We start from the raw sequence: 144,179 nt of genomic DNA on the forward strand, positions 1-144,179 counted from the left end.
AACTTTTTCCCACAGGGAGAAAAAGTCGTACTTTTCACTCTAGATATACAAATAACTATTAATTTGAATTTTTTATCGTTTGTGAGATATTGGTTTTGCCCATCGCAAGTTTGGCTGAATGGATTTCTTTCAAATCCTTCCTTCCTTTGTGACTTGGTAATACAACTAATGATATGGTGGTATGAATATTTTGGTTTTTGTAGCTAAATATGCCTACAATCTTGGACGATATTTTCAAAAATGAATTATATTTTTTTAACTTGCATTTACTTTGTATCGAATTTGTATCTTATCTGAAGTTATTGGTTTTGCCCATCTAAAGCTTGGATGAATGTATTTCTTTCAAATCCTTTCTGAACATGAAAAAATAACTGTTGAAGGTCGCGAAGTAGAGCCATGTGATAGCAATCTATTATAACAAAATCCATTCTTGGAATTGGAGCATGTATTTTAAAAAACAAATCTCATTCACAGTCTGATACTCTGCAGCAGTTGTTCCTGTTTGGAAACATGCATAACACTCAATGTAAAGAAAGCCTTCACTTTTGTGTATTGTTCTGGTATCGCCAGTCATTCTCGATAATGACGGATGCAAGCAAGGTATACTATATCATCAACCTTGACCTTGTCAATCTATTTCAAGTGTGTCTCTTTTGCTATTGTGATGCAAGTTCTTAATGGAATTTGCCTTACTTTACTTACCGTTACGCTCTATTTATCTCATGAGTAAGCTTTGTAAACAAATCCTTGTACCAACAATGCAAAGAATAGTGTACGATGTTGAAATTTATTTGTTTTTGAAATCAGCAAGAGAACATCGTTTTTCCGAATTATATTACAATAAAAAATGCTTTTGCTGTCATTTACCATTTACCATCTTGTTAATTACGATTCATCTCATTACGATAAATTTTAACCTCATGCTTTTCTATTCTGTTTGAAAAAAATAGTATAGAATGTATCATGACATTTTTTGTCACATCCTGTTATATTCTATACATTCTAGTTTAAAGCTCCGTTAAAAATATATACGGTAATGCAGTTCAAATAATCGTACATAGGTTTAAATTACCAGAATTTCGAATATATTTCAAAGTCTTCTGTTCAATTTTGAAAATTGATTCCAATCATCAGCCTATACCTATACGCATAGATTCTATAGCAAGGCTTCGTTTAGCCTAGTCTAAATTTAAATATACGATAACTACTATTCATTGGTGTGGTATGATGTGTTTTCAGAGTAGACTAGATTTATGAATTCATTTTTTGATAACCACTTTCTACTTCTTTCTCTACTAATGTTTTATTGTATACCGTAACAATTTACTACTTGCTTCAATCCAATCTAATCTTCAATCCCAACAGATCTATTTTATCACAACCCGTGTGTTGATGGGAAGGATATCATTTTATATCCTTCTTAGAGAATCGACAATTATTTGTTGAAACACCGCCGATTTAAGAAATTACATCACAATATTATATCATCGTTATTCTAATATTGCATTTAATCTTTATTCTCATTGACTAATTATTATTTATACTTTGTAAAATTCGTTGAATGATTAGCATTACCGTAATTTACTGTGAATTAGTTAATAAGCCAGTAAATATTGTAACATATATAAATAAATAAATCTAATCTAATCTAATCTATGGGAGGATATGTAATATTTTAACTATTTATCCTACTGTTCTATAGTAATCAACTGCAATAGCAACACAAACCTTTGATTTTAAGTCTCTATTTAGATAATTTTCAGAAGCATTCAAGTCGAACCATTCCTACAAAATTGTATTTTCTCCAAGAATGCATAACTTTTGTGCAAAACACGGATGCACTAACTAGCAGAACATTTTATAACAGGAATGTTGTAACGAATTTTGTCAACTTCAGCCTATCATTAGCTAACAAACTCTCAATTAACTAGCATCCTCCTCGTGACCTAACATTTTTAAAAAGTATCGGCAATTAAACCAGCAATTCCGAGTAACTCCAATTTTTTATTCACTTTTGAAAATTACCTGGCACAACCTAATCGTTTTCGTTAGGTCACTGCTGGTTATTAGGGTGATTTTACTACTTCCTTTTTCACTATTTTCGAGTTTGCCCAGGGATTTCGATAACCATCTGGAAATTGCTGCTTCCCTTTTCTAAGTTTAGCTCCTACTCTGTAAAATTATGTCATTTGGACACATGTTAAATTACTGTAATTGATTGTTCTTCTCACCTCGCACAATAATTCTTTCTTGTGAGCCTATCTTATTTTACAATCTATGATATTTTAGTAGCGATTATGATATAACTATGGAAAGAATTGGGCGCTCTGAGAGGGTGTATACCCAACATACTGTTTTGGTCTGTTGAGTTTTATGGATTAATGTGTCAAAATATTTTTAGTTATTCATTCCTGTTGGTTCCATGAATCATTCCGTTCTCCAGCTTGGCATGGGAAGCCAGCTGGATTCAAATTTATTCAATAGAAGATAAATTCAACCCAAAAAAAATTAGAGGACTTCCAGGACCCTGCAGCAATTCGAAGATTTTCAGGATCCTGCAGATTTTCAGGATTCCAGAGACTATGTTCAGTGATCAACCTTTTTTCTATGTATTTAAACACGACATGCAGTCAAATATAAAATGAATTATTAAAAACTTTTACTTACTGACTGAAGTACTTTCGACCGTCTAGCGATCATTTTCAACAACAATACATAGAAGAAAGTATGTTAATACATCGCAGCTCGGAATGGATCAAAAAACCATCACGTTCAGTAATCATTATAGTGATGAAAAATGCCCGAAGTGGTAATTCTAGAAATACAATTTTTATACAGGCGGCGTACCACTTATAATGTTTGAAAAAATCTCACAAAATTTGGCAATTGTGTAATTTGAAAATGTATAGTACAATCGTGCCCTTACATGCCATTTCAACTCTTATAGTCACATGATGATCATACTATAAAGAAACCCATGAATAGTGTTCTGGGTGGAAAAATTCATGTAATTTTGTTAATATCTCATCTTTATATGGAGAAATATCACACTCTCACCTAACAGTATAAAGGTCAATGCCATGATGATAATGTTGTGGAGGACGGCTCCAGTGCTTGTTGCTGTTGGAGTCAATTTCTTCTCTATATTCAAAAAGGATATTTCCATTCCATGCTCTATAAATTTGTGAAGGAAATGAGGTCGTTAAGGCATGTTGCCTTTGCTCCGAGCGTGCCTATCGAAATTGGGCCCAGCTGGGGGTCAATAAGGCATTCAACTTGCCTTAAAACCTAACCAATCTGTATGTGCTTGTGATTTTTTCTCGAACAGCATCTCGAATCGTTCCTCAATCCCTGAAAAACAGAACATACGGTTGAACGGGATAACTTTCTGTATGTTTTCCTCTATTTTATCTCTATAACATGTATTAATAACATTACTGTGTAATTGTTAAATTTACAGTATTTGTCTACAAAATATTATTATTGTACTTAGTCTTTTTTCTTTAGGGCTACTTTCAATATAAATATAAATATTAGTCTGATTATAGATTATAATAAAATTATTATAATATAAATTACTAGCCGTCAGGCTCGCTTCGCTCGCCATATCAGTCTAGCCAGGGGGCTCCGCCTCCTGGACCCCCGACTGGATCTCCAAGAATGAGATCAGCAGGCTCGCTTCGCTCGCCTGCATTTTCCATTTGAGCATTTCTATCATATTTTAGGACGATTCAGTCGGGGATCCAGACTAAACGTCTGGCTGAACGGATATGGCGAGCGAAACGAGCCTGACGGCTAGTGATATAATATTCACAGGAATAGCTCTGATTGAAGTAGCAGTGCCCAATAAATTTTTCCGCGATAAATGCATTTCAATCTTCAAACTTGGTGCCAACCTAACTAAGTCAACTCAACTTAATGCCAACCTGACAAAATTTTAATTTAGTTACCAGTTAACAACTGTTTCGAAGAGGTACTCTCTCTAGATTATAGTTCTATATTAACATATGGTATGGACATTTTTCAATTATAATTAAGAGAATAAGAAGAATATACATGCTAAAAGACGAACTTTAAACCCTTAGAAATCACTCTTAGAGTTAAAATATTGCCAAAAGATTTCTTAGTGCGCCTCTAAAGGGCCAACTGAACATACCTACCAAATTTGAACGTTTTTGGTCCGGTAGATTTTTAGTTCTGCGAGTGAGTGAGTGAGTGAGTGAGTCAGTCAGTCAGTCAGTGAGTGAGTGCCATTTCGCTTTTATATATAGATTTTGTCACTACATGTTTCGGTTACAAATGCTATTTGCACTTGTAAATAATAATATTTTTATTTAAACCCTTATAAATTATTTTGTCACTACATGTTTCGGTTACTAATGCCATTTGCACTTGTAAATAATATTTTTTTTTATATTTATAATAGTTTACAATACACACTTCTGTGATCTTGGTAACAGTACTTTCAAATATTGGTGCAGTAAGAAATTCAGTTTAATGTCAATTGAAATTGTCCAGAATATTTGTGTGTCACCTGAAACAATTTATTATTTATTTCTTTTATTACTCTTATATTCAGGAATTTATACATTTTTAAATTTTCCTCATTTATTTTTGTTACAGGTGAGAATTATTTCTGGTTCAAGAAGATGGACACTTGACATGAGGTAACGATGATTTTTATCGACTTGGTAAATTATATTTAGGCCTTTCTAGGACTAGTTTCTGATACTGTTAAAATATAATAATATAAAATAGAAAGAAAAATAAAAATCTTAGTACCCTTTTTGAAATATTTAATCACAACATTTTTGTTATTTTCTTCATATCACTTGAAAATGGCACCAATGTCCGAAAAATGTTGTGATTAAATATTTTAAAAAGGGTACTAAGATTTTTATTTTTATTCCTATTTCTATAAAAGTAGCCCTATACAGAAAAGAAATATATAATAATATGTTATTTATATTAACTGTAATAATTGATATGTTACTTCAAAAATTACAATATTATCATTATCAAAGTATTATTATTATTATCATCTTACTATCAGCATCCATTTATGCTAGAACTCTGATCTGCATAAATGGATAAATCTAATCCAACCCTCACTATAAACTAGGGATGAACTGCGTTTAGTGGAAGATCAGTTGGTTATCCTGCAGTTTGTGGCTTTGACCAAGAGAATCCTGGAACGCACGATTGCTTTTCTCTCCTCACGAATTGAATGTCAATTGCTGGTTGAAGTAACCCGATCTCATGTCCTTTCTCCTTCAATATTTTTTCTCCTTCTTCTCAGTTTTCCCTTATTCATTTCCGGTATGTGATAGAACTCTCATTATCACCTTAGTGTTGAATTATTACGCTTACATGAGCCTGACCTTACTTTACAGACTTTGGGTAAAAATACATGTTTTCGACAGGTAATATTTTGTAATATAGTTTGGAGATTTCTCTCATTTTTAATATAACGTCTTTTCAAAAATTTCATTTCAATGTTTTCTGTAAATCATTCATTCTCAGTTTTCATCTTTACACCAAAACTTTCAAAAAAAATCAGGAACATTTCTCAATTATTCATTTATCCACAGAGAAAACTAACAAACAGTATTATTACCGTATAGAGATGGTCAGCAGTCATTTTCCCTGCATGATAATCGATGTCGTACTTATTGCTCTCTGCAAAACAATAATTATGGTGTATTCTTGAAAAAATGAATTCTTCTATGATGTATAATTTGTCTTCTCATCACTCTCTAACGATTCAGGTATTTCAGTCCACCATACATAGTGCTGTATAATATTACTCGTATTTACAAGAGAACATCACAATTAGCCGAAGACAAATTATATGCACCGATCAATAATGCTTAGAAATATAGTACACAGATAAAATAACAATCGGTCTATCATCCTAAGAACCTCAAAACAGTCATTCCCTTTAATCTATCAATAAAATTGATCTCGATTGTTCATTTTTATCTTTATGGTTATATAAATGTTTAATTTGTTTTATTGTTTGTTAGTGGACAACTTACGTCGTAAATGATTGTAGATTGAGAACATTCATAAACATTGGGTTTTAGTGATTATGTTGAAGTTGTTGGTATACTGCTTTCCAAGATGGCTGTCAGGATAACTAAAGAACTATCTGACCGTTGATCTAGGAGCTGCCCATATGTATATCTATTTTTGTTTGATTTTACTGTATATTTTCTTGAGTCGTTGCAGTATCTGGATGTGGTGATGGGAATGTTAGATGGTATGCAAGTCGGTTGGTTTTGAAAAATATCAAAAAGTCGTAAAGATAAAGCGATCAGTGGAAATGATGAGACAAAAGTGGTAAGCGCCTCTGGATGGGTTCACTATCTATGCCGATCACTAATGAACAAATAATATGCTCCCGGTTGGGTTTTATAGTACTAATCAGTGTTCTCTGATGCTTCACTGATCCCGTAAATCGTACATGTTTGTGGGAGTAGAACTATTCTGGAGTTTGTTGAAGTGGGAAAATTAGTGTGAGATTTGTCTGAATTTTCTGAGTCCAGTGATCTCAGCTTCTTGTCTTGGTGGTAGAGATTCTTGAAATTCTTCTCTTGCTTTAACAGATTCTGAACTTATTTTCTGCAGACAAGAAAGTGAATGCTCTATGATGAACAATAGGAGAAGATGCTTTTAGGATTGAGTTTTATTCTTTGGTTCTTCAAAATTTCTTTTAATATGTGAATATTTCCTATTTTAGTTATAATAATGTTGAATATCTTCTCTTCTATGTTTGGTTTTGAAGTGTCTAAATTTCAAAATCTACTTTGGAAAATAATTAAGGACTGAAAAAGTGAACAACTACAAGACTTAACCTATTTCGGACTATGGGTAACCTTAGCTAAATTTGGGAGAGGATCAGCACAAGGTTACCTTATTTTTTCCCTCCCTATCAATTTCATAATGTACTTATTCTATAAATCAATAAAGAAATCAATCAATAAAGAGTTACTACGTGAATGACACACTGTGATGCATTCTGTGACTTCAAATTTATAATTTTTTATTTTATTATTATGGCATTAAGATATGATCACTTCCACATCTTTCTATGTTGTCTGTCTTTTTATATCATCATCAAATCATCGTCTTCGACCTTCAGTAAACGTATTAAAAATGCCCATGAGATATTGATAGCCCATGATCATCAGTATATTTTCATTCAGTATCTTCGGAGACTAGGCATAGAGTATGATTTTATCGTACGTTCCTGTTCAAATGTTTTTGAAAATTTTGCTCTAGTGTTGTTCCTTATCTACTCATCGTTAATTTGACTGAGTTTTTTTCGTCTACTAACATTATACATAACTTGCTGCTGCTTGAATATTATTTCTCGAACCACTGAGTAATCTAGTGCATATGAAGATAATTCTGTAATTCATCCTTACCTCCCATTAATTTAACAAGCTCGTTTATTTCAAATCCTATTGAAATATTGGTTCAATGGAATAAATATAATGAGCAAATATCCTCTGTAAATTTGTATTTTCTCGCTCATTAACTCCGAAGTGCATTGTTCTCCAGTTGTCCAGTGCACTATAATAATTTTTCCTTTCACGTAGGATGCACTTACATGATAAATGTCAATTATTGCAGTCTATTTTTGTCTTGCAGAAAAGTAAATAACACAAGGAATACAACATTGTTACTTGCGTTTCTTTTAAAATACCATACCTCTCTCACTCTACTCTCTCATTATTTCATCTCCTCACATTTCCATGTTCAACCCTCACTCACACACTCTCTTTCTCTTCCTCTGTTACTCTTTTCATCTTTGAGCTTATTTCTTCCTCTTTACCTTTCCATATTAACTTGATTTCTGTTACCCCTCTCACACATTATTATTGTTTCTCTGTTGCTCTTCCCATCTTTGAATTTATTTGTTTCTCTCCACCTTTCCATGAACACATGAGTTCTGTTAATTCTCTCATACCCTCTCACTCCATTTCAGTTCCTTTTTCCATCTTTAGTTTTCCTTTCCACCTTCCCATGTTCACTTGAGTTCTGTTACCTCTCTCACTCCATCTCTGTTTCTTTTTCCATCTTTATTTTTTCCTCTTCACCTTCCCATGTTCACTTGGGTTCTGACTCTCACTCCATCTGTGTTTCTTTTTCCATCTTTACCTCGTTCTCTCCACCTTCCCATGTTCACTTGTGCTCTGTTACCTCTCTCACTTCATCTCTGTTTCTTCTTTCATCTTCATTACCTTCTCTCCACCTTCCCATGTTCACTTGTGCTCTGTTACCTCTCTCACTCCATCTCTGCTTCTTTCTCCATCTTTATTTCATCCTCTCCACTTTCCCATGTTCTGTTACCCATCCTGCTCACACTAGCTTATCTCTCGCTCCTTCCCTGTTGCTCTTCCCATCTTTGAGTGCAAAGCAGCGCGCACAAACAAGATAATTTATGGCGACGACCGTAAGTCATGTCAACCCGCTCTCGTCCGTGATTAATACCGTGATTTAATTATGGGTCGAACACCCTTTGAGCAGCAGCAGCAGCAGATCTGAAGAAGCTCCAACCAAGCTCCGGCGTTGGATGAAGCATGAAGGACAAGGGCACTATGCTAGAACACAGAAAACTTTAAAAGATTGTTTTATTCTATGGTTGGAGTGATGATTCTATGGTGTTTCTCTATTTAGAGTGATGAGATCCACTTGAAACAGTCAGTATTCCTCATCAATACTCCCCATTCATTTAATGCAGACAGTTTGAAGTGAATTTGTCTATAGTAGCTCTTGGTTGGTGGCTGCTTCTTCGATTTATGCCGTCGTCAATTAAAAGTTGCAGTTTGTCGGTCTGATGTTCTATACTGAAATTCACTTTTGACTGCATTGATCAAATGGGAAGCATTGATGATATTTAAAAGAAATGCTGACAAATTAAAGTGAATCTCACGATACGCGTCGCTGTCGTTGCTTTGAAAAGAACTGGAGTTGTCGGTGTCAGAGTCATGGATGTCGTTGATTTTGTATTACAGATTCGTTTGTTGCATGACGGTTTTTCTACTACTTCATGTTCCATTCCACCTACATCTTGGCTCCTGATTCTCCATCATATCCACCGCCATAAAACACCATGTTAACCTGGTATTGATGATTTTTTCATCTGGTTTGTCTCTACTGTACTTTTCCCATCGATCCTATACTTTTTCATGGTAGAAACAATATAAAAACTTGAAGTACCATTTTATCAAAAACTTTGAAATATAGTTTCGACCATTGGTCATTTTCAAGTTAGAATGTTATTCGATTACCAAAACTGACCAAATGGTCGAAAAATGACCAATGGTTGAAACTAGTCGTTGAAATATTTTGAAGTTTTTAATTAAAGGGTACTTCAAGTTTTTATATTGTTTTCATTAATTGAATAAAATAGCCCATATAAGTGAAGTGATTTTTTTCATGGTACTTCACTGGTTATCTTCTTTGAATTTTGGCTCTCTGTATTGTAATACTATATAGGATTGTTCTGCTCATACGTTTCCCATAAATTGCCTCTCTGGAGGTTCAATAAATAAAGTGAAGAATTAGAAAAAAGTCAAAAGTAAAGGGAATAAATTGGGAGTTCTATCAGTTCAGTAAAGAAGTAATCAATAACTTTAGTGTTATTTTAATTATTACCTACATTAATTTTCACCTTTTGGGGATATTCCTGTTGGTCTATACCTAATTATTGTTATTGCTCATTCTTGCTAATTCTGATTGTTACTGTATTATCTTCTCACTCCTAATCACTTCCATACTCCATTGCTTCTCACCGTTTCTTCTATTCTCCAGCTTTTTCCAATATCTTTTGAAGCAATTTGGATGAAATAAAATGCTTTTTTGAATTCTCTTACTAATTATTTCATTTGATATATTTGTCAAAAAGATGCTCTAGTATCGTGTTCCCTGTATTTAGAATTTAAATTCATCATATACGTTATTTGAAATGAATGATATTCTACTTCATGATTTTGAATACATTTCATAATCAATGTGGACTATCAAATTGAAATGACTAGCTGGATGTAGTATTACTAGAAACATCACTTCTTTGACATGTGAAAATGATTAAACTTGAGCAAAAATAGCGGCATCACAATATTATTATATTCATAAATTATAATGTGAGCCACATTTACTAATTCAGTATAACAATATATAAATCTTCTTCTTCTTCTTACAAACAAGGATTGGGCTATAACCTGTTCCGATTCACATCTAGCCAATTATTCAAATAAACATAAAAATCTTATTATTGCCACCGCTAGCGTAGTCTGCCAACATCTCTTTTGTCTACTGGCTGATAATATTATAGACTTTAAATGGTATTCTTTCAGCTGACATACTTTGAACATGCTCCCTCCATTGATGCCGATTCTACGTAACTCTTTAATATATAAATGTTTTGTTAATAATTTGTACCTTCATTCATTTAATACAAGCAAGTAACCCGTGCTCAGCAAGGGTCTGATTGAAAACTTGACAAACTGGAAACTTGACCTACTGAAATCTTGAAGAATTTGAAATAGACCTGTAACCATCCACGGAAAATTAAGTGTTATATGCAAAATTCCAGGTTCAGTCCAGTAGTTCAGACGTGATGATGCGTTATTCGTGAAGTTCATATCCTGTACGTGTAGAAGCAGATTCTTCCCTTTCTTATAGATGTAACTAATGAATGAGATGAAGTGTTTTGCGGTGTATTTCTGCTCATCCCAACCAACGAGCAGTAATACTTTAAGAAATAGGAATAAGACACTCACTATAGTGTAAGAATACACTCATTAATTCCTATTACATTTATTTCAAATCCTGCTGTATGAAAACAAGAAACGCCGTTGATGCAATACAAGTAATTAATTGCCAGGGATCACATTGAATTACTACTCTCGTTTCTGTGCTTCAAAAGAAGAAAGCAATAAATTTATAGCACAAAGAATTTCAAGTTTGTCGACATGAGCTCAGCTAACGCTTCTTGCATTAAACATATTATACTCTCTATGGTTTTGTGCTGTGTGTAGGCCTACCTACCGCTTTCATTTTTTATCGATTCCACGATAATTTAGATGGTCATGGGAAGTTTATATGGTGCAGCTTCTAATTGATGTCAGACTTTTTAAAAATACAACTGATTGTTGAAATACGGCTGATGAGGCAGTACGAGTACTTTGTGAAGAAGTTTATTTGATTTGAGAAGTTTTAATGAGATACTAACCATGATCACAAGAGTTACAGTATGATTTGAAATTCAAGTTTTGTTCGATATTGCATATTATTATACATATTGCTTATTATAATCATTGTACAAATTATTCCAATTATAAATCTATATATAAAAGCGAAATGGCACTCACTCACTGACTGACTGACTGACTCACTCACTCACTCACTCACTCACTCACTCACTCACTAACTCGCAGAACTAAAAATCTACCGGACCAAAAACGTTCAAATTTGATAGGTATGTTCAGTTGGCCCTTTAGAGGCGCACTAAGAAATCTTTTGGCGATATTTCAACTCTAAGGGTGGTTTTTAAGGGTTTAAAGTTCTTTTAGCATGTATATTCTTCTTATTCCAATATCTTAAAATTATAATTGAAATGTCCATACCATATGTTAATATAGAACTATAATCTAGAGAGAGTACCTCTTCGAAACAGTTGTTCTGGTAACTAAATTAAAATTTTGTCAGGTTGGCATTAAGTTGAGTTGACTTTGTTAGGTTGGCACCAAGTTGAAGATTGAAATGCATTTATCCAGGACCTCCTAAATACAAATTTATCCAATTAGCCAAAATTAGCGTTTTCTCAGCTTTTCTGTATTTCCTCACCTTTTTCAATAATTGATAGAAATATATTTAAAAAAAATCAGTACACAGGTTTAGCTGAGGTGGAAGAATTTTGTTCGCCAAAGATACGCCGATATAGTAACAGGTGTTTCTCGAGATCAAATTGACATAATACGTTCAAATTCGGTACAGAGGTTCCGCTGAGGTCTACATACAGGCGAGCGAAGCGAGTCCGCTGATCTCATTTTTGGACGATCCAGTCGGGGGTCCAGCTGGCTAGACGGATATGGCGAGCGAATCGAGCCTGACGGCTAGTAAAAATATAAATCTGAGTACACTTTCAAATTATTTTGTCATTGAAATAATTTAAAAGGGTACTCAGATTTATATTTTTATTTATAATACAAGTAGCCCTGGAGAAAAAACATATTCTTATTATATGTGATTCAATTATTATTCATCTCTCATTCGGCAAAAACGTTACCTTGACCATAGAGTAAAGAAAACCATATTCATTTCTCTCATCTCTGCCTTGACTGAAAAATATTTTATTATCAGATTTTGATCCACCTATCTTGGAAGATTATCAACGTTTTTTCATTAATAAATCTAGTTATTCAGGATACGTGTAAATACCACCCATTACTTGATAAAAGAACTTGACGTGCGAAGAGCGAGCTTGAAAACTCGTGAAGAGCGAGTTTTTTCCAACAAACTTGCAAATTTGATTCGATATTTCAGAAAATAATCATTTTTACAGTATTATACAGTTTTTTTCATAGTACTGTATTAAAAAAACCTTCTTTCATTCCACCAGTTAATACCACGCCACCCTTTTCCTTATACTTCTACAGTATAAAAATCCACCTATGTGTAATATTATTATTTGAGTAATATTATATTTTATTTGTATTATTATTTGAGTAATAATAGTCATCAGGACTACTATTTAAAATTCAAAATACTATTTAATACTATTTAGGGCTACTATTAAAATTCAAAATACTATTTAATACTATTTAGGGCTACTATTTAAAATTCAAAATACTATTTAATACTATTAAGGGCTACTATTTAAAATTCAAAACACTATTTAATACTTTTTAGGACTAGGCTACTATTTAAAATTCAAAATACTATTTAATACTATTCAGGAATACTATTTAAAATTCATTTTTATAAAATCTATTCAGAATTCATTTGAACAATACCAGCATTTCTCATAGATTAAATGTTTACCTCTCACATTTGAATCGAGATGAAACTGCAATATTATCGATTCATTCCTCAGTACCCACTTATCCCTTCTCACTTTTAGCGTTCTCACTTTTCTTAGTATACAGTACTACATAGTAAAAATAGTCCACAGTACTCACATCATAGTCTTGAATGTATTAGATTATTCCCAAGTCTGCCTAGGTTTGAATGTGTTAGATTATTCCCAAGTCTGCCCAGGTTTGAATGTATTAGATTATTCCCAAGTCTGTCTAGGTTTGAATGTATTAGATTATTCCCAAGTCTGCCTAGATTTGAATGTATTAGATTATTCCCAAGTCTGCCCAGGTTTGAATGTATTGGATTATTCCCAAGTCTGCCCAGGTTTTAATGTATTGGATGATTCCCAAGTCTGCCCAGGTTTGAATGTATTAGATTATTCCCAAGTCTGCCTGACGAATAATCATATTCGAATCAATAATTGTTAATAGAAAAATCGAAGTAGTTGTAGAATGTGCATGCAGATGGTGTATAGGCCTACGTTTGGTTTCCATGACCAAGAACTGAACTAATGTGCTATTAGCATTGATTACCGTGTATCCGAGTATCACTGCCTCCAAGGCATCATCGTCCGAGTCCCACTATATGATGAGATAATTTGCCGATTACAAGTGCAAGCCTATTAGACCTAATCTTGAGATTGAATTGAAAAAAATGAAAAAATAATTGGACCTATTCGATGTCGACAGGTTTTTTTGAAGATCAAACAGTTGCCTCTCATCACATCAACTATATCTTTATGCGATCCAGTTTTCATTGAAAGTTCTTCGAGACCCCTTCTGCCCCCGAGGGCTCACTTTCAAAATTATCGTATGCATCAATGCACTGGCTCCCAGTTTTTTTTAATTACCCTCATCCATGTAGAGAGATTGTCCTAGATACAATCAATATCATCTAGTATCTAGTATGTTTCCTAGTCCCCTATATCATCCGATGTTAATCTTTGATTACGTATTGTGTCAGGGTGAAACCTTTTAGATGTTCACTGAATATCTTTCATCTCTCTGTTAGCATACTCTGGAAATTATGTTCTGCTTTGACGTTCCCTTTTCATGTAATTTAAATATGGAGATCTTTGTCTAGTATATCTAGCAGATTTGAATCATATTAGGGCTATTAAAATATCATTAATTGCAGGTATCGTCTGATAGTATTCAGGATTCTAAGGAAATGAGTAATTAGTTGACATTAGAATGTTCCTAATCCAAGTACTTGAATCGAAGATTTTCGAATAAGATCTAATCATCAATATTATTTATATTTTATAAGTAAAATCAATAGTAATACTCACTTTGAACTGCCATCATTGAATGAACGGCAAGTATTGATATATTTTCAAGGAATGCTGTCAAATTAAAGTTATACTTACTACAGGTTCAATAAGGTATCTTACGTCGCATGGACGGGAAGGGGCCATTTTCAGGCAAGAATGATGTTTCTAGTTGAGGCGTTAGCCGAGACTAGAATTTTATTCGAGCACTGCAGAAGACATTCACGTCAAAGTAACTAAATAGTACACTATTTTCTGCCATAATAATCTAAACAAGAATAACTGAGAAATAGAAAACATTACCTGCTTGTGCTGAACATGCATTTTATAAACATAACCTAGTTTACAAATTCCGAATCAGGAATTTTGTGGAAGTTGACAATACTTCTACCTGGAGCGCTGAAGGTGGTTTTTTAGCAGTTTCGCTGTTCCTATTTCGGAACTAGAAAACATACTCGACTGTAAAGAAGACATATGGTTTCATTACAGTAGAGTATACTGTAATGAGAATCATACGTTTATTTGTTCTGCAAACAACTGTTTACCGGCTGGATTTCATGCATGTAAAACAGCTGAAATTGAATGACTATGACAAAAATTCATCCTACAATGTGATATCTCTTTTTCTAGATCATGCTTCCATTCCTCACTTATCAATGAATATTTTATTGGAATCAACAGTAGACTATTTGGAAACTTCTCCATACTTCGAATTATCCAGTTCATGTATACTTCTCCATACTTCGAAGTATCACTATATTTCAAGGCAGTATTACTGTCTGATTCTTTGTTTAAGCCCTGATATTCCATTTTTCATTTTGCAAATTAAATTGTGTCGAGTTCCTCTCCAGAAAAACACTCTGAACCAATAAACAGAGAAGTCACGCATATACAAAAGTAGTCCACAAACCATCAGAAGTACTGCAGCAATCAATGCTTCCTTCTAAGTAATTTTCCTGAGTGACAGGAGCAATCAACACAAGCCGTTACTACTAAACGACTCTAAATATGTGAATGGGTGCGTGTTGAGTACTCTGCTAAGCTTTCAGCAAAATTAACTTGCTGAATGAAGTGTTTTAGCTGTCTGTTTGGTGTTCCAGAATTGTAACCAAGAATGTTATTCTCGTGACAATTTTGTTTTGGTTTGTGTGGAGGAAAGGTTTCATGGCTTTAGACCAGTAAAGAAACAGTAGTTAGCATCGTCACCTCAGCTACATTAATGTCGAGTCCCGTGAATATAGATTGAAACCTTTTACCAGAGAAAACTCCTATAATATTTGCTATTATTAATTCTGTGCTTTTACGTTTAATAAGTTATCCAGTCTTTCTCTTTCCTATTCAAGACAAGTCACTATTTTTTATCAGAGGAACATCTTAAACAGTTCATTATAAAGGAATATTCACCAGCAAAGTTAATGTCAGCACCAATCGGAAATGAGAGTTTTGGATTTTATATTCTGCTAGAAATAATACTATTTGTATACGACCGATCGTTTCTCACACTAATAATTCTTACATAATTATCAAAGACAGACCTTATATTGTATCAGATCAATCTTTCACATGATTAAATACTCACATTCCAGATTCCAACTTGCATTTTTATTTCAGAAAGAACAGCGGTTGCTATGAATTGTCTAAAATATTTGTTTGTTCTCTTTAAGTATTCAACATGTTCAGTATATTGTGCATGAGTTTCTCTTAATTCTTATTATATTGTGTTGGTGAGTTCTGTTCTACCTTTATTCTATGAAGAGGGAAGAACCTGATGTAGGCTCTCTTTTTTCAGTGGACTTTCTTGACAAAGAGGCATGTTTTGAAATGTGTTGCTCTATAATTATGTGCTCCTCAGTGTGATGAAGTACTGTTGATAGTCATCCTATGCTTAGTTGTTCGTGCTCTTGTAGTTCCAGAGTTCTCCGGTAGGTGGTGTAGCAATGCAGCGTTCCAACTTCCATCAAGATCCAACTAAACGTTTGGATTTGTTGTCACACAAGACGCAACCTTCTTTCTGAAAAACTCCGCATTCTAGCTTTCCAATTCGAACTCAAGGAAATCCAAATAGAAGATGGGAAGAGAATAATAAAATTGGAAGCATAACATTTATTTATTCAATGTTATCCCATAACAATGAGAAGAATTATGAAAATATAATTATCGTGTAGTAATAGCTATGAAAGGAAATTCAGATTATAATTTTTTTCAAATTCAGATTATGAATTTTCACATAGATTCAGTATACCAATATTCTTGGATATTGATGTCACTTGAAATAAAAATTATTTCAATCAAAAAGAAACCAATTTTAATTTTCTTTTCTAGACATAGGCCAAGGCCTATATTATTCTCAGGACAATTCAGGTTCAAATTTCTCCTGTCTTTGTGGAATGGAACGTTCATGACACGAAATGCCAAATGGAAAGGGATGAGTGCATCTTACAATACAATAGTATGGACAAAATGGAATCACTATTAAATCAAGATGATACTTAGAACGTTTCGGTTGAGAAAACATTGGGTTTTCAGTTACAAAGATCCATATCTTGAAACTATACATTACTTCTCGATAAGAAAGTAATGGGGTTCGAAATCATTTTCAATAATTAGAAACCATATTTTTATTTTATTTCAAAATAACTTGGGTTTCATTTATCCTTTTTCAGGTAACAAGGCTTTTGATAAATTTTCTCCAACTGCATTAAGAATTTTAATATAAAAGAATTTCAATCAGTATAAAATCTATAATATAATGTCACTATGGAAAATTCCATTGTAATCTCATCATAATTTTATAACATGAGTACATGAGAGTTAAATTCATCTCATCAATCCCTAATTGGCTGGAAGAGCTAGCTCTATTCCAACAATTATGTTATCGACATAGTGGATCCAATAATAATAATTATTAAACGAAAATCCAAATTAAATGCTGTATAGTGGATTTACTTGAGGATCAAGTATGTATTATCACAGAGCAGCTATACTCCAAACATTCATCTATGTTCATATTTTTCAATAATAGCCTATTCAGATTAGACTGACCATTCCTTGATGCTGATAATTCAGCTGCACTCAATAGGCCTACTTGATTGGATGAAAAAAAATGATTGTTTGCAAATCATTGTGCTGATTGATAAATCAGAATTGGATGATTGAATCCGACTGACTCCCAAGTACTATGTTGATAGCATTTAGGGCATTAAGCAAAGTGGTTTTGAATTTCAGTGGCCAGCTGGCTGGACTATTTGGGTTGGCTTTCCTATTTAGGATTGCCCCTTTTCCAAACCAACTAATTATTTATTCAAATATATTATTCGTTTTAATAAAAACTTGTATTACACTCTATCAAAAACTTTAAAATAGAGGGTACTACAAGTTTTTATATTGTTTTTTTTTTAATGCGAATATAGCCCATAAGTGAAGTGATTTTATTATTTATTTTCTCTGTCCTGTAACCTATGAGAGGTCTATTGAACATGAAATACATTTACAATATGGAAAAAAATTACTACATACTTATATTATTTTCCTTAAAATAATATTAGTGTAAATAGTGAGATTTACTTAAATCTGTCAGCGTTCTTCAGAAATAGCTCCGATTTTCCCCATTCAACCAATACTGAACCAACTATACTATAATAGAAATCCACTGTCAGTATACCTCATGAAAGACATTGATGTTTCTCATCCAAACAATGCTGACAGTTTGAAGTGAATCTCGGTGTTGTGTATGCGGGTAACCCTGGCGCTATGCCACAAGCCAATCAATGGAAAACAATGCACGAAAACCTCGACAACCAAGCCGGCGAATTACTCCCGGCACACAAATTAAGCCACATACGTCACGTGGTTCGTTCTGCTTCATCTTCAACCGAAAAAAATTATGTCTTCTATTATCAATGTTTATATGTGTGTTCATATTCATGTTCAGAAGGTTAGGAGCACAATAGGATAAATACGTCTGCAGACGCCAACTTGCTTTGGGACTTGGGAATTGAGTGTGAGAATTTGGTGAGTGAATCTGAACATTGGGACTATGTTTTTGGGGTTGCAGTGGAGTTATGTGGTGTTTATTCATATTTATCAATTTTATTTATTAATTCCAATCATACATAATTTTTCATGATTCTCAATGATCATATAAATGATGGAAACAACCTTATACTGTTACAACCACTTCCGTATTGAGACACTTTTTCATAAAAATAGTGTTTTTTTCAATAACTGGATTTGAAAATAATTTCAAGTCGTTTCATTCATATTTGAATTTTGTGTTTTCTCTGGAATGAATGTTTCTCTGAATTATGTTGTTATTATCCAAAACAATGGTTCGTTTTTTTACATCAAACTCTTACAAAATAAAATTTTGTATTTTCATAAGAAAATACAGTTCATAGAGTGATTTAAAACGGAATTTACAAATCTTTATGATTCAAGAAATAAAATATCACTCATGAAAACAATTCATTCACATGGGCTACTTTTTAAATTAATGAAAACAATATAAAAATCTTAAAATCTTTATTTTATGACCTGACGATGTTGTGATCACCGAAAATAGTTGTTGAACTATTTTAAAGTTTTTTTAAAAAATAAAGGGTGCTTTAAGATTTCCATATTGTTTATATCAATATCACTCATGTTTGTTTTTGAGCTACTTTCTATGAGAATCAGCAGTTTAATGGGTCAAAAAAGAAATAAAATATCACACATGATTGTTTTTGAGCTAATTTCTATATGAATCAGCGGTTTAATTGGTCCAAATATGATAGTGCTTCTCTTTTATGAATTTTTATCTTGATTTCACCTCCAAACTACGTTTCTGAAACAAATAGATAAATACGATAAATATCAAGTAATCCGGATTGATCAAGTCTGGGATCAGAGGTCTCAGGTCACGCCTGATTAATTCCAGGGTGTCTGACGTGACTAAAAGATTATTAGGCAGCCAAGACCAACGGCTTAACGTGTCCATACGTAACACGGGAGTTACCCGATAAAGATATCTTGTCAGACCAGGGATCGATCCCTTGGATTACCAAGCCAGCAACTGATTCACTCACGGCAACTCCTATTCTCCATTAATCAGCGGTTACATGGGTTTAAAAAGGACTTGAGAAATCCAAAAAGCATTTTCTCCCGAATTTCCATCCTAGAATCACTTGCTTTCCTGTTTGTCGAAACTGCAACCTAGTTTCTTATTTCTTATTCAAGGATTCATTCGTGAGTAATAGTTTTTCCAATTATGGTAATATGAAGTTGAATGAGTTGCTGCATTCGTTTTACTTGACAGTATGTTACAAGCTTCCTCATACACTCTATTCGAAAATTAATATAATTATTATGTATCGTAAGGAGTCGGATGGAAAAAATATTTATAGTCTACAGCATTTAATTTGAATGTTCGTTTAATAATAATTGGTAATTTATTTTATTTTATTTATTTTATTTATTTTATTGATTCAATGATACAAAATTATTATTTAAAATAATTTGGGGAGGATCAACAGGCACAGCCCAAAACTGTTCCTCCCCCGAATTTTGATTCATTAAAATAGTCCAGAAAAAAGGTTATGTTTCCTTCACTTAAGATTCTACTGCACACCCACCTAACAAGCTGAAAAGTAAGCATATTGCTTACACTCATACCTCAAGAATGGATTGAACTATTTCCTTGAAAGTTCGTAGGACTCAACTATATGCTTTTACAGAGAGCATACGCTTTTCATAATTTCATTATTTCTTCAAGTTTTTCTTATTTTAGCTATTTAAACATGAATTTGCTATTTTGGAAAAGAAGCATCGAGAAACGAATTTGAAAATACAGTGACCTTTAGAATAACAACACAAATCTAAATCCGTTTGAATTTTGTTCAAATTCCTAATAGTTTTGCAATAAACAGAGTCGTTAAATTGCAAATTTGAACCAAAAATGAACCGTTACATTGCCAACCTAGTTCGAGGGTTATTCTCCAGAGAGCTCTACTGTTGAAACGTAACCCCCACCACCTACTACTTACATACTAAGACTGCCCAGCAGTGTATCAATGAATGAATTGAATGAATGACCACAAGAAAGAGTGGGAATGGGAGGGGAATAGATGAGAAGTCACACTCTCTCTGTCTCTCAATTCCAGCTAGCTTTTGCCGTATCCATGCCATGTGTGACTTATTAGTTCGTTGAAACGTGACAGTGACAGTTCATCCAGTCATTTGTGATAAGTTACTATGGGTTTTCATTTATAGAAACGTTTTGCCTTGCTTATTCTAGACAATCCTTGTTAGTGAATAATACTTTTTCTATTCTATTCCTATTGACTTCGAATTACGTGAAATGTTATAAAAATGTTGAAGTGCATGCGACCAAATTATTTATCATAAAAAATGGACGAAACGCCGAAGCCTCATCAAAGTCGCCGACGCTTTAGACACAAAAGTGGACGCAGATTGAAACTTAGCACGAAACCGCTTAAAATTGTTCAGCAATGGAGTATGGGAGGATGAACGAGGAGGCTGCTCTAAAAAAGTTAGTGAGATAGCTGGACAAAAAATTTTGAAATGTGGGCTATTCATTGATGCCGATTTTCCATTTCTGGCAGCATCGCCGGATGGATTATTAGAAGATGGGCATGGTATTGTGGAGGTCAAATGCCCTCAGACAATAAAGGACCTACTCCCAAGGGAAGCAGCAAATTGAAAATATTGAAATTTTGCAAAATTGAAGATACAAATATCGAATTGAACACAAACCATAACTACTACTATCAAATACAGGGACAACTCCACATTACGAAACGTCAGTACTGCTTATTTTGTATATGGTCGCCAAAGGGGACAGAAGTTGTTACTGTATACAAAGATGAGCAGTTCTGGAGTTCGAAGATTCTTGAACAAGTGAAAAAATTTTATATGGACTGTGTATTGCCGGAACTTGTTGATCCTCGACACACGCGTTCAATGCCAATTCGAAATCCAGATTGGATTATTGAGGCGCAAGAAGCACGTAAGAAGAAATAATGATGACACAAACATAACTGGAAAATAAAAACAAATATTGTCACATACCACTTATTTATTATTAAAACTTACATTAAAGTATTATTGAAGTAATACTTTATTAAAGTAAACTTACATTAATGTAATGTACCTAGGTTTCATAATGGCCTAGGCTTACATTACTTTAATGTAAGTTTTAATAATAAATAAGTGGTATGTGACAATATTTGTTTTTATTTTCCATTATGGAGAAATACCACAACATCTCCTCAAACACAATCAATTATACAAACATAACTATTCTTCCTTTTCTCCTTTTATAGTAGTAGTTATGGTTTGTGTTCAATTCTATATTTGTGTCTTCAATTTTGCAAAATTTCAATATTTTCATTTTAACAAATTTTTTCATTGTTCATTGCACCGGTAAGGGCATTTGTGCAGAGAGAAAAAGAGAAAGAAACGAGTGAGAGCGAGGAGGAGAATGAGAAGATTTAGAACGGAAAGAGTGAGGAGAAGTGGATGGAAAAGAGGGAGAAGAAGAATAAGGGGAAAAGAAGGAGGAGAAGGTGAAGGAGGAATGAGAAAAAGATTAAAAAGAAGGAGGAGATGGTGAAGAAGGAGGAATAGAAGAAAGAGGAGAAGGTGAAGAAGGAGAACAAGAAGAAGGAGAACAAGAAGAAGGAGAACAAGAAGAAGTAAGGCTTATTATTTCTCAAAATTCACGTAATATTGTTTGAAGACCATCAAAATATTTTATCGTCTTATCTGTCTCAACTTCCGCTGAAATATATATTTAAAATACATAGAAATATATTTTCAATTACTTCTTTTATATTATTTTTTATTATTAATAATACTTTTATAGATTAATTTTTCCATTTTAAAACAAGTAATGAGTTTGTACTTCTCGCACACATTTTGTGTTTGAGAAAACTCACAAAGAAAAGTTTTCTTCTGATATTGATAAATTTGAAGTTGTAGGGTATAATAGTAGCTTCAGTTTCTAGTGTAATAGTAGTTCTAGTAACAGTATAGTGTATATTTATGTGATATTGAATTCCTGGGCTGACTACCTTTAGGATATAATTCAATTATCTTCTGACTTATTGTAGTTTATCAATGTAAATTAATAATTAATCCCATTCTATAAAACTAATTTACATTATCTAGCATGTTTACTTGAAGCTACACAATTTTTCCAACAAATCCGTCTAAATTGATTAAAAAATAGCTGGTGAATGCAGCACTTCTAGAGGCTTTAATGTTCCAAGAAAATGTTTAACTGTTATTTTTATTCTTTTTTCTATTTATTTTATTTATATATTTTCAATTTTATTTATTTATCCATTACTATAATCTTTTTTGTTCTAATCTTTTCCATACTGTAATCATCTTGTTCAAAAGAACAATTTCATTCTTCCCAAACAGGTTCTGTAACCTATGGGTTATTTCCAATTATTTCATTTTATTTGTATATTTATTTATTATTACTTATTGTTAATGCAAGTTTGATTTATTGTAAACTGTAGCCTATGTATATTGCTATAATGCTAAAAATTCGATTTAGATTTGACTTGAATTGTACAATTGATTGTAGATTACAAAACTAATAATTTTTTCAATGTATTATTTTACGGAAATAAATTTTATTTGAATTTGAATTTGTTTTTTTTTTCAATTCAGAACCTGACAAGAACTTAGCTTATTTTTAAATTTACAAATGCCTGTTATGAAAGATTTTTCGTTACTCGCTCATTTACAAGGCCAAGAGTCATCAATATAAATAATTATTTTTGTATAACAGATTTATACATACTGTATAACAGTTATAGGCCTACTGATATAATAGAGAATCTAGCAATGATTTTGTTCAAATTGGTGTGAAATAGGTTGGAATGTTGCATTTCAAGATACGAGCAGCACTCATGAGAATAGCTTTGTCCCTTTTCTAGCATTCAATAACGTAGTAGCCAAATATACTTTGTCGTGTCTTGGTTGGAACGTGACTCATTGTTCCAGAACCAGAAATCATGAATGGAGACAGAGGTTTTTGTCATTTCTTTCTCCCTCCTTTTTGTTGCTCACTTGTAGCAATGGTCAATTGGTGGGGGAGACACTTCTAGACTTCCAATATGTCTTTACTCCTCCAAACGAACTCTCTCCAGCGCTGAATCTGTCATAGTGGGAAGTGGCGGAACTAAAATACGAAATTTCAGAGGTGTACAGTAGAATCTTAATAAAATTTTGTCTAATTTTCTCACCAAACACTTGAAACAATTATTAATTTTGAATTTAGAATTAGTAAAATAAAATAAAATAAGTAATAATATATAACTTAGTCTTTTTCGTGCTATAAATTCAAAAAGAATATCAACCTGTAATCAAAAGGCTCATGATGTCATGTATGACAAACTTAGTTTCGAAAGGATACTAGTGCTGGATTTGATGTATGATTAGGAACAATTAATTTGTAGATGATATTTTAGAAAATTGTTCATTAACATTCAGGGGCTGAACATTATCTAAATAAGGGAACTTTGAGCGCCATGTTTAAAATAAAATTACTTGTGAAACTCAGGCTTCAAACTTTCACATCTCCAAACTTCTGTGTATCCAAAAGTAAACCAACTTCTCATCAAGTCGAAAGTAAAACGAAGTAGGCCTTTACTCTATAACAATGAAAATCCATTAATTTTCTTTTTTCGTGAGTCAACACAATCAGAACTCTGGCAAAGCAACCATGCCGACTCGACAGCGCCGACATTTTTGCAAACTTGTAAAACAAACATTGACGCGAAGTTTGCCAGTGTTGACCGCATCAAAAATTTGTTTGCAAGCACACAGCGCGCGAAGCACGAAGCATCAAGCACGTTTAGTAGGTTGGCCCATGGGCGGGGGTGGAGGACTTTGTTTGCTTTGGGGTGGTAACAACATCAAGCATCATCTGCTGGTTCAGCCTAGGTGATGCCTTCTGATGTACGCCTCAGTTACGCTCGTATTACGCTCGCTATGTGTAACAGCCGACACCTGTTCACATGTAATTTATTGGAGCACATCCGTGCCTGTTAACATGGTTGCTTGGCAAGCTGTTGCTGTCATTGTCTCCATCATTGAAACTGTTAGTTTCCTTCCTTTTCCAGCTTGTTGACTGAGTCAGGGCTTATTTTGTATGTTACAAAAGTATCAAGATTTTGTTCACTGTTAAAGCTTGATCATCGGAGTCATCCTACCCTCAATCTCGATATTTCGATTCAACTTTAACATAATCTCTCATATTCTTGATTAGGTCACTGCTGCTACAATCCTAGTTGAAGCTGTGAGATAGGACATGAACTAAACTTTAATTCTACACTCAATCTAAATACTCAAACTCTAATAAAATCTCTCTCAGTCTTGATGAGGTCACTGCCGTTATATTCTAGTTTGGAGCAGTAAGATAGAACTAGAATTAAACTTAGATTAACATCCAAAGGAATAAGAATCGAATGCACAGTTCATCATTTACTGATTCACCTGACTACAATATTTCCAGGACTAATTCCCTAATTTCTGAATGATCCTGGGTTGTAGAATGGAAGGACAGTTTGATTCAAGAGCCTCAATATAAATAGATCATCAGTCGATGAACTCCTGGTTATTTCTTGATTGAAAGGTACATCTTATCAATCGATACTTTCATTAATAAATGAATAATATTTCAGGTACCGGTATGAAATGTGCATGACACATATTCCTCACATGAATCTGAGTACCTCTACACAGTGTTATAGATTGGAATTTTGAATAAAGTTAAGTATTGAATGGTATTCGGATGAACGCCATTATTTCTGATTGGAATTCTCATGAAACTACTCATAATTTATTGATTTATCTTCATTTCAATTATCGCTATCGATGAAACTTTGCAAATGACCATCGCAATTTCATTTCTTCTATCAAACGCCAGCAACACTCATTAATTTCTTATACTTGTATCTACATGGCAGAAACACGTGTTTCCAATCAAATCACATCACTGATTCAAAATCAAATTTGAAAGCACGCTCGCATAGAAAACAATGCAGCCAACCAAACAGGTCCCATGGTGGCACCTTCCTTTGCGCGCAGTTTGTTCATGTGCGGAAGCATAAAACATGGATAGCCTCCCGTCGATGTATTTGATTAGGGTAGGTTTTGATTGGCGTGTGTATTTTCTTCCGGAATTTAAATGAATCGAGTCGGCGAAAATTCTGATTCGAAAATTGTTATGATTTGACATTCCCGTAGGGGAGGTTGGTAAGTGAAGCTGATGAAATCAAGCTGGCAACGTTGCGCTTCGCTTTTTCAATCTTTCGCACAGCTGGAATAGAATTGGAGGCGGCGTGTAGCGGAGGCCAAGAGCCCGAGAGGCGCAAATTACTGCCACGGCAATCAGTAATGCAATCAGGCTGTAAATTGGGTCCAAGTGACTGATAGGAGGAAACGGACTTTCCTCCCCTACATCAACCCCTCACTCCCCCCCCCTCCTGGCACGGCTCTTAGTTGTACGAAGCCCTAAATTATGAAACAGACTGTCGCACAATGTACCCTGATCGTTTACGCCCCCTTCAATCCCCCTCCTATCCATCAATGCCATTGTGTTTCGTCTCCGATGTAGGTTTCGATACAATTTGGATCACTATCGGGAGATGGAGGGATATCATAGTTATCTTCGATTACTATTCATATAGTTATAGTTGTTAGTTGATCATATTCATAGTTACAGTCCTACACTTTAACCTTTTTTCGAATCAAATAGAATGTTATATTTCAAAACGAAATTGGAAGAAAGAAGCCACAAAATAAAGTATTATATCTTAAATCTCCCTATAAGATTTGATATTTTGTGAGAGTTTAAATGAATAAACAAATGTAATTCATTGCTCTCAAGTCACTAATATTGCCTACTTCATGTTGATAGTACTTTCCTACTTTCCAGTTACAATATCAGGTGCTACTCATTAACTTTTGAGTAAAAGCTTTTACTTTTGAGCAAATGCTCAAACTATTTTTTCGATGAGCATGAGCAAAAGGTTTTGCTCACGTTTATTTATAGAAAATGAAGCAAATGCTCCATATTTTAGAAGTATAAGCAAATGCTCAACTTTATTCATATGGCTCAATGTTTCTGAATAGTATTGTACTTTCCATGTGCTACTCAATATTTACATTAATCGATGCTTCTGAATAGTGGGCTCATATACTCCTAACATTTGTCACATAAATGGATTCATATTAATTCAAAATCAACCAGCTTTGATAGGATTTGGAAAAATCTTTGTTATCCAATAAAAACTCCAATACAGACTAAAACATTCATTAGTATAAGTTGAAAAAAATCAGATTGAAGTATTTATTGATTATTGGAACTTAAAATCATGGTATTTTCCCAGACTGAAATGATTGTTCTTTATTCTCAAAACATTATTTATTAATATAAGTTAAAGAAATCAAATTGAAGTATTTATTTAGCGTATGGCAGATACACAACAAATATAATGAATGAATGAATGAATAAATGAATAAAATGTTTATTTCCAAAAAAAACTAAAACTACAACATCAATAACACAAAATATTAGATAAATTACAATATTACATACAATAGTTAGTAACAAAAATCTTATGTTTCCTCTACTTGTAATAGCTCATGTGAGTCTCAAATGCCTAGATATACACTGTATATATTTCTAAATTCTTTTAGATGTTGTGCAGTTTTCGGTCAGGAGAACATAAGTTTGTCGTATTAAAGTATTAATTGATTGTTATAGCTTGAAATCATGGTAGTTCTTCCAAGCAGAAATGATGGTACTTAATCCACAAAGGTATTCTGAATTCCCACATGAATTCATCCGTAGTAACCAAATTCTCTGCCTAGGTGTAGATTACAACTGTACTGCAAGTGCCTCGCCTATTCTCAGAGTACGGGGCCATAAGATCCATTAACAGGATCGCTGTATATCTTGACTAATGTCTGCATGTATCATTCTGCTAGCGGTGTTGGTTGATACAAATTGCTGGTAGCGAGCATCGGGTTCACGCCAACTGTTCTCCATCTTCTCAACGGCGTCTGCTTGTTATCTGTCGAAATGCTCGCTGTAACACCGTGCCAGTGCCAGGTACGCATCAGGCTTGTCTCAGAGTCTGGGGTTTTGGTTTTCCTCCAAGACACCTGATCAGTGCCAAGAATCAGAGGCTCGACTTCTTAGTCGTTCGTCTTGCAGTCAAATGTCAATCACTTCCATCTTGAATTAGATCCGGATCTCGAAACAGATCTTAGCTAGTTCTCGTTTGGCAAAGTCGATCTAGTTACTCAGTCCTCGACCTCATCGTGATTGAAGCTTCTTAGTTGATACTCTTGATGCTGCGACATGTTTCTGGTTACAAATTTGTATTTAATGTCTTCCAATATCAATATTCCACTTTAGTCTATGTTGTGACATGAATTGTTAGCTCTTGTTACAAATTTGTACTTGATATCTTACAATATTAATATGTCACTTCATTCCCGCTCATGAAATGAACAATGCTTAAACTGTCATGTCAGTTGATATCTGTTATACAGATCATGTTTCATGAAATTAGTTAATATTATTAGATTATTCTTTCGGATGTCTCTTGTAACTTACTCAATGATCTGTATCAATGTCTCATTAGGAATTGAATTTCCTGATCATTGGTAATAATATAATGCTGTTTTTCTAGTAGCATAGAATACCTCATGATGAATAAGTAAGTAGAGGAATGAGTATAGCTGTTGTAGTCTCTTTAGGAATTGAATTTCCTGATCAATATAATGCTGTCTTTCTAGTAACATAGAATAGTGTATGATGAATAAGTAAGTAGAGTACTGAGTATTTAATTCAAGCTTACATAGAAACTGAGGTTAGTGATGGAAAATGAAAAAAATTCATTGAGATTCACTTCCTAATTCTCTGCGGATGCTGACATCTTCCACTCTCATTAATCATGGATTAGTTTCGCACCTCGTGCATCAATATTATGTACTACTAAGATCTTCATCGTCAATCGTTGTTTATGATCTGTACGGTTATTGAAGAGTCTGGACTCACAAGTGTCTTAATAATGTCTGATAAACTGAAAACTGAACAATGAATAATAATATTGTAAAATAAGTATTATTTTAAGAGAATAATGGAAATTGATCATAATTTTAATTGGAATCTCACCAAAACATTTGTAAATAGTATTTTTTTACGATGTAGGCTTGAGTTATAGGGGTACAGAAATGGAGTGGGAGCAATTCGAGGAAACGTATGTAAACCCATTGAACAAACACCCACAGCATACGTCGTACATCGAGTTGCAGCCATCAATCTTTGATGTACGGTTTTGGACCCTCGAACTGCGCGAATTAGAGCCGGGTTCAGTAACCTGGTGATATGATCAATGACAGCGGGGGAGCTAGACCGATTAGAACAGGGGTGCCGTGCAAAATAACGCCACATTGCAACGGGCATAAATGTTGTGAATGTTGCACGGTTATGTGACGTATTGTGTATTACGATGTTGGCAGGTTATGTTTCGCGTAACTGCTTCGGTGTGATGTCTGTAGTGTGGCTGGAAGTTGATTGGATTAGGGGTATGTTGAACCCAGGCTTAGGTTGTCCCTAGACCGTCTGCTGGGGTTTGGAACCCGCAGTTGCTCTCTTTCATGTGTGTTCCCCCCTCTAAATAATTCCAACACTCCCCTGGTGGTAACCCTTTGCAGTGCGGGTTGTGCCAGGTTTAATAGGAACGAAGGGCCAGTTTTTCCAAATAATTCAAACATGCAGTACTTCAGACATGAAGTTGGTGGCTTGTTACCCCTACACTGCAGGAATGTGATACAAAAGGCACGTGCTTTTCTACGTCAACCGCAAAGTACTACAAATTAACGTTCCTGTTATACCTATGTAATACACAGTCAAATTCCCTTCAAACTGTCAGCATTAGTTAGATCAGAAGCATTTATGTTCTTCATAAGAAATGCTGACAGTTGTAAGTGAATCTCTCTTCATTTTATTTGTCTTCAAAGTGTCAGCGTTGGTTGAATGACACCAATTGATATTGCCTATAAGAGATGCTGACAGTTCAAAGTGAATTCCACTACATATTGTAACAAACGTTAACGTCATCTCTTCAGGTGCGGTAGGGAACTCGGTTGAATTCACCCTTTTCACACAGAAAATACTTCACTATTACACTGCATCTCGTTAAAACATACTGTTATACAGAATAGATGCACGCCATGCTTTGTTACATGATTTTAAACATAGTCTGCATCTGATACAGTGAGATGATACAGAATAGATGCACGTTATATGCTTTGTTACGTGTTTTTAAACATAGTCTGCATGTGATACAGTGAGATGATACAGAATAGATGCACGTTATATGCTTTGTTACATGATTTTAAACATAGTCTGCATCTGATACAGTGAGATGATACAGAATAGATGCACGTTATATGCTTTGTTACGTGATTTTAAACATAGTCTGCATGTTATATAGTGAAATTCACTTAAAACTGGCACTACTGGAGAGAAGGTAAGGCATTGTGTTGTTTATAAGAGTAATGCTGCCTGTTTGAAGTCAGTATCACTATAGTATCATGTAAACTATACATTTTTGTGTCAGCCAGAATGTGAATTTTTGTTTTGCGTTGGAATTAAAATTATTCACGGAACAGTGTTTGATAAATAATCAGGTTTGTTAGTATTCTGCCTGATAGGTAAACTGTGAAATGAAAAAGGCGTATTTTAGGAATGTTTGGATAATGTCAAGGGAAGAGGTATGCACTGACTTTGAAAATATATTTTTTCTGTATAATCAAGTATATTTTTTCAAAACAGTTTGTGGTGAATTTTTCGCTTTGGGATTAAGCTTTTTCTACCATCATTGTGCACAATATCCCTCTATGAAGCTAATATGCTTAGAGTTTTCTGGATCGTTGAATTATGAACTACATACTATGTATTGATCTACAGACTCATGTATTGGAGACCCACCGGATGGTAATTTATCATTTATTGAAATTTGAAAATCGTTTGAGGCTTTTGTTGGTGTATGAGTTATTAGTAGCAATTTGCCATTTTTCCCAAAATTTAAGTAGCAGCTACAACAGTTTTTCCAAATTTCCAATTCCCAGTTATTAGCCCAGTCTGTGCAGTTTCAGTGATTCCATCTCCACACAAATATTTTATGAATCGCATATCCACAGCGAGCATTGAGCAACTCACTCCGTGAAAGGCATACCGCTATTCTCTTCAAACTTTCAGCATTGATATTATGGTGAGCATCAATGCTTTTCATTAGGAGTGCTGACAGTTTGGAATGAATTTGACTGAAGCTTGATTGAATAGCTCTTTGAATGGAGGAAAGCACTGGGGAGCAGAGAGTGGCGCAGTTGAAATCATCCGCTACTGTCTGCGAATCGTTGGCCTGTTTGGTCAGAGATGTAACCGCAGAATGGAGATGGTTTGTCAGTCACGGGTTCGATTCCATCTGCCGAGTACAAATATGCTCGCTTCTTGTTTGAAACAGGGAAAAGCTGGTATCTCGCTACTGGTACTTGATATTTGTTCCGTCCAAAGTAGGTAGGCATCCCTGGAGTATCCTCCTCACAAACACTGTTACACCTACACAAGCAGTGTGTGGGTGGGGTCACACCACTGAAGAGGGCCCCCGCCTTATGTTTGTGCACATGCCTCTTCTTGAATGAATGAAATTCATCTCCTCTCCCACCCTTTTCGCCTTCAGTCTGCTTGCCGGCACATAATTAGGCATACAGTGAAAGCAAACCCTGGCTAAAGCAAGCAACTGCTGTTGTTACATCAAGCTGCTGTCTCACCCTCTGCTCTGTGCCTTCAATCCTCCACCACGAGAGGGGGAGAACGGTTCACTTGCTTACTTCCGATCTCTGGTGTACCTTTGCAATATTGCAGGGATGCCCTGCAGACTTGAAAGGGTTGGGTTGTGAGAAGGGAGGACAGACTACCTTTTACAGGTGATACCTCACTACAGAAACAAATTCTTCCTTCGCCACCCGTCCAAGCTCTACGGTGTGGTCCAGCTATCATATATCTGTTGTTTCCGAAAGAGAATTCTTGGAATTTCTTTGTTGTGCACTAATCCACTCGTACGAGCATTCTAATATAATTCATGGAAATGTATTGGAAGGGAGTATTCGCAAATATTTGATCATCATTCTGCATCGCGAACGATTCTGTGATGGAACTGTTCGAATTCTAGAGAAATAAATGGAATTTCGTTCTGGGAAACAACTTGATGGAGGTATTGAGTACACAGAAATGAATTCGTGTACATCTTTTGAATGAATAATTTTATTGGGATGGATGAAACAGAAAGTATATTTTTAACACTTTCATCATCATTGTAATAGAATTCATAATACAGTAATTCTCGTTCTCCCTCTCTGTTTCAATCCAGTGTGTGCAGCACACACTTCTTTCTTCCTCTTTCTACGCAGTCCATTCTTCCCCTCTCATCACTTCATTCTTGTATTTTCTCTACTACTTTATCACAAAATCGGTTAGAACGGACAGAAATCCATCTAAATGATACAGTATGTTTTATTGATTATCCCCCCAGTCGTCAATTCATTGCAGGGTTTCAAAGAAAATTTCAAATCCTTCATCGTCAAAGTTTTTTTGTCTGGATTTTTTTTGTGAATTTCTCAATGGAGATCTGTATCACTATATAGATCTAATATACTACGTTATATGTCCGGAAAATATCAAGAGACGGCGTTTGACGGCTCGAATTAAGAACAGCGCGTGTCGTCATAGCCGTATCAAGGAAGTTGCTAGAAATTGGACGTTGAGTAAAGGGTTAGGTTATGCACTGATAACACGATTTTCTGTGTCGGGTATACTGTCACAGGAAATAATATTATGGGGCTTATCTAAAATGAGAAAATTTGTCGAAATTATGAATCTCTTCATAGATCATTACATGTTTACAATCGATGTTAGAGACAGTGAAGGAAAAATTGTGTTATCTATGTTGGGTGATATTCTGAAATCTACAAGCAAATCACAGTTTTATATCAATTACACCAGAATCTGTTGAGGTTTTTAATTTGGACTCTGATTCTCTTCATGAGTTTCATGTTATATGGTGCTCAAAATTTATGAATTATTATTAACTAGCAGGTAACCCATGGGACTAATAAAAACTTGATTGACTTAAAACTTGTCTGAAAAAATTACAAGAATAACTTTGTCTAGTAAATCCGATTACAAATTGATTGAGACCTCATTGTTCAAGATTGAACGAATTTTAATTGAGATATGGCAGCTTTAGTGATAGGGGGCCACTGAAAGTCTGTTGCAGTGCACACCAAGGCATGCTGATGAAGTCGCCCTAGTAATGCAACAATCTCCATTTTCATTACATGTTATTAGTATGCGATTTTAGTATTGTGAGGGGTTATCCCAGTCTCCTGTCGGTGACGGCACTTACCTGAGGGTTAACTCCTGTTTTGGGAAGTACCCTCGTCACACGAAATAGGGAAAAATGTCTAGAGTATACTAGATTATTTTCCTGACAATTAATCAAAGGATTAATTGTACTATTTTTTCTCAAGGTCAAGTAACTCGATGATGGGTTACTATTAGCCTCTGAAATGAATATGATATTAGCAAATAAATAAGCTATAAGCAAGGTCGAACACAAGGTCACTAAGGAACAACATGTGATGACAAGTTGCATTTATTTAAATTTACTAAATTATATAAGAATATAGTTTGTTCAATAATTAATAAATGAATTTGATAATGAAGGGTTAAGCCCATAAACAATATAATTTGAATTTTAAAGAGTTCTTTCAAGTTTATAAATTTATTAAGGATGAGCATGTAGTGCTTTCACCCAAGGGTTGCCCGACTCAAGCTTGGACAGTGTAACGTCAGAATTTTTACAAACGATATACCAGTTTGTCTATGGAAAATTGAGTCGAAGAGATTTTGAAGTAATAAATATTATAAATCACTCACATTTATATGGGCCCATAATATACGCGCACTCACTCATGAAGATTTGTTCACTGCATGGCTGGCATCTTTCGTCAGGCTGCATGGCATCATATTAGGCTTCATTATTTGGCTCGCGATTTTAATAATTGATAACTCCTTTTCAACTGAGAATTGGTAATCAAATTAAATTCTAACGTTACGAGAACTCTAAATTAATTTAATTCAGCACTCTTACATAAATTTAACAATGAAACATTTAAAATGACAAAAAGAACAAATAGGAGTTACAAACGACTCTCCATTAGCGTGCTCAGTTAATCTCTCTCTCTCTTCCTTCTTCTCCGAAATTGAGAAACTAGGTTTGGGGAAGAAAAGGTCACATGACCAGTTAATGACCAATCACTGGTCAGAAAAACAAATCTACCAATAGGATGGCTACAAAATGAGGAAAATGGTTCAGGTGTGCCATATAGAATAAATAAATAATTTTACAAATAAAAACGAGAAAACAAGCAAAACAAATATAGGGGAACAATGAGCAGATTTTTCAGCAGGTCAGAATGTACAATAAACAACATAATAAAATTGAAAATCGAAGCAAGCAGTCAACAATCAGAAACAGACACGCCGGTTATCAGCTGACTGATAAGGTAGCCGGCTCAGTTTGCATGGAGAAACTAACCCTTATTGTAAACAAACATTCATTTTGCTGTTATAGGTTATTCGAAAACCATTTACGACTGTTTGTGAATCTGGATCTTAATAAATGAATATATCATAGATTTTGTTGTTATTTCAACAGCCAATAAAGGTGGGTAGTTGTAATTTTTAGCTTATTATTATAGAAAGTTGCTTATCAAAGCTGTTTGGCGAATCTCACCGTGGCAGTATTTTAAACAATAATATAGAGTTACATTACCCTCTGAAAGTAGGTCAACTATCAATAAAGCTAAGGACTATTGGATGGTTTGGAAATGATTTTCAGAAAAGCTTCCTACCCAAGAACAATGCCCTAGAATATTGGTATGGAGTTTGGAAACATCCTATGAATAATCTATGTTGAACTCAATCCTCCTCAAAGTGTTATCACTTGAACCCTAAAGCATTGTGTGCTTCACATTATATTATTCATTCGACAGCATAACTAGATGTAACATGCCTTGAACAGAGATGAATTAAACAAGCTTGAACCCGAATTGTGCTGGCTAGTAGAATGATATTAGTCAACGTCATTTAGAAATGCATCAATGCATTTCCTTGCAAAAAATTTCGATATCATTTCATATTCTCCAATTATTTCTGTTGTCCAAAAATTAGACCACAATTAACATCATATTTGAATAATCAAGATTAATTTTATTGACCGAGCGAAGTGAGGTCTAAGATTCATGTCGACGGTTTGGCATTTCTCCTTATGTTTAAATGTTTATATGTTGCGCATTTACGGCGAAACGCGATAATAGATTTTCATGAACTTTGACAGGTATTTTCCTTTTTTAATTGCGCGTCGAGGTATATACAAGGTTTTAATTTTGCGTTTCAAGGATAATATAAAAGGTAAAAGTAGCCTCCTTCATACGCCAATATTGGAGTATAAATCAGACTATAGAATTATTCATCATAAATCAGCTGACAAGTGATTACACAGATGTGTGGAGAATCCAATCTATTAAATGCTGTATTTCCATGAGGTCTATAGTTCCAATCAGGTACTTGTGGATGAGAATACTACGTGAGGTCTACTCTTCACAGAACTATTAGTTAACAGAGAAGAAAAGTTTACACAGATCAATAAAAACACATGAAAAAATTTACGAGGTTCGATTGCTATGGTCCAGTGGTTCATATCAAATATTCCATCTCATGTGATTATGACTGATAGAGTAACTAATTCAATTAGATTGAATATTATTGAATGTTATCCAAGTATTTTTTCTCTCTATCCATTGTTATATTTTGATTAAAATTGCTTCCCTATATTCCATTGGAAGAAAAGAGGGAAATGTGCAAAACAGTGAATGAGGACAACATGTACCATGACTGAAGATGCATGACAGATGAAATGAAAAAAAATCCTTGAGGGGGTGTACTATAGAAAAGATGTGTTAGAGAGTGAGAGAGGATTAGAAGAAGAGAGAAGGATAGTGAATGTGCTGTGACTGCCAGAGTTGTTGGACACGCCAAAATGGGAAGAAAAAAGTAGGGAACCAAGGAAAACTTTGAAAGTGACAGTGTAATGAGGTAGTGGACATTTGTTGGAAGGAAAAGCCTGACAGGAAGCTGGAGAAAAATCCGATGAAAAGATTTCCAAATTGATTTTCTTTCTCTTTTGCGTCGCGTTGTGTCCTAGTCTTCTTCCGTTATCGCATTACTAGCAAATTGGATAAGGCCGACTCGTGTGTCCTGAATCCATGTCGAGAATCCATTATTGTTTTATCACGTGACGTGACACACCTACACACACACGATGTCCCACACATTGACGTCAAGTACAGTAGATAGGCTCAGCGAACACTGGAAAACTATTAAGAACAATAATAGACGATAAGTTGGTATTAATATTTGTTAAATTCACAAGTCTGTCATTTGTGGTATTGATCCTATTGGTGCGTACAGACATATGCGCCACGAACAGGCACATTTGAATTTTTTCAGCTAATGCTATTCTTATCATGTCTGACAATTTCTATCCAAATTTGGGAAAGGAACAGTTTTGGGCTTTAAGCCTGTTGTTCCTTTCCCAATATTATTCGTTAAAAGTGGTAATTGAGTGGAATATTTCTAATCAATTTATCAATTTAAGCCATCTAAATTCAAAATTCATAGTTTTAATGTTTATTTTGAACCAAAATTTTATAAAAATTGTACACGTGAAATTCTAACCTTATCTTGGACTTTGTCACCTATAAATTTGGAAGAAAAATAGCACAAGGACTACCTTATTCTTTTATCTTTCAATGTTATCACAATAGTGTTATTTGCATTGTAAATAAATAAATAAATAAATAAAATCATTCATAGTTGAGAATGATATTGTATCTATCAATGAATGAATAAAAATTGTACAGAAACAGTAAGATACAGACATTATAAAATCCTACAGCATCAGCTGAAAAGTGAAATCTGCATGTTTTTGGCGTATAAGTCTGTATGCACCTTATCGTTAAACGAGTAATCAATAATTACAACTAGTGACTGCAATAACGATTATATTAAGTGAGTATATTTTGCGATTCTCTGATGAGTTTTATGATATGGATGTGATGAGTTACTCAATGTATATGAACAATTGATAATTTCACACTTCTCACATACTTTCAGCACGAAGTATCATTTCTACTTTGTTCCTAAATTGATCAATATATTTCTAATCTCAATTTAGAACTGAATTTGCTAATGAGCAATGTCTTCCAATCCTGAAGTACTTGAAATTGCATCGCAGACAAAATAGTCCTCCTACAGATGCTGATCATAACATTTTGATTATTATAATTTTGATAATGTATACTTATTGTATAAATTGTATTGTATAACTCGTTTCTGTTTTTATTGAGCGGGAAGTTTTTAAACGAATTCGGTTACCGTCATGTCTTTGAAAAAATAAATTTTGGAATCATTAAAAAGCCACAATCGATTCATGAAAAAATATCCAAGGTGAGTTTTAGAAATCATTGATTGGATTATAAAATCAATTGACAGAAGCTTGTATTATCATCATCATCATCATCAGTGTGTTACATTAGTGATGGAAATTTAGACCATTGAGAGATGGCATTTTGATGTGATCTTCTTTCTAAACGGCTGGTGTAGAATCCAGGAACTCTGATCAAAAATATTTATTTTTCATCCATTTTCCACCAGTTCTCGGAAGTCACAACACGGCTTGTAGGTTATCACAGAGCACCTTGCTTGCAAAATAAATGTTTTTTCAACCGATGAGATTTTTCTAACCAAGGTCTCACTGTCAATTTTACCAGGAAAATTCTTCCGTCTGTTTCTGGATCTTGTTCCTGGAAATGTTGAGCTCAGAAAGTTCCGAATTTCGAATAATGACGTTTGGAATAGATGCCAGAAAAACGTGTGGGTTTGTCGGCAAGAAGAAGATCGTAGAGACAGAGAGTGGCCGAAAAATGATAAAAGTTTATTTTGGTGCAGTGGGAAGAAAACTGTGAAGCAAGGTGCTTGGAAGGAGAAACTGAAAACTTGAAAATTCAATAAGTTAGCTGTTATCACAGAGAGAGATATTTGCATCTCTACAAATGATCGTTAAGCGTGTCGCGAATTGAGACGTGATTTGATGTAACTTGAGTCAGCTAGATGAGTTAATATATTTATGATCATATATTATAATCACGTGTCAGCTTCGTCTCAATGAGAACATTGAAATAATATATGATCATGTGATAGAAACTCATCTAGCAGACTCATATCCCGTGGCTTCGCGTACCAATTTGCGACAAGGCTCGAAGTAGTAGTACCGTACCCGAGAATATCATAAGTGTTAGTTTTTTATTCATATTCAGAATTTCATGTGCTGGTATCGATGTAGTCAATTACGCCCAATACAAGTCAATCAAGTACAATTATTATGAAACAAAGCCTTTTCCAAACATATTTTTTCATCATTATGCTAACTCAAATCAACTCGAGTGTTCACAAAACACTCAAATTCCAACTCAAGTGATTGCAGAACTAGTCGGCTAACATGAATACTTTTCCAATTTATTTGAATGTTGAATATTTTAATGTTGAATATTTGAATGTTGAATGCAGTTGATGTGAACATGTATCTTGCAACGTCAAACTGACTTTTGTAGTTCTGCATTAATACTATATTACAATAGTATGTAAAAATAATGACCCACAAGTCACTTGGAATAATAAAACATAGAAAAATTTTGAGCTGCATAGGCAATCAGTTTAAAAAGTATTCATTGTCAAATCAGCTCTTTGTGTTGATGAAATAGAGTGTGTACCTTCGACTTGGAACTATTTCCAAGACATTTCAATTTTCCCTGAACACTATATCAGAGATCGTTGAGTCAATAAAGTCAACTTTTCAAAATACTTCTATTCGGTATATTCTTCATCGCTTTAATAGGAAACTATCTAGAAGGAAATTGAAGAAGAAAGTATAGAAAAAGGAATTATAGATAATTGGATGATTATTATAACTTTAGTTATAATAATATGAAATATTTCTTCTGTTTAGTTTTGAAGCATCTAAATTTGAAAATCTATTTTGTAATATATTTGAGGCCTGAAAATTTTGTGAATTGAAGAACTTCAAGACTATTTCGGACTATGTGCTACGTTAATTAAATTTGGGAGAGGAATAGCACAAGGTGACCTTATTTTTCCTCTTCCTATCATTTCGATAATGTACGTATTGTATAAATAAATAAAGAATATAGAAGGAACTACGGTTTAATGCTTCAACAGAAATCTATGGTCTATGTCTCTATGATTCTAGTAAAAACGTTTTCCCTTTAAAACTATTTCTCTATATAACTTGTTTTGTAGTAACTGTAACATTTCTTCAAAAATGATCACCTGCGCTGATAACTTGTAAGTTCTCTCGAAATCTGAAATCAGAGTGGTTCTACAGCAAAGTAAAGAACAGTCCTCAACGTTTCCCTCATGAACAAGAATTAAAACCACTGTTATTACTTTTTTAATATTTCTCGGTCACTTCTACTTCTACTGAGTCTTCATCTCAACTAGTCCCACTAATCACTAGCGTTCTCGACTTTCTTGCTCTTATTCGTGCTCTAAATAAACAGAAAGTCTCTTAATTGCGGTTACCTGGTAAAGGTAGTCTTCAATGAAGAAGCCAAACTACTGAGTCAGATAGGGAAGGTGCTTTTTGAAGTTTTTCATTTCGTCCTCATATTAGATGGCTAATCCAAGCTTCTTTTAGTAGCTCATTAAGTTTTTCTTCACCTTTCTATAAATACTCGATGGAAGAGTTGAAGCAAAATGTAGAAAGGAAGTTTTTTCAATGCTGGATGTAGCCCAGATTAATTTCTATTAAGTTAAACTTTGTTCTTGTACATTCATAATTTGCTCCTCGATAACAACACGTATCAATTCTTATAGCTTGATGGTTGTTTATTCATCAAATTATTTCTATTTATTCAACATTCTATAATTGAGAAGAACAGGCTCAGCTTTAAATGATTAGAAATGGTTCCTTTATTGTCGATAATGTCTTAATGTTTCCTATACAATTGTGTTATAATTATCTCTTGCTTCTCAAGTCAATCAAGCACAATCTTCACATTAATCGAATGATCAAGATAACAAAGCTTCATATTCCATTCAAAAAATATATGACATGGTGTAGAAATACTACTTGGTCTATGCGCTCATCATGCAACTTATTGTAACATTGCCTGCAATTATTGTTTGTAAACCTCGTAGTTATCAGTTATTGATGTTGATAGTGTCAGGATACAAAGCCTATGCCAGCATATTTTCTAAAATTAATGTATAATTGAGGCATAAATCAAATGTACTCACGTCAAATTATGTAAAACTCATTTAATTATAGTTTTATTAAATTCTTACAGTATTATTTCGTATAATTTACCAATTTATTGTCAGAGTCATTCGTCAACTGCCTACCAATGTTTACTACCTTATTTTCAATAATTAGGTTAGAGTGAATTGCGCCAAAATTGATGACAAGCCTTATCTGTCAGCTGTTGATACTGCCGGCTACTGTGCTACTGTGATATCTCTATATTGTCTGTTTTCATTTTAAAACTAACTCAAGCTTGTTCATTTCTGCAACCCCTGTTTATTTTCTGTTTATCTGCTTTAATTTTATAGTCTTCCCGTTTAACGTAATTTTTTGTCATTTTCTGTGTTTTTCGAACCTCTGTGTCTAATTTAAATATTAAAACCGCGTGGAAAAATTCCCATTGGTGGACTTTTCCTTATTAGGCACAGGATTGGTTCTTGCCCAAATCACGTGGTTCTTCTTCTCAGAAGAAGACCAAGTGATTTCCTCTTTTTGGGAAGAAGAGACACTTGCCTTCTGAGAATCGAATTATCAGGACCCGTTTAATTTGTCCTATTAAAATTAATGTTTAAATGGTTTCTCTTCTTGTTAAATGTAATATATCCAGTGTGTTAAATGTGTAGCTCCTCTGTAGTCTTGTGCTCTTAAATTAAATTGGAAGGCAAGTTCAATTTGTATAAGCTTATTCCTGAGGAAGAATTGTGAAACTAAATCCTGGGTGTCGCCATTCCACGCCAGATCTTCAAGTGAAATAAAATTATTAAGTGAATTGGGGCCCCACGATCGAGTTGGTGAGCGAAAAATACTTATTCTATCCAATCAGTGAATTGAGAAAGCTACAATTTTCTATCAATTAATTATTGTGAAAGAGTGCAGGACTATATCCTCCTATAATACCGTGTAACCCCTATTAAAATCCTAATTGCACTATATTACCAAGAACATTCATATTATTATCTCATATCAAGAACATTTATTACCAAATTTTGAAACTCTATTATTCCAATTTGTCAATTATTTAATTAATTATTATTATTTGATTCTTAACGATTATAATTCATCAATAAATTTGCATAATTGTTAACCAGTTTCAGTAATTTCTCTAATTAGATCCTGCTCAGTTCGGTCTATAATTACCATATTGGTTTTCCTCTGTAGGAATTATTTCAGGTATTGGAATATCAATATTGAATTTACTTGTTATTCATAAGAAATAAATTACATTCGCTGTGCTCGGGTTTGAATTGCCTGGAGATATTGGTAGGCTATCACGCCTGATTCTCGGGCAGTTTATATCAGAGTGCGGCGGAAATATTATTTCTTGTGGAATTGTAGGATATTCTGGACGGGTGTAGGCAGCTCTGCCGGCTGATTTTTTATCCGAATTACAGGTGTTAAGCGTCCAGAGGATCTTGCGAATCCACAAGATTGGCGCTCGAACTCAAGACGGTGAAGGAGAGGGAGCTTATTTCATCTTAATAATCATAAATTTATTTCAGAGATCGACTTATCTACGCTTGAGAGGGAGCAGAAATATAAATATTTCTTTTCAGTGGAGTCGTGGGTCGCCTAGCCATCAATACTCTGTTCAATATTGTTGTTCAATTTTATTTCTTAATAATTATTGATCGAATTGAGCAAGTATTTTTGGTTGCACTAATGGGGGCTACACGGTGTTACTCTGATGTATTAATCCCTGAAATGAACAAGCTTGAGGTAGTCGATTTATTTATTAATTTGTGATTGTTCATACACTGGATATTATTTTGATTGTGTTGAATTTTATGTTGATCATTACGGTATATTATATTGTAGAGTATTATTGTATTCTAAAACGTATTATTGTCGCGATTTTGTCTTGCTTTGAAGTTGTGGGAATTAGTCAGCGGTATTAATTCTTCAGAACTACAAGATAATTTGCACTGACCTGATTCTGTTATTCCAATTTGCGCGCACCACTATCATTCACTCACTATTTTTCACTTATTGGATTTCGTCTACACTTCACTTTTTGGGAGAATCATGGCAAACCCCGCCACGGAACTGGATGGGTCTACCACATTGTTTACACCGGCAGATCCTGTCTCACCCGAAGCTCCTCCAAAACCGGCAACCAGCGCGACTTCAGTTGACTTTGAGCGCGGCATTCGAGAGCGTTTGTCATCGACTCGGCTAGAGGAAAGTCAGCCAATACTTAATTCGGTGCAATCATCACCAATCGCCAACGTCGATCGGCGCGAGGTAGATCGTCAAACGTCTTCCAATGATGTCGTTGCTGCTGAGTTGGAGACCAAACAGCCGCAGGGGCTGCCATATCTACCACCTGGGACGATCGAAACCATACTTGAAGTTTTCAAGACCACTGCTGCTGGAATAGAAAAGAAATTAGAAGAAACCGGCAATAGATTGGACAAGAAAATAGAAGAAACAAGTAATAGTTTGGACAAGAAAATAGAAGAAACCAGTAATAGATTGGACAAGAAAGTGGAAGAAATGACCGCAAACTTTTTGCAACTCAAAAGTAACGTTGAGGATTTACATCGAAAAATGGATGAAAAACAAATTGAAGCTAAGAATTATACAAATGAACAAATACAAACGGTGAGAAGTGAATTTGGTGAAAGAATTCTAAACCAACACCGGGAAAATACTGAAGCAAATGGTGAATTGGAGAGCAAGATTACCCAGGCCAATGCTAAGCTAGCTCAGAATGATGTGAGGTTAGGTGAATTGGAGGCTCAGCAAACAAATCACACGGCCCAAATAAACCAGCTGAGAGCAGATGTCACACAGAATTCAGCTGAAACTTTAAATCCCGAAGTAATTAAGGGATTGAAAACTCAGCTAGATCAAACTAAAGCCGAGTGTCTACAAATAAAGAATAGTTTGGCTAACGTTTCTGGTGGTAATAATCATAATACTGGACAAATCTTGTCATCTTTACCAATATTTGATGATACTGAGTGCACCATTCAACCACGGGCATTCATTCAGCATTTGCAGGCTATTGATTCCGTTACTACTATACCATGGATTACGTGGAGAATGCATCTTTTACTATGTCTACAGAAAGAACCACTGATACACTTCAGAAGTCGCATTACTGAATTCAACTCGTTAAAGGATTTTATTGACAACTTCTTAGCTACTTTTTGGTCTCCTGCAAGACAGAGAAATTTATTGTCTCACATCATTACATGCAGATATGACAAGCAGAATACGGGGCTGTCCATGAGTGCCTTTTCAGCCCACATTCGCTATTTGAACAATCTGATGGATAATCCAATCGAGAATGGAAATTTGATCGAAATATTAATTGGGAAGTTACCTTATTCCATTCAGACGGCATTAAGCTCGCAAAGTTTTGAATCCTATGACAAGTTTGAGGCTTGTTTGAGTCGAGTACAGAGTGTAGACGATAAATTTGGTTCACGGAATTTCAAAACAAACCATCAGAAGGATGAGAGGTTAGGTGTTGTCGTGAATGAAGTTGAAACTCCTCATCGTAATTATAATCGAGGCAGTCAACCGAGTCGACCTCAAAATAATAGCCGTGGATTTGGAGATAATCATCGGAGAAATTATAATGAGGGAAGTTCATTTATTCCAAATAAATCAGTCGACTCAACTACAACTCCAGAACAAAACATAAACAGAAGCGATGACGTCACTCAACCGCAGCCATCTGTATCAACAACCAGTTCGTCGCCCAACCAACAATCCCAGTCCAACAAAAAGCAGTTCCATTCTAATAATCAGAAGGGAAATAATTCTCAGCGTCGTAATAACAATAATTGACAACCAGTTTCGACTGTCTCTGGCATCAATCATCATAAAAACGAGACAGTCAGAAAAAAAGTTATTCCGATCGTAGGAGTAACCGACCGTGAGGTGCTGCAGTCTGGCGGAAAAAATTCACACTGCTCCCAACCACGTGACAGCGGTAAATCCAGTCATGAAGAAGAGAAAAATCTGCCTGCTCGTATTGCGTCAGCTAGTAGTGACAGTTTGCGGGTTCTGCCCCACGAGGCTACTAGTAGTGATGGTTTGCGGGTTCTGCCTCCCGAAGCTGATAGAGTTCCCCATCCAAGTGTTAATAACAGGAAGGCGAGACCTACTGAATTGGTCTTTACAAATGAATTCAAAAATAAAGACAACTCCAATTTAAATCCAATATCTTCACCCATTATTCTCGAAAGTTACACCATTTTCCGAGAGGATGTCATAGATGATTTGTTAGATGATGATGCTCCACATCGGTCCAGCTGCTCCACATCGCACCAGCTGCTCCACGATGCTCCAGCTCCACATCGGTCCAGCTGCTTCACATCGCACCAGCTGCTCCACATCGCATCGTTGGATCTTCAAATTATCATCACAGCACCCACAACTCAAAGCAAGTTGTTTATTTATTGTATTATATTGTTTATTATTGTAATATAAAGATTTGCTCACTGGCAAGTTAAGCCTACCCGCAATTACAACTAAATTTGAAATTAATTCTAAAATATAAAGTAAAGTTATTTTGAATTATCCAGACAAAAAAAAAAAATATATATAAAATAATTTGGAAAAATTAGCTTATTAACTTACTCTAAAAAAAAAAAAAAAAAAAAAAAAAAAAAAAAAAAAAAAAAAAAAAATTGAAGATAAAATAGAAAAATAGTCTGCTGTGATATTAATTTATTAATAATTTTAGGTGTAGGATATTTTTGTGATTGAAAATCAACCATTAAATGGTCTTCATTATTATTAGTATTGTTTGTTTGAAATATTATTGTTGTTATCATTTGTGCTGTTGCATTATACATGCACTATAAACTATTAATTATCATTTGGTGATAAAATTATCTTGAAAATTATATTTGTAGCATGAAAGCTCACTATAGATTAGAATTCTTAATTTATATGTTATTATTGTTATTAACTTAATGAAATTATTGTAATCACATAAATGTGATTAGTATTTTGAAAAAAAAATATGATGCATCAGAAATCTAAAACATGCATTCAGCAACTAATTTATAGGAAAATTTGAATATTATGTTACTTATTGTATTTTTGTATAGAAATGTTGAGAAATGAAGGGAATTTTGGAATCAAGCTTTAAAAATAAACAGGGTAGAAATTTTGATTGAACAAGTGGAGACTAGTTAAATGTATTGAATCACAGAGAGATATTATCAATCTTTGTAAGCTGGCATACTTGATGAAACTTGGTATAGTTATATTTTAACAGACCTGCAATATTGGATTAAAATTGTTATTAATGTTAAATTGTAAATTTTTGATAAAAATTGTTAATTGTTGGCATGGCCCTTTGATATTGTTATTTTGGCATCTTCTATGCACTCTATGCAGGTCTATTTCACTCATGCACCTCTGCTCTTTATTCTGTGAGGAGTGATGGGGGGCTTGTGCACCCATCCTCTCACCGTAGGGATTTTTTGGATTCTGTGCATGTGGTATTATCCCACCTCTGTACTTCCTTTGTAAGTCTGACTGGGCAAAAATCCCGGGACCTTAGTTTGTGGTTTCTGGCACCACTGCTGCGGCACAAAGCCATGCATATTTGTTGTAACATCATGCTTTTTTGTGCAGATTGTTGTTTGGCTGTGAATTTTTTGTGATAGACCCTAAGTCGTAGTTTTAAGTTAGCATATGTCATTGTACCCTTCTTGATTGAAATTAGAAAGCCTTTAATGGCCTAAAACCTTTCTAATCTGGGGGCTTTATGTCAGGATACAAAGCCTATGCCAGCATATTTTCTAAAATTAATGTATAATTGAGGCATAAATCAAATGTACTCACGTCAAATTATGTAAAACTCATTTAATTATAGTTTTATTAAATTCTTACAGTATTATTTCGTATAATTTACCAATTTATTGTCAGAGTCATTCGTCAACTGCCTACCAATGTTTACTACCTTATTTTCAATAATTAGGTTAGAGTGAATTGCGCCAAAATTGATGACAAGCCTTATCTGTCAGCTGTTGATACTGCCGGCTACTGTGCTACTGTGATATCTCTATATTGTCTGTTTTCATTTTAAAACTAACTCAAGCTTGTTCATTTCTGCAACCCCTGTTTATTTTCTGTTTATCTGCTTTAATTTTATAGTCTTCCCGTTTAACGTAATTTTTTGTCATTTTCTGTGTTTTTCGAACCTCTGTGTCTAATTTAAATATTAAAACCGCGTGGAAAAATTCCCATTGGTGGACTTTTCCTTATTAGGCACAGGATTGGTTCTTGCCCAAATCACGTGGTTCTTCTTCTCAGAAGAAGACCAAGTGATTTCCTCTTTTTGGGAAGAAGAGACACTTGCCTTCTGAGAATCGAATTATCAGGACCCGTTTAATTTGTCCTATTAAATTAATGTTTAAATGGTTTCTCTTCTTGTTAAATGTAATATATCCAGTGTGTTAAATGTGTAGCTCCTCTGTAGTCTTGTGCTCTTAAATTAAATTGGAAGGCAAGTTCAATTTGTATAAGCTTATTCCTGAGGAAGAATTGTGAAACTAAATCCTGGGTGTCGCCATTCCACGCCAGATCTTCAAGTGAAATAAAATTATTAAGTGAATTGGGGCCCCACGATCGAGTTGGTGAGCGAAAAATACTTATTCTATCCAATCAGTGAATTGAGAAAGCTACAATTTTCTATCAATTAATTATTGTGAAAGAGTGCAGGACTATATCCTCCTATAATACCGTGTAACCCCTATTAAAATCCTAATTGCACTATATTACCAAGAACATTCATATTATTATCTCATATCAAGAACATTTATTACCAAATTTTGAAACTCTATTATTCCAATTTGTCAATTATTTAATTAATTATTATTATTATTTGATTCTTAACGATTATAATTCATCAATAAATTTGCATAATTGTTAACCAGTTTCAGTAATTTCTCTAATTAGATCCTGCTCAGTTCGGTCTATAATTACCATATTGGTTTTCCTCTGTAGGAATTATTTCAGGTATTGGAATATCAATATTGAATTTACTTGTTATTCATAAGAAATAAATTACATTCGCTGTGCTCGGGTTTGAATTGCCTGGAGATACTGGTAGGCTATCACGCCTGATTCTCGGGCAGTTTATATCAGAGTGCGGCGGAAATATTATTTCTTGTGGAATTGTAGGATATTCTGGACGGGTGTAGGCAGCTCTGCCGGCTGATTTTTTATCCGAATTACAGGTGTTAAGCGTCCAGAGGATCTTGCGAATCCACAATAGTGAAGCATAATACATCCATTGAGTATGAAATATTTATTCAGTTATCCATTCGTCTCAACAAATATTCGCACAGGCAGGATGTAAGGATCTGTTCTCTGTTCAACATGAAGGAGGAAGAGGATGTAGTCCTCTTCATAGCCAGGTGCCCGGTGCTTGCAGAAGTTAGAGAGCGATACTTCGGAAAGACTTTGCTTGCTGTAGAGGAGCTGAAGACGTACCTGTAAATGGTAGTCCAGTTGTCAGGATGCTGATAGGACAATACTGCAGAGATGCTTGGGCGTACAGATATTTCATGATTCAAGAATCCAATTTTCAATCCAACCACACAAGATGTACTATTACCCTCTCTTCTTTTGTAAAGAAGTATTTTCCATTTTTAATTTTTGTATAAATTGTCTATTTAAAAAAAAATATATAAATGAATACGTAGCTTACCAACACCTCCTGACGGCACTCAGTCAAGGAGAAAACGCTGACAATAAAGATGTATTAACATTTTCTTCAATATTTTCAAAAATGTAATGAATTACGTTCAATAAAAGCCTTTATTTATTTATTTATTCAGTTTCGCTTTAATGTATGACATGTTCAGAACACATTCCTGTAATCACATCTCACATCAATTATAAAATAGAATTCATAACTATGAGATACGTCATGAATGCAACTAAATATTGAAATAATAGAGTACCATCCCCAGTCCACAGTAATTATTATAGTGCTGAGATTCAACAATAGATTACAAGGTGAATAATTCGTTGGAGATTCATCGGTGGGATGAGTGATAAGGTGATGCATCACCTTATGTGTGGGATCCGTATTATCATAGTTGTCGTCATCTGATTAAGGTATGCAAGGTTTGACAAGGTAACAACATTACTCGATAAAATGACATTGCGAGTCGTCATTCTTGACGTGAATACATTCATATTGATTTGACGTTCTAATGGAAAATTCAGATTCGTTGAAAATGTATCAGGTGCAGGCATTTTTTGAGCATCCGCCAGTTGGTTGCATGATTCGCGATGTGTTTCCATTTTGACGGGATAATTTGCAGGATGGAAAATGTATGTTTGAGGATATGGCTGGCAGGTATTTCAGTGCACCGTGTATTAGGTGGATGTGCTTTTCATTTGAACTAGAGTTCATCGAACTATCTGATGTTCCATAACAGGAAGAGTATGTGGACTACATGATTCGCTTTCCAGTTATCTATAAAACTGTACATTATTGTATTATATTGGACGTATATAATTGTTAGCGTTAGAATCTGACATTGATTTTGTTATCGAATCGACATTGATTTATGATCTGAAATGGCGGAATCTCGGGTAATGTAGATGAAACCTGTTTGATGATACAATAACGTTCTGTTTGGGATATACGGATTGAATAAGTCATATCATAATTGCATCCTTTTATCAACTATTAATATTGATAGGGATGTTGCCGGAACAAGCTTTATACATGCACTCGTGCGTGGGTTGTGGGAAAGATTGTGATGAGAGGTGAACGTACATAGAGGTTTAGGTGGCTTTTGAATCACCGAGAAGTAATTTTTAAACTCATAAACGGGAGAATTATAAGGGGATCTGTGGGAATCGGCGTGCCAAGTTCACCTGGAGTAGTTCTTTTATGATAATCTCTTGATATTGATCACCAGCTAAGAGCCAACTAAGCAAAGCTCATTTTTGAGTAGATAATTTGCACTTGTTACTGTGAAACTATATTATTTTAATCTCATCTTCGAATACTTCAAATTTCATCAGTGTCTTATCCAATGCCTTAATTGGATGGAAATTCAAATGAACCAATACATTCAGCTATTTTCCTACTCGAAATACGTAATATTCTGTGAATTAGAGAAATATATCATCTCCCAATACAAAATTTCCAAATACAACATTTTTATAGCATAAATACAACGGATCTGACGTCTTCAATTTGATTTTGCAAAGTTCCAGAAGAAACGTCCATATCTCGAAAACGGTTCAGAATTTTGCAATTTAGACATATTGTGAGAACAATTAACACCTCAATCAATTGAAAAAGACTTGTAGGGTCATGTAAAAACAATTCATGTATAAGCTAAAAGTAGCTGTGTAATGGCAGTTCGCTAGGTAATCAGGGAAGTGATTGTGGGATTGGAACCCTATTATAACCAATTCTCAAGACTCATGAACATTTTTAGCCTTGGGTTTTGCTACCTTGCACTTGACAACCAAATTCATTACCAGAATCGTTCCAATTAATACCCTACTTCTTAACAAAAGAGTTACCAAATAAGTTCATAATTTCCTGAACTAGTTAGAACTTATATAATCTGAGATCCTCTCAGCTTAAAATGTCATAGAAAACTCATCAACTATTTGCTATGTGCTGTTTAATGATAATATATTAGTATTTAAATCACATATATTATTGAATTATGTTACTTGAACAGTAATAAATAATTAAAATATGTAAGATTATTAACCACGAATCTTGCCACGTGTCTTGGTGGGAAGTGAACGTGTTGCAAAAACTGTAGGAGGGAGTTTTGACTTTCATCTCGAATGATTCACACTCGTTGCTCTCTCCCCGGAGGAATACTTATCTTCGCTGTTCTTCGATAACGTTACCCCCTTTAACACCCCCCCTGCTTACAATCCCCCTCCTTCTTCTTCGTTACAAGAAACCACTCGTTTATCGCTCCGCTTATGACGTCGCGCGCGATTTCGCGGGCGCGGGAATCAATCGGCGCGAGAAGTTATCTCTCCGCCCGCGTCTCGAGTGCCGTTAAATTTCCGGTTATTCGTGATTTTTCAATCGAGAACCCACTGCGTCATTATTGCTACTTGAGTTTGCCATTTTGTGGCGTTCTGACGCGTTATCGTACGTGTCTGAAGATGCTTCAACTGGAATCGCGCCTTCCTTGGTAACATACAAACTGTCATCCTCCACTCTTCTCGCCTATAATACTTCCCACCCAATGGTAACGCGGTGGTGACAGTTCATGTGTGAAATTGATTTTGATATTATATAAATTCTGACAGTATATTTATCATATTTAGAGTTTATCTACAGCAATAAAGCTGAACGTATCACTTCCAAGATATTAGTGGTTTTGTGTGGAAAAGAGGGTTGACTCCCAGATCCGTTGCTACTTTCGTCGATTATCACATGTACATAGGTACTCAAGTAATCCACTTTCCAAATGGGATTTTCCTCCAGTATCCAGTCTTGAGTCGGAAATGTTCAGATAAGTGATTTTTCTATCCTGTTAAATTTTCTTTAACAGATATTAGTGGTTTTGTGTGGATAAGAGGGTTGACTCCCAGATCCGTTGCTACTTTCGTCGATTATCACATCTACATAGGTACTCACGTAATCCAGTTCCAAATGAGATCTCCTCCAGTATCCAGTCTTGAGTCGGAAATGTTCAGATAAGTGATTTTTCTATCCTGTTGAATTTTCTTTAATCGATCATGTATTGACGTCAACATCATCTCCTACTTGAAAGGTGCTCTTGACCTTTTTTACCGGAGAAAGAATGAAGTTTTATTGGTCTACATACTCGATCCGTATAAGGTGCCAAGTTCCGAGCATATATATGAAGTAACAATATATGAAGTAAAGATCGAAGCGTTCTTTATTACTCAGCGATTCAGTACCTCAATAGTTATTCAAAACATTTTGCCTTTTCTCTTTAGGGCTACTTTTAATATAAATGAATATATTAATCTGAGTACACTTAAACATTATTTTGTCACTACATGTTTCGGCTACTATCATTTGAAAATGGCATTGGTAGCCGAAACATATTGTGACAAAATAATTTATAAGGTTACTGAGATTGATATTTCATTTATAATTTGAAGCAAATTAAGTACCTCAATAGCCTTTTCAAATAAATTCTCAATAAGTAGCATATTATATCTTTTCGATCATAATCTTAGCAGATAGCAAAATGGATAATTGCTTAATAAATCAAATACTCTTAGGAATAGAGATCGTATTCAGTGTTGTAATTTTTACAATTTCATATATGGAGTAAAAAATAGTGAGTACAAGTATACCCATATTGCTCATTTTCAAAATAAATCTGTTCGATTTTACGAAAAAATCAGTGATATTAATTGTCCCCTCGATGTGAGCTGAAACTTGTATGTTGTGTGTAGAGCGGTGATGGGGTACAAGCCAGGACATGTGTTGGGATAGTACATGGCACTGATTATGCTGCTATCATTTGTAATTGTGATAAACTGAACGGTGATGTTGGTAGACTGCATCCCCTCTTCAATCCCTCTCACTCACTCCATCACCCATTCCATCGTACAGGCCAATTAGACAAAACACAGTTTCGAAATTTCTGTGGGCCTTGTTTTTTACTTCCACCCTTGGTACGGCGGAAATTCGTTTTTTTGCTCTTGTTATCATCATCCCCTATCAGGACCAGTGCCTGATTGGCCGGTACTGCTACATGTGGGGGTGAGAGGGGTAAGGGTTGAGGGGGTCATCATCCCTTCCCGTTACTAATTTGTTAAAAATCTCCTCTTTGTAATTTGAGCCGTTAACGACTTGACGAGAGGCTACCAGCAGCATCGGTCTCCGCTGTTGCAGAGCTATTCATTAACTCTTTCTCTCTCACTTAATCTGTCTTGTTCTCTCTCTCTCTCTCTCTCTTTTCCCACCATGACAGGAGTTATCGTAAATACGAGACAAACCCACTAATCTCATCACCTCTTCTGTCATCAAGTTGTGCAATTTTACTGGCGCTAATAGAGTTGACATTCGAGACAACACCCTTTCGCTACCACCTTTACATCCCCAACTGTGGGAATTATAATCGGTGTAACATAATGACATGAGGGGAGGAAAATGATGAGTAGCTTAGATTTTCTGCGCGTGTTTGACAGTTTTGGAAGATGATACTACCTTTATTTTACAACTTACAAGGATTTGTACATGAATTCATGAATCTTGTTACATTATATTATTCACAATTTATCAACCACAGTGGAAATATTGTCTCATTTTCGTTCAATTTTATTTTAAAATGATAGTATTCTGTATGAGTGGTTTCTGTGTGCCTTCCTCGATTTGATTAATTAAATTTGTTGCGTGAATATTGATGTTTTGGAACTTTTCCATAATTGAAGAGACTTGAGATGTTGTCAAAAATCCACTTTATTTAACGTCCAGCGCTTAGTTCTAGGGACAAACTAATCCCGCTAGATCGCTCCAGCTGTACTATTCATTTGCTGCCCGAGCATAGCAGGCGTAAAACTGTGCTTTGAAGGTACACATACCAGCGGCTATTATTGTGTCTATAAAAGAAGTTTAAGCATCAACTTTATTCACCAAGAACAGCGCTACAAGCTGCTATGAATTTGAAGTCTATAGAACGAACATTGAATGTGAAAAAGGAGTTTAAAATGCAGAAAAAATTAATTTTTTTCAGATTTTCAAAAACAAAGTTGATATAATTTTTGCTATATTGCTATTTTTGCTAACGTGCATATTTTTCTCAAATTTTTCTGACCAGTAGTTTTTGTAGGGTATGTGTACCCTATCTGCCTCAAAAAAGTGACTTTTGAAGCCCTATTGTTAGCTAACAGAAGCTGATAAAAATATTCCAATTCCATAGACTATGTCCTAAGAACCTGTCCAATAGATTGGAAAAAGAAAAAGAATGAAAAAAAAAATTGAATGCACAACCTTAAATAAATATTTTACTGTAGAAAATTTATTGTTATTCAAATAAATTGGATTTTTGACTAAATTTCAAGTCTCTTCAATTGTGGAAAAGTTTCAAAACATCAATATTCTCGCTATAAACTTATTTAATCAATTAATTAAAATAATTGAGGAAGATACACAGAAACCACTCACACATAAATTATATTCAAATAAATATTTTACTGTAAAATATTCATTTCTATTTGAATGAAGTGTATTTTTGACACATTTCAAGTCTCTTCAATTCATCAATTTCGATGGAGAGTTACTCAACGGTGATGTTGGTAGACTGCATCCCCTCTCCCTACCCTATCACTCACTCCCTCACCCATTCCATCGTACAGGCCAATTAGACAAAACACAGTTTCGAAATTTCTGTGGGCCTTGTTTTTTACTTCCACCCTTGGTACGGCGGAAATTCGTTTTTTTGCTCTTGTTATCATCATCCCCTATCAGGGCCAGTGCCTGATTGGCCGGTACTGCTACATGTGGGGGGTGGGTGAGGTAAGGGTTGAGGGGGTCATCATCCCTTCCCGTTACTAATTTGTTAAAAATCTCCTTTTTGTAATTTGAGCCGTTAACGACTTGACGAGAGGCTACCAGCAGCATCGGTCTCCGCTGTTGCAGAGCTATTCATTAACTCTTTCTCTCTCACTTAATCTGTCTTGTTCTCTCTCTCTCTTCCCACCATGACAGGAGTTATCGTAAATACGAGACAAACCCACTAATCTCATCACCTCTTCTGTCATCAAGTTGTGCAATTTTACTGGCGCTAATAGAGTTGACATTCGAGACAACACCCTTTCGCTACCACCTTTACATCCCCAACTGTGGGAATTATAATCGGTGTAACATAATGACGTGAGGGGAGGAAAATGATGAGTAGCTCAGATTTTCTGCGCGTGTTTGACAGTTTCGGAAAATGATACTACCTTTATTTTACAAGTTACAAGGATTTGTACATGAATTCATGAATCTTGTTACATTATATTATTCACAATATTTATCAACCACAGTGGAAACATTGTATCATATCCGTTCAATTTCATTTTAAAATGATAGTATTCTGTATGAGTGGTTCCTGTGTACCTTCCTCAATTTGATTAATTAAGTTTGTAGCGTGAATATTGCTGTTTCGGAACTATTCCATATTCATTGAAGACACTTGAAATGTCAAAAATCCACTTTATTTAAATAAATATTTTACTTTAAAATATTTTTTCTAAATAATGTGGATTTTTGACAACATTTCAATTGTAGAGACTTAAAATGTTGTCAAAAATCTACTTTATTTGAATAAATTATACAGTGAAATATTTTTTTAATTTTCAAATAAAGTGGATTTTTGACAACATTTCAATTGTAGAAACTTGAAATGTCAAAAATTCACTTTATTTTTATAAATATTATATGTAAAATATATTTTTTCTATTCAAATAAAGTGGATTTTTGACACATTTCAAGTCTCTTCAATTCCTCAATTTCGATGGAGAGTTACTCAACCTGAGGTTAGCTGCTATCTCGAACTGATCTCTCAACGGCCGGATGTTTCAGTAGATCTACTATAACTAGGGCTATTCTGCAATTATGTACTCCTTGTTTATTGTTCGTTCATATGCAGATATAGTAGCTTAAGCTCACGTCTCAAATTTCATCGATAGAAGAAACACCAAACTAATGTCGCCTATTCCAGGTTCCAAAAACAATAAATTATTGAAACTGGATAATATATTGATTAACCTAGATTATAAATCTCTCTTCGACTTATCATCTGAAAATAAATATTCATGTTTTTTTGAGCATATAAATATACCAACAAAATGACGTGTAATCTCGTTGGAAATGGAATACTGCTTGAGAACATACATCATTACTAATAAATATGTCATAGTAGGGTACTGTACTTTCTGTGATACTCCAATGATTGTGTCCTCTCTATTATTATTTCCAATCATTACATAATCTGAAGCATTTATTTTTTTTGTGTAGTTGAGAAGTTGATATTGTGGTAATTATTTATATTGAATGAAAAAGACTAAGAAATTGCAAAAATTAAGGAGAATGTCAAGTTTCTGTATGTTGATAACAAAGGCAGATCTTTGAATATTCTAGAGGCTTTAGAAATAACAAGAGTAATAAAAGAAAATTCTCAGTATAGTTTGAATAAACGGATTCATTTCAACCAATACAACACTTCGAATTTAGTTTTATCATAAAATTGTAAGCATACATTAGTCAATAGTTTTTCCATTTACATATTTGATTTATTATCTTTCACACCTGTTTTCTTGGTTCTTATTTTGTACTGAAAGAAAATTTTGTTATCATGGCGATTCTGTTGCTCCATTTTGTCACACCGTTGTGTGGGAGGAGACTGTCCAGCTGGGCCAATGGCAGGCGTTCTGTACAATGGTGTAATAACCGAAACCGGTCTTTCTAAGTATCAATAAATCTGTGGTTTTTGACAATTTCTTAGTCTTTTTCATTCAATTGAATTATTTTCCGCTCCCCATTCGATTTAATAGTATATAATCTATTCCTCTTCAAACTGAATACTTGCTTGTAAACTTGTATATAATATTAAAAATTATATATTGATATTCTATTTATATTCAAACAATATTGTATTTGCTTTTTGGGATGTATTTGATTGTTGTTTTTTTTTTTTTTAAAGAATATAATTATGAGTTGAGGATTGTGATCATGAAAAGTCTTTTTGTTTTGTAGTGTCTCCAGTAGGAGTGACAAAAAGTCTCATCCAACCCAGTACTATACCGAGAACTGAAAAAACCGTCACTAATTTCAGGGTACTGAATCCCTTTTCAATCTCCACTTCATTAGCAGCTCATTTTATTCCCTCTGGGAGCGAACTGTACACACATCGTAATTTCGCATCGTCTCGTGTGGAAGAAGCGGGCAGCCCGTTTTCATTCAGTTTCCCCTTCATCTGTGTGTTGGCTGCTTTTTGTGTTCACAGTGATGCATTCACGATAGACTCGATGAAGAAAGCCGTTCAATTAATGCGCGTTTTCTCCCATGTCTGCGCTCTTTCTTTTGTTTTCCGAATGCCAAACAAATAGTGGATGGCAGAAATTTATCGCCAGTTCTTACCATGCACAGCTTCTACGGCGGCTGAAATGTGTCGTCCTCAGAAATGACACAATCGCTCTATACTTGTGTAGGGTCAGCTAGCTCTATCTGTGTGACTCAGTTCATGACAAACTGCCCCCTGTTTTATTGTACGCTTCTTCTTTTTGCTCGGGCAAGCCAAAATGTGGCCACCACTTGTCCGACCCTCTGCTAATCCGATCTCTATTTTCTAGCTCAACCCGTCCGTCCGTTGTACTTAGTTTCGCTTTTCTTATTTCTTTCCGACTGCACAGAAAAGCCACGATAAAAGGATTCGAATGTCAGAATTTCTTACCCGGCTCTCGCAGTGTTCTCCTATCATACTGCAACAGAGAAGAAAGAGGATTAAATGTGTTTTATTTGAATACTTACCATTTTCACGTTTCAACTACCTCTTCATAGTGGTTCTGCATGGCTTATGAGATAGCTCTATTCTTTTTCCACGTCAAATGATTATTCAGTTCGTGATAAATGGAAACTTGAAATTTAATTATTTTCATTTCGGGTAGAGTTTGGAGTCGTCATTCTATCATGATTTCTCTTTTGTAACCTGCTGGAATGAAAAAAAAACTCTTGTCATTTTTCGTAGAACAGCCAATATTATAATAGGTTCATATAATTTCTAAGTTCGTTCAATCATAGCCCAAAAAAGGAAAAATATCATGTTTTTCTTGAGTGGATAACAGTAAATATAAAACTCAATATTGACTAATAAACTTATTGACAATGAGGTCTATCGAATATAGCTTCCATTCCTGCCTGATTCTCTGGTTAAACACATACTTCCCTGTAACTTCTTATTTCTCATACATTTGGTTATTATAATTCTTTACTGTATCACACTAGTTGTCAAGTATGATAGTTGTTGTTATATCAATAATGATCTGCGATGAAACAATAACGGCGAGACCATATTAGGCGGTTCTTCGATCGTTTTTCCAGGCTCCAACCCAATCAGCTTGAGAGCTTCGATTCTGAAAACGCCTGAAGAAACGCTCAATAGCTCAATATGGTCTCGACTCAATACTGTACCAATACTGTTCAAAAACTTTCTCATAGCAATGATCTGCGACAAAAATTAATAGATGAAGTCAGAGCAAAGATCAAGGTTCATCATCTCTACCTATAAGGCTAGCTTCACACGCATTCGGTTTCATTCGGTTCGGTTCGTTTTCGGTTCGGTTCGGTTCGTTATCGAAAACGAATGAGGCTTTTATACATGTCAGGTTTCAATTCGTACGGTTCTAATAAATGAGGTATTTTCTTCTCAAACACAGCATGTTTGGATTTTCACAGTTCATGCTGGTATATTTAAATATAACAGCTGGTGTTAGATTGTAAGATGTTGTTTCTTGAACAACAAAATTTTAAATTTAATTAAAAATTGTGAATTATATGAATAGTTTCTATTTGATTATGTTAATTTTGGATGTTCAGAGAGATTATTTTTTTAAATTAAAATTTGATCCTTGTTTTGACACATGTTATGTAAACTTCATCTCTCCTCTCCATCGATGAAATCATGTAATATTCGTGGAAAAATAAAAATTCTCCCTGAGTTTTGATTTATATCTTTCATATTTTTTTAGAAAACTATTCATTGAGAAAAAAATTTTCCTGTGAACTAACAGAAATGAATTGACCATATATGATTTTGACTTGGAAAATTTTGAAACAGATAATCACGATATCAGGTTAAAATAAAAACAAAAAAGGCAAGCGTGTATGAAAGACTTTGTTTCTTCCTGTTTCCCTAGCAACGAATTCGAATATGATGAAACCTATTCGTGTCGAGGGGGCGTTCGGTGCTATGCGACTGCTATTCGGTACCGAATCATCGTTTCACACTTATCGGAATTTGCCGAAAACTAAACGAACCGAACCGAACCGAAAGTGTGTGAAAGTAGCCGCTCGCTAGCAACGAATTGGAATCTGATGAAATTTATTAGAGTCAAATGGGCGTTCGGTTCTATGCGGTTTCTATTCGGTACCGAACTCAAACCGAATTACCGTTTCACACTTATCGGAATTTGCCGAAAACAAACCGAAAACGAAACGAACCGAATGAGTGTGAAACTAGCCTTATACAACCCAGAGAGCATCTCTCGCTTATGAAGGTGACAATTTGCATTTTTCATCTCCTCCAAAATAATATTTTGGATTCGTGTAAAATAAGAGTTTGAAATACGCTGGATACGTGAGGTCACAAGGCTTCTTGCTGCCTAAGTTGTAATGCAGATTGGGTTGGGTGAAGGTTCAGGGTGGGGGTGATGAAGTTGATGGGTGGGGGTGAAGGGCCGAATGGTGATTGCGGTAGGTATACAAGGGCAGCAGTTGAGGCCCTTTGCGGTACTATTTATCGGGATGGCATGCACTGTAACCCGCTCACGTCTTGGTTTGCTGCCTCTTTAGGGTCACAGTCGCGAAATAGTCGAAAGTCGCCTCAAAATGAGCATCTCAATTCATTGCTTTTTCTCTTTCCCACTCTCGTTTCCCTGCACTTTCTCTCTCACTCCTTTTCCCATTCTCACATTTTGTGTTTCTTGTTCAGCATTTTCATTCCTATGTTCTCCACTTTCATTCTTATGTTCTTCACTTTCATTTTTAAGTTCTCCACTTCTACTTTGTTCCTTGCTCTTTTCTCAAATTGCACAGTTTTCTTTCTGGCAATCCCATCTCCTTATTCCTCCGCAATTCCTATTTCTTTGCAATCATTTGGTATTCTTACTCCGCCACTTAATTCTCTCCTTTGTATTGAATTGTATCGTATTCTTCTATTCTCTATTCTTGTACACTTTCTTGTATTTAATGTATCCTTTCTCAATCAGCACTGTTTTGTATCTTCCAATTCCTTTCAAGATCTCTACCTATTTCATGGTCTCCATCATCTATGTTTTGTTTTCTCACGTAAATTTTGTCTTTTTTTATCAACAAATCTTTCACACTTCTCCCTTTTCCTCAACTATTCTCTACATAGGCCATTAATATACGACGCCTATATCAACAAATCAACACAACTTTGAAATATTATAAATACTAATAATCAAATAGATATATATGATCGAAATCAGAATAGTAGTACTACTCATATATTTATTCTATATGATTGTCAAATACATGAATATTTCTTCCCAATCTACCTCCTTGGTCAGACCTGGAATTGATAATGGATTCAATTCAATTCATCAATCAATTTCTCAGTTCCAATTTTTATGTAGTATGTATAGGGTAGAAAAGATTATCATGTGTCTTCAAGGAGAATAACCACAAATATAATATATGTCAAATAACAATAATCAAATACATATATGATCGAAATCAGAATAGTAGTACTACTCATATATTTATCCTATATGGTTGTCAAATACATCTATATTTCTTCCCAATCTACCTCCTTGATCAGACCTAGAATTGATAATGGATAAATCAATTTCTCAGTTTCAATTTTTATGTAGTATGTATAGGGTAGAAAAAATTATCTTGTGTCTTTAGACTATAGATAGCTAAAGTATTGAACAGAAATTTTATTTAACGATCATCTCACTCCCTCACTTTATCTTTCCAAGACTAACTAACTAGCATTATTCTATAATATTATTATTATTCCTAACTGGTCACTACACCATATTTAAAGGTTGTTTGGATCATGTTTACTCTCCTAAATCCCCCTTTCTCATTTCCTCCTATACTTGAGGATATAGTTGAAAGCATACCAGGACGTTATAAAAATGTACTTCCTACAAACATCACTCTCCCATATTTGTTTTGAAAATCCCATGAAAACATGCTCCTCGTATCGACCTCAAGTATCCCTCCCGCACGTGACAGTGAATATAGAATGGGATTGACAAATGAGGCACACTCTAGTTTCAGCAGCACTCATTTTCAGCGAGCGATAACTTGCTTGCATAATTTGCTGAACTTGTAGGGGAGCTCTAAAGTGTTAGTGTAGAAAATTATGCACTGAATTATAGTATGATACTCAAGATTTACCTGGGAATGCTTTGTTGGAAATCAAGTGCATCTCTTGTCGTATCTTGGTAGAAGATGAAAAGGAGAGTAACCTCATTTGGCTACTTCGATCTATCATATCTTACCAATCCATCTATTTATTGCTGTTAAAACTTATAATACTCCAATCTATTATATCTCATCAATACATCTTATCAATCAACAAATCAACCATTATACAAAATTGTGGTTCCACAATGATCAGATCAAATACGGAATAGAAACTGGGTCTATCCCTGAACGTACTCGCACCAAAAAAGCTGTACTTAGATCATATTTCAATCTCTTAAAAATTGTTCTATTATTGGTCAAAGTCCTAATATTATTACTGTATAATAGTTATCTCTTAGTAAATAGAACTAAGTATTTCTGCTACTGCAATTATTGACTGAGGAACTCTAGTAGTTTGTTAAACTGCAATTTCTAATAGAAAATTATCCACTGAATTATAGTTTGATACATACGATTTGTCTGGGAATTGATCGTTGGAAGTCTGTATTCAACTCGTGTCGGCTGATGTTAGAAGATTTTGCTCGTGCTGTTGTTAGAAGATGACATGGAGAGTGATTCCATTCTGCTCCTACGATTTATCATATCTTATCAATCAGTCAATCAATCAATCTATTCATATATCGAAATTGAGAACCACTATTACAGGTATATTTTGGTTTCACAATGATCAGATCAAATACGGAATAGGAGCTGGGTCTATTGAACTTGAACGTACTCGCTCCAAAAAAACTGTATTTTGATCATATTACAATCTCTTTACTTAATATGTGTTATTATATGTGCAAGCCCCATAAATTCTTGCTTAAGAGCAATGTTATAATTCGGAAAAAGGGCTGAAACAGGCACTTCGTTCTAGCGTGTTTCGGACGCTATTTTCCAACCGATAATCATGAAAATGGTACCAAATTGTTCAGAAAGATTTGGACATCTGGCGCCGTACCGCCAAATTCCAATTTTCCAACTATAAAATGACTTTAAAATTCGATGAACTTGGAGAAAATTTGGCAAAGTTTGACGTTCAATAGGAAAAAATTGATAAGTGATATCAAAATTTGGCGGTACGGCGGCAGATGTCCAAATCTTTCTGAACAATTTGGTACCATTTTCATGATTATCGGTTGGAAAATAGCGTCCGAAACACGCTAGAACGAAGTACCTGCAAAGAACTCCCAATCGAGAAAGCTTCAATTCCCTACTAGCCTTTCGAAAAAGTGTAGTCGAACTCACTAACACAGTCCCAACTGCTATGATTGTGAGTACACACACTCACACCGGAAAACCGGAGAACTGGTTTTTGGTTGTCGAAACAATTGATTGTTATGTTCAATGAGATATTGCCCGTCTTCTTGTCTGCACTATTGTGTTTTATGTTATATACTTTATTCATATAATATGCTCTATTATTCTATATGCTTATACAGTAGTTTGACATCCATATTATTATTTATTCCCATTTCATTTCAATATCACATGAAATCTGTACTATATTCTATTTGTACAGCTATTTTGGAGAAATGGTTCATTCTTCTCTCATCGAATTTTTTATTATCCATGTTGGGTCATGCATGGAAATTCAAATTCAACCCAAGAACTTTACATGATACTACCCGGGAAAAATTTAGTTTTGGAGAGATCAAGTTTTACATGTTTTTTTCTTATACTGTAATTAGAAAACAACCAATCATTTCTAAATTCTCGAGAAAAAGTAAGTTATTGGATAATATGAATGAATAATAGTTCATGCTTCAACGAAAATTTCTGCAATAAAAAAATACTTTTAGTATACTGCAAGATTTCCAAGATAAGCCAATTCTCTGTTCACTTTTTTTCATTTACATTTACTTTCTTTGAAGTGGTAATAGGGTACAAGTATTCAATTGGAAGAAAGGTGAAATGCAATAACTAATGTACAGTATGACACTGTACATTGTCATTGTCCAGGAGTTCTATCTCTCAATTTTATCTGAATTATATTATTTGAATCCAGCTTCCTCAGCAAAATATGGATAACATAATTATAGTTACAGCTGTGATAAGCTCTGGATCTAGATAGTGTGTTTGTCTTTTCGGTCTCAAAATTCTATAGTTTTTTTAAAGTTTGGACTTTTCTAATCAATTGTGATTGATTCAATTCAATTTAGAAGTATTTTTTTAAATTTAAAAATGATTTTTGTGTGTTTTCAATTGTAAATTGAGTGGGTAATTGTATAATGTTAAGTTACACATATCCTAGCTACATTTGGACTGTTGTATAAATTAGAATTGGAACCGTTTTGGGCTTATAAGCCTGTGGTACTTTTCTATAAGTTGTGTAATTCTGATGATTGAATAAAATAGATTAATAAATTTGTCACAGTTGTCCAAAAATCATTCTCATTTGAAAGAGATAATCATTAATTACATTAATAATGATGTTCATCTGTCAAGACGTAAAGAATATGAATAAAAATAATAATACTCACAATATTGGGATATATCCCCTGAACTTTATTCTTCATTGTTACAAATATCACTCATTATCAATGTTAATAATTATCATTAATGATAATAATTATAAAGGTTAACCTCATTTCTTCTGTATAAATCGTCTCGATAATTATTATCGAAACGATTGATACAGAAGAATGAGGTTAGACTAACCTTTATCTGATCAATATAGATCATATTGATTTAACGAAGCTTCCACTAAATTTTTCTTCATTCTATCTTCTATAGTCGAGGGTGTTGTAATTTGTGAAGGTGATATGGAGACTAAAGTAGAAGCTCAAGTGCAAAAAATCACTGCCTTCAAGTTGGTACTTGAAGGCTCCAGTATCTTTGCACACTCGATTTAATCCCATGTTGAAGCATTCTCACCGATACTAGCAACCTTTTATCGCCCTCTTGATCCTTCAAAGTGATTATCTCATTTTCCACCCAAACTCATTAAATTCTGTCTGAACTCCTTGTTGGCAGGGTAGTTTAACACCATAGTCGTCAGGTTCGCTTTGATATCTGAAGACACGATCTTCTGATTTTTTCTTGAACACTCTCCATAGAACAAGAGAGAAGTTTAGGGAGAGAGTAAAAGAGAGAGAGTGAGGGAGTGTGTGGAAGAGAGTTAGAAAGGATGAAAGGGAGTGAGTGAGAGTTTGTGGAAGAGGGAGAGAATGTGAAAGTGAGAGATAGTGATAGAGGGCGAAAGAGGGTGGGAAAGTGTGTGTGAGAGGGATAGAATGACTGAGTTTGTTGGATTACTGGAGGTGAGAAGAAGGCAAGTAATAATGTGAGAGTGTGAGAGAGTAAGGATGAGAGAACGCAGGAACTCTCGTCACCCAAGAAGTACACAACCCTTTGAAGTTTGATGCGTAGGCTCACTACAGCCAGTCACCCATCCCTTTCTTCAACAACCTTTGCAATTTGAAGGGCGTGTGATCTCAAAAACATCTCATTTTACATGTAATTTCAAGCCCTCTCACTAATTCCTCCTTTCTCGCTCACACTTTTTCCTTGGCAAGTTTCGAGAGTTAATTATCTTCCCCAGGTAGCCAGTCTGGCAGCTTGAAAGAGACATATTTATTAATACTGCCAGAGTTGTCAATTTTTCATTAGGATTTTTTCCGCTGGAATATACACCTTAAGAATTTTCTTAGCTGCAACCTTAATAAGAAGTTGAAAGAAATTCTATCTTGTTTCCTTATAAAGTTGCACGAGCTTAATGAAGACATGATCTAAAAAATTCATCAACATCGAATTTTTTCTTCTTGAAAATTCTTATAAAATGTTTGCAGGATCTTGTGTCCGATTTTGTATTGTATCCCCTTGCTAGGTATTCGCATTTGAAACAACAGATCATTGGAGAATAACATCGTGTTTGTTCTCTTGAATCGAATTTTCACATTTGAAGTCAAGAACATTCACATTTAACAATACACAAATCAAATAAATTATTAGAAAAGGACCAACAGGCCTATTCCAAAACTGTTCCCTTCCCGAATTTTGATAGTAGTAAGCCAAAGTCCAAAAGGTAGGTTTACTTTAAATCTTGAATCTTTGAATCTAGTAGGCTTTACTTTGAATCAAATTCTGAGTCCAGAATACGATTAAAAAAGTACTTTGTAGATGCTGAAATCAATGTAGGCTAACTACTGTGGATATCATTCTTTTCAAAGGATAATCTGTGAACCCTTCCTGTTCTACTATAGTTGATTCATTCAAAAAATATTGAGTAGCCCTAGAAGATACCAAACCCAACTAGTTCTAAATATGAGTGAATTCGTATGAAATGGGAGTGAGAACGCGAATTTATTATTGCCTATATGACCCTAAGATACCAGGAGTGCCTAACCCCTCCTTAAGTACAGGACGTACCCCCTTAATTTGGAAAAAAATAGCTCGTAAGGAACCCCCCCCACCAATGCAAAAATTCCGTAAGTAGTCATTATCGAACTTTCCAGTTCAAATGGTGGCCTATATTGATCCAGGGCTGCACTAAATCGCAGACTGCTGCACTGGTTTATAGCAATGGGCCGGAAATTGAAAGCAGTAGCATACTTGAACATTTAGCGCAAACATTTTAAGCCTAGGCTGAGCGTCTTCGAAACGACCGGAAGTTGGCATTTGCAAGAAAGCGGCAAAAAGTCGCCTGTCGCGCCATCTTTCTTTGGCGGGCTTTTCAAAACGCTAAACGCGCATTCAGTTCGTCTGGCAGTTAATCGTACATAATGGCGTATTGCTGTTAGCGCAGCAAAAGAGCGTCATCCGATTTTATGTATCAATTTGAAACTTGATATTGAAAAGATGTCGACCATTTTGAAATGTATCCTTTGCTCTGAATAGGGCTGGTCCAACACTTGGACCCTAGCCAGCCATTTGATTCCATTATGTTATGGTAACATTTCGACTCCACTACTATAGAGGCCTCTGAAAGCCTTCCCTCAATACCTTCTATTTGGTATCTACACTGCGGATCTCGGAATGTCATTCGATATCGTCTCGATATAAGTCCCTTCTACACTCTTCCCTTTCTCTTACATTCACTCCCTGACTCACTCTCTCTTTATCACCCTCAGCTATCTCTCACACTTCCTCTCTTGTACCTTCAGCTATCTCTCACCCTTTCCCTCAGTTATCTCCGACATTTTCTCTCTCTCATACCCTCAGATATCTCCCACTATTTCCCTCTCTTACCCTCAGCTATCTCTCACAGTTATTGTTCTCTGGCAACTGCAGACTGTTCTGTTCAATTAGTATGCAAAATCGATTGTAACCGAAGAACCATTTGGTAGTACGATTGCAACGGGTCGTTTTATTCTGTCACCAGGCTTTCTCTCGATTATCCAAGTGGCCAATTCTCCTTATCTCTGCCTATTCATTTGCATTTTGTGTGAATGTGGATTGTAAGTGGAGATTCCTAACATAATCCACCCTCAGAACATTCCGAGTGTCAATAAATGATGTTATCTTGTGTTAATATTGATGAAATGTTAATTGTGATTATTGAATTCAATTCAATTCGTTTATCTCCATTTGGCATACAATACATATGTACATAATTATATTTGATATTTAACAAAATAAGAATTTCATTTTTACAAAAACAGTACAAAGAACATATTGATTTTTATCTAAGTTGGAAAACAGTTTTCACATTATTTCCTCATTCTGCAGAATCAAAATTTCAGGCGGTTTAAATTGTTCTGATATGAAATTTGTTTAAATTTAAATAATAGTACCCATGTCAGTGAGTCATTTCTTCTCTTGTCTCAATCATAGAAAAGGGAGGAATTTCCAATTTCTTGGGAAAAAAGATGATACAATGTAGTATCAGTGTGGATGCGACAGGCACACTGCCCAAAACGCACTCACACCCTTTTATTCCCTTTCATTCTCCTCTCTCTTTCCCTTCTCTTTCGAGGGTTAAGTGTAAGAGAGGGCCGGCTGCGCCCTAACTTTGCCCTCCCAGGTTCTTTAATAAAGGCAGCTAATCAATCAATCAATCAATCCCTTCTCTGTAACTTAATTAAGATAAATAGGCTAAAGATAGTGCGTAAGCTTAATCTGTTGACACACCATTTCCAGTATATGATGAATATTATAACAACCTGTTGTTAGATAGAATAATGAGGGAACTGAGAGTTATTAAAGAGTTCGTGGCTCCATTAAAAATATTTCGCTCACAATATTTCTGCACAGCACATCATTTCTGGAGTTTATTCCTGGTGGTTTATTTTTGGCCGTGGGCGTAAAGTAAGCTTGATTTTTATCCTTGCTACGTGTTCGAGTCGAATCGTGGAAACAGCCTCTATGATATGACCTGCCCTATATATATGGATGTATATAATACGGTATATAATGGTTTATCTTGTTCAGTGTGCGGCCAATAAGGTGTGTAGTGAAACAAAAACATAGGATAAGCCTTTAGCTCCCGTGCACAATCAGAAGCGAAAAAGCGGGATTCGGCCGGCAAAATATTTGAGGTATAACTGTCTTGTCCCGGAACCTAAACTTACGATATCGCGCTGTAGGCTCTCTTCAGCCCACCTTTCCTGTCCTTTTCTTTCATTCGTATTCTCTATCTCGGTCAATATCAGCTGTATGAGGTTTCAGCTGTTGTTGGAATGTTCTACCATTTTGAAATCGACAATTCACAAGCCACAACAAATAAACCCTGGTTTCCTCATTCATACTGTTCTTTTTATTGTTCCAATTCTCTCTTTCCTTCTCTATTCCTTCACTTCCTCCACAATCTTCAGCTTCCTTGTTTCCAATACTCCTCCACACTCTGATTTTGTAGAAGATGGTCTACTCTTAGGAAGAATCAAAATAGCCTTGGGCGTCAATGATGAAAGAACACAGTTTACATTCTGTTGCATCATATTTTAGCTCTTATACTCTAGCTCTTATATTGAGCTAATTACATTTTTCCCTGTTTAGTATAATCTTTTTTTCGTGAATGGTGAAGATGTGGAAGTGGATAATTCAATAATAGAGAAAGATTCAGATAACTAGTATCTAATTCACCTTATCACAAGAGATAATAATACTGAATTCAATGTGAGTATTATTTGAAAAGCTTCATAGCCTAACCAAGTCATGCTATTCTATCATGAACGGTAGCTCCACAGTATTAGAAACAAAAACAGGAGAGATATGATATTTCATGAAGAAAAAGACAGGCAAATTGTCAAACAAATGGGAAGAATATTGTATTCAATCGATAATCTTTCAAAATAAACTTGTTGATATTTAATAAATTTGTGATACTCATTTCAAACCACACATTTGTCGAGTTCACAACCTTTTCGATTTCACACTCCTATCGACCCCAATTCTCTATCAAAGAATAATATAAGTAATTAGAATCAAACCATTCAATGTCACCTTCAACACAATGCGAAGTTCTTAGCGTCTCGTTTCATGAGAGCAACGCCCCTGGAATTTGGTACTGAGTGTCCTCGACTCTGAATGTTTTTTGGGAGTAGTGACGTCATCGCCTTCCTCTTTTGTATCTGCTACGACTGGCGAAGTTTATGTGCCATTCGAACCAAAATCGTAAACCTAGTTTACGAGCCAACAACGAGAGTTTGGGAAGGACATTCGGTTTTGACGAAATGACTTAAGGGTAAAGTACCAAGAAAATATCCTTGGTAAAAAGGTACACGACCTTGTGGATTGATGCTTCTATCAGTAGCTAGCTGCGGACTGGGAGCTGAGCTTTGATAGTTTGGTTGCAGCCAAGTTATTATTGACTCCCATATTCACAAAATATAGATTTCTTTTTTATGTATTAAAAAGTTCTTTTCACATTGGCATAATGTAAACCAACAACTTTATATTCTCATATTTAATTGAATGAGCGAAGCGAATTCTATGCTTCAAGTCAATCGGCGTTTGTCTGTTCGTTTGTTTGTACCGCAGTTACAGTCGCATTTATTTAGCAGATTTGGATAAAATTTGTTATACAAGTACTTTGAAACAAGGCGCAGAAACAAATATATTGATTTTTTCTCTATTCATACTCGTTTCAAGATGGCGGCCCTTTATTCGGAAATTCTACCGTAGAAATCAACTTTACTTTTCAATACTTTGTTTATCGAATCAGGTTCAAATTGGGCTCATTCTTCTCAGCGCTTGAAAGCGGTATTATTTCGTGTATCAACTGTTCTAAATTTTATACATTTCTGCCAATTCGGATAAAAAACTGTTGACTTTCTAATGCTTGAGGCCCATGTGTATGTATGTTTGCCATGGGAGTACTAGTACACGTCAGTAAATTTGGTGGGTGTATGAGGAGGGTGGTTTGCGTATATATTGAAGTCACAGTACTCCCCCTAACATAAACAATGGCAGGAGGTATAGATATAAGACATACTTATGAGATGTGGGAGGCTTTTGTACATGCTTGCAGTCTTGATCGGTTTGTATGTGTGTTAGAGTGAGAGGAAACGGGTGAGAGAGACTGTATTTGAGAGAGAGGCGCCGCAATGCAGCTCCAAGGTTCGCTTTGCCATCTTGGGTGTAGAGTAATGTAAACAGGGGTGGTCGTCCGAATAAACCCACAAACAGAAAGCTTGGCCGGTGGTTGGGTTTGTCTGCCTGTCTTGAAACAGAAGCTCTTTGAACGAACGATTATTTGGCAACCTTTGAAGGATGTACTTGAAAACATTGCGGGTTTAACTTGGTGTCGATTTTGATTTAACCTAATCATTGCCTGTGAGATCACCTCCAAATTTTATAACCTCAGTTGCTACAGAATTGGAAGAGATCAAGTTGGAACGGAGATAATCTGTTGATGATTCGTTGAGAAGAAACGTGGAGACACCGTGTGTCGGACAAGGTCCGTGTGTAAACACATTGAGTTCTAAAGCAGGCTGAGCTTCACACGTTTTTGGTCTTGACAAACAAACAGACCAAGTTCAGTCTGAGCTCTGAAAGCTTTCCTCTCACGTTGTTCTTGCAGCACGGGCATTCGTCATTGGATAGTGGGTAGAATCAATGAACTTTGACAACACATTTGATTGATTACACTAGCTGAGTTTCATGCTATGAAAAGTATCTAATAATTTACTGTTGAATCTCATTCACTGATCCGATTATGGGTGTTTTCAAACAAAAATGAGCTCATTAAATTTGATCTAACCTTATTCTGGGCTATTTAAATAATCTGAATTAAGGAAAGGAATAGTTCACAGTCTCTCTCCTTGTATCCTATAATTTAAGTGCTAATACAAACATGTATCATTCCAAATTAACCTTACCAAACGTTAATAAAGATTGAATATGAAGAAAAAGAGTTGTTCTTAGCTATTCCTTTCCTGATTTCAGAAATAACCTAGAGTAAGGATAGATCAAATTTTCACTTAATAAATAATTTCCTGTCCAAGAGTGAGTTAATGTATTTTTATAAAAATACCATCATCTAATTCGGTTGACCAATTTGTCCCCTTCTACCTCATGTTAACCACCAACATTTTTCTTTTATGATCCATACAAGTTGTGGGATAATCTTGAATCTCCATAGTCTTTGGACACTACGATAATGGTTCATTTCTGGTCCACAAGGTCTAATAGAAATAATTTATCCCCATTTTCTTTGGAATGAGACTAATATTGTGGAACTCTTGTTCTGTGATTCACCTTAACAAAACAATTAATTATCACAGTTGAATGAAATTGATGGACAATAATATTACATTGTTATTGAGCTCTGCTACCCTGTAGCTCCACAGCGGCCTGCATGTTAAAACACTAATTCCATCAAAACAGTGCAGTTAACCAAATACGAGTAATTCCAGTAATCAAAATTCGTAATTAAATCCATCTAATTTTTAGAGTAAACATAGATTGATGTCAAGCAAATATGAACACAATTGGGATTCAACGCAACAGGGGAAGCTCATTTAATTAATTCAGCCTCGCTACTTTATTGTTTTGTAATTCATCTGAGATTTCACATTCAACAAACCATTTTCATCAGTTTAGTTGATTTTCATTCTTGCCAAATCAATATTCCTGTATTAACTCTTGATTTGTTTCAGATGAAAAGTGTAATTTAAGTTTCAGACGTTTTCTCAGTTACAGATAGAATAGAATAGATAGAATAGTTATTAATGTTTATATTTCAATATAAATTTAAATTTAAATAAATATGATTTGATTTGATATTTTAATCTAATTACATAAGTAAATGGTTACTTCTTAAGCTGAGTTTCCACCAAAGTTATTAACAAAATGTTTATTTTTCGGTCCTCATAGATTCTATTAGATTGAACGGAACTAGACAAACACATATGTTCATCATGTGTATGATAAGTTATGCTCAATCTGATAGAATCTATTTGGACGGAGAAATAATCATTTTGTCAATTACGTTGGTGAAAACGCAGCTTATTAATCTTCTTGTTCTCAAGACGACTTGATATTATCAAAACCACTCATTTATAACAATTTGAAATACTATCACTACAGTTTGAAATTCGATTGTTACACCATCATCAATCTCAAGTAAACTGAGAGCTTGAATGTTGAGCAGCAAAATACTGTATATTAAAGTGTGGATGAAGCTCCACGAATCACCTTCAGTTATTGACGTCTCGGCCAATCGAGGTCGACAGGTTGAGCTCTGTCATTGGTCGAAACAAGGCACGCCTACAAACAGGTATCCAGATATGGGCATGAAGTCTTTGAACGACAAATAACGAAATACCAAAAGTATTCTACCTTTCTTCTTATATTTTCTATTTGGTTTTGATACTTTATAGTATTTTGTTATTGATTTGTTGTTCAAAAGACAATATGAGATAAGTGATTTCTCTATAATTTGCATGTACTCGTATATAGTGAGTATGAAGCTGCACGATTGGCCGTTAGTTATTGACGTTTCGACCAATCAAGGTAGAGCAGGTTGAGTTCTGTCATTGGTCGAAACAAGGCACACCTAAAGAAATCCAAGTATGGGCATTAGAACTGTTGAACAGCATTTATAACGAAATAAAGAACCAAGTATTCTTCCTTCACATCATCTTTTCTATTTGTTTTTGATAATTTCTGGTAATTTGTTGTTCAAAAGACAATATGAAGCTAGTGATTGCGCTTTAATTTCCATAAGATCAACCTTGAACAACTTATCCTCAAATGTTTCAATGTTTTTATTTGTGATATAGTTTTGATCTTTTTTTATCACTTCATAGTTAACTCATTATCATCACCTTCACCTCAAGCATTAGATTTTTTCAAATAACCTGTTTCTATCTAAGTTTAGTGAATCTTACAATTTTTATCAATTTGTTGTTTGTTTCAGTGCGCAATGGATATTCGTGCGTGCCAGTTGCGTTGTCCGAAGGACTGGACATCAAACTGAACCAGGCAGTCCGTCAAATCAGATACCATTCGAAAGGGGTTGAAGTTCTAGTGTCCAGTGCTCGCAACTTTCACAACCCCAAGACTTTTAAGGGTGAGTAGAACAAATCATATAATTTTTTTAATTTATCATTTGATCAGAATAATGTTTGAATATCTTCCATGATGTGAGTGATTTGGATCATGTTCGTCCCTCGGTAAAAAATAGAGTTGATCTATTACAATGAATATTAGTTTGAATACAGAGTTGGTATATTGATATCGGGGTCCGAGCTTCGCTCTGGAGTACAAAAGCATAAAAAATTCATTACGAAAGAAGAAATTATAATATCATTCATACAGTAATGTTCTATCTAATAACAGTAAATTGAGATTAACTCTCAGAGGAATGCAAAAATTTCCCTTTTTTGCAACCGGCACTAAGTACCTGATTGAATGATTACAAAAGTTCAACAGCTGAGTCATAATTTTGACACAGTCCCACACACATGAACTCACTCACTCACTTCCATCACCAACAGACGACGAAATAATTATTATCAGCTGTTTTTCCAAGGATGTATAATAATATTCCTTTCAATGGCCAGCGAGTTTTTCCAGGGATAAGACCTAGTGCAATCGAATCTTTATTATTATAAACCTACTATGTTCTGAATTTCGTGAGAATCGTTAGAGCCGTTTTCAAGATCCGGTGGAATACAAACATATTATAAACATCCAAACATATAAACAGAAGTTGCTCGTTTAATAGTATAGGATTGATAATTATAATTTTTTTCATGGGAAGTCGATAGCAATTCTTTTTACTTTCCTTGCCCCATTACCATAGGTAAGGAAAGTATTGCTTTCCGAAAAAAAATTTAGGTACCCCAATTTCTAAATATGTGCGTCTGTGTGTGTATGAGTGTATGTGCGTCTGTGTACACGATATCTCATCTCCCAATTAACGGAATGACTTGAAATTTGGAACTTAAGGTCCTTAGAATATAAGGATCCGACACGAACAATTTCAATCAAATGCAATTCAAGATGGCGGCTGAAAGTTTTTCGCGATTTTCATGAAAACGGCTCCAACGATTTTGATCAAATTCATACCTAGAATAGTCATTTATATGCTCTATCAACTGCCACAAGTCTCATATCTGAAAAAATTCCAGGAGCTCTGCCCCATCTATGCAAAGTTCGATTCTAGGTTTCCAATTATCAGGCTTCAAATACAAATATTTAAACCAAAAAAAAATAAATAAAATAAGTGGAAAAGATTGAGCATGAGAATCTCTACAATTAATGTTCAGTAACATTTTCACCTAGAATTGAAAATAAGCTTAAAATTCCAGAAAATGTTATTATTTCAATTGCAAACTTGGCAACTGTTGATTCTATCGAATTCACTATGAAGAGATAGCAGACTTCGTGTGTCTTCTGCGTTATTGTCCTGTCACCAGCTGGCGTATTTCTTTGAATAATAGTAGACTGTGATGCGCGTGAACACTAGCGTCAGGTGATCAATTTTCATAACGGCAAGGAAAGTTCTGTGAGTGTGCCTCACCAGATTTTTTCAAATTGACCAGATCGTGGTGGGCTGACTATGTCAATGTAGAAAACTTGTAGTAATTGGTAAAAATAGTATGGGTTTGCCTTATTACACTTTGTAATACCGTAGAAGAAAGATAGCTTATGCTATCTCTCCTCTAAGTTTATACATTATTCGAAATGAACCAACTGATTTGATTTAGAAGGAGGGTATAATAGTAGTTTCATGTACCACTTTGCACTCTATTTATTTCATCTCGAGTAACTCAAGATCCTTTTAGTATCTACAAAGATTTCGAAAACTTTTCAGAAGCTAGCCGTCATTGCAATCTCTCTCTGAAAACATTGAAGCAGAAATTGAATGAAAATCAATGGCATTTCCAATCAAGTGAATGCTTCTAATTGATATTTTAGAAGTTGAGAAATATTTCCAACATCATCTCATTGGCCGTGTTTTTCTTGAAGCGAGTCTCATTCTTTTGTGTTGCAAACTTGAAATTCAGAAAGTTTAGAAATTTTTCACCCGTTTTGAAAGTTTTTCTCGTATATTCCATGAACTTTGCACTTCATCTTGCTGAGTGCTTGTTGGAGCGAGAAAATAAGTTGAGTGGGAGTTTTCATTATTTGACATGGAATGACGATCATCCATTATTTCATCCATTTTCTAGGGCAATAGTGAGAAGAATATGACCTTTACTCTTCAGTGAGGGTATAAATCATAATTACGATGAAGAAGCTCATTTTTCCGTCTGGTTCAAGCCATTTACTACAAACATTGTTGTTGAAATAGGAACATTGTTGATTAGGAACATTATTGAACTAGGAACATTTTAGTTATACAGTCAAAAGTATACGATTATGCTCAATAATGAACGCAACAGAAAAGCTGACGATTCCAATAGATTTCCTATAGCATTTATATTCATGGTTAGCAGTCATTGTTGAAATATGGACAAGTGATCCAAAAAACAGGAAAATGAGAGTTAAATCTATTTTTGCTCCATCCATTCTAAATACTAAAACTACTTCTATAGTTATTATAGGTCAACATGAATAATTAGTCTGATAATACATATTATATAATTTTCATCATGGGAGATAAATTCATGTTTTATAATTAATTCATGGTCGACCTCTATCCTTTTGATGCATTCCCACATATCAGTATCAGTTCGGTATAGAGAATATATATATATATATATATATATATATATATATATATATATTATTAAATATATATTATTCCCATTAGTACTTATGGGACTATGCCCACCCACCAGGCCGAGCTAGTATGTTCGGCCGGCCATTAGAAATTAGTCCCAGAGAATTCAATAGAATAATATACACCGTGCAAGACACGTAGTCTGCTACTATATGGGAAACCAGCTTGATGGTTCAAAAATCAGAAAAATCAAAAACTAGGAATTATAGGAACATTATGTATTATACAGAGTTGGTGAGAATGATGTAGTCTTATATATCTTCTGTCGCTTCAACATTTTGATTCGCCATTTTGAATCCGACTTCATTTTTCTATGGTAAGGTTGTCATATGATACATGATTGCGATGTAAAAGTTTAAGAGAAAAGGAATGGAGAAATCAATTTCATTCAAATTATAGATTATACATCGATATCTCAAACCGTTTCAAAGTTACAATTAAAAATAGTAATAAACAATGAAAACTTAGTACCTACATGAAAAATCTAAAAGATCAAACTTTCCTTTTTAACGTGATAAATATATGTGAGTGGATGTTACTATAAGTGTCTACTAACACTCAAAAAAGTGAAATTCGATAGTTTAGATTTTCTAAACTTTGGTTTTAGTAAACACTTATGGTAACATGTATTGTATATTTAACAAGTTACACAGAATATTTTGATCTGTCAGATTCCAGCGCACGTTGTGCAGAGAAGTTTGATGTCAGATTTTAATATACGCTAACTTCGACTTAATTTTTCAGAAACGTGTCAAGTATTTTCGTTTAATCTAGCAGGCGCTGACTTTGAGAGAACTGAATTCATGAAGACTAATTTTGAGAAATGTATTTTGTTGTTATTGTTGAATCCAGCAGAAACTAACTTTGAAAGGACTGAATTCATGAATACTAATTTTGAGAAATGTATTTTGTTGTTATTGTTGAATCCAGCAGAAACTAACTCTGAAAGGACTGAATTCATGAAGACTAATTTTGAGAAATGTATTTTGTTGTTATTGTTGAATCCAGCAGAAACTAACTTTGAAAGGACTAAATTCATGAAGCCTGCTCAAGAGAAATTAATCGTGTATTTTGTTGTTGATTGTTGAATCCAGAAGACACTAGCTCTAAAGGAACCTAACTCATGAAGCCTGTTCTTGAGGAATGTGCTTTGTTGTTGATTTCAGCTGATACTGGCATTGAGAGCACTAAATTCATGAACCACATTTTTGAGAAATGAATTGTGTATTTTGTTGTTAATAGTTGAATCCAGCAGACGCTGATATTGAAAGGACTAAATTCATGAAGTCTATTCTTGAAAAATGTATTCTATTGTTGATTGTTGAATCTAGCTGACACTGAGTCTGTAGGAACTAAATTTCTGACGCCTTTATTGAGAAATTTATTCTGTATATCTTTATCGGTTTCAGCTGATACTGACTTTAAAGGGACTAATTTATAATTCCGAGGTGAATGTGTTTTGTTATTGATTGCAGCTGACGTAGTGCTGTGCACTCTGCCGCTGGGCGTGCTGAAGCAGTCAGTGGGAGCAGCGGCGGTTCAGCAGCTGCCGAGCTCGGTGCAGTTTGTGCCGGCCCTGCCTGAGTGGAAGGCATCGGCCATCAACCGACTGGGCTTCGGAAACCTCAACAAGGTCGTGCTCTGCTTCGAGCGCATCTTCTGGGATCCCAATGCAAACCTGTTTGGCCATGTTGGCAGTACCACTGCTAGTCGAGGTGAGTTATCATTGCATTGATTCATTGGAAATCGTTGAGGAGAAATTCAAAAATTCAAATAATAAGAAAGTCCATATTTGATCCATCCATCTCTCTTCATCATCTGTCTCATCAGCCATGCATGAGCCTAGAGCTCATGAGTGCATCATCCTCAGAAAAAACTATCAATCTTGAACCTAAGCTATTGAAACTTTACTTTAGTTTATTTTTATTCCATCCAACTTTATTCTGGCTTAATTTCTCATTTTTCACCTGATTAGAGTACAAAAACTCAGAATAATCCTGATTTTATCTATAATAATTATGTGCACCTCCGTTTTTCCAGATAATTTGAATTCCTTCCAGGGTTATAGCTCAGTTATTGGGTTACTATACATAGATAATTATTTTTTTTCCTCCTCAAATTATACATGGCATATAATCAGAAATTAAATAGTATTTTGGAAATTTCACCGATCACGTTTCCAGTAGTGTGATCAGATAGACGAGAAAATTAACAAGGAAAAAACAATATGGAATATAATAAATAATAGAAAGAAAAAACTAGTATAAAGTAAGATATAATGTATAAAATGACTGGACTGAATTTTAAAAATGGTACGTTTTAAGGCCCACGCCACATGAAGCGTTTTTTCAGGAGTTTTCAGACGAGTCGGTAGGTTTGGAAGCTCTCCGACTGCAGATTGGGTAGGCGTTCGAAAATCAGCTGATAACCATTCAATCGAAGAGCTTCTTGCCCTGCCGACTAGTCTGAAACACTTGAAAAATTGCTTTGTATTGACAATAAATTATTATTGAATTTATCGTAGTTGTCATCAAATTGATTAATTCAATTTTTTTAAATTAATTCATTTATTTTTTGATTGGTTTTGTTAGGTGAACTGTTCCTGTTCTGGAACCTGTACCGCGCTCCAGTTTTGTTGGCCCTGGTGGCTGGAGAGGCGGCCGCCATCATGGAAAATGTCAGCGATGACGTCATAGTGGGAAGATGCATTGCCGTCCTCAAGGGCATTTTCGGAAACTCGGCTGTTCCTCAGGTAATTATTCTCCTCGCATTACTCTTTTTCAATCTGAAAAAAAGGTATTTACCAAATAAGCTGAAAAAACAGACAATCATTATTAAACGAAATTCCAATTAAATGCTGTAAATCCCCCCGAAGACTTCTGCTGCTGCAAATATTGGCAACAGGGTAAACAGCTATTTATGTGTAGTAGCGCTCATCGAATTTCCATCTAGCTGTTAACCCTGTTATTAATATTTGCAGCAGCAGAAGTCTTCGGGATGATTTACAGCATTTAATTGAAATTTCGTTTAATAATAATTATTCATTAATTAGCATTTGAACAAATGCCACTCCCAATTCATTTTCATCTGTAAACAGACGATTTTCCTCTGAAGATAATAGTCAACTCATTTGCTCATAGGATAAATTTGTTGTTTATATCATTCGAAGATATACAGAATATACTCATTCGTATCTTATTACCCAACAATTGAAATGTGAGTAAAGTATAATGTATATATTCATTGTATGTGTTGAATAGTGGAAACATAATCATATTTTTGACTACAAATAATTCATCCAAATTCGGGAGTGCATTACTTTCGGAAATAACCACTGAATGAAACAATAAAGATTAAAATGTCAATTTTAGTATTTGCACTCAAACTGCACTCATTTGGATTCCCGTTCTTCAATTTATCCTCAATATTGAATGAAAAAACCAAGAAATTGTCAAAAACCACAGATTTATTGATACTTAGAAAGACCGGTTTCGGTTATTACACCATTGTCAATCTCTGATAAACTAAAACTAAATACAAGAGCAGCAGAATTTATACTAGTAGGCGAGTACTCCTCAATAGCTTATAGGTCTTGATTTGAATGATTACAAGTTCGTATTTTCTAGCTCCTATTGAATAAATACATTTCCTTGAAAAATAAGGGTGCTACTTCATAGAAACTGCCCTACCAAAAGCTCACTCTCAATTAAAAGTACGTTTAACAAAAGTTGAGTGACTTGATTTGGAATCACTACCATGGAATCAAATGGAAAATAGGTGATTCCTCGTCTATGAGGACAAATGAAAAATGAGGACATGACATCACTTAATTGCGGTTGAATTTAATGTACGTATATGCAACTAGACATATATCATATGATCGATTGGTATTCCAGTAGAACGAACAAGCACACGTTTGATGAAAATTTAAGCTATTCTCAATCCATAGCTATTCAGATTGTGATTCTCATCCATCACCCGAATTTTCGCAGCACACAGGAGCTAATACATGCCAATGATGATGAGGCACGAAATCTGCCATTGAAGTGTTGATAGAACGAGCATGCAGGAAACAGGATGACATGGCACACCTTTTTGGGGGTTGTTTGGGGGGGATGGAGCGACTAGCAGCCAATTATTCAATTATGTTTGAACGGTGCAAAGTATGCATGCAATAGCATGGCACACGAGCGTGTAAATAGGCAGCATCGATGAGGTGACAGCTATTTCAAATTCGCGACGACTATGACAACGTGAAAATGAGCCTTTTGTCAACACACACACACGCTTGCGCACGCGCGCGCTCTGCAAATTTCAAATTATGATTTTGCGTTGATGACGCTTCGACTACTGCGACTAGTGAGTGAAAAGCGCGCCCCAAATACGCGGAGTGCACCTAAAGAGCGGTTGCGGGAGTTTAGAGTGGAGTGGCGGTGGTAGTATGGTAAAGGATAGGAAGAAGCAAAGCATCGAACGATGAAAATCAACACATGATTAAACAAGAATGCTTATGTGCTGTGCAAACATCACAAGGCACAAAAGGTTCCCAGTGAACCAAGTGAAGCGGAAACCCTCGCTCATACACGCACACACATTAACTGGAAACATATTACTATGTACAAAGACTGCATGCATCTATATTGATTATAGTAAAATTGTTCAGCGATACGACGGAGATTCGGTAATGTAAGCTGCACAGAGAATGAGCCGCCTTTATCGAATCGGTGCACAGTCAAAAATCAAAGAGGAATTCGTGGTGGAGGGGGTAAAGGAGTAGGAGAAAGAGGTGAAGGATGATGAGGAGGATGAGGTGGTTGGTGGAGGGGGAGGAGGAGAAAGAGGTGTAGGAAAAGAGTAGGAGGAGGCGGAGGAGTAGGAGGAGAAGGAGGAGGAGGATGATGATGATGATAGTAGAAGGAGTATTCGGCAATATACAACGTGATTTTGGAGGTTTTTGGACAAAATAGAAGCTGTGTGAAGGATTAATAGCGGTTCAATGCGGTTTTATGTAGTTTAAAAAATCAAAAGCTAAAAACGAAATAGGATAAAAAATCCGGTATCTGAGAAAAGAATCATGCATGTGGAAATACTATCTGTGATGATTATTTTTACATGCAGTATATTTTTTGGTTGAGGAACAGTTCTCCTTGTATAAATTCAATTTTGGTTTCTGATGAAGAGTGTAGAGATGTGTTCCAATGTTATTCAAAGGTAATAATAAATTTTAGTGTGGTATTGTGGTATCTGGACTGTAGTTTGGAAAGTATGGTTGGGGTTTCCACCTTCAAACCCTTATGTAGAAAACAAAAATTATGAACGTACGTCATTTCAATGCTACGGTTTTTTATGTAGTGTTGAGTTTGAATTGCTCGAATGTATTCACTTTGGGTGAGTAGTGATTCACTGCCCATGCGATCAAATATTCTGGAAATTTCATTTAAATTCTCATTTTATTTTTTGAAAAAACCATGAAGATATTCAGTGAGTGGAATGTATTAGTCAATCCCAGGGTTCGATCTAGTCATTTATTATCATTTTGAATACATTATATGATTTATTATTTCACTTATCTCGTCTCCTATACGTCTTTTTCCACAGAGGAAAGATCCAAATCATCAAACTAATTGCATACTTTTAGGAATTTCTAGTCCATTTCTTGGTTTTAACTCTGTTAACTTCATTTTTATAAAAATTGACCTGTAGGTTATGTTTCTCATTGCACTTTGCTATCATACCAACTAGTCGACCAGCATATCACTTCCTATAGTGAGGTCAACATTATAATGGCTGTGTTTGATTATAAATGATATTGCTATCCTTTTCTGTCATCCAACAAAGCGTATAGCGCTATCTCTTTCTCGCTTTGCTCTGTTGCCAGATCGGCATTTAACAATGTAGAATTAATCATTAATAAACAAAATATTTCATCTTAATTATGATAATTCATTATTAGATTATTGGAAAATATAATTTCTTGCTTAATAAAATATAATTTATTATTTTAAACGAGGATTAACAGTTCATATCACATCAATAAACCTGTATCAGCTAACCTCTATAGAAGACATTGACAAGATAGATGATCGGCAACGGCAACGTTGTTCCCCTATCGTTCTCCACTGCCATTATAACGTGAACCTCACTATATGTAGTGAAACTCATTTGAAACCGTCAGCAATGGTTTTTGATGAGAGATGCTAAAAATGAATTTCACTTATTTTAAAAGGAATGTTAATGACAGTGTGCAGTGAATTTCAATTATTTTATAAGAAAGCCTGTCAATTTTGAAGTGAACTTCATGATATTTTAGCATGAGGTTGACCGTCCTCGTTGTCCCAAATATCCGCTTGTCGATTCCATATATGTAACAGTGTAAAATTACTGCCTTCAGTAGTATGCTGAAACCGTGTTAGGCCTATAAAAGCCATCCTTAAGCAGAGCAGTTACCCTGTTATTGTGATGTGCGTCATTAAAGAAGCTTATGACAACCCTTCGCCAACTAGACAGGATATCACTCTATTTGCATGGACCATCTTCAGTAATCTATCACATAGCAGTTTGCACACTACTTAGCCATGGCAAGTCACAATTTATAGGCCATCAAGTGTTGGGTTGAGTGAGGTATGGATTATTAGGGTAGTGGATGAGATGAAAAGCTAATCAGATAAAGTAATATATGAAGATCATCTTAGAAATACTGTGGAACTAATTCATATTGTGATGAGATCAACTGCATGCATTTTTCCAATATTGTTTTGTGAAACATTACCCAATTATACCCAACATAATAATATATTTTGTATTTCAGTATATGATCAGGTATGCTGAGTGTCTTTAGCTTTCAACTTCAACAGTCATTTTTTCATATTCAATTCAATTCCAATCACAATAATCCATTGAGAAAAAAAAATTGTACACAAATATATTATAAGCAATTTGAACATTAGTCCAGGCAACGAAAGCTCAAATAAAAGTATAGAAGGAAAAGTTTGGAACACAATTTTCAACTCCACAGCTCTTTCAAGGATAGTTAACATATGAAAAGTCCTCACCCCTACACCCAGTGCTAAAGGGATGGGGCGGTTTGAATTTTTTTCATTTTTTCATTTTTCGCATATATCTCGGAAACTATGCATCTTATGAACATTTATATTCCATGCGAAATTGAAGCTCACAAAATTACCAACACGTTTTGTCCTCTACATTTTTCCATATCTCTCATAGTTTCTGAGATATCCGCTCTTGAAGGTGAGAAATTTTTTGAAAAAACACTTTTGCCTTCAATTTTTTAATCTTTTCGACCTTATAATTTTTGAACGTTTGATTAAAAAAATCCGTGCTGATTATGAGCTGATAGAGCATCAAATTATCTTCAATTTGATGTATCTTTTCACTATTTTACGCATTTCCCTACGACTGTTGCAGGAGTTATAGTGTTGAGAGTGAAATTTTGTATTCAGCAAGAATAGATCAGTTGACAATGTAATTTGGAGGGAATGTTTGGAACACAATTTTCGACTTTGCAGCTTTGTTGAGACTAGTTTGAAGGTGAGCATATCAAAAATCCCAACCCTACACCATGTGCTGAAGGGATGAGGGTGGTTTGGAAGTTGCATTTTCTACTTATTACCTACATGCTTATATCTTGGAAAGAATGTATTTATTGACATAACCAACTACATAAAAATGAAGCTTAATAAATTCCCTACAAGTTTAGTTCAGTAGGGATTTTCGATAAATCCGATACTTGTGTTTTTTCAAAAAAATTCTCACCTTCAAGAGCGGATATCTCAGAAACTATGAGAGATATGGAAAAAATGTAGAAGACAAAACGTGTCGGTAATTTTGTAAGCTTCAATTTCGCATGAAATATGAATGTTCATAAGATGCATAGTTTCCGAGATATATGCGAAAAATGAAAAATTGGTACTTTCAAACCGCCCCCACCCCTTCATCACAGTGGGTAGGGGTGAGGACTTTTGATATGTTAATCCTTTTACCATCCTTAAAAGAGCTGTGGAGTTGAAAATTGTGTTCCGAACTTTTCCCTCTATAATCTTTCGTTGACTGGACTACATAAGAAATCGAAGATATTATCTGTACTATCATAAAGGAGAGAACTGGCTTATACACGTACGGTATACGAAAATTATGTTTGACGCATCATTACGTCTGAACTGATTAACTTGAAATTCTGCATATAGATTCTTAATTAACCGAAGATGGTTATAGGCCTATTTTTGATTCTTCAAGATTTCATTATGTCGAGTTTTCAATTTGTCAAATTTTAAAATAGACCCTTGCAGATCACAGGGTTCCTGCTACTTCTGAATAAAAATACCAGATATTGTAAAACCACATATTCAAAAATACACATATTCATAACGGTTTCGGTTGTTACACTGCTATTTATCTCTATGATGTAACAACCGAATCCGGTATTAACATTATCAATCTCTATTGGTTTAACAGTCGAAACCGATATCTCGACTTCTAATTAGTGTGTGGTTTGAGAATACCTAGTCTTCTCATTCAGTATGGATAATCACCACAATATCACATCCAAAACCACTCAAAAAGAGGTATATGTCATTAAATACATTCCTGTGCTATTCTACTTCACAATAAGATAATCAAAACGCAGTATGGGGAATGCCAATGTGAATAATGAATAAGACAGTGATATGCTCATAATGATATTGAGTTCACAGTGATAATCAAATAATGTAATCAGACAAACATCCAAAATTGTATGATACAAACAATTTGAATGCTTCTGAAAATTATAGTATTCTTCAGCATTTGATTAATTACAATATTTCATTTTTCCCAATGCATATTCGAAGTTTGATAATTCCTCTTCCATCATGTTCCAATTTCAATTTATTGAGGCGAATTTCAAAATATGATTTCAATAGAAACAGTAAGCACAAATTTAAATCCCTCTAGCTATGATCTATTTGAGGTTATAAATTGAAACGTAAAGAACAGTGTACAATCAAATCAAATCAAATCAAATCAAGTTTTATTTATGTTATAATTTGAAACGTAAAGAACAGTGTACAATCAAATAAAATCAAATCAAGTTTTATTCAATGATATCATTTACATTACAAATTCCATTATACAAATGATATTACAGATCATTGAATACAATACTGTTCGCTTAACAAAAATCTTGTCTGCAAACAGGAGTGAAATACATTCAGAACTCAACTAAAAATGCTTATCTATAAACTAAAATGAAAATACTTATCTTAGTTAAATTTAATTAATGTTCTATTTTGATTTTATTTTAGCCGAAGGAGACAGTTGTCACAAGATGGCGGGCTGACCCGTGGGCTCGTGGCTCCTATTCGTATGTGCACGTCGGATCATCGGGCAGCGATTACGACATGCTAGCTGCTCCCGTTTTTCCGCCGTCAGCCGGCTCTAATCCGGCTGCTGCTCAAGATCCGACCAATTCCAACGGAGTACCCAGACTCTTCTTTGCTGGTAAGCAGTTTTCACAAATATTTACTTAATAATGGGTAATCAAGATCATTATTTGCCATTTATTAATATTTGAAAAACGCAGTTCTATTTTTGTCTCATCCACATTTCCAACACGAAACTGCAGTCCTGTATGAATGTCTAATAAATGTGGATGTGACAGAAATATATCTGTGGTTCTTCAATAATAATGGAAACATTCCACAATATCAATTCCAATTCAACAAATTTTATCATTAATTCATAATATGATATTGTGCAATATTATAACTTTTGGAATGGCCCAACAGGCTTAAACCTGTTATTCACGGGTGACTTAAATTTAATCTAATATCTTTCTACAATTCACTCTAAAGAATCCATAATTATAGCTCTTATTAATAATTATTTTCATTTTTACTTCCATTAATCCAAAATAAAATAATTCATAATTGATTTATTATTATTTCAAAACATTTGTAGGCCTACTCCTAATTTTATTTTATTCATTCAGCAATTTTATGATTTTTTGCAAAAAAAATCATAAACATATTATATTTATATATATTACATTATTTATATATTTATATATTTATATTATAATTAAAATACTATATTAAATATTAAAAATATTATTTGTTAGTTATTCATCTCATAAGGTACAATAATAACTTTTTTAATAGACAACTGGCTCATACTCGCTATTCATGAGTGAATCCAATCTAATTTAATATTTTCCCACATATCACTCCATGACTGCAAAGATCACTACAAAGATAAAGCTACTGAATAATGAGTATTGTTCTCATTATTCAAACTCACTTTTACCCTTTTCAATTTAAAATAATAGCTATTTATGTATTAAAAGCGTAATGCGCGACTTTATCGCTTGCGCAAAACAGTTATCAACTGTTTTAACAGACGTGATAATTTTGCAAGAGCGATAAAGAAGCATTACGCGCGAATTACATACAATTTTTTTTTCTGCAACTGCACAAACCTATTCAATTACTTATATCTGGCGGAGTTAATAATAATTCGTCTACACTGATATCAATAATTAAGGCTGCAGAACCGGTAGTCCGGTACAATTACCGACTTTTTAGGTTAAGATCTGACCTACTTTTGGCGAGCTGCTTATCATCAGCTGATTAACGAGCGTAAAGAAACTCTTCTGCGCATGCGCGAATGATTAGCGAGCATAAAGAAAATCTACTGCGCATTCGCAGATGGTTAACGAGCGAAAAAGTAGATTCTCCTAAGAAATAAGCTGGTTTAGGAGAATTGAGTATGTAAATTCTTGTATTACGTGCAGTTGAGGAAAAAATAATTTATCATTGATTAAACAGTTATTATTATTTCAAATCATTTTCACTCCTTATTTCAATTGAATCATTCAATTTTTTTTGGATACAAAATATTGATGTGTTCAAACTAGTAAAGTGATGCACTGTCGGTCTGATGACTGATTCAATGACCCATCTTTGTCTAATACGAAACGGAGAATTGAGTCATTTAAAGAAATCCATATTCTATATTTTGTACTCTTTTATAATGCATTGAAATCTTATTTTCATTTGAGGTCTGTTCAAGATGACCATTTCAGTGATATCTGGGATTTTTCAATATTCAATTAACTTGTCCTGAATTTCCTGAGAAATTGTTTTTCAAAACTACCTATTAGAATTGATGATTGCATTGATGAAATTAGACTGGATAATACAATGTATTCGTTTTATAATCTGGTCATCTTTATTACAATTCTCCCAGCACTAAATTTCTTCAACAAAACAACATCTGGACTCTTGTAAACTTTCCAATTACACTGGCTGCTCTAGAATAAAATCCTGAGTCCACGAGAAAATATTCATCAGCCACTCTCATATTTTCTCTCCGGAGAGCCAGTTGGAAATTGAATTTTTCTTTATTATATGTGGAATTTTTATTCTGATGTAGTTGGGCAAGAGGAAAATGGAGTTCCATTCAATTAAGTGAGAGCATCGTGGGAAGACAGAGTAGGGTTTTATTGTGCAATATGTAAGGAATTACTTTTCCCAATCTCCAGCCTCCACGGCTGGCTTGGGCAGTGGGGATGGTGTAGGTTTGGAGAGGGTTTGAAGGGGGGATTGTATGTGTGTGTGAGTGGCCTTTTGTGTGTGGATTGAACAGAAAAAAGCCCACACAAAATACTGTGGATTCGTCTCTCCATTTAGTTTCTTCAGAAGTTAGAATCAACTTGGTGTTGTTCCGCTAGAGATCCACTATACTTTCTTGGCATTAAACCAGACATGAGTTTTTGTTAAGGCGAATTCCATTCTTCCGTCCATTGAGAGACACAAACTCCGAGTTAGGGATGCTTCTTTCATTTCGGTGCCACTGAGTAAATAATCAGTTAATCCACTTGGTGCTTGGCAAGGCTCTGAATACACTAAACAAACCAAAACGCGCTCAGTTCATGGATATTTGTGTTTCCTTTATTTCTGCTCTTTCATCAGATCTGCTATCCTAACCAAACGTTTCCAAGTTTCATTGAGACTGGAAAGTGACGTTGTCAACCAAGCACTGGGATGATTATTCTATTGTTTGTAGATTTAACATGTAGTGGTGTTAATTTTACCTAAAAAAATTTCTAAATGAAGTCAAATTTAATCGGAATTTCGATTCAATTCTTCAGTTTGTATTGTAAATAGTCCTATATTGTATTATAATATAGCGGTGACTCACGGGAAAACGGGACGTTTTTTGAATTAGCATTAAAAGGTCTACTAACTACTGTCTACTGTCTACTAACTTCGACTACTACTTTCAAGATAAAAATGATTCTATTGTATCTTTAAAATCTATCTTGTACTGTTCATTATAAAAACGTTCGCCTCCTATGAGTCACTTCGTATAAGAAACATTGGAACATTATCTATGGTAACTCTATAATCTCTACTTCAATACTCGTATCCATAGTGAGGTCCACGTTATAATGTAAGTATTTTATTAACATTGATGTTGCTATCCTTGTCTTATCATTGGATAAAGCAGATAGCGCTATCATTTTCCAGCTCCGCAACGATTTCAGATCGTGTATTATTATTGTAGAAATATGATAATTTAACATAATTTTCAATCTCGATTTTGAAAATTCATTTTTTGAAATATTGAAAAATATATTATTTTTGACGAATGAATAAAATATATGATTTATTATTTCTAACTAGAATGAACAGGTTATATTAATTCAGATATACCGGTATACCTTCTATAGAAGGCAGTGGCGAGGCAGAAAACTGACAACGCTGTTCTCCTGTCTTTCTCAACTGTCATTATAACGTGGACCTCTCTTTAGTAAGAGGAAGTGCAATTTTTTTCAAAAATACAAATCAAATTTTTTTTTCATTTTCAAGAACAAAATACAATTGAATAATAACATTTTATTATGCAATATTGTATACAAACTTATACACTTGATACAATACAGGAAAAAACCTGCTAAGGCATAAGCCTGAGCGCAGGTAAGTTGCAAATAAACTTATATAGTGCATCTTAATAATAGGAATATTTTATAATTTGTAATTATAATAAAACTCAATGAAGATAATGGAATAGAATGCTCAAAAAAGAGAAATAATGAGATGGAATGACCAAAATAGGGAAGAAATAAAAAGGAATTAAATGAAAAAAAAACGACAATGCATTGATGAAATGATTATTGATTGACAATGGAGAATATGACAATATAATATTACTGAGTAACGTGCCATGCATAACGGAAAACGTGACGGAAGGGAATATGGATTCGAAGACTATGTAATTCATTTACGGTAGAAGTTAAAGACTGATGCACACCTAGAAAATATTTTATACGAATTAAATACTTAGATACGATTCTGTTATGATTTATCCGGATATGAGAATTAACTCACTAGACAACTAGAGTTTTGAGCATTTACATTGGATTTCCCATATACTCTCTGAAGCCAAAAGTAGGAAGTGGCCCTGAAATTTACTGATAAATGATTCAGTATTTACTCGTTGGAAGTGATCCGCAGTGAACGTCGTTGGACGTTTTGGACTTGTAAACACAAAATGAAGGGTCAAGAGATCCGAGTCCTGAGTATAAAGTCGGCAGAGCATCCTCTCTGCAGTTGCAACGTTAAATAATTTGGAGGAATGTGGAACCGGAGCTGGAAGGCAATGATAATGAGAAGAGGGAGGAATGAAAGAACAGGAATTTGAAGTGAAAAGAAGAGGAATACAGGGCTACAACCACAACTGTGGTCCACTTCCCATCCTTGTCCCCTTCATTTGTCGGTCATCCCCTGAGGAGGTGACAGAGGGTGGAAGTAGAGAAAAAGATAGAGAATGCGTAGGAGACACAGTCCAGAAAAAGAAGGAGGAAAGAGGGACATAACAAAAACGAAGTAAAGCCGTTCAAACTTCCCCTACATCATTACATTTTAAAGCTTTTTGGATCTTGTTTAAAAGTTTCCCGATCCCTTTTAGAAGACCAGTCCTACTCTACTCACCCCCGAAATAGCGCGCTCCCTCTTCGCTTTTGTCTCTGTCGCTGAGTTTCACCGCACCAATCACTCCATCCCACTCTTGGCCATCATGTACTGCTACTTACGCTTGAAACCTCTCCTTTGCCACAATTTTTCAGCCCTTACTCTTTCATTCCTTACTTCGATGGCGGAAAGACACAAAAAAGAAAACTTCGATCCTTTTAATTGGTTTTCTACGATGAAGCAACCAACTGTCGGCGGATGGGAGAGGCAGGAGGAGGAGGATGATGAGAAGGTAGTGGTTGTGGAGTCGGTGATGGTAGTGGAGGAGGAGGAGGTTGAAGAAGAGGAGGCGGTTGAGTAGAAGGAGGAGGAGGAGGAGGAGGAGGAGGTTGAGGAGGAGGAGAAGATTGAGGAGGAGATTTTAACAGAGTAAACCGCATATTCCGCTATTCTCCGCTAGCACAACAGACGAATAGAAAATACGCTCATTAGAGAGACAATGATGAGAAAACACCACTTTTTCTTCCAACTCAGAAGATTTTCTTTCAAGAAAAAATAGCGAAACAAATTGGTGGCTTAGTATTTCCCAGACTAACTTTTCTTTGTTTCAGAGACATGCGTATTATTATTTCAGAAAATGAACAATGGATGAGTGTTCAGTTTTAAGTATCCTTTTTAAGTAGGGAAAACTAGTATTGAGAAACTAAAGCTGGATGCGAAAATAGCTTCGGTATTGTGGTGAGGCTTTGTTTCACCACATTATTGATGGAAAATCAGTTCAGACCGAAATAGATTTTCTCTTTAACTAGCGGAAAACTCCATTCAAGCCGCAAATTTTCATGTAATAATTGGTGCTAGCAATTAGTCAGTTTAAAACTTTTTCCAACGTTCTGGTAATAACATTGTATTACCAGATAAGATTGTCTCATTAAATGCATTTTCCAATATCCAACTTATGATATCTTTTTATTAATCGAGAGCCTTGTCAACTATTTGACGGGATGTATTTTGAGAGGCGATGGAATGGTTTTTAAAACTGTCAAATCTTCGTACCTTTATATTCACGGTTCATGTAATACATAAATTCGTGGCTTCGATTTTCCAATATTATGAGTCTCGAAAATTGAAACATTCTCTATTATTATATTAATAAAATGATTAATAGAAAAAAATGATCAAATCTAATAGGTTATCACATTCTGGGACTGAGTATAATATTATTATGTGATAAGGATAAGAAACAATCGAGATCTCAAATTACAGTATTACACTACAGGCTTGATCATTCCATTAAAATAGGATGATATTGATAACTAATTCGTCTTGAATAGAATAATCCTGAAGCCCGAATAAACCTTCCTGCAAGGGTCTCCCCACCAATAAAAGCTATAGGAATTCATTTATTTTTATTTCATGAAATGTGGTTAAAAATAGGATGGACTTTAACCAAAGTCTTATCACAGTCTACTCCTGGTAAATGACAATCATACAAGTTTTAAATATGAAGTTTAGAAATAGGTTTTTTAGAAATAAACCGCCATTATTGTTTCTAACCAGGAATGAACGTGGCTGTGGTAATTTCTCAATTATCTTCCTTTTTTCCCATTCTTTGTTATGAATATTCTGCATATATATCTCCTCTCCAACTACAAAATCTTCGGTGTTTTTAGATACGTTACGATCATAGTAAAGTTTGAATCGATTGATTCTTTGCCATCTTGACGATTATCTCATTAGGTACAATTTTTGGATTCAATGCGTAATGTGGTATAGGATCTTGGTTCTTATATGTTAATATATGATTATGTGGTTCTAATATTTTCTAATATGGTTCATAAAATATTAATATGCTTGTATCTCTTTTTCTAAGTTATTTTTCTGCATTTTTCTAATATTGTATTTTAGAATATTGTATTGGAATATTAATATTAAATAGGTTGATTCATAGAATCTAAAATAAATGTATTCTAGATTCCTTGGCTAGAGCAGTTTTCTTGTGCCTGTAGTAAGTCTATTTCTCATGTCATGTGGATGTGAGCCGAGCCAGCTATCTGCAGCTGGAATAAAACCGCTCGTTACAATTCGTGGGCTGTTGCGCGTTTACTTTTATAAATCTCGCAAATGTGCACATCGCATGTCTGCCTAGTCGTTACACACTCCACCTTTTATACTTTATTCCTGCCTCATATCTTCTGCTATTGCTTGACAACAATAATTCTGCTCCCCTCTCCCCACAACCCATTTGTTGCTAGCAAATAATGCAACCTGGCTCACAAAATTGTTCACCAAATTCGCTCATTTTATCGCTTATCTTGATAAATATTTTATTGCTTATTTTGAGCGATATGGTTGGGCTGATTTTATTGCTAAGTGGATACGGTTGTATTTCTTCCTGGAATGGGAATTACATTGATGGGGTGAATGAGTCATGAATGTGAGGCATGGATTATGGTTCCAAATCAATCTGTTCATTGTCATCTTCTACAGTTTTGTAAATTGGAAACTTTGACTTGCACATCTCATTCCTCAGTTCTGAATTGAAGGCAGTTCACTTAACGTACAGGCGCAATAAATGTACAGTAGTAGTGGAGTGGGAATCAACTTATAGGTGCTTACAACTCGAATATATAGCATATAATTTCAACTTCCTTAAGCCTTAACACACACATCGATTTTCGTTCGTACGGTATTTTGTCGTCCTTATAAAATCTATTAGATTAAGCAGATGATTTCAAACACTTAATGTTTGTCAAGTTCCGTTTAATCTGATAGAATTCATAAGCACGGCAAAATATCGTACGAACAAAAATCGATGTGTTTGTGTGCGGGGCTTATTCGATCCCGAATTCTGAAGGATATGAACATCAATACGGTACCATAATAATTTATGTAACTTCCGAATCGTCATATATTGTATATTTGTATTCCGTATCTTATACGTGTAACACCAATTCTGAAGTTGAATAAAAAATAGAGTATACATATCCTTCAGCTTTAATAACTAGCTTATCATCCAATATTGAAATATGTAATTTTAATAACAGCCCTGTGAACCGAGCTTAACTGTTGACTCCTTCTAAAAACAGACGTGTTGTATTTCAGGGTGATTCTTAAAGTGGGAATATTTATGAATATTCGAGAAACTTGGGAATAAATTAAATTTGATTGAATTTAATTTTACATAAACAAATTTTTTATTGCTCTCCTGTTTGTTAGTCTGGGGTTTGGGGCAAAGTCAGCAAGATTCAAAATGACTAGCCTACTGACAACATTTCTCTTGAGTGGTTGATTCATGAGGGAAGGAAGAATATGAGCTGAATTTTTTCTAAATTTAGGGAGTCGTCTATGATTTTCCAATATCAATTTTTTTTGTTTGTATGTTTCTCTTTAGTGCATCTTGTGAGTGTTCTGATTATTTGATTAATTCAAAATTCAATTTCACTTTCAGGCGAGCACACGATCCGCAACTACCCGGCAACCGTGCACGGCGCTTTCCTGAGCGGACTGCGTGAAGCTGGTCGTATCGCCGACCAATTCCTCGGTTGCCCCTATGCGCCCCCCGCAGGGGTTGGGGTGGCCTCTCAGCCGCCTACTGACACCCCTCAGTAACTCAACTATTCCACTATTTAACTCAGCCATGTTCAACAATTTTAGTAGAATATGACTCTTAGATTAGTTTTATAACTTTATATTAGTTTCACATGAATGTTTCTTATTATTACTGGATCTTGATTGAGTTTCTCATTTTGTCATACTCGTAAATTTTAACAAAAATGATATTACATGTTTAGTTATTAGTTATGATTAGAATGAGTCTATGTTATGATTGATCGATGTAACTCAGTTGACTTTTTATATTTTTTCATTCATAGAAATTTCTAGTAATAGATTTATTTGAAAATATTTCTCATTATCACTGAATTTGCTATCAATCCAATCTAAGAATGACTAAGGTATTAATCAGAATCAGAATTACACAACTTACAGAAAAGTACCACAGGCGTACTCCCAAAACGGTTCCAATTCTAATTCATGGGTAGTTTCTTCTTATAACTGGAACCTCGTTGAGTTTTCCATTTTGTAACTTTGGTAATAATTCATGAACACTGACCTCTTTGGGTCACTAATGACTACACTACATTAAATCTGGATTTTTCTCCCTTATCACTGTAACCCATTTCTTTACCGAGTTTTTTATATTCTAACATTCTCAATCAATGGAGATTTTCATAGAATATAATATATGAAACTATGTAAGTTATTAATGATTATCCATGAAAATTTTCTATCCATACCAATTCTTGGTTCAGATTTAAATTTTGGTTTTTTCTTATTGTATCATTCATGAAGACTGACTACTATCATGATCAACTCAATCAAACAATGACTATAACTTAGAATTAGTTATTTGGGTCATTATTGTTGAGATCCATCCTATTTTGTTAATCATAAACAATGACTTTCAATCTCAGTTTGATAAATGACTATTACTTAGAATAAGCTATGTTTTTCCAACTACTAAATCTTGGTTGAATTTATTGATTTTCTAATTTGTGTTGTTCGTAAGCAATGATTATTATTCTTAGTTTAAGTTATAAAATGTTTCTTATTATCACTGGAACTTGGCTGAGTTTTTTTCCTGTTATTCGCATTAATGCATTAATTTGATGAGAGAATGAGTACCTAGTAATTTTAGATTAGTTATTAAATGTTTCTTATTTTCGCTGGAAGAAGCTTGAGTTTCATCCATTTATGTCATTTTCGCCAATCATGAAGAATGATTATGATTATTACATTTTTTACGTTATGATACTGACTTAATCGGGCTATCCATTGATTTTGTTCGAAAGTAGATTTAGTTTTTACTCATTTTTTATGTTTAATTCAATTTTAATGTGCTGACTGTCACTTTGAAAATCTTTTGTATATGTATGAAGAAATTGAGCACTGGATTGCGTAAAGTTGTGATCAATTATCATTATTCTCTTTAGATTTTGATCAATTCAAAGGTTTTCATGAATTCTTCTCAACCAAATAACATTTGAAGTTGTAATTCAGCTAATTTCCTCTTACGTCGGAAAATGAATCTTGAAGTCAAGATTATTTCAGTCTAATACATACTATCAATATTATATTGAATGTAATATCACTGCCATGAATGTATAAAATATTGTTTAATTCTGTTTGGGTAGATTTATTGTAAGTATGAGTATGTTGTATTAGAATTTTGTCATTAATAAATTTTGGTAATGATCACAACAATTCCGATTTTTTTTACCTTTTTGTGTAGTTGAGAAGTCGATATTGTGGTAGTTATTCATATTGAATGAAAAAGACTAAGAAATTTTCAAAAAACCACTGATTCATTGATAATTAGAAAGACCGGTTTTTCATTCTTTTCATTCAATTTTTTTATCTTATCAAATATAATATCATCAATTATAATTATTACCTTATAATCTCTTATATTATCTATGTCTTCTCATACTCGCCCTACGATTAGCAGAATAAGTTACATTTTTCTATCACTCAGCTCTGTTCACATCATTGAACAGAATATGATATTATTCAATTATTACTCTAATTATACTTGAAAACTTGAGTACTGGGAATTTCGGTACTTCGGTGAATATATACTTATTTACAGATTGCATAGAGTAGAAATTACATATGATAAGATAGATAAGAAAGCTTAAATGCTATATGCTATTTTCCTCTATGTTAATATTTCTAGAAGTACCATTACAAAAATACTCACTTATAATATAGAGGAAAGATAGCATAGAATAAGATGAATAAGATAGCCTATGCCATAGTTTCTCTAAGCTAATAGAATGATGGAAGTTAATTAATTACAAGATATTATATTATATTCGGGCTTCAAGCTGAGGAATCGAATACATAGATCGAAACTCAAGTAGTCCTTTAAGACCATACAGATTTGAGTCTTCCGAGATGTAATTTAATCACCTTTCGAGGGACTTACAATTAAGGGAGCATCAAACTTGATCAACACTAAAATGTAGGACTTGCCTTAGTTCATGCTCTTCCTATTCATTCATTCATTTATTGTATAAAAGCATTTATTCTCATGTAAATTTTGAATTTTGTGCCGGAAAAATATCCGAATAAATATGATTCAATAATAGGGGTTTTCAGCGTAATATCATAGAGAAATAATAGATTCTGATCGCATTGTTTCACTCCCCTAATAATACTCGTATTACCGGTATTTGATTTAAGTGTCAATAGGCCACTACATAAATGAATAATTATATTCACATGCCTCCATACAAATTCAACAGAAATATTCATTTGAAGCAGAGGATATTATAGAGCAGCCTAGCTTCAGGATCACCAAAGTAATTCGCACTATTGCACTGCTGGAGTTTTCAAAATTCAGCTACATGCCTACACAGACGGGCGTATGCTGGTTCAGAGCTGAAAGTGAAGTCTGCGTATTTATTTTTTCAAGAAGTCAGCCTGCTCTCCTGCTCAGCCCTGCGAATAAAACAGGGCCTGCTCGCCATTTTTAAAGATGACGACTACCAAAGCAAGATGAGACTGTGCCTTTTCCACCTGTTTTCGACTTTTTCTTTCATCATATCTCGCTCTTTATATTCCATGCTTTGCTTACTCAAACTGCTTGCTTACAGCTTTGGTCATGTTTGCTTCTGTTTTCCCTTGAAAATTTTCTCTCAAATTCCTCTCCTTTAGAACATGTTTTTCACGATTTTTAATCTCATTCAACTTTTTTTTTCTCTTCTCATTACATGAGATCATATACAGAAGAAAGTCAGTCCCCAACATTTTGCCTTGAAGAGGAATCTTTTTTTATCGTGGACAACATGAATTTGGAATGATACATGCTCCAGAAAAGTCTCAGTGAATAAATTTTCCTGCTGATTCTGTATAGCGTTTGTTAATCCTCAAACAAGGCATATAATGAAATAATATTATTATTGAAGTGAGTGCAACCCAATCGAAATAGTAGCGGCATCGGAATTAGGCGACTTAGAGTATATTAAAACATCTCATATCTGAATATCTTACAATATATTCTAATTCCGTGGTCACTACTTGAGTCACGATCAAATTAGGATATATTGTGTTAAAGATATGAAGATTGATAAATTTAGAGAAAGCATGGTGGAAGTTGATAGTTTCCAAGAACAACTGATTGTTGTTTGTATCAGCTAGTAGAAAAACATGTTGGAACAGGGTGCGAGGTCTCTCTTCTCTTGCGATACTATCTAATAAATTGATTTTTTACTATGAAAACAAACCCTGTTATCACGAGTAGATGCCCAAAAAAATATTTATGGAATAAGAAAGTTTCAATCTAGTTCTTTAATGTGATTCAATGATTTTATTACAGCCAGAAAATACATACAGTACACTAGGCCATGTCAATTCAATAAAATTTCTAATGCAAGAGCAGGCTTCAAAGGTATTCGCTTTGAGAAAAAAAAGATTTTGGTTGTTGAATCAAATGAATGCATTCAATCGAATTATGTGAATACCAAAAATACTGATAACTAAAATACTTTATTGGGAATAAAATAGAAGTACTAAACGGTGAATGTTGGAAGAGATGTTTTGGACCTCAATTTTAATCACAGGAAAGTTGAAGTGAAGAGATCGCGATGTTGAGAATGAGGAGGACTAATTGAATGAAAAATAGATATTGCAAAGTTATGAATTCAGCAAGAATCTCATTGAATGAGATTCATGAAAATTCCAACCTTGATTTATGTACGCTAGTTCAAACTCTTCCCAATATATTTCCTTTCTCTCCTCGATTTTTTTTTAAATCGTTGAACAGATTGATACTTGCTCCAATGCGAATAAATTAAATTTCTATCTCTTCTGCTTTCGAGCAGAAGATGCTGGCTTTTGTTGGGAGTGACAAGTTCAGAACGTCTCACTGATGAGATTGTCTGCTAGATTGGAATTGGTGGGTGGAGAACGCCAACGAAGAAACGATGAAGATAAGGTGACATTGCGAACAAAAGAAATGGAGAAAAACGGTGGAAATGCTGGTGGAAGATGCGTTTTTCGTTCGCCCAGTGGCAGAGACAATTAAGAAGAAAAATGCTGGGAGGAAAGAAGGAAGTGGTGTAGACGGAGAATAGCAATTTGCTTACAAAGTGAACGAGAAGGATTCTACCATTAATCTTGAACAGTGGGGACATTTCGCCTATCGGACAACCTAACGTAACCGTAGACAGTCTGCTCCGAAATTAGAGCCAGCAGATAGAGGCCAAGAGCTGGCTGGCTCTAGATGCGAGAAACATGTCCTATCTGTTGTTAGTTTTGTTTAGTGGTTGGACTGATTAAGTTTCCTAGCAGAAAAACAGGGAGGAAGACATGTTAGTTTTGTTTAGTGGTTGGACTGATTAAGTTTCTAGCAGAAAAACAGGGAGGAAGACATTTGATTCAAGGGATCCTGATATTTCGAAAGTAAAGGCATTTCTAAATCAAGTGGAGTTGGAAAGACGGTATCACAGCCTCCTGATGGGGAACTTCATTTATTCAAGAGTGTTTCTCTCAAGAAAATTTTTCGCATTCTCAGAACACATGCGTATAACAAGTTAAATCAGGTTATAGTGATGTCCACGTTATAATGGCAGTGGAGAAAGATAGGAGAAAAACGTTGCCGATCCTCTGAATTGTCAATGCCTTCAATATGGTAGCCGATGCAGGTTTATTGATGTAATATTAACTGTTCATTCTCGTTTAAAATAATCAATTATATTTTATCAAGCAAGAAATTATATTTTTCAATAATTTCATAATGAATTTTCATAATTAAGATGAAATATTTTGTTAATTAATTAACAATTCTACATTGTGTCACGTGGTACTTTAGTACCATCAAATATTTTAAAATTAACCAATGAATTTTAGTAGAATTATAAAATGGAAAGAAGGTTAGACCTAGTCGAAGGATCAATCAACTTAAATCGAATATTATTAGCGATTAGGAGTAATAGTATTATCAAAAACGATAAGAAAACATGTATAATTGTGATTCTATAACTATGAGAACCCATTGGCAAGATTAAAAAATTATAAAGCGGCTTACTTATTATTGGCGGATTATGAAAAATAAAAGTTTGCATGAACATTGAGGTTAGAATTATTTGTTTACCTTTTTGAAAAGAATTAGTCGATCTTGAATAAATCGATAATTATTAGAATCAATGCAGAGCGAATCAGCTGATCACTCGATCAACCAGTATAACAGGTTGAATTATATAAAATTTACTCACAAAGGATATATTATATATACTAAGGGAGGTTGATGTGTAGAAATATGGACAACTATTATTGCTGTATAAATATTTATTATAATCAAAAAGCACGAAAAACCAAGAGTATACAAAACTCATATAAAAAACTAAATGTATTATCTATTAAAATCGTATGTTACGATTTATTTATGAAATTAATTTAAGATAAACACTACATGTATTTATATAAAAACTTTTTATTTAATTTTATCTATTATAAAGTTGAGGAAGCCCTGATTCTGAGGCGACCAATTGTATTGAGTTTATTAAATTGAAGGCCAATCAGAGAGTAGCTCACAAAATTATTCTAGGAAGAGACAAAATTTTCTGAAAACCTCCTTCTTCTGGCTTAAGATCTTGACCTGAGAGGATGCACATGGAGTTGAGGGTTCTTTCTTCCTTTTTAAAATTTTAAAATTACCAAGCCAAACCTTTTTAAATGTGAAATATTTGTATTAAATGTTAATTATCTGTGAACTCAGTGTTGTTGAAGAGTTCGTAATTGTAATTATTCCCTATAAATATATCTTAATTAGAAAAGAAATCTATAAGAATCTGGACAACGCGCTAGCCCAGCAGAGACGAAAGGAGCCTGCCTAATTAATTATTGGAAATAATTAATTCAATCCACGAGACCGTCAAGAACTTCATTTATGTGAGTGATAAGTCAAACAAGCTCGTTTTAGGTTTTCTACGTATAGTGGGGAAATTAATTAAAAGCGCTATTCAAATTGACTTAAATTAAATAAAAAGTCACCACGTGTTGAGTACTATCACATAGTTCATAAGAACGTTTTATAAATTTATTTGATATATGTAGGAAGCTTACTTCCATGCACAGCCCGAATTCATATAAATCCCTGAGATCTCATGTTTGATATTAATTTGTTAATTATTATTTTTTGCAAATTGAACATAGTATATCATATCAAACCTATAGACCAAACAGGTTTATATTTGTAGAATTTTGAATTGACTGGAAGTCCAAGCATCAGTGCTAAATATAATATATTTATAAATTTTTAAAGCTCGCTATTGTGAATATTAGCAAAACCTGTGATAATTGTTCAGATTTTAGAAAGAATTTATTTAAGAAAAATTATAGATATATCGAATATTTTATATACACTTTTTATGGAATATATTTTGTGTTTTATGTCAGCATACAAAATCATAGAATTTTTATTATATCCTAACTCATCTCGTGATATACAGTTTGAACTGTTTTAGTACCAATAAATATTCAGCAGCACATGAAATTATTGAATCAATTAGTATTGATCTTATTAAGAGCACTCAGTATTTATCGTCCTTTGATGATAATCATTTTAGTCTGCCAGAACAAGTATATTGAAAAATTATATTAATAAGGTTCCAGTTATATCATATAAGGATCCAGAGAGCTTCAAGAACTGGCGTTGTAAGTTCTAAGGAATTTTGGAAGGATAAATTGGTGAATACCTGTGTTCATGACGAGCATTTTAAGAAACAACTATAGTTGGTCCTTATCATTCTCTAGTGGTACATGGTTACTGTTAATCAGTCATCAAATATTCTTTTAATTTCCTCACTGGTATTCTTCAAGAACTTCATAGAAGCAGCGGTAAGAATTATTAATCACCGGTCATTGAACCTTATGGTGATTACTTGTATTTGTAAAATTCATGTATCTACCACTGAGCTAGAGCTGAGGTTTGAACCCAGTAATTTTGCGAGCTGGACAGCCTTAATTTTTTGTGAATTTATTTGCAAAAGAGGGAATTTAGCGACTGCTCTTATAAATATCAAGAACATTATATCATCTGTAAAGGATTTGAAATTTACAACCTTACACAATTATAGCTCCATAACGTGGGGTTCTATCATAAGAGATAGACCCTCCAAGGAGCACAACTTTACATAAAAAGTTTCCAGAAAAATTCCAAAGGAGACGAAGAAGTACTAGCCTTTTTCAGTAAAACACTAAACCCAGCACAAAGATGCTATTCGATTACAGAAAAAGAGTTATTAAGTATAGTAGAAGTCTGTAAAAAATACCGCACGCTACTGTTCGGAAATAAAATTTATATCAATACCGACCACTAAGCTCTCACATTTTTTAAAACAGCTAAATTAAACCACAACAGACTGTCAAGATGGTTTCTCGCTCTTCAAGAGTTTGACCTCGATCTCACCCACTTACCAGGAAAGCAAAACCAAACAGCCGATTTTCTATCCCGAGAACTAGATGCCACCTACTGCAACGACACAAACCTGAAATGCTACGCAATGGAAATGGACGAAAGCATACCATATCCCGAAAATATCAAACCTAAAGTCTACAAGAATACACTAACACCCAGAAGGATTCAGAATGCGCAAAAAGAAGACCCCAAGCTGTCACAAATTTTATAAATATTGGAGGAAGGACCGTCTGAACCGCCCAACTACCTGCGACAGTACACACGATACCGTGGATTCCTATTTCACCGCACCACACCACAAAGTTATAACTGGAGAATCATAATACCTAAGGAAATAGCAGAGGAAGTGATTAAGGAAACACATGAGAGAATTGGCCACTTTGGAGTAAGAAAAACGATATGTACACTAAAAGAAGCCTGTTATTTGAAAGGTATGCACAAAAAGGTAGTCAAAGTATTAAGAGCATGCGACCTATGTCAGAAAACAAAACATCTAAAATATCAAGTCAGGGGAGAAATGATGCCTATATTGCTGACCGCCCCACTGGAGTTAGTATCAGCAGACATTTATGGTCCTCTACCCCTAGCACAACATGGGAAAAAAAATATATTCTTATTAACATGCACATTCTCTAAATACACCATGTTCTTCCCCATCAGTAAACTAACAGGTGAAGCCCTAGCAAATTGCGTAGTGAATAAGTGGACTCCACAAGTAGGAAAACCTAAGCGCATTCTATCAGATAATGCATCATATTTTTGTAGCAAACAATGGAAAAGAATACTTGACCTGGCTGATATAAAAATATCTCGAACTTCCGCATACTCTCCTAGCTCGAATCCTGTGGAGCGCCGTATGGCAGAAATCTCACGATTCATGAGGGCGTACTGCTCTGAAAGACATCAAAGTTGGGTTAGATATTTATCATTCCTGGAAGAATGTTTCAACAATTGTATCAATGAGAATACAGGATATACACTAGTAGAGGTTATTTTCGGAGAAAGAAATAAAATGTTTATTGAAAAGTTAATAGATTTCCCACCATCGAATGCTTTAACTCGTCCTAACCTAGACATCTGTCACATTGTACAACAGAGATTAGAAAGGTCAGCGACCTCACGAAAACATTATCATGATAATAAATCCGAACAGTTTAAATACAGTGTCGGAGATGAAATACTTTTAAAAAGCCATAGATTATCCAATGCATTGGAGAAAACTACCAGAAAATTCTTTCATATTTATACTGGACCATATAAAATAGCAGCCGTAACTGAACGTAATACAGTTCAGTTGTATGAAGAATGCAAACCAAATTTAACTTGGTGGGAAAATATCTCTAATCTCAAACCGTATTATCAGGACACTAAGTGATAAGGATATAAATAATAATATTTTGATGAAACGTCATTGGCCTACCTGACGAGATATACGTACCAGACGAACACAACAATACATTTAATTAGCAGACGAGTATCCACTTCGAATAACACACCTGAAATAAAGAAATAAAAAATTTAGAAACCACCTTTAACCATCCTCACTAATGAAACAAAATAATAAAAACTTCTAATTTAAAAGCCAACTTACCATTGTATAGCATGAAGAGACATCGAAATGGCGACAGCTGATAAACAGAAGCCAGCGAACATTGCCTATTCACCGCAAGAACCTGAGTAGTCAATGCCTATTAAATCATCCAAGTTGATACCCCGAATAAGAAGCTCAAGTGTCATATAAATGTGAATTGTATGTAAATATTATAAAAATATATATTATTATTATTTATGTGTAAATCTAATTGAGAAAATAAATAAAATTATCCGCCAAATGATCAAACCGCATAGTTACCACCAAAAAGCATTAAGCCAAAGTTTCAATGTATCAAATGAATAAGAAGTTCTCATTAATAAAACTTACCAAAGATTATCCTTTAAAAATATACATTGTATAAAAGTAAAGCCCAAATTCAGTAAGAGATTGAAATCAAAATGTACAAGCCACTGTTCTATGTCGAGGGAGAAGAAATATTATATTCTGCAAGTCAGAGAATTATAAGGTTGTTAGGTTGGCAATGATTTTGCACTAACGTTCAAATGTGCTCCAGCCCGAGGGCGAAGCGTGGATTGGAAAAAAGGTTTATATTGTGTATGGAGGAGGAGATAATTTATATTTGTGTATTGTGTGTAGTAGGAGATTGGCCGATGTAAGGCGTATGCATTTGAATTGAATTTATTTATTATTGTATATGTTGTTGAATTGTTAGGAGACAGGATTCTCAGCAGATTTATTAACAGGCTTTGTAACATGTATGATTTCTGATCCAAACCACAGGATCATAAAATTATATTATATTCTCGAATTGTCGTTTTATATCAGAAATCAGAGGGCGTATTGTGTCATGTGGTACTTTAGTACCATCAAATATTTTAAAATGAACCAATGATTTTAATAGAATTATAAAATGGAAAGAAGTTAGACCTGTCAAGGATCATCAACTTAAATCAAATATTATTAGCGATTAGGAGTAATAGTATTATCAAAAATGATAAGAAAACATGTATACTTGTGATTCTATAACTATGAGAACCATTGGCAAGATTAAAAAATTATAAGAGCGGCTTACTTATTATTGGTGGATTATAAAAAATAAAAGTTTGCATGAACATTGAGGTTAGAATTATTTGTTTACCTTTTTGAAAAGAATTAGTCGATCTTGAATAAATCGATAATTATTAGAATCAATGCTGAGGGAACAGCTGATCACTCGATCAACCAGTATAACAGTTGAATTATATAAAATTTACTCACAAAGGATATATTATATATACTAAGGAAGTTGATGTGTAGAATACGGACAACTATTATTGCTGTATAAATATTTATTATAATCTAAAAAGCTCGAAAAACCAAGAGTATACATAACTCATATAAAAAACTAAATGTATTATCTATTAAAATCGTATGTTACGATTATTTATGAATTAATTTAGATAAACACTACATGTATTTATATAAAAACTTTTTATTTAATTTTATCTATTATAAAGTTGAGGAAGCCCTGATTCTGAGGCGACCAATTGTATTGAGTTTATTAAATTGAAGGCCAATCAGAGAGTAGCTTACAAATTATTCTAGGAAGAGACAAAATTTTCTGAAAACCTCCTTCTTCTGGCTTAAGATCTTGACCTGAGAGGATGCACATGGATTTAGGGTACTTTCTTCCTTTTTAAAATTTTAAAATTACCAAGCTAAACCCTTTTTTAAATGTGAAATATTTGTATTAAATGTTAAATTATCTGTGAACTCAGTGTTGTTGAAGAGTTTGTAATTGTAATTATTCCCTATAAATATATCTTTAATTAGAAAAAGAAATCTATAAGAATCTGGACAACGCGCTAGCCCAGCAGAGACGAAAGGAGCCTGCCTGATTAATTATTGGAAATAATTAATTCAATCCACGAGACCGTCAAGAACTTCATTTATGTGAGTGATAAGTCAAAGAAGCTCGTTTTAGGTTTTCTACGTATAGTGGGGAAATTAATTAAAAGCGCTATTCAAATTGACTTAAATTAAATAAAAAGTCACCACGTGTTGAGTACTATCACATAGTTCATAAGAACGTTTTATAAATTATTTGATATATGTAGGAAGCTTACTTCCATGCATGGCCCGAATTCATATAAATCCCTGAGATCTCATGTTTGATATTAATTTGTTAATTATTATTTTTTGCAAATTGAACATAGTATATCATATCAAACCTATAGACCAAACAGGTTTATATTTGTAGAATTTTGAATTGACTGGAAGTCCAAGCATCAGTGCTAAATATAATATTTTATAAATTTTTAAAGCTCGCTATTGTGAATATTAGCAAAACCTGTGATAATTGTTCAGGTTTTAGAAAGAATTTATTTAAGAAAAATGATAGATATATCGAATATTTTATATACACTTTTTTATGGAATATATTTTGTGTTTTATGACAGCATACAAAATCATAGAATTTTTTATTATATCCTAACTCATCTCGTGATATACAGTTTGAACTGTTTCAGTACCAATAAATATTCAGCAGCACATGAAATTATTGAATCAATTAGTATTGATCTTATTAAGAGCACTCAGTATTTATCGTCCTTTGATGATAATCATTTAGTCTGCCAGAACAAGTATATTGAAAATTATATTTTTAAGGTTCCAGTTATATCATATAAGGATCCAGAGAGCTTCAAGAACTGGCGTTGTAAGTTCTAAGGAATTTTGGAAGGATGAATTGGTGAATACCTGTGTTCATGACGAGCGTTTTAAGAATCACTAGAAACAACTATAGTTGGTCCTTATCATTCTCTAGTGGTACATGGTTACTGTTAATCAGTCATCAATATTCTTTTAATTTCCTCACTGGTATTCTTCAAGAACTTCATAGAAGCAGCGGTAAGAATTATTAATCACCGGTCATTGAACCTTATGGTGATTACTTGTATTTGTAAAATTCATGTATCTACCACTGAGGTTTGAACCCAGTAATTTTGCGAGCCGAACGGCCTTAATTTTTTGTGAATTTATTCGCAAAAGAGGGAATTTAGCGACTGCTCTTATAAATATCAAGAACATCATATCATCTGTAAAGGATTTGAAATTTACCACCTTACACAATTATAGCTTCATAACGTGGGGTTCTATCATGAGAGATAACCCTCCAAGGAGCACAACTTTACAATTGTTAAAAGACGAGTAAAGCGAGAAAGAGATGGCGCTATCAGCTTTGTTGAATGATATACAAGGATAGCAATAACATTGCCAATCAAAAACTGCCATTATAACGTGAACCTCACTATAAAGGAATGTTGTGGTTATAGTGAGGTCCACGTTATAATGACAGTGGATAAAGATAGAAGAATAGCGATGCCGATTCTCTGCATTAATTAATCATATTTCTACACTGTCAAAAACATAATTGGCATCGTTGTGGACCTAGAAAAGGATAGTACTACCGGCTTTGTCAAATGATAGACAAGGATAGCAGAACCAGAGTTGATCAAATACTGTCATTACAACGTGGACCTCACTATAAAGGAATGTTGGGGTTATAGTGAGGTCCACGTTATAATGACAGTATTTGGTCAACTTTGGTTTTGCTATCCTTGTCTATCATTTGACAAAGCCGGTAGTACTATCCTTTTCTAGGTCCACAACGATGCCAATTATGTTTTTGACAGTGTAGAAATATAATTAATTAATACAGAGAATTGGCATCGCTATTCTTCTATAGAGAGGTCCACGTTATAATGACAGTATTTGATCAACTTTGATTTTGCTATCCTTGTCTATCATTTAACAAAACCGGTGGTACTATCCTTTTCTAGGTCCATTACGATTCCAATTATGTTTTTGACAGTGTGGAAATACTATTAATTAATGCAGAGAATCGGCATCGCTATTCTCCTATCTTCATCCACTGCCATTAAGGGTTTTAAGAATTTAAGGGTTTAGGGTTGGGGTGACGTTGAAGAAAGTGTAGGTTTTTGTTAGAGAAAGGCTAGGTTCACTTTACAAGTAGATACCAATAAACATATTAAACAAAATATATCCTAGGTTGAGTTTCATAGCCCTTCATTATCTCCTGATTGAAGATGATACACTCGATTGTATTTCGTAGAAGATTTATTGGATAGGGAAACGAAAATTATTACAAATTTAGGGAACAGTGGATTTCTTTCACGATTGTGCCCACTGTTCTTGGTTCATAATCATCGTTATCGTTATCCTAAGCCAAACAGAGAAACCCTTTTGAAAATCATTTCCATCTTTACATAGATTATGAAGACGGCTCAAAGAAATCATCCCTTATTCGTTTAGGAGCGAAATCCGGCCTACCTTGTTTGAGAGCGGTGGGTTATGGTGGTGGTGGGGGAAGGGTCTCGTTTAATGTAAATTGTGGCAAAAGAAGCAGATTCTCTTTGAGCTTTAATTTGAAAGGCGAGTCGGAATCGCATTATCTGAATGAGATGCTTCCGGATGAGAGACAGTTACCAGCGTCCCGTGTGCGTCAATTGAAACATGCTTTTCTTTTGAACGAAAATATCCGCCATTAATATTAATGTGGAAACTCGGCTGAAGGGCGAACTTGAAAAGGACACGAATAAGTATGTCGCTTCCCTTTTTCAGGAGGATTAGGGCTTTATCCTTCCGTTGCAATTAGATCACCACCCGACGGATTCGATCCGTGGCTCCTGACTGACCACTGATCTTTTGCAGCAGAATTTGCCATTCTGTCATTGTATTAACACACTGAAACAGGAGTGCCATGTTGCTGTACACCTACAAGATATAACTCGATTTCATACTGAGCTGGTCAGAATGAAATATCCATCTAATCCAATTAAAGTAGATTAACAATTGGAATATAATATTGTCATCCATTCAAAGGGAGCTCATTATTTGTTACTATACTCGTATGTAAAGATTTATATCATATTTCAAACCTGTAACAACATATTATAGGTATTACAGTGTAAACCCTCCATTTATAATATTATTATAAACGAAAGGAGTGTACATGAAACTACTGAAACAGCTTTTGTATTATTATGATATATCTCGTAAATACAGCAGAATACCAGTAGAAATGAATTAATGTTTCTCTGTCTAAAACTCTTTGTAGTACCCTAATGCCTTCATTCATATTAAGTTTCCCAATAATTCTATTAAAAATATAATTCTCTAAAATCATTTGAGTACATTTAATAGAAGTCTACATTATAAGAGACTGTGATACAGATGGAATTAAATTGAGAATGCATTTATTCAAATGCTAATTAATATATAATTATATTATTGAACGAAAATCCTAAATACATGCTGCAAATCACCCCGAAGACCTCGGTCTTGCAGCATTTATTTAGGATTTTCGTTCAATAATAATTATATATTAATTAGCATTTGAATAAATGCATTCTCTATTTAATTCCATCTGTAACTAGTTGGCCGCTATGGCTTCGTATAAAATGAGCGCTGCTATCCAGAGATTGTCAGTTTGGTGTAAGGGCAAGCATTCCTGACTGGCAATTGGGAGGTACCGGGTTCGATTCCCGGGCTGGCAACTAATTTTTGGATAGTAGTGCTCATCGAATTTTCATCTAGCTGTTAGCCTGTTGTCAATGTCTGCAGTAGCAGAGGTCTTCGGGGTGATTTGCAGCATTTATTTAGGATTTTCGTTCAATAATAATTAGAGACTGCGATGTTTATAATGGTTGAATACTTCTTAGTCTGTCTTCTGATCAGTTAGTAATAATAAAAAGCTCCCTTTAAAAGAATAAATTTCTTGATTTTATTTGCCAAATTGGTTGTTAAAATGTTCATGAATTCTAGTACTGTATTAACATACTAAGATTATGATCCCACAAAATGGGAGTACACCCATGCAATGGGTCTTGCAAGTCCTGACAATAAATAATTGTGATATGTGATGAAGAATCAATCAATAGAGAATCAATATTCCACTTCGAGATTTAAGGTAGACGAATTGATTGCATTATTGAATGATTTAGTAAAATGTGAATTTATATTATGGCTATTGTGAGGTGGCCTTATTTAAATGCCGTCACACAGGTATAAAATCTTACACTGAATCCTCGGTGTTGTAATCTCAAATTTATGAGTATGTGGATGAATTCTACAGAACACCAGACTGAGAGATTCAATATAAGATTTAATTTAATAGTCTTATAATTCCAAATGATTTAACTAGAAAATATTACAATGTGTGAAATTTAATCAGGGTCGTGGTTCAGGCAGATAAGGACAGTTAAACGACCACAAAACTTAGAATTATAATTCAGTACACTTAAGCTATTTGCGCTTTCGACGTGGCCATTAATGATTAGCGAAGAAAAATGTGCAGTAATTTCTGTACTTTTCGAAGCGAAGGGGGGCCCCATAAAAACTAAAAGAGAACTCACGTGATCCTTCTTGGTATGGTGGTTTCTTTGAATTAATCTCGATTCGATGGTTCGTCCCAACTTCAATCTTCAGCACATGGGAAATTTTCTTTATAAATTAATTATTTCCTTCACTAATACAAAATGAATAATAAAATTTAGATTCATGGAAGTAATCAATTGATAGAATAATTTTACAAATATAACGAATAATATTGCCTCAGATATAGGCTAACATTTAAATTACATAAATTTAACAAATAAGAATCTCACTAGAAAAATGGTAACTTTTGAGAACAGGGTCTTTACAGTGAAGGCATTAAAAGGGGAAGTAGTGTCTCTCTTCTCGAAAAACTCTTGCTGAGCAGTTCCATCTTACTTTATTTGCATGGAGTTTTGCTATTGTTGTAAATAGTATGACGTATACATCACGTCAGAGATGAGTAAGAGAATAGTTCTTGCTTTACAATAAAATAAACTTAAATTATCTGCCTTCTATTAGTAATTAAATTCTCTTCATATTTCTCCTTATTCAACATACAATGTGTTACCGCATATGATAAGGCCTTTTCGCCACACTGCACAGAAAGCAGCTGTTTTCCAGTCCCTACGTAGATCTGAAAGACCTTGTTTGCAGACGACGTCAGAAAAGGGTTTCTTTTCCGGTCTAGGCCAGAAAGTTGTCTCTTTCCAGCCGCTTATGGCTGGAAACAACGCGCTAATTATTATTAATAAGTCATCCGCTAGATCGGGCGAGTGTCCACTTTCATAATAAGCTGAAGTCGCCATGATTTTAGTTCCAGTTTCGAATCAAACTAATTCGCTTCGCAACCAGTTTTATTCAATTATTTATTGTTGATTAGTGCATTCCGAATTTTCAAAAATGCTTGAAGATGACTGTGGTATTCCAAGTGAAATTTTAAAAGAATCTGAAATCCTGACTGCAAATCTTCTACCACTAAAATCAAGAGATAGGTACGATAGCTTAACGAGTATTCTTTATTTTGTATTCTTTATTTATTTTGTCAGCAATACCTGTAGTGTGGCGAAAAATATCGTTCGCACCACGGGCAAAAATGTTTTTCCAGCTCTCAATCTTTTCTAGTCCTCGGCCTACGGCCTCGGACTTGAAAACCGATTTCGAGCTGGAAAAATCTCATTTTCTGCTCTAGGTGCGAAATATACTATTTCTAGTTGCTGATAACAAAAATAGAATATCATCCCTTTTTGGTGTCATTTTTACTTTCCTTGCCCTATTACCATAGGTAAGGAAAGTATTGCTTTCCAAAAAAAATTAAGGAACTCTAATTTCAAGTTTTCTATACGTTTCAAGGCCCCCTGAGTCCAAAAACATGATTTTGGGGTGTTGGTCTGTGTGTGTGTATGTGTGTGTGTGTGTATGTGTGTATGTCTGTGAACACGATAACTCCATTCCTAATTAACCGATTGACTTGAAATTTTAAACTCAAGGTCCTTATACCATGAGGATCCGACAATAAGAAATTCAATTCAAGATGGCGGAAAAAATGGCGGATTATTACTATTAAGTAATTCGAGTTTATCTCGAAAAACGGATCCAACGATTTTCTTCAAATTTATACCATGGATAGCTATTCATAAGCCCTATCAACTGGCATGAGTCTCATTTCTGGGAAGATTTCAGGAGCTTCGTAATATTCTTGAGAAAAATGGAGGATAATGACTAAAAAACCATGTTTTTCACGGTTTTCTCGAAAACGGCTCTAACGATTTTCTTCAAATTTATACCATGGATAATAAAAAAAATAGTAAAAAATCATAAGCCCTATCAACTGACATGAGTCTCATTCCTGGGAAAATTCCAGGAGCTCCGTAATATTATTGAGAGAAATGGCGAATAATCACTAAAAATCCATGTTTTTCACGGTTTTCTCGAAAACGGCTCTAACGATTTTCTTCAAATTTATACCATGGATAGCTATTTATAAGCCCTATCAAATGACATGAGTCTCATCTCTGAGAAAATTTCAGGAGCTCCGTAATATTTTTGAGAACAATGGCGGATAATCACTAAAAAACCATGTTTTTCACGGTTTTCTCGAAAACGGCTCTAACTATTTTCTTCAAATTTATACCATGGATAGCAATTTATAAGCCCTATCAACTGGCATGAGTCTCATTTCTGGGAAAATTACAGGAGCTCCGTAATATTCTTGAGAAAAATGAGAGTTACTAAAAAACCATGTTTTACACGATTTTCTCAAAAACGGCTCTAACGATATTTTTCAAATTCATACCCTGTATAGTTATTTATCCGCTCTATCAACTGGCATGAGTCTTTTTCCTGGGAAACTAATGGGGGGCCCCCCCATCCTTGAGAAATGGACTTTGTAACCTTCTTCTCGTGCATGAGGTAGGTAGGTAGAGCAGTTTATAAAAATCTGGTGTGGTACACTCACACAACTTTCCTTGCTCATATTCGAAACTACGATCAGACTTTTGTATATGTGTATATATAATTGTTTTCAGACTACTTTTTCCTTTGTGTAAATTGTGAAATTCAATGATTTTTTTAGTCGTCATTTTTTTTAAAGTCGTCAAAACAGCTGTTCTACAGATGAAATATCTCGACTATGTGTTCTTTTTATGAACTGCTCTACCTACCTACCTCATGCACGAGAAGGAGGTTACAAAGTCCATTTCTCAAGGATGGGGTGGACCCCCCATTAGTTTCCCAGGAAGGAGACTCATGCCAGTTAATAGAGCTGATAAATAACTATACAGAGTATGAATTTGAAAAAAATCGGTCAAGTTATTTTGAAAAAATCGTGAAAAACATGGTTTTTTAGTAATTATCCGCCATTTTTCTCAAGAATATTACGGAGCTCCTACAATTTTCCAAGGAAAAAACTCATGTCATTTGATAGGACTTATGAATAGCTACCCATGGCTTGAATTTGAAGAAAATCGTTAGAGCCGTTTTCGAGAAAACCGTGAAAAACCTGGTTTTTGGTCATTATCAAGGATATTATCAAGGATTTTTCTCAAGAATATTACGGAGTTCATGGAATTTTCCCAGAAATGAGACTCATGCCAGTTGATAGTGCTTATGAATATCTATCCATGGTATGAATTTGAAGTAAATCGTTAGAGCAGTTTTCGAGAAAACGGTGAAAAACATGGATTTTTAGTCATTATCCGCCATTTTTCTCAAGAATATTACGGAGCTCCTGAAATTTTCCCAGAAATAAGACTTATGCTAGTTGATAGGGCTTATAAATAGCTATCCATGACATAAATTTGAAGAGAATCGTTAGAGCCATTTTCGTGAAAAACGTGAAAAACATGGTTTTTTAGTAATTATCCGCCATTTTTTCCGCCATCTTGAATTGAATTTTATTGAATTTCTTATTTTCGGGTCCTCATGGTACCTATACCTATTACCATGGTATAGGGACCTTAAGTTTAAAATTTCAAGTCGATCGGTTAATTAGGAATGGAGTTATCGTGTCACAGTCACAGTCACAGTCAAGATATTTCATCTGTAGAACAGCTGTTTTGACGACTTCTAAGGAAGTCATCGAATTTCACAATTTACACAAAGGAAAAAGTATTCTGAAAACAATCATATATACACATATACAGTAGTCTGATCGTAGTTTCAAATATGTAGCCGTTAATCGTCATTATGTTATTCCCTTAAATTATTCTCGTTTGAGAATGAGGCTTACAGTTCAATGAGCAAGGAAAGTTGTGTGAGTGTTTCACACCACATTTTTACAATCTGTTCACAGTTTTTTCCCCCTATTTTTACTTTCCTTGCCCTATTACCATTGGTAAGGAAAGTATTGCTTTCCAAAAAAAATTAAGGTACCCTAATTTCAAGTTTTCTATACGTTTCAAGGTTCCCTGAGTCCAAAAACATGACTTTTAGGTGTTGGTCTGTGTGTGTGTATGTGTGTGTGTGTGTGTATGTGTGTATGTCTGTGAACACGATAACTCCATTCCTAATTAACCGATTGACTTGAAATTTTAAACTCAAGGTCCTTATACCATGAGGATCCGACAATAAGAAATTCAATTATACACATAAACAGAAGTCTGATCGTAGTTTCAAATATGTTGCCGCCAATCGTTATTATGTTATTCCCCTAAATCTTTCTCGTTTAAGAATGAGGGTTATTGAGCAAGCTTCAATGAGCAAGGAAAGTTGTATGAGTGTACCTCACCAGATTTTTTCAATAGAAATTGATAAAAAAAACTTGGAAGGAGAGCTGAGATGATATTTTGCTAGTCTAGTTATTTAAATTTGGTAAAATTAGTCAAAAATAGAATAAATATTCTACAATACATAGTGAAATAATAATAATAATACTCAAGAGTATTATCGACGATTCATTAAAGTAGACTATATTTTTTAAACTTTGGTCTATACCCGCCAGCAACCAGGGGGGTCCTGTGGTCCGAATTTGATTTTGATGCAATAACACATTTTATGACTAGTACGGTACCTACTATCAAAGAGAAACAATAGCATAACTATAGATATCCCATGCTAACTTATGGGCGTTTATGTCGCAACTTTTACTGTTATCTCAAGCCGATTACTGTCGATTATTACTGTTTTGTTGGGGTGAGAGTGTATGAACACTATGAACGGCACAATATGAGAGACTACCAGCGTCGCACAGCTTCACGGGAAAGAACTATCGGCTTGAGATAACAGTAAAAGTTGCGACATAAACGACCTATACCATGGGATATCTACTAGTGCTATTGTTTCTATATGCTACTATTTAAATGATTTTCAGATCTTAAGCCTTAGATTTGGGACCTTAAGCCTTAATGTATGAAAACATTCTCAAAATGTTAAATCAAAAATGTATTCTTTATTAGTGGGAAAACAGTTATTCATTTGATGAAATTCTCTAATATCAAAATTAGAAAACCCTCTTCAGATGTGTATTTTTCTAACAGGTATTTCAGTTGGCATGAGGTTCATATTTCAGTAGTAATGTAGTTCATAGTTAAACCAGAAAATATTAACTAAAGGAAACGATTTGGAAAAGCTAATAAACAACATCATAGTTATGATGACAAAAAGTTTATTGTTGAATCCAAAAATACAATACTATTTCCATTTTAAACACTAATTGATAGTTTTCGTGGTTTCTAATGTATTTTTACAATTTAAGGGGGTCGTGGTAGTGATTCATCATTTAATCCTACTTAGGCCTACTTAGACCCAATTGGTTATAATAAACATAATAGGTTTATGTTTATTATAATGTTTATATGTTTTTCAAGAAAATGACCAGTGTGTAACAAAGTTTGAAGAGACTGATGAGGAGGTTTTTTTAAATATCAGGACGTAATTCAAGTTCTATCAAAGCCTAGTATTATACAAGTAAACTTATCACCTTCAAGACGCGACACAAAATTGAATAGGGTATTGTTATGAATAGTACAAATCAAGATCAAAAAGGGTCAAGTCATAAATACTTTGATAAAAAGGATTTAAGTCGTACATATTTTTGTTTACACCTTAAAAAATGTCAATATGTGAGGAATGTCAATGTCAACATTTATAAAAAATGTCAATATGTGAGGAGACATTATTGGTCAAAGTAAACATGTGGAGAAATATTTAGAGCAACGCTTAGCGTTATAATAGCCTATTGAAAGTAGAATCATTAATTTCATACAGAATTTTTTTGAACTTTGTTTTTTGCTTCCCTGAAAAATCATGAAAACTGACTTGACACCTTTATAAATCAATTCTATTCTATTTGTATTTACCAGACTTAACGTGAGCAGCCTATAGCACAATTCTTTATTCTTTATTCATTTATACAATAAGTATCATCAAAATGATAGGGAGAGGAAAAATAAGATAACCTTGTGCTATTCCTCTCCCAAATTTAGATAACACATAGTCCGAAATAATTCAAGTCTTGTAGTTCTTCAATTTTCAAAATTTTCAGTCCTCAAGTATTTTCACAAAGTAGATTTTCGAACTTAGATGCTTCAAAACTAAACATAGAAGAAATATTTCACATTATTATAACTAAAATAGGAAATATTAACATACCGTATTAAAAATATAATTTTGAAGAATTACCGAAAAACAAATTCAATTCTTAACACCTTTTATACTTAGCAGTACGGTACTGTACAGAATTGTTGGGCGTAAGGCGTAAGAAGAAGAAGAAGAAGAAGAGAAGAAGAAGAAGAAGAAGAGAAGAAGAAGAAGAAGAAAAAAAAAAGAAGAAGAAGAAAAAAAAGAAGAAGAAGACAGAAGAAGTAGAAGAAGAAGAAGTACCACTACATTGATAGTTGTGAAGTAGCTTATATAACATAGGTACCAATTCATGAAACCAGAGACAAATAATCCAGTTATCTTATACGATATCTTTACTCTATGATATAAAATTTCGAATGAAGAACATAATTATAAAGTTAATGAAATAGCAGAAATTTTCAAGTACTTTGTCAATCAATGTCCACCCGGGATCTGCTGGGTGACGATGAAGATGAAGATTAAGATTAATATGAAGATGAATATGAAGTTGAAGTTACAGGTAAAGATGAAGATGAAGTTACAGGTATAGATGAAGATCTAGATGAAGTTGAAGTTACAGATAAAGATGCAGATTCACCTGGTGTCACCATGCAGAGCAGGCAGACTAGGGCTAACAGTAGGATCCAAATCGATCTTGAATAGACCTGCAAACACAAAACAGAATGTTCAACCAGTGATGGAGTAGGAGGAGGTGGAGGTGGAGGAGGAGAAGAAAAAGTAATGATCAAGAGAAAAAGATGAAGTGAGAGCATCGAAACAAAGCTTAGCAGCAATTGCAGCATTTTGACGTCAAGCAATGAATAAATGAATATTTAAGAAGATGAGGAGGAGGAGGAAGAGGAAGAGGAGGAGGAGGAGGAGAAGGAGAAGGAGGAGGAGGAGTAAGAGGAGGAGTAAGAGGAGGAGGAGTAGGAGGAGGAGCAGGAGGAGGAGAGGGATGAGGAGGAAGAGGGGGAGGAGAAGTAGGAGGAGAATGAGAACAAGTTCCCTCATTTTCAAAATTGATGAGTTCTCATTTATAGAGATAAAAATAAAAGTCTAAGTAGGTACCCTTTTTTAAAAATTTTTTAAGCAGCTTCAATATAATTATAAAGATTCACACCATGTTTCGGCTATGACGCCATTATCGCAAGTCATCATTTTGTATCTGACATTTTCTGAAATACAACTGACTGTTCTCAATAATTATACATTTGGTATAAGGGCTCTCTCAAAAATCAATTGTGACTTTTAAAAATCACAGTTGACGATACTTTCATTTACATAAGAATAATTATTATTTGTAGCACATAACAGAAGACACTTTAAAGTTTGTAATATAAATTAAAACAGGAGACACGATATAAATACATTGAAAACACTTAAAAACTTACATTAGAAATGGGGGGAAATTTTCGGAGACTGAGTCTCTTTTCTCAACCGAGCAGACTGCAGTTTTTCTATTTTTTATCTATTAATTAATAGATAAAATAACAGTTTTAATCTATTTGTATCGTGTCTCCTGTTCTAATTTATATAATAATTATCATGATGTTTTCTTCATTACAAAGTACAATAACTAACAGGTTATATTATAACCTGTGCTCCGCAAGGATTCGATTAAAAACTTGACCTACTGAAATCTTGAAGTTTTTTTAAATTGGCCTATGACTATCATCGGTAAATAAAAAATCTTTTTACTAAATTCCAAGTTAATCATATCTTTAGTTCAGACGTGATGATGCGTCATTCGTGAATTTCCTATCCTGTATGTGAATAAGCCAATTCTTTACTTATATTATAGATGACTATTATCAAATACAATCTGGATACAACTCAAATTAAATCGATACTTTCTCAAATACATTGGAAAAGATGTAGATCCATTTATATCTAAAAGTCTGTTTGACAAACACATTTTTTTGAAAAAAGACTAAAAATACTCACGAAAGACTGGAAAAGCCGTGTGGGGACCATCTTGTCCTGAATTCAGAAAAAAATGATCTCTTTTGTATAACTTACTGTGTAATAAATATTCAGAATAAACCATAAACTAATACTGTCAACCCTAAAGATCTGATCCTACAAATCCACCGTTTCTTCAGAAGAATGGAGAAAAGCCTTCAGTGTAAAGTAAACCAATACTGTATGCCTTATCTTCGAACTAAGATGCAACTATAACAGTCTAGGAGAATTGTTTAATATTTTTTAATTAGAATTGAATATTCTGTCATTCACTGTATTGACGTCAAATGACAAAAAAAATTCTTAAAAGCGTTGTTATCAGGCCTGTTGAAGTAATGTAAAGTACCGTAATTTGAATTTGTTCTATTGAAAATATATGTGTAGGACTACTTTGGTGAGATCAGCGTTCTAATGGCAATGGGTGGCAGATAGGAGAACAGCGTTGCCGATTCTCTGTCTTGTCAATGCCTAACTGATAACTGATACCAGAGAAAACTCTTTAATAATAGCAGAAAACTGCTATTATTAATTCTGTGCTGATACCAGTATATCTGATGTACAGAGTGTCTGATACGTCACTCCCTATTTTAAAGCAGCCATAATTTCTTTATTTATGAACCAATATTGTTAGAACTACATTTGTTAGATACAGCACTTCCACCAATTTTCAGTTGTTTCAGTTAAAAATATTGTCCCCCCCTCTTGACTGTGGAAAAACGAGCCGAAATAGCAGCTCTTTATGAGTTCTGTGGATATGTGGTGCGAGTAGAAAGGTGGTGGAGGGCTGAACGAGAGATTTATACAACACTGGATGCAAAATTGAGATCTTTCTTAAGAATCGTTGCGATTGATTCGTAAGAATCGTTTCTTAGAGCTCCTCATGAACATTTCACGAACTCTGTTAATATTCTTTGCAGTCCTTGACGTTGATGGTCTTCCTGATCGTCTTGCATCTGCGACACTCCCTGTTGTTAGTGATTTGGAATGGAAATTTTTAACAGTTTTTTACATCCAGTTTTGCATGGATCCCTCCTCCAGCCCTCCACCCATTGTACTCGCACCACATATCCACAGAACTCATAAAGAGCTGCTATTTCGGCTCGTTTTTCCACAGTCAAGAGAGGGGGCATTTTTAAACTAAAACCAATAAAAATTGGTGTTAAACACAACTTCATGGAGTGCTCTATCTAACAAATGTAGTTCCAACTGAATTGGTTCATAAATAAAGAAATTTTATAGGGAGTGACTTACCAGACACTCTGTAGTATTAATTGTTCATTCTAGTTTAAAATAATCAATCATATTTTCTTCGTCAAGAGAATATATTTTTCAATGGTTGAATAATAAATTCTCATAATTGGGATTGAATATTTTGTAGATTAATTAATGTAGTCTACTTTGTTGAAAAACGATCTGGCAACTTTGTAAAGGTAGAGAGGATAGAGTAATCAGCTTTGTCGAATGATAGACAAGGATAGCAACACAAATAATAATTTAATACTGCCCTTACAACGTGGACCTCACTGTGGGAAGATGAAACAAAGATGATACGAAGATGATACTGTCATGAACCACAGGGTTTGACATACCCCCAAACATCAGTTCCTTCTTTAAGAGAGAAATAATTTTTTCCAACTTCAAAAACTAAAAGCTGATCAGACAGTTTTGGCTGACAGACTAAAAACGCTGAGGAGAGGTAGAAGTGGGGCTAGCATTCTAGTCTCCCCTCCAGCCAGCTAGTGGAAAAAGGTTTCCACTTTTCTTTCTGTAAAATTTCACACACTTTTTCATCGCCTTCCTCCCGAGACAGACCGAGCTGACCCGTGGATGGACATCCCCTGGCTCTCCATTCAGACCATGGCAAGTTAGGATGGACATCAACAGTATAACGGTATCGTTCCACATTCAATTCATTTTTCAATATTGTTTTGATTTTAGAAATTCCAAATTAATTAAAAATGAATAATGCTTTTTAAACTGTCATATAACTTGTTTAAATAAAAAACACAATAATCTGTCCAACATATTTCTGTCTAACGTTTTGTAAAATCATTGGCAACAAAGTTTATTTTAAATTTTTCAAAATTGATTTAAATGCTCAAAATTTCATAACCTTCCTCAATTGTTCTGTATTAGAATAGTTGTAGGATAAATTTTTTTATAAAACCAAAATATGTTAAAATTCACATTTAAATCTCACAGAAATTTCTTCTTTTAAATAAAATAAATCTGACTCCTAAAAAAATGTTTCTCTTTCAAATTCAAAAATCATCTAGTTGATAATAAAAAAAAACCTACTGCTTTTGCTCTACCATCAAATGCTACGCAACAACAATATTACAGTGTTCCCGTCTGGGAACTGGTGGATCGCCCCCTTTTATTACTTTACAAACAGGTCACCAATCATTTATTACAAATGATGGATATCACAGTTCAATCAATTTAATGTTACAAATGGTGGAGGTTACGCCGAGTTTATTTCTGCATTACACAAATAAATTAATAAGTAAATAATAAAAACATTAAAGCAGATTAATCTAACGTTGAATGTTGGACCTTCCCCGTCCCTCAAATTATAAAATACATAAATAATTGCAAAACTCAAATCAAAAGTTCTTGTAATCAAATTAAATTAAATAGAACTAAAAACTGGCGTTTAATCAGTGAATTAATTCCAATACATAATAGCAAACCATTTTGAATGAATTTTTATTACAGGAAAAAAGTGTATTGTTATTTCGAAGTAAGTTGTGTTTTCAATGAATGTTTTATTTCAATGCCAAGGCTATTAACTATCTGAGCCCACTAATTGATGAAATATTGAGTGCAAATGCTATATACATTTTTATTTGAACTATTATTATATATATTGTCATTGAATAGCAGTCAACGCCATGAGCGTGAGAAGAGTCATCCTACAGTTATTTCTTATTGTATTTTATTGCTTTCTATTGTTTCGTGCCTGACCTAGATCAATCATCCAGCTATACTGCATGTTATACAAATATATAAAATGTATCTCGTTTTTATGAATTGTGCTAGGAAATATGTCCTCAACTACTCTAACTGACTTGCGTACTGTTCAAACTTCCAAAATTAATTTGGAAACAGCAAAAAAATTATCGCAAGAATACAACCTTTACATTCCCGCTAACGCTGATCTTGAGTTTGACCGCTCAAATCTTCGTCTTATTAAAGAAAGTTTCAATGATATTTCAAAATATCAGAAAGAGCGTGATAGAGCGATTCAATACATTATAGATCGAGTCCCACTTTCAGATACGTTAAAAGATAGCTATCCCGATTTGTATGTCCTTGAAAACCACCTAAGAAGAAATTTCAGACTAGCAAGCGCAGGAGAACAAAGCCTTGACAATACACCAAATAAACTATTAACACCTTCTGCCAGCAAAACTAACGTATTTTTTCCCCCTGAAACAATTAAAACAAATTCATGTAGCTCAGAAGATTCCTTACTCTACTTACCATTCTATCTAAAAGGTAGTGCCGCTCACTACTTTGACACTATAAGTGACAGATTACAAACACAAAATACTTTAAATTACGAAAACGTACAAAAGGAAATGACAGAATACTTTGAACCAGTAGCACACATTGAAAAACTCGAAATCGAACTTGCAAACAGAAAAATGTCTCGTTCAGAAACAATACAGAATTACATGGCACACATACAATTTTTGTGTAGACAAATAGATCCACAAATGGGTGAAACGCGAAAAGTGAGGTACATAATGCGAGGACTTTTACCTCACATACTCGATAAAATTTGCATGTTACCAAATAACACAATGAAACAGCTCGAGGAAAACATTCAAAAATAAACTGTCCCAGTTCATGACTGATGATCGGCTAGGGATTGGCTAGTGACTATGTGTCACTTATTAGAGCTATTAGACTTAGGGATCAATGGAAATTTGTTTTTTAGTCAATAAATATAATATAAAATGAATTATACTGTATAAGGTTAACATATGTGGTTGAAGATATTTCTAATTTATATATATACTGTATATTTTAGGAAATAATTTCAAACTATACTTGATAATATTATTGTCTTTGTCACAGTTCCTGAAGGGAACCTCAAAGAGTTTGATAATGATTTTTTAAAGTAAAAACATTTTGTAGCAAGCCCATTGAGTCAAGAATGGACAGCCGGGGTCGGCTGTCACAGTGGAGGAGGGGGAGATGTCATGAACCACAAGGTTTGACATACCCCCAAACATCAGTTCCTTCTTTAAGAGAGAAATAATTTTTTCCAACTTCAAAAACTAAAAGCTGATCAGACAGTTTTGGCTGACAGACTAAAAACGCTGAGGAGAGGTAGAAGTGGGGCTAGCATTCTAGTCTCCCCTCCAGCCAGCTAGTGGAAAAAGGTTTCCACTTTTCTTTCTGTAAAATTTCACACACTTTTTCATCGCCTTCCTCCCGAGACAGACCGAGCTGACCCGTGGATGGACATCCCCTGGCTCTCCATTCAGACCATGGCAAGTTAGGATGGACATCAACAGTATAACGGTATCGTTCCACATTCAATTCATTTTTCAATATTGTTTTGATTTTAGAAATTCCAAATTAATTAAAAATGAATAATGCTTTTTAAACTGTCATATAACTTGTTTAAATAAAAAACACAATAATCTGTCCAACATATTTCTGTCTAACGTTTTGTAAAATCATTGGCAACAAAGTTTATTTTAAATTTTTCAAAATTGATTTAAATGCTCAAAATTTCATAACCTTCCTCAATTGTTCTGTATTAGAATAGTTGTAGGATAAATTTTTTTATAAAACCAAATATGTTAAAATTCACATTTAAATCTCACAGAAATTTCTTCTTTTAAATAAAATAAATCTGACTCCTAAAAAAATGTTTCTCTTTCAAATTCAAAAATCATCTAGTTGATAATAAAAAAAAAACCTACTGCTTTTGCTCTACCATCAAATGCTACGCAACAACAATATTACAGTGTTCCCGTCTGGGAACTGGTGGATCGCCCCCTTTTATTACTTTACAAACAGGTCACCAATCATTTATTACAAATGATGGATATCACAGTTCAATCAATTTAATGTTACAATACAAGGAAGATAGACAAGGATAGCAACACAAATGTTACCATTAAATACTGCCATTATAACGTAGACTTCACTACATTATAGTAACTCACCGGTTGCTATACTTGACTAAACCTACAGACCATATGAGTAAAAAATATTCTAGGGTGTAAAAAGTGGAAATTGAAATTAAATTGAAAAAAGAATGTATAGTTCTTATTACACAATTAATTACCCAGCTATCAATAAAATAGAAATTCTAATGAATATTACGGAAAATTTGTTATTCTTTATCGATTGATACAATAAGTACATTATCAAAATGATAGGGAGAGGAAAAATAAGGTAAACTGATGCTTTTCCTCTCCCAAATGTAGATGAGGTTACACATATCGTAGTTCGAAATAGGTTGAGTCTATTATGTCTGGGCTGACAAATAATTTTTGAATAGTAGCGCTCATCGAATTTCCATCTAGCTGTTTACCTTGTTGTCAATATTTGCAGTAACAGAAGTATTCGGGGTGAATTACAGCATTCAATTTGGATATTCGTTTAATAATAATAATAGGTTAAGTCCTGTAGTTGTTCACTTCACAAAACTTTCAGTCCTTAATTATTTTCATAACGTAGATTTTTAAATTTAGATACTTCAAAACCAAACATAGAAGAAAAAATTCAGATTATTATCACTAAAATAGGAAATATTCACATAAATTAGAGAAATAAAACTAGAAATGAAACTGAGAGTGTATCGTTTTTATTACCATATATACTTTGGTGAATCTCAGTAATCAATAAATAAATAAATATTGTGATGGATATTTTTTTAAATCGAATATTGATATTAATTCTGTATTACAAAATTCCGAACCGATGGAACTGAGATGCCTAACACGAAGCACTCATATATATTTTGAATTGATGAAAAATTACAAACTTTATATAAGATAAAACAATGCTAGATAAAGTTGGGAAAATTCAATTGAAGGATCAACTATAGGTTTAAACATTACTTAAACATGAATGCTAATAATAAATTTCAAAACTTATCGATAAGATACAATCTCCTCTCATTGACGAATCAATTCAAGATCAATCAAATAAATGCAATCAAAAATTACTCATGATTTGTGACTATTAGTGAGATGTTTATAGAAGACGAATTATTATTATTTAATGATAAGAAGAGGGAGAATTATTTTAAATAAAAAAAACACATCAATTCTTATGATCCATAAATATAATGTCCAGTAGTACGGCAATAGAACACAGCTACAATAAGGCCTAAATTTAGATATAATCACACAGTATTGAAATTCTTCATTCTGTATCATCTATTTTCACAATCTGTCGCCTTTTTTCTCTATTTTTACAATAGAAATCGATAAAAAAACTTGGAAGGAAAGCTGAGATGATATTTTGCTAGTCTAGTTATTTAAATTTGGTAAATTAATCGAAAATAGAATAATAATTCAAATTTATTTATAATCATAGAATTCATTGATCATTGAAAAATATTTGCTGTAATTATCCAATGGAAAGTACCGTACTCTTCTCTGTAGTACGCCTATGTATTTTGTGTATTATTTGTTGAATTAATTATAGAAGTGAGATGTCGAAAGTTTTGTTTGCAGCTCCTGTAACAGTTCTCATCCTAATTTACTTTGTACTTTATTCTTTATTGATTCATACAATGAAGCACATAGTCATATTGATCAAGTACATTGAAATGATATGGAGAGAAAAAATAAGGTAACCTTGTGCTAGTCCTCTCCCAAATTTAAATAAGGTTACCTACACATAGTCCGAAATAGTTAAGTCTTGTAGTTGTTTACTTCACAAAATTTCAAAATGTGTGTGTGTGTGTTGTGTGTGTGTGTGTGTGTGTGGTGTGTGTGTGTGTGTGTGTGTGTGTGTGTGTGTGTGTGTGTGTGTGTGTATGAGTGTATGTGCATCGATATCTCATCTCCAAATTAACGGAATGACTTGAAATTTTGAACTTAAGGTCCTTACACTATAAGGATCCGACACGAATAATTTCGATCAAATGCGATTCAAGATGACGGCGAAAATGTTGTCAAAAACAGGGTTTCTCGCGATTTTCTCGAAAATGGCTCCAACGATTTTTATCAAATTTATACCTAAAATAGTCATTGATAAGCTATATCAACTGCTACAAGTCCCATATTTCAGGAGCTCCGCCTCATCTATGCAAAGTTTGATTTTAGATTTCCAATTATCAGGTCTCAGATATAATAAATAAGAAAAATATAGTGGAAACGATTGAGCATGGACATCCCTTCAATTAATGTCAGTAACATTTTCACCTAAAATTGAAAATAAGCTTGAAATTTGAGAAAATGTAATTATTCAATTACTAACTGTTGGCAACTGTTGATTCTATTAGATCATTCACTATGAAGAGATAGATCTCGTGTGTATCCAGCGTTATTGACCTGTCACCAGCTGGCTCAGATCTTTGACTTGAGATGCGCGTTTACACTAGCGTCAGGTGATCAATTTTCATAACAGCAAGGAAAGTTGTGTGAGTGCGCCACACCAGATTTTTCTGACCTATGATTGACCTACAGAGATTTTTACATCAGTCCATGCGGTTGATTCTATAATAATTATTATATAATATTAATATTTCATACAAGAGATTCTTATTACATTAATAAATAACAAAAAACTATTATTATATTCTTATCAATGATAACGCTTGTATCATGACCATGCTCGCTTTTATAATATCTAACATGTTGTATATTTCCATTAATAAATATCATTTTAACAATAATAATTATATTTTTATTTTGAAACTCTCATCCTTATTACAATAATGATTGGTTTTTAGAAGTAATTATATCATCGTTTTGAAACGTAAGTTCAGCAGTACAAATAATTCATTTTGACTAATTTCTTGACTGCATTCAAAACAGCTGTTCACTAACATAAACAAAGTTGTAACCTCCACATTTGATGGTTGACTATAAACAACTCACAAATTATTTGCAATAAATTATAATTTTCGATAATAATAAATTTAATAAATTTAATTACGAAGTAAAGCCACAATATACGTATTTGTTGATTTTAAGAAAGCCTACGATTCAATCCACAGACCAACACTATTTAAAATTCTTGAAGAGAAAGGCCTGGATCAGAAAACTCGAAAAATCATAGAACAAACATTGACAAACACAACATCAAAAATAAAATTTATGGGAGAACTTTCGAAGCCTTTTGAGATAAAGACTGGTGTTAGGCAAGGTGATGGATTATCACCACTGCTCTTCAACATAGTTCTTGATAGAGTAATGGAAGAATGGGAAAAGAAACTGAAGGAGGTGAACCACTGGAAGCCAATCTCGCTGGGAACCAAGAAAAATAATCTTCAAATTCCATACTTAGCTTTTGCAGACGACCTTGCTATAATGTCAGATTCATTGGAAAGTGCAATAAAACAAATAGAAATTTTAAAAGAATGTGCTGAACAAGTAGGCTTACAAATATCATTTGAAAAAACTGTTTTCACAACATCAAATATAGAAGTTACTAATTACAAACAAAATATGGAACAATTAAGAAGGTACCATACTTTAAATATCTTGGGGAAATTATATCAGAAAAACATGCACAAAATGAAAGGATACGGAAAGCTCGTAAAGGCCTAGGGCTAGTGCAATATATTTATAATAAGAGATGTATGTCTATCAATACCAAAATCAAACATTATAACGCAGTAATCAAGCCAACAATGTTGTATGCCAGCGAGACCCTAACACTTAGCAGAAAAACAGATACTGAAAATTTGAAAAAAGAAGAAAGGAAGATAATTAGAAAAATACTTGGACCAAGAAAGACCGAAGATGGTTATAGACTACAGAAAACAGCCAAAGTTGAAGAATACTCTAACATAGAAGCAGACATCAGGAAAAGGCGCCTTAAATTTTATGGTCACATAATGAGGCTTCCAGATCACAGACTTACAAAAAGAATAGTAACATATGTAGCAACCCTTAGTAATGGAGGTGCATGGATGAAAAACGTCAAGAAGGACTTAATACTTGCTAACATTAACAATGATGAAATATACAACAGGAACAGTTTCAGAGAAAAGGTTGAAAAATGGGAAGTTAAACCAGAGATGACTGTGCCAAGAGTGGGAACAAAATGGAGTGAAGCAAGGAAAGCGGAGTTCTCACTGAAAATGAAAAACTGGTGGATTGATAAAAAGAACAAGAAAAACAAAAAATGAACCAAATTTTGCTCAGCGTCTTCCATCTGGGAGCTTGACGGCTAATAATAATAATAATAATAATAATAATAAATTTAATAGTCAAGAAACAGGATGTCACAATTTGACATATAGGCCAGTCAATATAACAGTAAAACTCTCAGTCAATACAAATACTGTCAATAAAAAACAATACAAAGTCACATTTACAATAAAAACATGTATGGTATATTAATCCTATTCATATAACAGTAATATTAATAAATTCTAAATATTGAAATCTTCTACATTCATTTTCATGTCGATAAATAATTCTTCCGAAATATGCCGTATATAACAGTGCTCTTATCTCAGTCACAGCTGTTGATAAGTGTAGACTAATCTTCATTGCTATCAGGTAACAGTACATTTGATACTCTTCCTAGCCTCTGACAATAATAATATCTTCTATTACTTAGATTTATTTTATTTTATGGTCTCAATAATTTTAAGATGTCACACTATTTGTTGGTGAGGAGTATTTAATCATCATCAAATTTAACATGTATTGAAAAGAATTGGGAATAGGATGATAGTGCGTTATTGGATTGCGGATGAGGAAAGAGAAATGTATTAATAAACTGATTTTATATTGTACTCATATTAATCAATATGACAGTAATAAAACATTAACTTTGAATCTCTGATCATGAAAATTAATGGGAATATTTGAAGAGATTATCCGAATCTGTTGATCTTATCTCGTTAAGCTGCGTCTAATTGGTCCAGAATCTGCAAATATTGACTTGCTTGGAATAGCTTGGCTAATTTTCACCGTAAATAGCTGCGGGCCTTGAAAATGAATGGAACGAGGAAAATTACAATCTGATAATTGAGCTGGAAAGTAGTGAGGGAAAAACAAAAGCAAAAGTTACATTGAACTTTCTCCAGTTCAAACAATCGCCAAGTTAATTAGTTTCGTAATACGCTACGAGAATGGCGGTTTATAGAATCAATATCGTTACTGTGGCTTTGGAAATACTGGGCTGGGAACAGGACAAAAACCTCCCAGAAAGGTCCCCTAGTTCCAAGCAGAATGACTCTTCAATATTATGAGTTTATAGTGTCGAAAAGAATTGAGAAATTTGAGATATGTTCAATATAATAGTTCAATCGGAAGAATGAAGATCTTATTTATTACTCATTCATCATTTTGGATGAGTAATAAGTTATGAAAGATGAATTACTCATCGATTGAATAGGGTTTAATTGTTGAATGCATTCATTGAATAATGAAAAAGAATCATGATTCATAATAAAAATCCATGAATAAGAATCTAAAAATTAATAATGGATTTGTCAATTATGTATTCTCTCCCAAATAATGAATTGTACATTATAGGTTTGTCCAGTTCATCAATAATCTCAACATGAGTAGAAATACACATTGATCAACTCCCCCCTCTCCGGTTCACCAGAGTGTATATACTTGAACGAATAAGAATTAAACAGTAATTACTAGTAGCTTTCACTCTTTTTCACTTTTTTATATGAACATAACTAGTTTCTAGCACTCATGCTATTTTCAAGCGTCAGAGTGCTCAAAACTAGTTATAGTTTTATCAAATTTGAGAAGAGAGTACTAGTAATTTCTATAATAATTGAATAACTTTTGTAGCTCTATTATATATAATACTATATTAGAATCACTCAATTATATTGATATCTAGATCAAACATTGGATATTTCTAGTTCTAGACTTTTCGAGAAATGTCTTGCTAGTGATTCTTCATACTTCATGTAAAGGTGCGTACAGATTTACGCGTCGCGACTTCTCTTTTTTTCAGTTCACTTTTTATCAGCTGATGCCAAGCTTTTCATATCTGTATCTTACCGTTTCTGTAAAAATACAGATATAATCAGCTGATTAAAAGTGAATTACTCATGTTCGCGGCGCGTATATCTGTACGCACCTCAATAGATTTATTTCTACAAATATGCTAGTGACATTGCTCTTTTTCAATGTCCAATTATCAACCTTTTCTCAATTCTATGAACATTGATGCTTTCAAAACTTATATTTCATTGACAAATGCAGTACAAAATGAGTAAACTCCTGATTCATCTCACAAAAAACAATCATTTTCCACTCATAATGGATTAAAGCGAAATGCAGTACTTTCAGAGTTTTTAACACACGTTTCATTGATGAGAATAACCAATATTGGATTGTATCGGAAAATATTATCTTTGTATTTGTGAACTGGAGAGAAAAGGATTGAAGAAGTATGTTCTCTCCTTTTGGACATTACCTAGGAGAAAATCCAATTTGCATCAGACCAATAAAAGGACGTACCCTTCCCTTTAAGGGCGGAACAATTGGATTTTGGAAAAATTGCTCATTTTTATGGCGGGCCGGCTACAAGGATGTGATCATCAGCGTGCTTCTTTTCTTATCCTTTGTCTTTGAGTTATATTCTTGCTTGAGACGTTCGAAGACGACGCCACGAAATTGCGAAACCAATAAGAATGAGAGAATTTCGGAGAGCAATGGAATCCTTTGAGCTGAAGGTCAAGAGGCCTGCGAAACGTTACGAAAAAGTCGGAAAACAATTTAAGGGATGGAACCGTTGAGAAGATGAGGTTTTGAGTGATGTCAACAGTGGTATTTCTGTAGCAATGCAGCCGCTGTTGTCAAAAGAACACATCCTCAACTTTCACGTACGACAGATTTTCAGTTCCGTTTTGTGAGGGGAAAGAGTTCAAAGGCGTCCCGGAAAGAAATACGCGCCTTGAAGGACATGGGAATGGCGAATATTTCTGCGAAAAGGGCGAAGAATGACGTCACATGTGTCGACCGGAAAATCCGTCAGCGTCGTGATTGAAGTTGAAGGAGTTATCTTGGTATTCCATTGGATCACCCTTGTTATTGTTATTTCGTTTGCTACGGAATTGGAATACGGATTGCGTGCTCTATCACGCCTGTGCCTCTACCGTGTGTGCAAGAGAGCTGGAGCGATGATAAGGGAAGGATTGATTGATTGATTGATTGAGTACTTTATTTATGTAGATTACAATATATACTGATCTATACACTTATATTAAATAGCTTACAATACAGCAAAATTATAAATTATAAGGAAAATTATAAGGATTGAGAGAGATAGGGATGGAGCGAATACGAATGAAATGAATTTGAGAAAGGCCTACGTCCCATAAATTTATCATTGAAGTAGGATCGAATGTTTATTTTTATGGGAGATGAAAATCTGCTTCATTAAGGTGCGTAAAAAGTTATGCGCCACGGTCACGTGTATTTCACATTTCATAAGATTATCACATCTGTATCTATCTGTTCCTATAGAAACACAGATGTAATAAGAATAGTGGAAAGCGCGTATTCTTGGCGCATGAGTCTGTACGCACCTTGATATGATATAAACAGTTCAAAACAAATAGAGTTCGAATAACAATAAAAATGAACTTCAACTTCTCTCAATATTCAAGAGAATAAACCTCTCTCATCAAAGGCAATTACAGTTGAACCAGCCTTCTAAAAATCACGGAAATCTCATTTGCAAAACATGCAATTCCAATATTCTATCTTGTGTTTTGCCATCTGCTCTTCAAAAACCTTTACGTTATTATCAATCACTCGAGAACCTTCCACATTCTTGTCGATAACTTAATAGAGCACTTGTTCGAAAATTAGTTTTGTACTGTGCTCGTTAGTGGAGCTATGCAGTGCTTTATTTGACATTGAAGGAGTAATGAATATTATATTGAATACATAATATGAGACACTTTTAACTATAGTCACGTCTTAGACTGTTCATGAACTGCATGAATTATGATGAGGTTCTCACACATATCAAGGTTAGTAGGTCGCTCCTGCGACTACAAATTAGGGTTTATGGAGAATAAGGAAGAGAGGTAGTTTAGTGGGAGCGAAAAACTGGGCTGATATCGATTAGATAGATGTCTTTGATTAAATTGAGTATTGAAATTTGAGTAACAATCATGATAATGTAAATGATAAATAGATGTATCCCCAATGAATGATACGAATAATAGAATCGATTATTATTACAACCAGTAAACTTTTGTAAGTACCAAGCAGTAAAGTACCAAGTAGATGAATTCCGAATTCCTATTTTAAGCAGACGCATATGAAGCATACATCGAATAATAATACTCAGATTAATGTGAATTTACAATAATATTATGATCATTAATAGAAAATACAGCGGAATGTATTAGATGAATTCATTTAGAAAATTTCAATTGATAAGAATAAACAGAAAAGAAATAATATCCAGAGATGTAGTTTATCTTTAAAAAACAGACACCATTGATGAGTTATTCTTTGAATACTAAATAGCAATATTAATTAGAGATTAATCATAAAAGCCATTCAATTCAGCGACCACATAATACAAATATGTACTATACATACTAGTACATTATTTGTACTATGTGGTCGCTGATTTCATTATTCCTTATCTTGTTCATCTTCTGAGTGATAGGAATCGAACCTACCACTCTTTTATTAATTTTCCTATTTAGGATCTCATATCATACATATTACATAATAGAAAATAGCACTCAATATTCTATTCCTCTTTTCTGTGATGATACTATTAAGAGAAAGAAATTACTTTGACGAGGAATGAATCCTAATACAGCCTACACGTCTTCATTCGTCATAATGGAGTACTGTACTTCAAAATCCTACAAACGACACTGCTTCAAAATATACTGTTCCTTTCCATACCGTTTGAGAGATGAAGGAACGGAATTTGAGTAGTTTCATTTGGAAGTTTCGGTGCCGACTCAACCTCTCACTCAATTTGAAAATTCTCTTTTTCCTCATTCCCTCTCTGTCTAACCACTTTTTTCCCCGGCTTTTCCATCTTTCTCCCACCTCGCAGCCTGTCATTTCCCTTTCTACGGTGATACACTTTCGTTACTTCCCTTTGACGTAGCGTTCTGTTCACGCCACTGATTCTCATCTGTCTTTCTCATGTTGCACGTCATCTTATTCCATAATATTTAATAGAAATACGAGTGTTAAACTCCGACTGCACTTTGTGTTGCCTACAGTTACCAGTGAATGTGTCATAATAAATCTCAACTCTTACCTTTACATTCAATTCTCACCTAATGAATGTATCAAGATATATTCATCTCAACATCTCCAAGATACTCCTCACTAAATATCCCTTTATAATTCATCACTTCATTGTTCTTTTCTAGCATTCCTACATTTTGAAGTATACCTACTTATAATGAAGAAACTTTATCGAATAATATTCAATAACGACATTGTATAATGTCGTCAAAGCTTGAAATGAGATTCCTTGGTAAAAATCCGATCCATGAATTCCAACATAATAATTAACGTTATCGATATTGCTTAATAAGTGTGTTCAAATCTGTGATAGTGGATTTGATTTTGCATTACCCAAATCAACCACTCACTTACCCTTGGCTCCACTAGGACATAAGGCCTATGTAATACTCAGATAGTATTTATATTCATATACAATGATGGCACAAATCCCAGAAAAGTAACACAGGCTCAAGCCCAAAACGGTTCCAATTCTAATTCATTGATCAATGCTAATTTATATTCTGATAGTGTGATAAGGATATGAGATTATATTTTTGTTCCCCAGAAATCATTTCTTGCAACCAATAATATAATGAACATATCATATCATTAGATATTACTCTTGGACTTACAACAATCCTCAATCGAGAATATTATATTCGATTATTAATGTAAATCACTAATGAACATGAACATGCAACAGACAATAGAATAGAATGTCGTTGTTATTTGTTCGGAATCAAAATGCGAATTAATCCAGAGCTAATTTTTTATACAGTTCATGACCAATCAAATCTGACTGCTGAGGATTTCTATTTATATGAACAGATTTCTGAGAAACACTTTGTGTTATGTGCCCAAATTATCCAAAGGGATGAATTTAATGTGAAATCACCACCGGAAAAGTTGAGCCCAACTAATAAAAACCTACCTACAGATACCTTGTTTTGCGCACTACATAATTATCACGTTCATCCAAACACTCACATCAAAGGGGCAAAATTGAATTTGTAATCATAATGGTGGAAAGCTTTGGAATTTGAGTCGTCGTAATTGAAGAGTTCAAGACTGTAATTGGTTTTGTTATGGATAAATACGCTTATTAGCTACGTACATTCAATTAACCCAGTTTGTTAATTGGCAATTACATGCGAGCCGAGCTGAATTTGTCGTCAGTTAGTGTGCTGCAATGCTTAGCTTAGCTTTTGTTGGGGGGTAATGAGCCGTAGTGGGACTGCGACAGTGGTCTAGCCAGAGAATTAGCAGTCACTGAGACTGGAGGGCTGTCACACATTTTCTACGTCACATCACTCAGAGACAGAGCTGATTCGATCAATTTTCAACTCTTCTGCTGTATTCCTTGAACGTCAAAGTGACATAACAAAACTCATTCTAATAAAAACTCATGAAATAGAATATTGCTAATCGCTAAATATTCCTAGTATGAATTACTGAATCATTAATTAATTCATTGGAGAATTCAAGTGATTCATAAAGTTAATGACTGACATGTTGTTTTAGGGCCGGCTTTCGAGCTCAGGATTTAGCTAAGATCTAGACTTCAAACAGCTGGAGTCAGAAAATTGGCTTTCTGAAACAGGGCGTAGTCGCAGTCCACGTTTAAATTAAATTTCGAAAAACTAAAAACTGAACACAAAACAAAATAAACAGAAAACAGTGTAAAGTTCCTCAAGCTATCTTGAAAATGTTTAGGAATGTTTCATTTGTCAAGGGAAAACGTTTCCAATCATAGACATGAAAAAATGAGATTAGGTACTATAAAAACTGCAACTACCCCCCGTTTCGGAAAGCAAATTCTCTGATATCAGCTGTTTGAAGTCTAGAACTCAGCTAAATCCCAAGCTTGGGAACCGCTCATTATTTTCGAATAACAGGTTCATTTGTAAGAATACGTGCCCGAAACTCTGGTCCTAAAGAGGTGAATGAGATGTATTAATCAACTCCTTCAAATTTTAATCAATAGTTTTCTTCCAATGTCATTCTATGCATGAAAATCCCTTGGAATAATTAGGATACTTAATACTAGTTATGAGAATCATCGCTGATGAATATTACTAGATTACATCTTGTCAAGCTATTCAATTTTTATTGACTCATAGAAATAATTTCGTATTGGATTTGAGATCTTTACTCATGAACTCTGTATCTTAGCAAAATTATGAGACTTCTATCGAATTTCAGTTTCGTGATTTTGCAGAAAGAATAACATCACTTGTCTCAGTTCTCTTCTTCAGTAGTCTCAGCTGATTCTGAATCGACCTCAAGATGTTCATTCTCACTAGACAACGATTGAGAAGGCTTTGAATTATTCAGAGCATCCTCCTTCTTGATGGCATCTATCTCAGACTGAGTGAGATATCCTGGTACTATTTTCAGTTCGGGACCGTCCTTGGCACCCAACAAACTTTTAGAAGATATTGGAGTATCTTCAGGATGATCTCCGCTTCCTAATGAAGTTTCAGTTTCTGAGATTTTTGAGAGCTGCATTTGTTGAGATTGATCAAGACCAGTTGAAGCTTCTAAAACCTTCTCAGAATGGTCATCTTTCTCTGAAGAAACTCCAGTTGCTGAAAGAGATGAGATTGGGTTCTGTTGGGGATGATCAAGACCAGTTAAAGCTTCTGATACCCTCTCAGGGTGATCGATTTTCTCTGAAAAACCTCCAAGAGATGATGTTGGGTTCAGTTGAGGTTGATTAAGACCAATTGAAGACTCCGAAACTTTTTCAGGATGATTGTTAATGATTTCTGAGAACGTTCCAGTTGCTGTGAGAAACGATGCTGGTGGAATTTGTTGAGGGTAGTCGACATCAGTAGCAGAAGATTCTGAGTGCAGGCTTTCTTGAGGATTCAACTCAGATTTGGTTGAATCATGATGCGGTTTGTAGTAAGGAGGGGGACCATTGGGAGACTGCTCTACTCTATCGGGTGAAACAAATACAGGTTTGTTTTGGGCACTGTATATGAGAGACTCGAGGATGGCAGGATTGATTGATGGTTCAATGGGGAGCCCATGTTGGTGAGGAGTTGGGGGAGGGGCTGCCTGAATGGAGTAGAGGGAACCTTCTGAGGGAGGTCGGTAAAGGGGTTGATGAGGAGGAGGTCGCAGTTCAGCTGGTGACATGGGAGGCACAGGGGCGAGGAGGACAGGATGTGGACGAGGACGATCCGGGGACACGCAGAGGACGGGAGCTGGTGCAGCGAGCAGAGAAGTGATGTCTGGCTCCTGGGAGTTGGAGTTTGGTGTGTAGGCCAACACTTCCCACGGCTCAATGTCCATGTCTGGCTGGTAGCTTACCTGTCAAAATATCATAAAAAATTTTATCATCATATGCTTGAAATAGGACATTAGCTAGTAAGAATAAAACAATTGAATAAGATTTCGTTGGTAGCTAGGTTACTAGGGTAACACTGGTAGCTCTGGTTATCATTGTTGACAATGGTTTTCAAATAAGAGCTGGAGCTCATCTGGTAAACTAAGTAGTTATAGTCTGCGCACATGCTGAAGTGAATTGACTACGTTATAAACTCACACACAAATAGGACATAAACAGATCAGCTACACAATCAACTCTAGCTTATAGTTTATAGTGATAGTACTTATAAAGTACTTATAAGAATAAGCCACTATACTATTAAGAAGTTCACTTTTTGAATCATGAGGACTTACTATTTACGACTTACTATTTATGACTTATATGATTCATACTCATTTTCAAAATTTCACAAGACGTTCTCTTAATCAATCAATTAATTCTTATTTATTCTTTATTGATTCATACAATAAGTACATCATCAAAAATGATAGGGAGGAGAAAAAATAAGGTAGCCTTGGGCTATTCTTCTCCCAAATTTAGATAAGGTTACACATAGTCTCTGTTTGACAATCAATAATCATCCTTTTCCTGGCAAGAGAAATGGAACAACGTTATTGTTTGTCAATTGTAGAATGAGATAATTCCGATAATTTTGTACAAATATGTGAATAGATAAATAGAATGATAATTGTAAGAGATCATCAAACTAATTATCATGTGATTGATCATTCAATGTGAGTGAGAGTTTCCATTCTCATAATCTTAGTGCCGGTTGCACAAAAGCCGGTTAAATTTTAATAGGGATCAATTCCCCGAGATTTCTCTGATTGTTTCTCATGAAATTAATCAGGGTTAAAATTTAACCGGCTCTTGTGCAACCGGCACTTAGCATTTTTACTCCTCATTGATGATTTTTGTTCTTAATAAATTTTGTTCTTAATAAAGCGCGATTTTTGTTCGCGCTATTTTGCGTCCTTAAGAATTCTGTTGGATTAAAAAGATGATTTCAAAAAGATGATGTTTGTCAAGCTCAGTTTAATCCAATAGAATTCATAAGGACGGCAAAATATTCTACGAACAAAAATTGATGTGTGTGTTCGGGGCTTTAAGGAAATTAATTATTTGAAAATAACTGAGAGGAGATGACAGCTTGAGAAAAGCTTACTTGAGCTCAACAATTTTATCAAATGAATTCTAATAATGCCCCGCTTTACCAAAATTTATTTCCATGCGATATACAACTGTCACTATTGACACAACTCATAATCTAAAATACAGTATTACAAAGATTAAACTGATTGGTTTAACAATTATGATTGTACACATCATTATTTATCACTTCTGAACTTGAAATACAAACCCGTCGCCTGAGTACGAACTGCGGCTCGCCGGGTAGAATGTAGAGGGGCAGGGAGCTCCCGCCAGCCCCCCCGCCAGCAATCATGGTGGACAGGTCCAGGACGGGGAGCATGACGCGGCAGATGAGTGTCTGGGTGGGGTCAGGGAGGCCGAAGGGATGCACCCGCCGCGATTGGCCCATCACTGTCCAGTTGTCCGGCAAATAGGTGAGCAGCAGTGAAGGCCCTGAAATAAAAAATGTACTTATTCAACTTTTCCAGTTCTAATTTAAATTTTTATAATTATTAAATGTATATCTTTGCAATAGAATAATTTCGAAGTATTGAGCGAGTTTTAGAGAGAAGCTTTTGCATTCTTGCTTCTCATAAAATCTTGTCTCCATCGGCAAGCTCGAAGCAAGCATGTTTAATTTACTAACATTAGTTTCTCTTGTTTTCAGTAAAAACATTGGTTTATCTATTCACTTCGAACAGGTTGCATTCCCTATGGAAGCGACAATAATGTTACGATGGAGTCAGTAGTTCCATTGTTATAAAAACTGGGAGATTAGTCATATTCTCAGCTGAGTTTGGAAAGAAAGATAAATCGTTCTATATTATTCACTTCTATGAAATGAGTCAAGTTTTGAAAATTCCAGAAATGAATCAATTTTTGAAAATTCCAAGCATTGTTTTTTTACCAAGCGTGCTGCTGAGGAATTGATTGAGACTTCTAAATTGTTGAGTATGTCCAAAATAAAAGCTTTCAAAATAATTATGTTTATTGGATTCTGAATAGATTTTCTTCTTTGAGAAATGATTCCCCAATTTCATGATTCATAGTTTATTAGGTGTATTGAGTTTTTTTCATTGTAGCCTATCTGATGTGTTATTATCAAATGAGTTGGTCAAATTAGATTTAATTCCTCTTCTCCTGTGAAATCATAATGTCAATGTGAAAACCATGTGGAATTGAATTTGATTAATAATTCAATATGAATCCTAGGCCTGAATATGTGATGATTTGACTTTGATATAATATGATAAGTTGATTGAGTTTAATGAAGTAATAAAACCGTTGAAAATGAAAATATTTTTCATTCTATTGCAGTTCGACCAGTATGGAGTTTGCATTTTCACAGTGAATATTATAATTTCCTGTTCCAAAAATGCATTCATCAATTTACCTTGTAAAATCTATCAATTCCATGAATATGCTATTGATTCAAAAAACTTGAAGTGAATTTCATATTTGTTTTTAATTGATTTCCATTGAGTACTGGTTATGAATTGTACAAGAGACGTACTGTGACCTTCATTCAACATGAGCATGAACTCATGACATTTGACTCTCAGTGAGATATATAATGATTTTCACACTTACTACTTTGAACAGGATATCCATTGGCACAGAACAAACAAGAAAGGAACAAAATGAAACCAAGAGACACCGACATGTTGAAACTCCCCAACTTCGGTTCACTATGAGCTCACAAAGGTACAGAAACAGTGTTAATTAATTACTAGTCTTCTATCAATAGATAGCTTAATGGAGTGCTTCCCAAGCTCTGACCTCATTTCTCTACTATGCTTTTTATCAAAGGTGACGATACATCATACATCACGTATTAGTTCTGAGGAGAAATTACATTCTCTATGATGGAATATGATAGATTCGAAGAAACGAGAACTATTTTGTAGCCTCGTTCTCTAATAGGCAGGATTATCGTGAATGTAAAATACTTTTTCAAGACAAAACTCGATAGATTATGCAGTGAATAGTGCATTATTTCTATACTTGTTCAATATACAATAATCATGACACTGTATGTCCGGATTGAATTGAGATGTATTATTTGTCAATATTTTGTTATTAAAAATATAGATTTCACGATAATTATCCAATGACAATTGATGCAATTATGTCAAATGAGAGTTGATTAACGTTGTCCACAGCCGATAATCAATTAGAAATAATTTATATTTCATGATAGACATGACGAATTGGCAACTTTCATGGGTCCGGGGTCCTAAGGGCAGACTTTGTTGTTACAACTCCCATCGGATCTTATCGCACAGTATTCGAACAATTCAATAAATTTGAGTATGTAATAATAATATTGACTCACAATATACCATGTTTCTGAAAAGTATATCATAATCATTCTTAGTACACAAACTTATTACTACTTATTATTCTCTGTTTTTCTATTATTATTAGCATATGGCTTTTAATGGTGGGGAGACCCAAGGGTAGTTCCACCTTGCCGTATATAGTCCAAAGCTCACTAATGGGAAACCGGACACTAAGGTTATAGTGAGCACAATACTTTGAATTTACACTTTTCACTTCGGAATAAAGTTCATTTTGATGTTAAAAAGTCCAAACATATACAAAACACAAAACCACTAAGCCAAATTATTCTCTGTAATATCTTAATTGGTAGTGAATTGATCAAACTATGGTTTCTGCATGAATACTCCAGATTCATTGCTTCGAATTGGTTAAAGGTTCCCCTAGCCTATTTCGTATCTTAAATGAATTTCCAGTGTTTCAATGTGCAGCTTCAATGATTCGATTCTGATTTCCAATCATGATTTAATAAAGAGTTGTAATAGTGTTGGAAAATGTATGATAACTCCCACAAACAAATCACTCATACCCCCTTGAAAATAAGAAGTTAGTGGTGTTCGAAACAATAAACCAAACAAAAAAATAGAAAACAGCGTAAATGCAGCTTGCGAGGCAGTGATTATTTCGAATCCAGTCCGTGGAAGGCAGCAAAGATTAAATCGGATGAAAAATGAAGTCGCGAGCCGAAGCCGAGACTAGTTGATATACACCATTGAAAGGAGGCCTGTAACTGGGAAAGTTGAGTCAGACTTTTCGCGGAGGAAAGAGAAGAAAAATGTCGAGAAGGTGAGAAGAAGAGGGAGTAAGTGAGAAAGGAAAATATGTCTGAAAGTAGTTGGGTCACTCCCTTCTCGGTTGTGACACATATTCTCAGGAGGGCAATACGCCGCCATGCTATATGGTACTTGGGCCAACTTTTGAACGCTTTGAGAGTCAATCACTCTCTCGCTAAGTCTCTCTTACTCACCCTCCATGTTCACCATCTCTTTCTTACTTTTATTCTCCAATTTCAACCCCTTTCTCCGTAGAAAGTCTACATCTGCTGGCGGTTAGGCGACCACGTTCTCGTTCTCTCAGAAATAAGTGTCCTCTAGCACTTAAATCACAACACTGGTTTTGGAAAAGTGAGTATTGTAGCCTCGTAAGCTGAAATCTTCTGAGGGATCATTATTTCCAGTGAATCATGGGTTGACTCACAGAGGGATCAATGATTTGATAATATATTTTATCATAATGGTGACAAAACTATATTGGGCTATGTCATTTTTAAAAGTGTGAAATTTATTTCAATTCTTGGTTGTTTGTTTTTCATATTGATTTATATTATTCCTACCTATTAGACACGTTCAGTTCGTGGACCAGAGAGTTGACTATGGGTCGCTTTACCCCTTTCACTTTCACTCTATTATAACGCTACAAAACTAAAGCAATAGCATCCGATAATCAAACTGATTTGTATCCAGATATTTTGTTCAACCAGCAAGCATGCCGTAATTCCAAAATTGGGAATACAGCAGTTAGGCATGCGATGTTGGCTTCCTTCTATCACCACTCACCACCACACCAAAAAAAATAGAGATTAACACTAAAATAAATTGGTCTCCCAAGTGACTCAGTTCAGATACTTTTTACTATGTTTAGGAAGTGTCTAAAGTCGCCTCAAATGACGGTATGTTTTTTAAGATCATCAATCAATCAATCAAATTGAGAACAATACAATGAATACAATGTATGAACCATAGAAATAATAGATAAGCAAAAAATACATAATAAGATTCCAATCAACACATCGATTCTTAAACTGAAGATAACTCGTTTTCAATCTGACAATGATTGCAAAACCTAGGTTTGTGCGCTGGAAATAGATACAATCATTTGCCTTAGAATATGCTATAGCAAAATTATAGAGGATTTACTGAAACATAGGGGAACAACAATGATTCATAGCTTCATATCTTTGATTGAACCAAATGTCAATTAAAAAAAGGAAATTCTGTGAATCTATCAGTAATCATATCCTATATTACCACCCAACAGTGGATATTAGGTCACAAAGTCTCTATAAAAAAAGTGTTAAGAATCCGAATAAATTGTTGTCAAAAAATTAAGCTATGGATAATGGTACAACTTCTGAAAAAATACTCGTTGCGACAGAACTTCTTAAGGAAACAACTTATACTGGTTGCGACACCTTTGCAACTTACGTTCGCAAGTTCATGCAATTGAATAATGGCGGACCAAGCTGGTCCTTCTCAGAGGCTCCCTTCTCCCTCTCTGCCCTAAGGGATCTTATCCCCTAGCCTGATGGATGCAGGGAGAAGGAAGGGACCCCATCAGTAACCCACTGGCAGACTCGATCGCCCTGGGTGCAAGAGTGTGCAGAATGACTTCAGAAACAACCTTGATTTACACAGGCCGAATGCTGACGGCTATAACTTTGCTCAACTTCACCTGAATGCCTTTCAGTACAGACTGCTCTATCCAACTAACAGGTTTCCCCACACTGAGCAAACACGTGCTATCAACGCTTTGCAGTCGATTTTGGCGTTTCCATTAACCTTTTCAAACTCAAAATTCTAAACTATTGAATATTGGTAATTTTTTGCTCTGTAGAATCGGTTGTGTTGAAAATTGTTGGATATAACTTTGTTGTGGAAAATTCATCCAACTAAATTCAGGAAATGACTGAGCATATAATTTACGAACTTCACATTCGCTGGGAAACTAATATATTGAATACATTGATCCAATATGGAATTGTAAATTTTCATCAATTCTAATAGCTTGAAGTATTGAAGTATTGATTTCAGAGAAACTCACTACATATTTTGAATGAATAAACTTGGTATGATTTGGAAGTAAACGGTAAGAAAAAGTGAACTTGAGTTCTCATAGTGTGTGTATTTTTGAGATTGGTTTAGTGAATATTGTTTCTGAGTGACCAAGTACCAGATGTCATATATATATATATATATATATATATATAATATATATATATATATATATATATATATATATATATATATATATATATAGCGAGTTTTTGCAACTTCAGTTGTGTCGCTTCTCGCACCCCAATCGCCATCTTTCCTTATTTATCCAGTCTCCTTCAAAGAGACCTCTACTCTCCATTTCAATGTGGACGACCAGATGTCAACTGTTTTAAATGTTAACAAACTCAGTTCACGTTTGAATTTGTATTTCATATGATATAATTCATCCAGTTCCGTGATGATCTTTCAATCTGATGAAAATTAATTTTTTCGAATAAAAAATATTATAATTTCTCGAGCATTATTTAGTTCATATGTTTATTTTTTCCACCTATTGAATTAGTTTTTTCGAATGTGAGAATATTGATACTGATGGGCACGCATAATAATACCATGACTGCAAAACAAAATATTGAGACCAAAGACCATAAAGCTGCGATTAGACCAAATTTATTAAAAAAATGTTAATAACTAAATCCTTTTAGATTATATTAGATTGAACATAACTTATCATACACATGATGAGCATATGTTTTTGTCAACTTCCGTTCAATCTAATAGAATCTATAAGGATTAAGTTATAACCATTTTGTTAATAACTTTGGTGTAAACCCAGCTTAAAGATGCATACCTCTCTAATGTCTTTGATTGAAACTATAGAACTTATACAAATACAGTAATAGACAGGCTTCTCCACACATCTGTGTAATCACTTGTCAGCTGATTTATGATGAATAATTCTATAGTATGATTTTTACTCTAATATTGGCGTATGAAGGAGGCTCCTTTTTCCTTTTATATTATCCTTGAAATGCAAAATTTCCAAAAACCTTGTATATACGTCGACGCGCAATTTAAAAAGGAACATACCTGTCAAATTTCATGAAAATCTATTACCGCGTTTCGCCGTAAATGCGCAACATATAAATATATAAACATTTAAACATTAAGAGAAATGCCAAACCGTCGACTTGAATCTTAGACCTCACTTCGTTCGGTCAATTATAGTGGGGTATCATAATTAGAACTAAGTTTAGTATTAGCAACTTTTGTATGTATAATATAACAATCATGTATATATTTTGTCAATAAACTCCTCTGGTTGCAATTTATTGGCAATCAGAGAGATTATTATTATTAATCAAAGCGTGCTTGGCTAACAATGTTCTGAAGAATCGATCATAAACACGGCACTGATAATCTACATAAAAGCTTATTCTGAATGAGACTTTGAAAGCTGCAACACAATTTTATGTATTTACGCTATGTAAATGCATAACACTTATTTTTCCAACTCTGGATCATGACAGAAATTTTTCAATTCTAGTTCGGATAATTATCATTGATATTCTATTCTCATTATATATCATGTATGAATTAAAATAAATATTGGATTCTTCAATGTTGTTTACCATCACGAACTGCTTATTATTAAATCACTTTTAGCTATTAGAAAAAACGACTAGCAGTCAGATATTTTACAATAAATGAATTGATCATTCACTGTGACAACGAGATCTTTCGGCAGTTCCACCATCTTCTTGGTTGTCAAAATCAAATATTGAATTGTTTAATTCAAAGTAAAAACGCCAGTCATTTATTTATTTCTTTAGTTTCCTTGGAATCCAACTTAGAGTAGCCATATATTCTCTAGAAGATTTTTCTTCATAGACCACACTGGTGTATTATTCCATAGCTGGTAATCCAACATGCCAATAACACTCTTCAGATGAATAACAGTAGAACGCAAAAGATTTTGTCGAAAATAGCCGCGAGGCTTACAGCTTCAGTATAAATGCATCCAACCGACATTGTTCATCTGTAGTTCATCTCCATCATCTATCAAAACCATTCTAGCTGCTTACTTCGAAGATGTTGTCTTTACTTTTAACTGTTAGCTTGTGTGTAGCAACTACCATTGGAGGCCATGTTGAGTCTCCATTGAGCGTAATCAACTTTTACAGTGAGTAACATAATTTACAGTTTGTTGATTAACATTTTGCTGTATGTTATAAAGGATGCTGTTTGCCATATTTAAGAGTACAAAGATTCAGAATGTCAGGATATTCTGAAAATTTGTGCTATCTCATAATATTATTGTCATTCCCTCCTTAGTTTCAAACACTCCCTCCGTTTTCGAAGTAGTTATTATGAAAACTAGCCTACTTTTATCATGAATGTCAATTCTCAAAATCATTACTTCTGTCATTCAATGGAAATCCAAGGCATATTATAGTTAAATGAAATTCCAATACAATATTTGATAAATTTGGACTGGTTCAAACCTCACATTACTGTCTAAAATGATCAAATTTAAATCTAATGATCCAATTCCTTGGAGGCGTGTCGACACGTGTCGTTCGAGACGCGTCGCCTCTCAGGGATTGCACCTTCAGTGATCACATTTATGTTTAAATTTAAATTTTTTGGATTTTATTATTTGTAAATTAACTGATATCTCGAAAGAATGCAATCGCTATTTTAAAATTTGAAGATTCTACTAACAAACGATTTTGAACTACAATACCTAATCGTTTATGATACACATTGTTTCACTTTTGATTATCCAATATACATGAACAAGACGATTATCATTTCTGATTGTTAATCATTTTTAAAATCCTTCTTTATTCAATTGTATAGGATTCATTATTTATAATTTTGAAAATCATTTGTGGGTTCCTATTAAGGTGCATACAGTTATACGCGCCGCGAACATGAGCAATTCAATTTTAATCAGCTGATTATATCTGTATTTTCACAGAAACGGTAAGACATAGATATAAAAAGCTTGGCTTCATCTGATTGAAAGTGAATTGCTCATGTTCGCGGCGCGTAAATCTGTACGCACCTATACGTTCAACTTACACGTAACATCTTATGTAGACTACTCTTATACATTATAGATCAGTGTTGTCAGTACATTATACATTGTACCAAGGTGATTGAAATATTCATGGATTTTTGGATTCATGATCAGACATAAATATTATATGGATTATGTATTGTATCCATGTATTCATTGAACCAAGGTAGTTAAAATATACATGTATCATGTATTGATGAATGTAGTCAAAACGTAACTGATCAGAGATTGAAAGTTTCCCATCAATGTTATTGCTCATTGTCGAATCCAGTTGTATAATTCTTCCTGATCATATTAGAGATAAGGTGGAAAGTCACTATCATTCATACTCAAATCCGTTCTCCAAATCCATTTTTTTTACTTATCCTCAGTCTGATTATTCGGATGTTTGGGATGCAATTATAAATTGAAAATTGAATTGAATTGAAATTGAGTTGAATTGGAATTGAATTCTCAATGAAGTCAAATAATAAAAATTTAATATTGAGATTATGAATTTGTATACGTCACATCAACGTGAAGGTGGAAGTGACGCTTTCTAGATATCAAAGCTTGTTACTTATCGTAAATCCATTTTCCAGATTCGAAATTCTTCACCCATAATGCTCCGAACCTCCCCGGTTTTGACTTCGACGCTGTGAGCCCATTCTGCTTCGGGCCGTTCTGCGTGAAGTCTCCAGTCTCCAACTACGCCGACTGGTTCAAGACAGGATCACCCCTTCCCTCCGACCTTCACGTCAAGGAGATCTTCCAGAACCCAGTCTTCCTCATCATGAAATCGCTGGAGAACCCAGCCAAGTTCAAGCTGGCCCTCGCCATTGACGGAGTCCAGTCCATCTTCACCGACCCTAACTTCAAGATCTTCAAGGACTTCCTGCAGACGCCCATCGAGAAGAACGCCTTAGTTTTCCCTCCTCACCAGTTCTTCAACACTAGACTGTACAAGTCTCAACTGGACGGCGTCATTCTTCCCCAGATCTTCAACGTCGGACAACTTACCAAAATCGCAGCCAGCTTCAAGCATATTCCATTCGTCGCCTTCTTCGAGAAATCTGACTTTGATATCTACCACTTTGACAGCATCTACGACTTTGGCAAGTTTGCTGTCTTCCCTGATTTTATTGAGCCTGTCGTCGAGAGCCCAGTCCCTGTTCTCATCAAGAACAGCATCCACTAGTCATCCACTTCACTAGCCTTTTTGATACTACTTCTTGTTATTTTTATATTTGAAAATGTTGTGTACCCCATCATCGTTTATAATAAACATTTATTTTTTTAATAACTGTTCTTACATCTCTAATTGATCAAATGGAGATGATTCTCTTATTGAACTTCTGGCTTTTGACTTTGAAGATTGACTTTAGGCTAATGATTTTTCAAAATTTTATCTTTTAACTGATGAATTTATAGTTATCATACTTCGAAATTCACATTTGAATACTTGGGTTTACTGTGACCATTATTATCGTTTCAACTGTTGCTTGTTGTTGGAGTTGAAAACTTGAGTTGGTTGTGGGGATGAGCTGAGTAGTAAATTGAAGAGTTGAGCGTTTTTGTTAAAGTTGAACACCTTGAGTTGATAACCTTGAAAC

General features: G+C 34.3%; 3 protein-coding genes across 3 annotated transcripts; 2 read left to right on the forward strand and 1 right to left on the reverse strand.

The window, feature by feature from the left end:
• Positions 1-530: 530 nt before the first annotated feature.
• Positions 531-93,343, forward strand: LOC111054175 (lysine-specific histone demethylase 1A; the record flags this gene model as incomplete). Its single annotated transcript, XM_039433021.1, has 6 exons — positions 531-600; positions 71,301-71,453; positions 75,590-75,829; positions 76,706-76,866; positions 83,414-83,609; positions 91,530-93,343. Coding segments are annotated over 6 exons (981 nt in total), but the record flags the coding sequence as incomplete, so codon positions are not given.
• Positions 93,344-131,896: 38,553 nt separating this feature from the next.
• On the reverse strand, positions 131,897-136,119 carry LOC120352447 (pollen-specific leucine-rich repeat extensin-like protein 1). Its single transcript, XM_039433022.1, has 3 exons — positions 135,979-136,119; positions 134,618-134,841; positions 131,897-133,238 (listed from the first exon to the last, which is right to left on the reverse strand). Exons 1-3 carry the CDS (start codon positions 136,049-136,051, stop codon positions 132,159-132,161), a joined length of 1,377 nt encoding a protein of 458 aa, XP_039288956.1. The 5' UTR covers positions 136,052-136,119; the 3' UTR covers positions 131,897-132,158.
• Positions 136,120-137,549: 1,430 nt separating this feature from the next.
• On the forward strand, positions 137,550-143,871 carry LOC120352448. The gene is given in 3 exon segments (XM_039433023.1): positions 137,550-137,697; positions 137,700-137,852; positions 143,169-143,871. Coding segments are annotated over 3 exon segments (897 nt in total). The 3' UTR covers positions 143,765-143,871.
• Positions 143,872-144,179: the final 308 nt, after the last annotated feature.

This window comes from Nilaparvata lugens, chromosome 7, assembly GCF_014356525.2.
Source record: "Nilaparvata lugens isolate BPH chromosome 7, ASM1435652v1, whole genome shotgun sequence".
Classification (NCBI taxonomy): domain Eukaryota; kingdom Metazoa; phylum Arthropoda; class Insecta; order Hemiptera; family Delphacidae; genus Nilaparvata; species Nilaparvata lugens.

Coding starts and splice junctions, on each gene's coding strand:
- LOC120352447 (XM_039433022.1), bottom strand. CDS start 136,051: ATGTCGGTGTCTCTTGGTTTCATTTTGTTCCTTTCTTGTTTGTTCTGT. Junction 134,842..135,978: donor TGGATATCCTGTTCAAAGTA/GTAAGTGTGAAA, acceptor TTTTTATTTCAG/GGCCTTCACTGCTGCTCACC. Junction 133,239..134,617: donor AGTTCGTACTCAGGCGACGG/GTTTGTATTTCA, acceptor ATATTTTGACAG/GTAAGCTACCAGCCAGACAT.